Source organism: Podarcis liolepis (genome assembly GCF_965112155.1).
Source record: "Podarcis liolepis genome assembly, chromosome: 14".
Classification (NCBI taxonomy): Eukaryota; Metazoa; Chordata; class Lepidosauria; order Squamata; family Lacertidae; genus Podarcis; species Podarcis liolepis.
In genome coordinates, this window is record NC_139569.1 from 49,060,676 (window position 1) to 49,182,571 (window position 121,896).

General features: G+C 44.9%; 2 protein-coding genes across 11 annotated transcripts; both read left to right on the forward strand.

The window, feature by feature from the left end:
• The first annotated feature begins 9,604 nt into the window (after nt 1-9,604).
• TBC1D2B (TBC1 domain family member 2B) lies at nt 9,605-47,362 on the forward strand. 4 transcript variants are annotated; one of them, XR_014519191.1, is made up of 14 exons: nt 9,605-10,184; nt 14,447-14,600; nt 19,227-19,392; nt 24,187-24,338; nt 25,474-25,691; nt 27,675-28,070; nt 29,072-29,182; nt 29,839-30,032; nt 32,547-33,041; nt 36,216-36,333; nt 36,923-37,108; nt 38,421-38,542; nt 43,296-46,058; nt 46,183-47,362. XR_014519191.1 is itself a non-coding variant. In XM_083475665.1 (13 exons), exons 1-13 carry the CDS (start codon nt 9,711-9,713, stop codon nt 43,489-43,491), a joined length of 2,982 nt encoding a protein of 993 aa, XP_083331791.1. In that variant the 5' UTR covers nt 9,605-9,710; the 3' UTR covers nt 43,492-47,362. The 4 variants fall into 4 exon arrangements, 1 of the variants encoding a protein (XP_083331791.1); XR_014519192.1 differs by having other exon boundaries at nt 43,296-45,953; nt 46,080-47,362; XR_014519193.1 differs by having other exon boundaries at nt 43,296-45,953; nt 46,088-47,362.
• Nucleotides 47,363-50,972: 3,610 nt separating this feature from the next.
• On the forward strand, nt 50,973-121,612 carry DAPK2 (death associated protein kinase 2). Of its 7 annotated transcripts, none has more exons than XM_083475874.1 (13): nt 50,973-51,013; nt 55,585-55,885; nt 72,766-72,864; nt 95,154-95,375; nt 98,197-98,335; nt 100,632-100,761; nt 101,372-101,420; nt 102,086-102,112; nt 104,855-105,007; nt 108,966-109,011; nt 113,293-113,382; nt 114,502-114,585; nt 116,155-121,612. In XM_083475874.1, exons 3-13 carry the CDS (start codon nt 72,788-72,790, stop codon nt 116,239-116,241), a joined length of 1,104 nt encoding a protein of 367 aa, XP_083332000.1. In that variant the 5' UTR covers nt 50,973-51,013; nt 55,585-55,885; nt 72,766-72,787; the 3' UTR covers nt 116,242-121,612. The 7 variants fall into 7 exon arrangements, with proteins under 7 accessions (XP_083332000.1, XP_083331996.1, XP_083331998.1 ...); XM_083475876.1 differs by lacking the exon at nt 50,973-51,013 and adding an exon at nt 57,072-57,159 and having other exon boundaries at nt 55,786-55,885; XM_083475875.1 differs by lacking the exons at nt 50,973-51,013; nt 55,585-55,885 and adding an exon at nt 66,864-67,067.
• Nucleotides 121,613-121,896: the final 284 nt, after the last annotated feature.

The window sequence follows — 121,896 nt, forward strand, 5'->3', positions numbered from 1 at the left end:
GCAGGCCTTGATTACTGCTTCAAAATCACATAGATCCAGGGATTTCTGGTCTCTGATTAACAGAAGGGTGAGGAAATACCCAAGGGCAGTCATCCCTGCACCGACATGGGAATTGTTCCTGAAGAAATGTTTCTCACAGGCAGATGCTCCCTCCGACCATCTGATGCATCTGTTTTCCCACCTACCTATTTGGCCTCCCACCGATCCTGACGAAATAGCCAAGCTAATAGCCCAGTTGAAATCGGGCAAAGCCCCAGGGCCCGATCTGATCCCTGTTGAAGCCATCAAACTACATCCAAAATGGTGGGCTGGCATCCTGGCCAAAACCTTCGACGCAATCAACGCTACTGGTCTCATCCCCAAAATATGGAAGGAGGCCATTATAGTACCAATTCATAAAAAAGGTTCTCCAATGGAGCCGGAAAATTACCGTAACATCAGCCTCCTTTCGATCATAGGGAAAATTTATGCCAGCTTTTTGCTGACAAAACTATTGTGATGGGTAGATGAGACTAACCAGATTGGTCACGAACAAGCAGGGTTCAGAATCAAACGTTCTACAACTGATCACGCGATAGTTCTTTACCATCTGGCACGGAAGTACTCCTCCCCTCCCCGGGGCTACCTGTGTGCTGCCTTCTTAGATCTAAAGGCAGCCTTTGACAGCGTTCCTAGAAATATTCTTTGGGAGAAACTTGCGAAACAGGGCATCGATAGAAGACTCTTATGGCTTATAAGTCAGCTCCACGAAGGTACCCTTGCCAGAGTGAGACTTACTCCTGCGGGCGACCTCACAAATTCGATACCAATAAACAAGGGAGTGCGCCAAGGATGTATTTTGGCTCCCTGCCTATTCAATCTATTCATCAGCGATATGCGAGCACCCCTAGTCATGCATCTCCAAGTACACACACGCCTAGACTAGCGGATTACCGCTGTCCACTCCTTTTATATGCGGACGACGCGGTAATTCTATCTTATACACGTGTTGGACTAACCAGAGCTCTGAAGATCTTTGCCACGTATTGTCAACTCAACCAATTAACCATCAACCATGATAAATCTAAGATTCTGATTTTCGCCAGAAGTCGGAGATTATATGAATGGAAGCTTGGTGGAGCAAAAATAGAGCAAGTCCTAAAATTTCAATACCTAGGAGTTATTTTTCAATACAATTTGGGGTGGAAAGCACAAATTCAACACCTACTTAACAAGGCCAAAACTCTGTCATATGCGCTCCTCCGATTTTTCTTTTCGGATGGAGCTTTGCATGTTCCCTCGGCCCTAAAGGTGTTCAAGGCAAAAGTGGTTCCCGTGCTTGCTTACGCTGCCCCGCTCTGGGCCGTGATGACAGACCTTGCTCCTCTTGAGACTCTGCAAAATCAATTTCTACGTCGGCTCCTAATGCTCCCCCCGTGCGTAAGCAACGCAGCCATGCGACTAGAATTGAAGATCGCATCCTTAAAAACTTGCCTGTGGAAGCAAGTCTTCAATTATTGGTTATCATTGTGGCATAGATTACCAGACCATTACCTTGTCCAATGCTTATGGCGAGATGAATTCTCCAGCCTTTGGACTAGTAGAATTCATGCCAAACTCCTGAGTTATGGAATCTCTCCCTTAGATTCCTTAAAACTAGATCAAATCACTGCTCAAAGACTGATCCGCCAAAGACTGGATGGCATCGATTTACAGTGAAATTATAGGCTGGGGGGAGGTGATTGTTCGCCCCAGAACATTGGTATCACTTTAACTTACTGCGTTCCATCATACCTCTCCTCCCTTTCGTCTGTTGCCCATAGGCTGGCCTTCACCAAAGCGAGGTTTAACGTTTTTCCCTCCAATGTCCTGAGACATAGATTCCCAAAGGGCCAAGCCTCCGCCATGTGCGAATGTGATAAGGAGACGCCGGAGTCGCTTCAGCACATTATGTTCACTTGCCCCTTATTCAATGTGCCACGGGCAAATTTGTTGGGATCAATCATACAGAAACTAGAGGGTACCCCACCAAAATTCCACCTTGCCCAAATCTTGCAGGATAAGGATACCCATACGACCCTGAAAGTGGCTAGGTTCCTGGTCGCTGTCCTTACCCAAAAGCGTTGCCAAGGAGACCACAAGCTAATTAAGGCGTAGTATGCCATTCCATCTTATAGTATTTTACTGTTATAGTAGTGTTTTAGCGGCTGTTTTTTTCCCACGTGCACAAGCTGTTATTTATGTCTTGTTTTTATCTGTATGGGCCTACGGCCGTAATAAACTACTATTATTATTATAGCAAGAATAAACCTAAGTCTTCCCCCTAGGGGAAGTTTGTGAAATTGTAACTAACTCCAGGGAACCAACAGCTGTTACAGAATAACCGTGGGAACAAGTACGTGACCTTGTAGGACAATGCATTCAGAAGCCTTGTTGTGTGCTTTTTACAAAACAAATGCTCTACTGGAAGAATTACATGAAAAGGTGAACTGGATGGTGACTTCGACTAGAAATCTTCAACAGGCAGTGGAACATTTTGACCAGACAGTGGGAAAATATGTGGAGCCCACTCAGGATTCAAACCAGGAGTATGTTTTGACAGAACAGGAGGTAGTGGCATTAAATCAGGAGTGTGTTTTGACAGAACAGACCCAACAGGAGTATGATCCTTTGGATTGGACAAATGAATTTGGAAAAAGCCAGATCTGGAAAGGAAAAGCTTGGTGTGGTTTGGAAATGGGGGACTGGATTGACCCCCCTATGTTGGGATGTCTGGACTTTTTAAATATGGTAATGGGCTGCGAAATGTTTGGGACTACGGGGGCTCTCAATTTTGGAGGGCCCTTGAAACATGCTTTTAAATTCTACATGGAATGCAGTGACAAATACGGAAAAGGGTCTGATCTGTCGAGAAGGGTTAAAAACATTGTCAAGTTGGAGCTACCACGAGCAAGAGACATTGTCAAGCTGGAGTTACCACGAGCAGGAGATAAGGGAAATTACAGCTACAAATATGAAGAAGAGCCGCTGAAGGGCCATGGAAGTGACTTGAGGGCCTCGGACATAAGGTTACCAGGTTAATGGGCTAGCCTGATGGGAATAAAGACTGATAAAACCCGGAACCAGGAGGAAGGGACGTTGGGGAAAAAATTGGATTTGTTTGTACCTTTCTTCTTTTTCTTATTACTAGAATGTTTTATAAAGTTGATGAATGATAGAAAAATGTTGGAAGAAATTACCTGGCTTTAGCAAAGATGCTTAGAATTATGAAAGAATATTATGATTATAAGAAGCTGGTAAGGTTAAGACTTAAGTTTTAAATTTTAAGGTTTATGCTATTATAGAAAGATAAGAGCAAAATAGTGTAGGGTAATGTAATGACAGAATTTTATGAAACATGGAAAGGAAAGGATTTGCTGGTGTCAGGGAACTGACATCGGAGCGAGAGGCGAAGGGGAGGCTCCCAGATGATGCTGGCGAAGGACCCAGCAGTAGGGGGAGAAACAGCTCAGGAGAGGGGGAAGCCAATCAGCGCAACACCGGGGATAAAGGGAGGCAGACGGGGGAAGTGGAGAGAGGGCTCAGGGACTCTTCACTGGACATCAGTGATGAGAGCCCAGGTCTTCCGCTACCCACGCCTTCCCTGCGCAGAAGACTCCCGCGCAGTGAGAGGAGGAGGAGACTGGGTGTCAAACAACTTTTATGTTGGAAGAGGTTCAAGAAACGCCCACTGACGGATTCTGCCAGTGACTGAGGCAGCCACCATGAGAAGGGGCTGCGCAGTCAGAAAGTTTTAACAAGGCAAATTAACCGAGAAAGGCACCAGTTTACGCACGAGTAGCTCATACCCATTACAGCTGTGATAACTAATAACTAGGATACAAAGGAAGGGAGGAGGAGGAAGTCTAAGAAAGAAGGCTATGACAGTTAAGGGTCTGAAAACAATGAATTTGTTTTTAAATGTTTTTAAAGGTTAGGGTTTTTTGTATTTTTGTCACTTTTTTGTTTTCTTATTTTGAATTTCCCCCCCTTCTTTTTTCTTCTTTTTTACACAATGGGAAGGGGTTTGCTTTTTTCTTTCTCTTTTTACTTTGTTAACTATTTTTATTCTTTGTATTCCCTTCTGACTCTACTTTGTTTGTTTTTTGTTCTTTTTGTAATATTTTGAAAATTCTAATAAATATCTTATAAAAAAAAGAAAGAAATTGTACCAGATTATTTAAAAGTAGGTATGAAGGTTTACCCATGTGTTTTATGTCTTTGAATAGATCAGGTTTTTGTGAAATCCAATATTCAAAATAGGTCAATTGGTGACCACATTTCTTTGTCTCCACGTGTCCCAATCTTCCCTACTGATCCAATGGTTTCAGGAGAAGCACCGTGGGAAACAAGTTAACAGTAGCACATAAATATATGCTTTGATTAAGCAGGAATCACTGCACATGTGAAGGAAGTCTATATGTGCTTTATGGAGTAAAAGTAGTTAATTTGGAAAAATGCACCTACTGGAATTGTTTAACAAATTAGTTTCTGGACTTGAAATTTTGGGGTTATAGAAAAATTCTAATTAGATTTTGCTTTTGGATTGGGCAAGTGAACCCAAGGTGCAGTTAGCCTTTTCGTGTCCCTCTGGAGTGTTGGAAAGCAATTCACCCTTGAGTGAAGTTCACAGCAAGTTAAGAGCCTCCCAGAAGGGTGAAGACATTTCTGTTTGGATGTGTCAACATCTGTGCCAAATTGGGAGGCTGCTGATGATTGATGAAAGCCCTTTAACAAGAATTCATTAATGGGGTGTTGTTGTGGAATAGCAAAGAGATGGGGTCCAGAAGACTAATTTGACACTGGGCACAAAATAAAGCTAAAGCAATAAAACTTTGTGCTTCTTTATGAATAAACCTTCCTGCTGAGTGTAAAGCATAGACAAACATGTTTATAGCAAGAGAGAATACTTCTCCCAAGGTTCTTAAAAGTCCATAAATGATTAAAAGGAATCTCATATTGGAATCCAAGAGGTTGGGTCTCCTCAGATAGTTGGATCAAGAAAGCCTTAAAGGGGGGGGGGGTATTAGTTTCCCTCTCAGTCATTCTCTGTAATATACAGTGGTGCCTCGCAAGATGAAATTAATTCGTTCCGTGAGTTTTTTCGTCTAGCGAATTTTTCATCTTGCAAAGCACAGTGTCGGAAAAGTTTTGGAAAAGCTTCAAAAATCACCAAAAACCTCAAAAAAGGCTACCACACCGCGTTCTATGAGTTGCTCCTCGAAGCCAAGTCGCAACTGTATTAACGGTGTTAAGAAAAAGGAAACAAACTTGCAAGACGTTTCCGTCTTGCGAAGCAAGCCCATAGGGAAAATCGTCTTGCGAAGCAGCTCAAAAACCGCAAAACCCTTTCGTCTAGCAAGTTTTTCGTCTTGCGAGGCATTCGTCTTGCGGGGCACCACTGTATTGCTATGTTGTGGTATTCAATGCTTGTAAAAGTGTGTTTTGTAAAGAAGTCCAATTGGTAGATTGATAACTTTGATAAAGTATGAGTATAATCCTTGATAAGGTTAGGATCAAAGGGGGACTGGTATAAGAATTGGAGACCCCGGGTGTATATTTTTATGATTTTAATAATGTTTAAATGTTTCACTTTAATTGTTAAAACATTTTAGACTATATTAGGTTTGATTTTTGTGTGTTCTGCATTTGTGAGTCTTCCCCCTCGTACGCTGCATTCCATCTCTCCTTATCTACCCCTGAAAGTGATACAAATGGCAGGATGTTTCAGCACCAGAGTATAAATCAGCAATTCTTGAAGTCATCTGAGACCCAGGAAGAGGATTTTATTATGCTCTTCCGTCAATGAAGGCTATTTTGCCAGGGTAATGCTGGACACCAGAGACCTAAGATCAGGGGTAGGCAACCTAAGGCCCATGGGCCACAAGCCACGGGGGTCATTTAACTGGCCCACGAGCCACCCCCGAACCGAGCTGCCCACTCAGCGAGTCCCCACGTGCTATGCTAAACTGGTGCAGCGCGGCGCAGAGACTCGCTTCTGCGTTGCTGGAAATCGTGTCTGCGCATGCTCAGACGCTGAAAATCTCATCTGTGCAGGTGCAGACCCCGGAAATCATGTCTGCACAGATGCAGCCGCAGGAAATCACAGCCACGCAAGCTTATGCTTGCACGTGATCCGGCCCACGGAAGGATCCCCAGTGAACCGGCCCAGGTGAGGTAAACCTTGCCAACCCCTAACTAAGATGGTCAAATGACCTGGGCACATCAGGGCCACTCCAAGGTGATGTAGGAGTGAAGATATCAGTATGGAGCCATATGTGCTTTACTTCTCATGACTTTCCTGACGTATGTCAAGATGTTTTATGACTCTTTGTTTGCTGTGGTTGAACTACTATATGAGCTTATTTTCTGAAGTGCCTGGGGGCAGACCTTCTTAACTGGCATGTTGAATGAGCTCTGTCCTATTGCAATAGCTATAACAAATGCTGGGTCCCTAAATCCAGATGCTGGACTTGAAAATAGTTTCCTTGGTTCTGTAATTTATTCAAAAGGTGGTTGTTCCTCACCTGGGTAACAAACAAGGTAGTGTAGAGGTAAATTATTACCTCAAGCTTCACAATATCGTTCTTGATAGCAAAGCCTACTCCATGTACAGTGGTACCTCTACTTATGAACATGATCAGTTTCGAGGTGCCGTTCGCACCCTGAAAAGTCTTTAAGTAGAGCGCCACTACTGCATGTGAGCAAAACGCGATAGAGCGCTTCTGTGCATGTGCAAAGTGCACAGATCACTTCTGCGTGTGCATGCGTGGCGAACTCGGAAGCAAACACTTCTGGGGTTGCTGCGTTTGTAACCTGAAAAGCCACAATGTGAAGCAAACGTAACACGAGGTCTGACTATATTTGACTTTCTTGTTCAGGTAGACCTTTCCAGAAGAATGTGTAGCCTCCTTTTTCTTCCTTCAGTTGTCCCTCTCCTGCTCTTCAAGTTTCTTTAAGAGCTGCAATATCTATGTTAAAACATCGCAACTCTCTTGCAATGATAGCACTCCTGTGCTTGGGGCGCTCGTTATTTGTGTAATCTGTCTATTCCATGTTCCAAAGGTCAATTGTCTTTTATGACTGCTGGGTGGTGACCCCACTGGGCGCAGTAATGCAGTCAGGGGAAAAAGGAGGCAGACTATGTTTAGTGCACCTTTTCTAGCCCCTTCTCCTTTTAGAGATGAGCCAAGTGGATCCAAAATAGGACTGCTCAGTCGTGGATACAGCTGCCAAGCTATTCAACGCCTCATTCCTTAAGGCAGAATGACTGAATCTGTATCCACCACCCATGTGACGGTTCATGACCAGGTGCTTCCAGATTTCACGGTCCTGCCCTTGTTACCATTTGCCAATCACCATGGGACTCTTTGCAGTAAGGCTCTATTCCGATGCCATGAGTATCACGATAGCCGGTAGATTCTTATATGCTGCAGCCTTCTTCCACCTTCACACCTGTGGTAACATGCCGCTTGTTATCTTCTGCCTGTTCTGCCATTGAGGTCTTCTTGGATCATTATTTGTCTAGCTTCTCTCCCCGGACCTTACCGCCTTGCATGACCACATTGAGAGTACGAGACTCCCAACGGCTTTGCTCACTAGGATCATAGGAACGTTCAAGCCCACCCCATGACAAGGTGAGTATATCCCAACTAGATGGGTCAACAAATGATGATGCTAGTGACTAATTTTACTAAAAGGATTACAGCAATATATCATATTAGACATCACATTTCTTTCTTTTGCAGACAGTCTTTAGTGAAAATATATTAGTACATGTCAGAGTCACAGTAAAATTTAATAAACTGATCAACCCAAGAGCTGAGATAAGACTCCCAACTCACTGCTGAGCCCTGTACAACAAGCCACAGCTTGTCCATACGCATAAAAGCCAGTCAGTGCTGGTTCAAACAAGCTGAAACTACTTTTGAATACATTTTTAAAAGCAAAGCCTGACTAGCTTTTCATATACTTTCCAATTGAGTAACTTTTTAAAAGAAATGCCTGAAGTAACAGATATTATGGTTTGAAGTCTGGGTTGAGCTTTTAAGGTAGGGGGCAAGGCCAAAATTGTCAATTATTTGAAATTTCAAACCGTAATAACTCAAAAATGGGATGAGTTAAAAAAAATTAAAAACAGAGATCTGGAACCTTCTTTTATACTATTTTTAGAAAACTGAAAATGAGAGTAATTTAAAATGGTAAGGTAAAAGTTTCTGTATCACTAAATAAATATGCCGGTGTAACAGCAAACCATGGTTTACACTGAGATAAAACCACAGCGCGTCAATGGTATTGCAGAGATACAAGTAAACCATGGGTTCTTTGTTCGCCCTTCCTAATAATCCCTGGATTCTACCAACAAAAGTCACTGAGGGCAGGGCAATGTGTGAAACCATTTTTTGTTGGTCCAGAAGTAACACTGAACACCAGTTTGCCCAAATCATCTTCAAAACAGTTTGAGATTCTGGTTTGGAAGCTCCTTGCAAACTATGACTGCTTACACCCCATGCATTACTTACCTGCCCCCCCCCCCAAATCCTGGGAACAGTCGTCTGTTCAGGGGGCTGGGAATCGTAGCCAAAGGGGAAACTAGTTCCCAGGATTTGGGGGGAGCACTGTGCTCTGAATGTACTTTAAATGTATGTTGTTCTTAATTGCCTTTACCAATAAATTTATTAATATTTTTGTATGCCACTTTGAGTTTTATTTTGTTTTTTAAAACAATCAAGCGATACATCGCAGTATACCGTATAGCAGGAGCCAGCAGTAAGAGGATCAGACCTGGAGACTCCAGGGTTCAAATCTTCAAAGGATGGGTGATATACAAATTAAATAAATATATTTACCACATGAGGGACGCAGGTGGCGCTGTGGGTAAAAGCCTCAGCGCCTAGGGCTTGCCGATCGAAAGGTCGGCGGTTCGAATCCCTGCGGCGGGGTGCGCTCCCGTCGTTCGGTCCCAGCGCCTGCCAACCTAGCAGTTCGAAAGCACCCCCGGGTACAAGTAGATAAATAGGGACCGCTTACCAGCGGGAAGGTAAACGGCGTTTCCGTGTGCGGCTCTGGTTCGCCAGAGCAGCGATGTCACGCTGGCCACGTGACCCGGAAGTGTCTTCGGACAGCGCTGGCCCACGGCCTCTTGAGTGAGATGGGCGCACAACCCTAGAGTCTGGCAAGACTGGCCCGTACGGGCAGGGGTACCTTTACCTTTACCTTTATTTACCACATGAAGCTCACTGCACGTGACCTTGGGCCAGTTACTCTTCCTCACAGGAGCGATGTGAGGAAATTAAATGGGAACTGCAAGAACCCTGAACGCCGCCTTGAGCTCCTTGGAAGAAAGGCGGTATGGAAAATGATTTCAGGAAATAAACCACTAAAAAGCCAGCAAGAACGCTTATAATTAATTTAAATTAACCCCACCGCCACCTCGCGCGCCTCCTGGCCTATGGGCAACCCTCGCCCTTGCCTCCTCAGGGCCTACCGAGGCGGGGAGAAGGGCGGCGGCGGAGGCGGCCAGGCCCTTCGCCTCAGAAAGAGCGGACTACAAGTCCCAGCATGCTCCGGGGGGCAAAGCCAGGTCTGGGGAGGGCGCTGCGGAAGGCCGCCCAGCCCCGTAGCCTCACACCCTCTCAGGAGCGCAGAGAGGCGGCGGCGGCGCTGCTGCTGCTGCTGCTCTTGCCGCCGCGATGCCTTCTGCGGGCTGCTGCGAGGAGGCAGAAGGCGGCGGCGCCGCCGCGGTGCCTGGGGAAGGTCCTCCTCCGGCGGCGGCGCCCCCCTCGGCCTCGGAGCGGCCCCGGCTGTGCGGCTACCTGCAGAAGCTGACGGGGAAGGGCCCGCTGCGGGGCTTCCGCAGCCGCTGGTTCGCCTTCGACCCGCGCTGCTGCGCCCTCTACTACTTCAAGGGCTCCCAGGAGGCGGTGCCCCTCGGACGCCTCGACATCGCCGGAGCCTCCTTCAGCTACCACCAGCCGGCCGAGGCCCCCGGCGCCGCCGCCCCCAGCGCCGCCGCCGCCGCCCCGGCCTCCGCCTCCTTCTCCGCCGCCTCGTCCTCCTGCTCCTTTTCCGGCGGCAGCAGCAGCAGCGGCGTCGGGGATGTCGAGGCCGCCCTCGGCAGCACATTCGAGATCCACAGCCCCGGCGGCGGCGTCACCGTCCTCAAGGTAGAACGGGGCCTCCCCGGGGTGGGTCCGGGGTAGCTGCCCCGCTTCGCCGCCCAAAGGGGTCCTGAGGGAGGGTCAAGCGGGGCAGGGAACTCTCCGAGGCGGGGATGGACCTCCAAGCCAGCCCGCTTAGGCTTGCGGGGCGGGGCTTGCTCTCAGGTAACTTTCTCAGGTAAGGTCGCTTCCTCGAGGCTACCACCATGCGCGCTCCCCCCTCCCCTTTAACCTGTCAATGAGTCCCGTTAAGCGTTATTTACAGTATTTATTTCATAAAGTTTACATACAGCTTGATTGTTGGTAAAAGCATTCCCTCAAATCTTTGCTCCTCCACCAGCTGCCCTGTCTGAAAGACCCAGATTCCAAAACCATCTGGGCTCAAGCAGAGCTTGCTTCTTTCTACATATAGGCTTGTGCAAGTGGCTTCCGCAGAGTCAGACCATTCCTCCATCCAGCTTAGTGTTGACTACTCTGCTTAGCAGGGGTTCTCCAGGATTTCAAATGGGTATTTCCCAGCCCTGCCTGGATATACCTGTTACTGTTTGTATGCAAAGCATGTTCTCTGGCGCACAGATATTCTTTCCAGATAGGTTAACCTGTCTGGGCATATCGTCTGGCACTTCCTTGGAAATCCTTATCCATCTATATGCAGGATCAGAGGAAGAGATTGTTGGAGAATTTAATTTGGTTTGCCTAACTGTGTATTTGTGTTACCAAGATGATTACACTAAAAACACACACACAAATCAACATTAACTAATCTGGAGCACCTGTTCTCTTTCCCTTTTGATAACTTCTGGTTCTGTTTTGAATCTCTTTCACCCAAGCAATAAAGACTGAGGGAAGGAAAACCTTCCAGTTTCATGTCCAAAGGTACCTACCCTAAAGCATGGCTAAAGTGCACACTTATCAGTGTCATTGTAGGCAGTACCTAGAGAGTTGCTGAGCTGGGATGGTGGCAAAGACCACATGGCACCTCTGTCAAGATAGTCTGCGGGGTAAGCCAAGAAACCATCAGTCAGTATTGCGGGAAGAGCTGGAACAACTCACTTCCCCGTTAGTTATAGTACAAGAAAAGCAAGGTGAAACAACTGAGTTGCAGGACAGAGCTAGACCTTTTACTCCACAATTCATACCAGAATTATTTCTTCAGCAGTCTAGCCCCACAAGCTAATAAAACAGTATTTCAGTGCTGTCTGTGCCTAAAGCCACATGCCACGTGTAACTGCAATACCAAAACATGTCCAAACAGTAATAAAAAATAGAAATTGCATTTATTGCTCTGCTTTTGGTATTGCTATCCATGTACAAATAATGTAATAAACAATGCATTTAAAACTGTAAATGAAAATGTGTCTTTGATTTAACCAGTTCTGAGAGAGCTGTGCTCTTCAGTGATAAGTTTCCATAAGTAATTTTCTCTTGTAGATATTAGGTGCTCTGTTACAAAATCATTCTGAGAATTATAGCATCTTGCTCAGTAGGTTGGAGCTGAGGGCTTGAACAGCAATCTGTATACAGCATGAAGGCAAAATGTGGTGTAATAGCTGGCAGCAATCCTTTGCACACATATTTGGATTTAAGTCCTGGTGAACATTGTGAGGTTTATTTCTGAGGAAACATACTTACAGTGGGACTGTAAAATAATGAATTGCTTCAGTAGCCAGGATGAGTATGTTAAAATGCACCCTGGATGTACCTGCTTCCAACATTTCAATGTTGCCTTGACCTGTGACTGCAAGAGGCATACCTTTCCCTTTTCTAGTTGAGTATCAATGCAGTAATTTCACAGTATCAGGTGGCACTAATGTTTGGTGGGGTGGAGTGACAAAAGAATAAGGTGGACAGTTGGTTCTTCCTTAATTGTTAGTTCTATCATTTTTGTTGGGCTTCGCTTCCCTTTTGCTCTGATGTTGCTGATCTGGCTTTGAGCCACCTTCTGTGACTTGTTACACTTATTCTTTAGCTGTGTTTCGGCCACTGTGTTTCATCTTAACATTCTGCTAAATGAACAAACCTTATTCACTCATGTGCTGCTGCTTCATTCTTTTCTACATAGGAGTGATCAAACAAGCCATAGCTCCCTGGTTTGTCCAAGCTGGGAAACTATGGTTGATGAAATATGGTTCCATGTTCTGTAGCTGTTCACGATAGTAATAACCTCCTTTATCTTGCAAAAATTCCAATGATGGCTCTGTGAAAAGAACATCCTGGATTATCCAAGCATCTTGTCCTACTTCATTGGCTCTTAGGGTTTGGGTGTGAAGAGGATTCCTAAAGCCTATTAAAAGAATAATAATTTTGCTGCCAAATGTTTAGTTTAGGCATTGGTGTTCTTAAGTATTCATTTCAGGATTAAATGGAGCCCATTACTGACTTTGTGCTTTACATTTCAAGCTTAATGGATTTATCCTTTCAAGGAAAAACTCCGTATAAGAGCAGAACAATATTTTCAAGGAAGAAAGTCAAATCAAACATAGGCTTCTTCATGCTCACATGCTTTAATATTCCTAAACTTGCTGCTGATTCACAGTTTCTGAATGTATCATGGGATGCTCTCTCCCATCCATTATTCTTAACATTATAGGAACACTAAGAAATGACTTGGAAATATTAAATCTGTGTCCTTTGGGGAGTTTTTCCAAGTCACCACTTTATAGCTAGCAGTTGTGCTGTGCTCGTGTAATGCAACTTCAGGCCTGTTGTACTAGAGCAATGTGGCTTCTGGCTGCATTGGGATCCTATTCATTTTGGCAGCCTCCTGTTCCAAGGTCAGAAATATTAAGTGTGCAAAATGCTTTTGCTAATCCTGTGATGTAGGTAATGATGTGATGATGTTTTCTGAACCATATTGGCTTAAACTGGAGGTTGTGAAAGCTACAGGAAAAGAGCAAAATGGTTTTAGGCCTGTCATATCCTGAATCCTAAGATATCAACCCATAGGTTCTTTATTACCTGGAGAAAATGAAGGTAACCTTGCTAGATAGTTGTGACTGAAAAGTTGCGCAGCAAAAAAAAATTTGCACAAAAGCTGTGTCTGTTGCAGTGCCACTGGTTGGTGGGAATTGCTTCCAAGTAAATGTTGTACATCCTAATTGAATACTTGTTTACCCAGACATGCACCCCACTGAACTCCAGTCCTGTTAGGCCTCCCTGAGAATAAGTTACAGGGGTTACAGTGGGACTTCTGAGAATGGTGCTGTTATTCAAACATGATGCAATGCAGTTTCTTGACAATTGGCTTCCTCTTGTGGGTTTTTCCTATTGAGTCAGAACATCCCTTCCCTTAACTAGCAGTCAAGCACTGTCTCTTCCAGATAATTTCATGCCTTTCCTATGAAAGCTAATGTCACAATCAGTTCATTAGTATTTAAGATGCTGCAGGCTTATTTGCCTGAGTGATGCTGACCTTTATTGCTTTCACTGTGACAGGAAGATGAATTAACTCACAGCATATGTTGTGGTTGCCTGTTTCTTTGATGTTTCAGCTTTCTTTCCTGTTCCTCGATCTTATCGATACGTAACATGTTTTCTTTATAGGGAAGACAAACTGTAAACATTCATCATTAGACAAATATTTTAAGTTTTGGAAAGGCAGTCTGAAAAATATAAACCACATCATGAAAAATGGACTCCCCAATAATCAAGAGTCCATTGTGGTCTCTCCATCTGCCCCAAGTTGCTCTGTATATGAGATTCATTATTCTGAAAGTATTCATTCTGTTACTAAACATGATCCTATAATAAATATTATTCTTATTCTTATTGTAGGCCAATCTAGATCAGTTTGAAGAAAGTAGTGGCAAGCATGGATAAAGTGTGAACACATAGAGCACTGTGCTGATGCCTTCAAATAACAACATGGTAAAAGCAGTCCAAGTTAAAGATTCCTGTTGTCAACTATAGAGAGAGGTAGACATGTAATAGGACAACAAGCCATTGCAAAAAATGCAATAGCTAGGCTTGCTTGACAGGTCCCCAACTTAGATGGAATTTGGACTGCATGAGCCACATACACACATCAGAACTGCATCTTTTATCTTGTAAACAAATACTTAGCATAGAAGGATGCAAATCCCTGAACACAGTTGTTGGGTTATTTCCATTTTAGTGCAGCTTATGGACGACCAGCCATAATGTAGCAGCCTTTCTGTATTTTCAAACAGGCACCTTTTTGTGTTTTCATGCGTATGCAGGCACCTTCCATTCCTTGTGCAGTATTCCTCTTGTAATGTTTTTAACGTTTCTGCTTGTGTGTGTAACAGGCACCAACACACCAGGATATGAAGTACTGGCTTCAGGAGCTTCAGCAGAGGAGATGGGAGTATTGTAACAGCCATGATGCAACTAAGAGAGTCAGTCAAATTTCACCGACACCATGTGACTCCTCCAAAGGGCTTGTTGCCAAAGATAATACTGGTAAGCTAATGATGAGACTGGTCGAGAATGTGAGTCATATAACTTTGTTGCTGGCAGTATCGTAATATTTTTCAAATTCTAAGTTTTTTCTTCTTGCGAGTTTTTCGTCTTGCGAAGCACGGTTTCCCATAGGAATGCATTGAAAATCAATCAATGCGTTCCTATGGAGACCGTCCGGGGACAGAGGGGAAGTGCCGCGCGCCTTCCCCTCTGTCCCCGGACCTGTTTAAAGCAAGGGGCGGCGGGGAGAAGATTGCTTCTCCCCGTTGCCTGCCCCGTAATCTCCGGGGACAGAGGGGAAGGCGCGCACGGAGATTGCGGGGCTGGCAACCGGGAGAAGCAATCTTCTCCCCGCCGCCCCTTGCTTCAAAAGAGGTCCAGGGACAGCGGGGAAGACGCGCTGCACTTCCCCGCTATCCCTGGAGCTTGCGGGGCAAGCTTCGTTTTGCGAAGCAAGCCCTTAGGGAAATGCGTCTTGCGAAGCGGTTAAGAAAACGAAAAACTCCTTCGTCTAGCGAGTTTTTCGTCTTCCGAGGCGTTCGTCTTGCGGGGTACCACTGTATTAGCATAAGCAATAAAACCCCACCAAGTAGTAGGGAGAGCTTCTAGGTCCTCAGTGCCTTTCAAGAGTTAACTTATGAGTTATCTTATCAGAAATGGCCGCATTTCATTGTCCCAGGTTTTGAATACTGAACTTGAGTGAAATTTCCCCATAAGAATGTGAGGTTTCCTCACACAAGTCATGAATTGGATCTTTAAGATCAGGTAAAGAAAGTACATGTAAATTGGGCCAAAATAATTCTGTAAGTGCATTGCCAAATGCCTGTGTTCTGACCAGTAGGCCAAATTATAATTGGTCAAATTTTGTTGAGACAAAATAGGTATCTTAGTAATATCCTTACCCAAAATCCAATTATTTGTGGGTGTGATTGCTTTTCTCTTCCTAACTAGTATCATGCTTTGAACATTCAGCTTCTGAAAGTTACTTAGCTATTTTATTTTTACAATAAATTGATCTGGGGGGGAGGGGGATTTTCTACTTAATAGGCAATCTTTTTAATTTCATTGCTCCTGGAATTTCATAAATCTGCTGCAGAGTAAGTACAGTTGTACCTTGGAAGTCGAACAGAATCCATTCCGGAAATCCGTATGAAAACCAGAACACTCACTTCCGGTTTCTGTTTGGGGCCGGAACATTCTACTCCTAAGGCGTTGAGGAGCCGAGGTACAACTGTACAACTTTTTTGAAGCTGACTTGAGAAATAGCATTTTTAGAAACCTTATTGATTTTGTGATAGTTATTTAGTTATGCCGATTGTACCTTTCTAGACCCAAAAACTTTGAGATAAATAAAATCAGATACGTTGGCAATCTACTATTGCTGCTGTTTTTGCTGCTTTTTCTATGGATTATATTTTCAGGGATTGTATTTCAAGGCAGTTATTTATTGTTAACTGATTTTTTGTCAACAGCACTGCCATGTTTATAAGTCAATATATAGATACTTTAAATATTTTAAATGAAAACTTTATATTACAATTTACAGTAAGTGTGATATTGCAGTGCTGTTTGTCATCCAGCTGAAACAAGAAGGCATTCATGGTAGCTTTCTTCCTAATGTTCATGTTTACAAAGAAGTGGGCAGTGAGCATAAAATATAGTGCAATGTTGTGTATGGGGACCATTGTACTACCAGCATTTGGAAAATTATTCTAATTGAAAACTGCTTTGAGCTTTCTCTGATTTAGGGTAGATCTTGTCTGCAGAGTCTTGTCTTTCTGGCTTCATTCCTATATTTGTGTGTGAGTGAATATAAGCAATAAATAACTTTGCAGTATTACAGATAACTGAGGAAATTGTATTTATTCATTGAGTGCTGTTATCAGATTATAAGGTAATTTAAATAGTACATTTCTGACTGCATCATTTTCATTTAGGTTAAATTGTATTTATAATTGATATAAAATAAGCAGGGGAGGTATCTTTTGTTGAAACAGCTTCCATGCTGGTAAACGTTTTATGTAAGGTCACACCAAAACCATCCTTTTGAGTAGATGTTTTTTAAGAAACCCAGATAAGAACCCAAGCAAGGTTTCATGCCAGTCAACAGCCTGTTGTTCTAGTAGAATGCCGCAGGTGTCCTAGTCATGATCAAACCGGCAATGGACAGATTATATGGGGCATGAACAGCTCAAAGTAAGTCTGTGCTCCAACACAAGCCACTCTCTTCCAGTGTTTGTATTAAGAGTAAATGGAACATAAATTTCCTGGCAGTTGATTAACTTGCTGCCTCATCATACTGTTTTTCTATGGTCGCCAGTAGGGAATGCCACTTAATATTAATTGCCTTCTAGCCCATAATTACCCTGCCCAGACCACAATTGCAGGCACTCTCAGGCTGAGAGTTTTGGGGTTGATCTCTTCTGACATCATGCTAAACCATGGTTTTTCACTAAGTGAATAAGCCTATCCTGCTCCTGTGCTCTTCCTCCTGTGTGATTGGGGGGAAGGCTTTGGAAGCCTTTACTCTCAGTTAACTGTGATTTCCCATTTCATCTTGGCTTGACCCTGACAATAGTCTGTTTCAAAATAAGCCCACTGTAAACAAGCTAGCCTGTTTGAAACACCCAAGTTTCCCAGTTCAGGTGAAACCATAAACAACAAAAAGTGAAATCTCATAGCCATTTTGTGGAAAGAGAAGGTGAGCACATAGTTCCAGGAGGAGGATCAGCCCATTCACATGTCACTAAGCCATGTCTGAACCTGGGAGTCTCTCCTCCCTTGCTAATCACAGCAGCCCCAAGAATGAAGGTGAGGAAATTTCATGTTGTGGGGGCACATTGCATGATGAATATTTGGGAACATGCAGAGCTCACTTAACTTAGAAAGGTTCTACTTGGTTGTCTTCCCCTGATGTAGCATTTTATTTGGCTAATAGCTTTTCCTTCCTAATTGTTAATGGTTGTAGTCCGTTTTATGTAATTTTAATAACTGAGTGTTAAGCAGATCTTTGGCTTCATCCAAGCTGAAAGACTGTGTCCTTGATTGTAGGTTATGTAAATGTCCTCACAACACTCCAGCATTCCTGTGGATTTCATACTGGTTGTGATCTGGAGAAGAGAATCCATACAAATGTGATGTGGTTTTACATTACTGTATATGCATCTCTGTCATAAAACAGCAAGAAGTGTGGGCATTCTGCAAACTGTCTTGTTAACTGGGCATGAGCTTTCTTTCCTGGGGCCGTGTTGGTCGGGGAGGGGAATCGCTTTGCTTTGCTTTGCTTTGCTTTGCTTCGTCCTGCTGGTTTTCACACAGTACTCATTTTAGCAGAGTGCTGACAAGTTTGTACTGTAGTGGAAATGGTTGAAGGTGTGTCTACAGCTCTAAACTTGGCTCACCTTGGAGCAGTGGTTTTCTTGAAACTTGTAAATCATTGTATGCTTTAGATCCAGATAGCAGAACATATCCCTTGTTAACGAAGACAAAGCCTGATATGGTGCAGTCATCAAATGTATGCAGTTTGGTGCAAGGAGGAGGAATACTTCAATAATCTTTTCTCTCTCTTTCTTGCTCTATTCTTGTGTAATGCTGCTTACAGAGGGAAGAGTACTAGGAAGGACTATCTGCTAATCTATCACTCTTGATGTCGCTGAGGGCTAGTGGGAGGTGAAGGAAGCAAGGGCCTCCTTGCTAATAAAACGGGGCCCTGTGGTTTTCACGTGCCTGCAGAACTTTTGAGGTGGGCTGTCCCACTTCAGGTTGCATAATAAGTGAGGAAGCTTCAAGGTGTATGTAAAGATACTGTTAGACTGCCCAATGATTGCCAGCTCCTCTCTGTGCTTTGGGCCCTTTGACAGAGCAGAGGAGGAATATGGCCCATTATGAGTGTACCTCTTGTACTTCCTGAGATGGTATGTACTCATTCAAACTCTTGAATTTGTACCTTTAAATACCTGTGTGTATTTAGTGGGGTATTTAGTGTATTTAGGGGGCTACACAATTACACATAAATAATGTTTGGCCTAATTCTTAGGTACCTGAAGCATTAGAATACCTGCATGTGCTAGAATCTGTTGTGAGAGACTGACATAATTGTTGGTTTATCTTGGTTGGTTTCTGCTACCCTTCCCCACACTCATTCTGAATTCCAGTTTTATTCTCTAAACTTTAATGCAGAGCTTTTCAAACATTAGTGTGTCAGCTGCAGTGTGCAGGTGTCTCACTCAAATGCTCCCTGTGCTCCTCCCAGGGCTGGAAATGGGTTAGTTTAACCTCCAGTTTGCTAGTAAAACTGAATTACTGTGTCACAAAACGATGCATGTCTAAAAAGTCTGTCACCAACATGAAAAGTTTGGAAAGCTCTGCTTTAATGACTGCATGAGATGCTGTGAGTTATAGCCAATTTGCATGACTTTCTTAGCTGGCCTTGAGGCGAGTATTAACTCTTCAGCACCATAGTTGTTGGACTGCAATAGTTTCCTGGGGTACTTACGAGGGGAGCTCAATACCTTCCTTCATGACATGTTAGAAGTCCTCTGAATTTGCCCTCCATGAGCCTTGATGTGGACTGCTGGGGTGTCAGCTGCATTATTAAGTACTGGTGGTGTTTTTTGCCCTTCTTAGATTGGACCACCATGTTTTCAAATGCGTCAGCAGAGAAAGCTAGAAATGTCCTAATGGTGGAGGCAGCGCGCACAGAACTGGTGGGAGAACAGGCAGCGTGCCAGCCAGCCCCAGGCCAGCCAAGTGCCATTAACTTTTCTTTGAAGCAACTGGGTACAGATATCAAGTGAGTATTGTGTGTTGTGTTACTTGACAGTGTTCATCTAATGGGGTTGGCATAAATACTACCATGTGATTGCAAAAATGTTTATGTTCAGATTAAGCCTGTGGAGCAGGTGATATTTCTTCCCCTCCCCAAAAAGAATACATTTGGAACTGAAGTTGTTCATGATTTAGCAGAGGTAACATTTGGACCTAGGTTTCCAGCAGCAACATTCAACTTGCAGCCCACTGGCTTCCATAATAACTTTATTATGTTTCAGGGGAAACATGTAGGCTAAATCTAAGCAAGGCTGTGGAGATGGAGTTAAGCTGACTAGGGGTGCCAGTGATCAGGGAACAGGACTTTAAGACAAAGTTAAAACCAGTGGGGACCTGTGAAAATCCATATGGGAGTCCAGTCCCCATGTCAGTTTGCTACCTAAAGTATCTCAAGGGTGTGGAAATGGAGTGATTAGAACGTACTAGAACCTGCTGCACAAGGTGCATCTCTGAGTAAAAATCTCTCCTCATAGGAAATTTTGTCCATGGTGTGATTATTTTCCACACTATGTTTCTGTTATGAGCAAATGGTGGTTCCTTCGTTGAACAATTTTTTCCCTCACTGATGCTTTCCACCAGTTTACACGAAGCAGAATTTAGTTGGCAGATCTGTAATTTCATCATAAAAAATACATTGGTACCTTTCAGCTTTCTGGTAAGGAGAAAGTTTTAGCAATGATGAAATGTAGCGTCTTACCCACCATGCTGCACCAGCTCTCTTTCGCTTGCCCTTTGAAAAGGCCATAATACCCTGTTCACATAATACACTGTTACTCCTGTTTAAAAAGTTCTAGATCATTTATCTTTGAAACAATATTGGTCATTGAACATAATAAAGAGATTGATTGATACATCTTTAAAACAAATGTCTTGAAACATTGTAATGAAAAACACCCCATAAATATCTCTCTGCCTTTGTGTTCTCTTTTTAAATAGTGGGAAAGGCACATCAACTATCTAAGAAGTAACCATTTATAAGGCTTGTGCTGCTGCTGAAGTCACTGTTTTGACCTTGGCCAACTTCTGGCAACAGTTTTGTGGCAACTGACCTCCGATCACTTCGCTTCTTGCATTTCTTACTATTCCCACTCGCACCCTTTCATTAATGCTGAAAGACTGCCCAGGGGAGTAAGTCTTGCAAGTACTTCTGCAGCCATCAATTTCTAGGGGGCAAAGCTTCAGTACTTGGAGGATTGCCCTCTCCTGGTTCCTTTTCCAGATGGTTATGGAGCAGGGCACACGTGGCAACTGTTGCCTTGGTTGCACTGGAAAAATTAAACCACATCCTTCTTGTGATTTCAATGAGTGTGATTGATACCCCCACCCCTGTGCTATTTAGTTGCACAAAAAGGCTTTTGAAAGGAAAATGTTGGATGTGCAATTCTGAATATGGTCTAAGAATTTTTCTCTGCTTGTCAGTTTGACCACAAAAATGTCCATAATGGGATTCTGAATCTTGCATACTGTTTGTAGGAAAACTAAGGCATCTCTGAATTACTCCAGATCAGGCACCCCCAACCTTCGGCCCTCCAGATGTTTTGGACTACAATTCCCATCATCCCTGACCACTGGTCCTGTTAGCTAGGGATCATGGGAGTTGTAGGCCAAAGCATCTGGAGGGCCGCAGGTTGGGGATGCCTGCTCCAGATCCTTCCTCCATGTGATCCTTTAGCTCCTAGTGTATAATGTTAACTTTTGCTTCGGGCATAACATAGGGAAATATCAGCCCTGCACAGAACTTCAACCATCATCTGTTTTGTGTTACTTATCAGATTGTGTTCCTGTGTGGCAAACTGGTTGTGCATAAACTAGCCTTTGCCAACCTGGTGTCCTCCAGATGTCCTGAACTACAGCTCCCATCAGCCCCAGCCAGCATGGTTGTATGGTGCTCCTTACTGAGGAAGTCAAATGAACATTTTTCTTGGCTGGATCAAGCTTTTGTGGACATTATGTGGAACCTGCAGCCCTCCACATGTTGCTGGACTACAACTCCCATCCTCTCTGACCACACCTACATGATAGTATGGGTTGATGCCTCAAGATCTGGAGGAGCACAGGCTTCCCACCACTGTTGTATGGTCTAGTGTAACTTTGACCAACTTGGTTCCAGGGCTGGCCCAAGATACTTTGCTGCCTGAGGTGAACCAGAAAATGGTGCTCTCCTTGGGAATTGTAGTTTGTTAAGGGTGCTGGGTTACAGCAAGGATAGGGAATCTCAGGCTAAGGGACCAATGCAGCCTTCCAAACCTCTATCCTGGGGCTCAGGCCACCCCTCTCCAGTCCTGCTTTGCACCCTCAAGTTTTGTTTTGTTTACTGTCTGCAATGGTTCTTTGGATGGAGGACAGTACTGTGGTGGTAGAAGAGCACCCGTCCCCTGCAACCCCTCCTGCCTCCTCTTTCCATTCCACTGACTGACCTGTCTTTTGCCTTTGCACCATGGCTTCCTGGCTGGAGACTGAAGCTGCTCTCTTGCAAAGCTGGAAGCCTGCAGGTCGGGAGGGAGCTGTGCACACAGCACAGCAGTTGAGTGGGGCTCTGTGGGCTAGAGGTTTGATAGAGGTACAGAAAGGGAGGGGAAGTAAGACTCTGAAATGGGGAGGAGAATCATTGTGGTGAAGCAAGGGGGACTAAATGGAGAAGAAAAATGGGGGTGAGGAGGGGAAAAGAGGAAAGCCAGAAAGCAAGAGGAAGGGTGTGCAGCCGAGGAGGCAGCAATCAAGTGAAGGAGGTGGAACTGTTGCTCCTCGCAGCTGTGTGGAGCCTGCCACCCTAAGGCCACTGCCTCACCTTGCCTCATGGTGCCCTCCAGATTTTATGTCTGGAGCTGTGGGAGCTGTAGTCCAACATCTGGAGGGCACCAGGTTGACAAAGGCTGGTCTAGCTAACTCCCTCCCCAAACATATGAAGGAAGTTCCAAGATCTTGCGGAAATTGTAGAGTCAGCCAAGGGAAATAACATTAACTTTACCAAGTTCCCCCTTGTTGACTGCTTAACCACAATTGCCAGGCTTTCTCTTTCAGAAATACAGCAGTTTTATCACGTGCTTTGAATGTTTCTCTTTGCACAATTAGCCAATATGTGTTCATGTGTTTTAACAGCTACTGAGCAATTTTAGTACAGTTGTTGCAGATCCATAGTAAAGAGTAGTTGCCGTTACCAAGATTGTGTCACACAAATTCAAGACTGCACTTACGACTTCATTTCTTGGCAAACATGACTGCTTGAAATACATCTGTTCTGGTAAACTTCCTGAAGCTCGGTGCAGATTAGTGTATCTTAAATGCATGTACTGTAGTAACCCTTGAGTGGTGTAATCATATGGCGAGATTTTGCAACTGGAATTCTTATATCAAACTAACAAATGGCAGTTTTCACTCTTTATACATTTCCTCATAGTGTTTATAAAGTTGCTTTACATGCCTTGATTTGTTTAAAAAATATATATTTTACCTATCATTTTCAATCTTCTTATGTGCACTGATGATAGTCAGTTTGGATGGGGGGCTTTTATCCATTTCTGCAGTCACACAATCAACCAGTAGCTGAACTGGGTTCCACACAGACACAAAAATAAGTCACAAAAATGAAGTCACAAGCTACAGTCACAAAAGCGAAGTCACAAGTCAGTCCCATAAAATGAACAACAAGCCACAGTTAAAAAACCAAAAAAGCCACACCAAAATGCAAAAAAATCAAAAACAAAACCTCCAAATATAACTTCTGTGTTGCGTGGGTGCTCGGGACTCCACAGCTGGCAGACTCAACAGGAAGCCTCTGATTAGCAGCGAGGGACTCAATTAACAAACGAAACACACTCAACAGGAACCAGATGATGAAAAGCGACCCCTAAAACAGCAATTTTACATGAATTTTACTATCTAACAAGGCCATTGATCCATAAAATGAAATCAATAAAACAGAACAAAATGAAAATGTGATTTTTTTTCTTACCTGCGCTGATGATAGTCATTGTTTGGATGGGGGCTCAGGGACCTCTTCCACAATCACAATTGGCTTGGCTCCCACTATTCGCGGAGGCCTCAGAGAGCTCCCATGGCTGGAGTCCAGTCGCGGACCCTCCGCAGCCCCCGTAGATATCCGGGCTTGGCTCTGGGCAGCGGCGAGGCCTCCGGGAGCTCGGAAAACTCACTTCGGGGTTAAAATCGTTCGTAATCTGAAAAAAAGTAACTCGAAGCGTTCGTAACCCGAGGTACCACTGTACTTTGAATTTTAGTGTAGTAGGAAATGATTTACTACTTTAAGTGGAAAGCCTCAGGGATTCCTTGAGTGATCCATTGTTGCTGTCATAGACTGTAGCAGAGTCACTTATTGCATTACCATATGCTACAAATGGCATTCTGAGACTTATTTGGAGCAGGCTGTCATTGACAGGGAGGGAAACGTCTGAAGCGTAGTCCAGCCTTCCCCACTTGATGTTTCGGATTGCAACTCCCATCAGCCATAGCCGGTGCATGTCAGCTGAGCACCTTTCTATATCTTCCTGGGAATAATTTTTAGTCTGAAGAGTATAAATTAAACTCCTAGCCCTTGATATTTAAATGCACATTTGACAAACTTTTGCAGTGTGGGCATCTGCATCAACCAAGTTCTCTGCTTTGGAGTAAATTTGGAACCAAGAGAAATTGAACAAAACAGTAGTTTTGCTTGCTTTTGATTTCTACACTTGTATATCCTTTATTTTAAAAATTACACTTCTCTCTGTTTGTATAACTACTTCTTAATTTCTGTACTTGCCAGGAACTCTGTGTCTTCACTAAGAACTGGAAAAGGAAGCAATGACAACCGTAAGAGTATTTTTTACACAGAGGAGTGGGAATTTCTAGATACGAAGGATTTGGAGGAGTCAATAGTTCAAGATCGGAAGAGGTTTTCAGGAGAGCAGAGCAAAGGTACTCCAGTGTTCCTTCTCCCCACATCTCCCGTCCCCATCTTTTCTACTATTGTACTTGCTAAGATTCTTTATATTTCTATACCATTGACCCTTAGGAGCTGATGAAAATGCTGTCCACTCTAAAGGCACACCATGAAAATGGGTTCTCCATTGATAAAGAATGCTGATAATATCTCTTCTTGGAAACTGATTTGCTTTTGGATTTTTCTGTCTTAGCTACCGGGATACCTGGACTCAAACTTGCACTGCTGTGACTATTTCCATCAGACCCATGCTGTTGTCAAGGCATTTTTATTGAGTGTACTTTTAAGCACAAAGTACCTCTTTATTAAACAATATGTTGCAAATTGGTTATATTGTACTATATGCAAGAGTGAAGAGAGTAAGGAATACAGCATTTTGGTGCAGTTGATAGGGGTTTAGATTCAAGTAGAGAGGTTTGGGGGGAAACTTGAGTTCAAATCCACACTCAGCCATGGCAATTGTGGCTAAACTTCCGTTACAGGTAGGTCAGTCTGAAGTCTGAGGAGGAAGATGGATAGGATACAAATGTGATGATTTAAAAAATGGTAGGAGTTTGTTTCTGCACAGATGTTTTCAACTTTGAATTGGGAAGGTCTTCCATCTGATCAGAGTCACTTGTGGTGACTTGTGGTTAGTCTGATGAAGGAAATACGTGCTTCACTGCTCAGTTTCCTTTACTATTGTAATGAGTTGGAGCTCACTACAGACAATGGATTCTGAGGCTAAGTCTCCAAATGTAACCCTAGTTCTAACACAAACCACAGAGGATAAATGAGAGCGCATACTATGGGCTCACTTCCTTGTAGTGGCAAAAAGGGTTAAAACTAACATCCACTGAAGTAGCAGGCACTTCTTTTTTCAGTTCTAATTTTGTCCTGGTATATGATTTCTTAATTGTGCATGGTCTCACTGCTTAGAATTAAAGGTACAGGGAGAAGAGAACTGAAGGAAACCGATGACATACAATTAATTAATCAACTTGGAAGTGCTTGCTTCAGTCTTTGTTCCAGATTTGGTGATTGAGTACAGTAGTGTTCTTTTAACAAAGTGAGGAATGTGTCCAAATACATTTTAGTCTGAATGAGGAAAAAATATATCTTCTTGTGCAGGCGTGTCTGGTCCAGCCTTTCCATTTGATTTTGGCCGCATTCCACACAGAACAAGGCGTCCTTTAAAGGAAATGATTGCAGGCAGCAAAAACCGGAATAGCACGGAGTCTTCTCCTGATGAGTGTAATGGAAACAAGCTGGCTTCCGAGATGCAGTTGAAGTTCCAGAGCCAACAGGAAGAGTTGGAGAGTCTCGAGAAGGAGCTGTTGAGTCAAAAGGTAACTGGTCTACAAGCTAGAGAGGAACAGTAGCTGGAGCTGGAGCCAGCATTGGCATCATATATGGCAGGTTTTGCCAAGCAGTGCAGGAAAACCTGCCTGGCACACATTAGAGGCGGGTGGTTTAGACTACAGTACAGCGCCTCTTGGGCTTGCCGATCAGAAGGTTGATGGTTTGAATCCGCTTGACGGGGTGAGCTTCTGTTGCTCTGTCCCAGCTTCTGCCAACCTAGCATTTCGAAAGCATGCCAGTGCAAGGTACCGCTGCGGTGGGAAGGCAAATGGCATTTCCATGCGCTCTGGTTTCCGTCACAGTATCCTGTTGTGCCAGAAGCTTGCCACATGACCCGGAAAGCTGTCTGTGGACAAATGGCAGATCCCTTGACCAGAAAATGAGATGAGCACTTCAACCCCGTAGTTGCCTTTGTCTGGACGTAACCGTCCAGGGGTCCTTTTCCTTAGAGGCATGTTAGAGGATGTAATGAAACACTCCCAAATTTTTGTATGTGCATCTTCTGGGACCCAGCCCTAGGCATTCTACACCTGCTCTGAGTTCTTTATACTACAAATGTGTGGTTGCCAGAACCAGGGACGGGCCAGGTTTTCCCTCTGTAGCCTATGTGAAGACAGTGTGCATTCTTCATTTTAAAAAATAGCTAGCTGACCTCTTAAACACATTTTTAAAGAATTACAGAGACCTCACTGCTGCTAAGAACTTTGCGGGAGGGGTTGTTTGTTTTTTGCCATGCACAGGAATTGAATAGAAACTCAGAGATGGCTGCTTAAAATGCTGTCCAGCCCAACATGGTTCTTGTGCCTAGGTGCAGCCTTTTCCACCCTCATTCCTCTAGATCTTGAGTGGGTGACATTTGTCCTCCCCCACACAATGCTGCTGAACTGTGGCTCTCATCAGCCCCAGCAAGCATGCCCAATGGCTATGGATGATGGGAGATGCAGTTCTGCAGCATCTGGTGGGGCGAATTCCCCATCCCTGTGCTTCAGTTCCCATCATCCCTGGCCATGCTAGCTAGGGCTAGAATCTGACAGCATCTGGAGAGTACTATGTTGGAGAAGGCTACCTGTTATCTACTTACCTGTAATTGTCTCCAATTCAAAGCCTTAAGCTGTCCAGAATTATTATTTTTTGAATGATTGTAGGTGTAGGGAGAGAGATTAACTTGCAGCAGAATTTTGATGTGATTGGTTTAAAAATGCTTCCAGTTGCTATCCTAATTGTTCGTTTTGAAGATCTACTGTAGGTATGGCCAAAGGCTGGCATCTACCCAGAGGTTTGATTCTTCTCTTTCAACAGGATTCAGTTTCATGTTGCAATGGTTTTAAAACTTCCCTCAATTAAAAAATTGGTGTAATGTCTGTCACGAGGGGTAGATGCACAAGTGATGGAAGTTAAGAGCCCTCTTGGTTGCACAGATCTAGTTTATCTTTTATTTAACCAAATAGGTTTTTTTTAAATTTGGTTTATTATTTATTGTAAAGCAAACCTCTAAGCGGTTTACAAAAATATAAAATATTGGGACCACTGCTTCTGCTCCCTCCACTTACCAACCATGTCTATCTGCCAACCCCTTTCCAATGCCCCCCTCCCCCGCCAGCCTTCTCCTGCTTCAGAATAGAGCTGCTGTGCTAAACCTCTGTGAATTGCTTGGTTAAATCTTGTTGCAACTGCATTTAATGGAGGCAGGTGCTTCAGAGTAGCTTACTAAACCAGTCTGTGAAGCACCTCTCCTTCTGGCTGCCATTTGTCACACTGGAGTTGGCATGGTGGCCATGCAAACTGCAATGTGATGCAACATGATGTATATAGGAAGAAAACAAAAATATTCTCAGTAAAAATAATTAAGCACAAGCATATAAAAGTTGTCAAGGGAGGAATTAAAATCAACAGTGGCTAAGAGGTAAAGCACATCTAACTTGGGCATGCCCCCATGTTCACCAATATCCTTTTTTTCCTTCTCCTTAAAGGAACTTGTGCGGCTTCTGCAGCAGACTGTCAGATCTTCACAGTATGACAAATATTTTGTCGGGCATCTTTGTGATGGAGTCCCCAAAGATAAGTTAGAGCTGCTTCATGAAAAAGACAATCAGATATTGGGTCTCAACAACCAGCTTGAAAAGCTTAATCTGGAGAAGGACAGTTTGCGGCAGGAAGTAAAGAATTTGAAATGCAAGGTGGGCGAGCTCAATGAGCAGCTGGGCATGCTTATGGAGACCATTCAAGCCAAAGATGAAGTGATCATGAAACTTTCCAGGGAGCTGAGTGAATGCGAGGGCCAGTCATCTGGCCAGAGTGGAGGATCAGTCCATTCTCCCATGTCTTCTTCCATCAACAAAGAACTGCAGGAGCTTGACAGGCTGAAAGTAAGGAACATTTTTGCTTCAGTAGTGGAGGCCCTTCGAATTCCATGTGATGTGCCCTTCTGTAGGCTGAATATTTTCAGGAAATAATTTGAACCTTGGTTTGGAAGCAAGGCACTTACCACATTTCACTAATTTTGGACACAAGGGCTAAGTTTGGTTGGTAAAAACTATCAAGTAGAGAATGCGAATGGAAGAGAGGTGGGATGAGGATCATTTGAAGGTGGCCCTGACTTGCCAGACTATGTTTTGGCATTGCATCTATCTGAGTTGAGCTGTAGGGGACCCAATTCTCAGATCACAACAGGTTTTGCAAACAAGGTTTAAGGAATGGGGTCACATCCATGAATAAGTAACAAAATGCCATAAGAGCAACATAATGAGAACACATATAGCATGATACAAATACAGATTAAAGAGAGAGCGACAATATATGTGGCAAGATGCTGCCTTATTTGACAACCTTCAGACCTGAAGAGAGTTAAGGGAAGACAGAGCCCAGCAGAAACAGTCACAGCTTAATGATTTGAAAATATAGAACTCTTTTATAAACTTTCATTGCTTCCCTATTTCTTAATGCTTGAGACACATTTGATTTTTAAGGCAGAGCTTCTCAAGAAACTTAGCATGATCTTGAGTGATTGAGCAACAGTTGGAAGTCAGTGAGTCAGATCATTGTTTTGTCATTAGAGTTTCATTTTCCCTATAGTTGTATAAAATTGGAGAGTACAGTTTTACTAGTGGTCTAGCCCTAAAATGGTCCACCGTGTCAAGTTCTAATGAGTGGAATTTATAGCACACCTTTGAGTTCTTTGACTATCTAGCTCCCCACTTGAGCACTTTCTCTGTAATTCTGGAGTGCCTCCCCCTGTGTCAATATACTATTTTAAAAACAAAAGAAAAGTAGAGCTTCTTGGGTCTTGTATTCCTCATAATATATTGTTTGTATTCCTCATAATATATTTTTTAAATAACCTATATTTATCCATATCTTTTGTTCACAGGATAGTCTTCAGGGTTATAAAAACCAGAACAAATTTTTAAATAAAGAGATCCTAGAACTGTCTGCTTTACGGAGAACTGCTGAAAACAGAGAAAGAGACTTGATGACAAAGGTCAGCTTAACACAGATGCTCATTGTAAATCTTTCACTTGACACTGAAAGTAAAATCCTGCTAGCTTTCATTGCCAGAAGTGAAAATTTCAAGCAATATATAGAAAGAGGAACTTAAAACTTATTGTTATGCTGATTTGCAGAACCCTCTGTCTTTTTCTGGAATTGCAACATCCTCGTTTTATCTCAGAGGTGGGGAACCCTTTTTCAGTCTTAGGTTTGCAGCCTTCCTTCACGGGCAGCCTTCCAGGTGAGACACACCAGTTGTGGGCAGGGCAGATGCACGTGGATGTGACTCTTACCTTTGTGCAGGAGATAGTAGCCATGCAAAAAATCATCAGTTACTGCACATACGCATCTCTACATCCTCCTTCCACCCAACCAAGAGGCGTGCATTCTGGCCAAGCAAAAGACCTTGAGGAGGTGTTATGGTCTGGGGAGAATCCCAAGCATAAAGTTAAAGAGGTGTAGGTAGCTGCATTTGGCCTCTGGGACTGAGGTTTCTCAACCCTGTTTTATCTTCATGGGAGAGGGACAACTTGTGCATACATACATACACTCACTCACTTACTCACTTGCTTATTGAAATGGATTCCCATGCATTACTTGTTTCTGCAAGTGCCAATTTGAAATAATTCTTTGGTGTATTCTCTGCAGTATACAAGCCTTGAAGCCAAGCTCTGCCAAGTGGAAAGTAAGTATCTTATCTTGCTTCAAGAGATGAAGACCCCAATTTGCTCAGAGGAGCAGGGTCCTTGTCATGATGTGGTGACCCAGCTCCTGGAAGATGCCTTGAAAGTGGACAGCAGTGAGCACCTGGAGCAGACATACTTCAAACCTCACATGGTCAGGTAAACAGAAGACTCTTGATAACTTCACATATGATACCACTATATAAATAAAGTAAAATCTAAAAACACCACAGCCTTTTCTGAGAGCTAGTGCAGTGTAGCAGCTGAGGGACTAGGCTGGCGCTCACAGTTTTAAATCTCTTAACTGCAACTATGTCTTTGCCTGGTTGCCCTTTGGCAGTCCTTTTGGACCCGAAAGAGGGCAGAATAGGGGTGGGGTGATAGGGGGCACACGTATGCATGCTCCACCAGCACACATGTACTAGGATAATACAAGACTCGTGTTGTTAGGACTGTTGTAAGAGTTATGGAACTACCTCAGTGGTTGAGCGCCTGGGTTCAGTCCCTCAGTTTCCAGGAGAGAATCCCCTGCCCAAAATCCTGGGGAGCTTGTGCTGAATTGGTTTAGAGTAGACTTTAGATGCCATACACTGAGTGAGAGGATCGGTCCATCTAGCTCAGTATTGTCAACACTGACTGGCAGCAGTTCTTGGATAATATGCTTATGAAGGACAATTGTCTGGAGTTCTACTATTTTTAGAATACTAACCACTCCCTCTTCACTCCTCATAGCCTTCTTCCTTTTCCTTTCTTGTTTTGGTCTATTCTCTTTCTTTATTGTTATTACTGCATTTTGTGTACTAGAAAGTGAACATAAAAGCAATTACCAGGAAAGAAAACCCATTGACTGGCAATGACTCCAGAATTCTAGACCTTCCCTTCTCTACATGGAGATGCTGTAGGCATAACCTAAGACCTTCTGCATGCAAAGCATGTGCCCTAGATAGTTCTGTACTAGCTGGTCATTTGTCTGACTTGGTAGAAGACAGTTTCCTATGTTCTTGTGTGAAGTGTTGTTGTGTGATGTTAAGACACCAATGCCAAATACTTTCTTTACTTTTGCATTTGGAATGGGTGCCAGTAGCATCGTATTTTCTTTGGGGAACAGTGGGAATGAATTTAACACCTTTTTAGGGTGAGCTGCTCTAAGCTAGAACTTCTGCAACCTCCCTGGCAAGATGACCCCCTAAATATTTTTTAAACATTGTGTTTGGGTGTTAAAGTGTGTGAAAGAGGGGTGTACCATCCCTTAAATAATTAGTTGCAAAGCCTGAATTAACTTATTTAATTCAAGTATAATCAGCATGTTTTCTAACTTGAGAAATTTTTTGTCTGAACACTTATAAGAAGTATTTAAAATAATAATAATAATAATAATAATAATAATAATAATAATAATAATATACCATCCTTCACCAAAAGATTTCAGGATGGTTCACAAGATATTTGGAAATATTCTCTAAAACAGGAGACTGGAAACTGGAGGTGAAGGAAGATCACTGAGTGCTGTTGGGAAAGGGGAGGATGGAGAAGCTCCAAGCTCCGAGTCCTATCCCTTGCCATTGGAAAATAATGGTTAAAATGTGTGAGACTAGAAACTTTTAATTTCACAGTGTGATGGCATTACCATTCTGGTGAGGCATTCAATAATTTTGGCAAGCACAGGTGTAATTAAATCCTTAGCATTGTTATTGGCAATTATTTTGCTATTAAATCTGTCACATATGCTTTGAAGGGTTAAATCAGTGTAAGAGACCACCTTATCCCTTATACATCCAGTAGATTGCTGTAGTGTGCAGAAGAATTTCTCCTGCAAGACCCAAAGATCTTAGAGGAAGACTTTCAGGGTGGCCACCTCTGTTCTATGGAATAGTATTCTTGTTGAGATATGACAGACTCCCACTATTTAACTTTCCAGAAACAATTGAAGATATTTGTGTTCTGACAGGCTTTCCCAGGTCTTTCCCATGACTGTCCATTTGCTAGGGTTTTTGTCTTGTTTTAAATGTATTTGTAGGCTTTGTATTTTTCACTGCTCATAATTATATGCAAATTGCTTTGAGACAGTGGCTTAAAAGATGATTGATAAATTAACAATAAACAAACAAACAAACAACAGCAACAACAGCAACAACAACAACACATACCTAAAGGGTAAAGGACTCCTGGATAGTTAAGTCCAGTGAAACTTGACTATGGAGTGCAGTACTCATCTCACTTCAGGTCAAGAGAGCCGGCATTTGTCTACAGATAGATTTCTGGGTCATGAGGCCAGCATGACTAAACTGCTTCTGGTGCAACAGGGCACTGTGACGAGTGCCAGAGCACATGGAAATGCTATTTACCTTCCTGCCACCTATTTATCTACTTGCGCTGATATGCTTTCGCACTGCTAGGTTGGCAGGAGCTGGGACAGAGCAACAAGAACTCATCCTATCACGCGAACTCAAACTGCTGAACTTCTGATTAGCAAGCCCTCAGTGTTTTAGACCACAGCGCCATCTGCTCCCTTACTAAAATGAATGAGTTAACAGAATGGGGGGAGGGACTTAGTGCATTTATCTGAGCTCACAAAAGATATAGCAGACTTCCAGAATATCACCTTTCACTCTTGCTTGAGTTTTTTTCATTCCTAAAGATTCCCAGTTAATCAGATTTCTCTCTCCTTTACAGTGAATATGATATTTATGGGTTTCAGACAGTCCCAGAGGATGATGAGGAAGAGAAGCTGGTAGCGAAGGTTCGGGCCTTGGATCTGAAATCCCTCTCCCTTACTGAAAACCAGGAGATGTCCACAGGGGTGAAGTGGGAGAACTATCTGGCTAGCACCATGAACAGGGAGATGGTGCGCTCTGTGGAACTCAAGAACCTCATTCGGTATGGGATTCCGCATGCCCACCGCTCCCAGATGTGGAAATGGTGCATTGGCCTTCATGTAAAGAAGTTCAGAGAACACATGGACCCCGGCTACTTCCAATCACTTCTTCAGAATGCCCTGAAGAAGCAGAACCCGGCTTCAAAGCAGATAGAGCTAGATCTTCTGCGGACTTTGCCCAACAACAAGCATTACTCTTCTCTGACATCTGAAGGAGTGCAGAAGCTGCGGAATGTCTTGCTTGCATTTTCTTGGCGGAACCCAGACATAGGATATTGCCAGGGTCTCAACAGGTAGAATCTGTTTTCTTCAATTTCTGTAGTCATTTGGCATGTCTCACTTTTGTTTATTTTTTTAAAAAGAAATATTTATTGTCATTTTGTTATGAGAGGAGAAACATAAATTACATAGAGATTCCCCTTTATCACCACAATAGGAACTGGTGATATTTATTGATAAAGCAAAAGGCTGGGTGATCTAAAATAGGAGTTAAAGGCGACGGCAAATGAGCTAAATGTGATTGCCATTTATGCCATATTCAAGTGGTCAGCTGTAGAAACAGATTACTTATTTTGCTAATGTGAGCCCATGAAGTTTTCAGGATGGGTAAGGCGTTAAGAGTGGGTTGCAAAGGTTCCAGTTCCATTTTGGCCCATAGAGTTGAAGCTGAGTTATTAATCATATGTGTCAACTGTTTTAATTGGAAAGCATTGGAAATACAACTTAAGATTTGGGGCACCAAGACCTCCCTTAGTTCTTGCTCAATACAGGGTTAGACAGCACACCCTGCTTTCTTTACCTCCTGAAATAAAATTATTAATCAAGTGTTGCCATTGAGCCAATTGAGAAAGAGGGATAGTTATGGGCAGGGCCTGAAAGAAAAATAGAGATTTATGAAGAATGCACACCTTCACAGCTGCAATTTGGCCTAACCAACTTAAATTTAAATGTTTCTGTAGCCTTTTGTCAAGATCCCCAAAATTCCTTGAGTAAAGTTGACATAACCCCATGATTTTACTACTTTGAGATATCTGAATCCACCACATAGCAATTTAAAACCAGAATTAGAGTGTAACCAGTTGTGTTCTGAAATCATGGAAATAGGAAACATCACTTACTTGTTTTAATTAATTTTTCATAGAATTGTAGAAGGTCACCTAGTCCACACCCCAACACACCCAGCAACCTTAGCAGACATACTAAGAGTCTGCTGTAGAGGCAAGAGAGCTCTTTTAGGATCATAGAACATTTTAGCAGATTGTGTGCAAATGGATTTAATTTATGTTCAGTTCCCTGAATTTGGATATCTCTTAGATTTGTAGCTAAAGCCTCTATTACCGCTGCAAATTGGAGTGGCAGTAGTGGATAGTCTTGTTTGGTCCCTCGTTTGATTGTGAAATTTGTGGAGTTAACTCCACTAATGGTAATGCAAGCTTAGAATTCCAAATAAATATGCTCAGTTAAATGTAAAAATCTATTCCCAAACAACTCTTTGATAAGAGTTTCCTGAAGTAGCTCCATTCAGTACAATCAAAGGTCTTGAAGGTATCTAGTGAAATTAAAGTTACAGAAGAATTACATTTGCGTGCATGGTGAATTATATCTTGGTTTTATATCTTGATTTTATTCTGTGAACCACCCTGAGACCCCCAGGTATAGGGCAGTATATAAATTCAATAACAATAATAGTAATAATAATAATATAATAATATCCAGAACCCTTCTAATAGCATCAGCAATATTCCTTTGAGCAATAAACCAGATTGGTCTAGAGCTACAGGCAACTCCCAATTTACACAGTGGTTGTGTTCCGAGGCACTGCACACATACATGGAATTGTGTATACCGTATTTTTCGCCCTATAGGACGCACTTTTTCCCCTCCAAAAATGAAGGGGAAATCTGGGTGTGTCCTATGGGGTGAATGCAGGCTTTCGCTGAAGCCTGGAGAGCGAGAGGGGTCGGTGCGCACCGACCCCTCTCGCTCTCCAGGCTTCAGGAACACATCCGCAGCCTAGGCAGCCCTACGGGAGGTCCGGCAGGGATGTCTAGGCTGCAGATAGCAGCCTGCTTGCCCAGCGCGAGGGGCGCCCTGAAGCAGAGCGCCCCCCGCGCCAGGCAGACATCCGCAGCGTGGGGAGCCTTGCAGGAGTTCCCCGCAGGGCTCCCCATGCTGCGGATAGCAGCCTGCTGCCCCGCGGGGGGGGGGGGCCCTGATGCAGAGCGCCCCTCGCGCGGGGCAAACATCGGCCAGCCCCACAAGCTCGGGGGACAGCAGGGAGGCGCAGCGCCGCCATCCCGCTGTTCCTCGACCTGGTTCTGTTTCCCCGGCCTGCTTTTGGGGGGGAAATAAAGGGGAAATTTTTTTCCTTTATTTCCCCCCCAAAAAACTAGGTGCGTCCTATGGGACGGAGCGTCCTATGGGACGAAAAATACGGTAATTGAAATGCACATACTCTCTAAACCTCTGAAACCCCTAGAAAAACCCTTTAAAAAACCAGCAGTACTTACTAGATGGGCAGGAATTGTGGCAGCGGTGGCTCTCAGTCTTCCAGTGGACTGGTACCCCAGAAGTGCTTGGCTGTAGGACTTCTCTTGCTGCTGCTGCTGTTGCTGGTGGGCAGTGGTGGCACTCAGTCTTCCTCATTGCTGGAGGATGACGTGGAAACAGCAACAAGGAATAGACTGGTACCCTGAAGTGCTTGGCTGCAATTCAGATGCACTTGGTGCTGCTGCTTCTGCTGGTGGTGGTATTTTGCAGAAGAACATGGTGATGGACGGCTGGTGCTTTTGCCTCTTCAGCTGGTCAGACCTCTCCCTTTATGGCTCCATGCTGTCTGTAAGCGCACACTGGATCTTTAGGCTGCATTCCATGGAGAGGACATACTGGGAGATGATGTCCTTCACCCTTGATGTCAAATGACCCCCAGCGACTCAGGACAAACAGCAGTGCTTCTACTGGTGAAAGAGCTGGGACATAAGGGTTCAGATGGTCCCTGAGGTTTACCCTGGACCTAAGTTGTTCAGTGATATGTAAATTAATGCAGAAATATTGAGCCTGGCTCAGTAGTAGATGGACAGCCAGTCCAGATATTTTAACAATTGGGTCACATGTTGTTGGTTATGTGCCCCTATCAGTGGTCTGGCTGCCACATTCTGCACCACCTGGAGGTTTTAAACCAGGTCCGAGGGCAGCCCCACATAGAACACATTGCAGTAAACTAGCCTCGAGGCTCCCAATGGATGGACTATCCCTGTCCAGAAATGGCCAAAGCTGGTGAACCAGATGAAGCTGGTGAAATACGTATGCATATATGTTTAAACAAGCCAAGCAGCGCTCGTTTTAGCCCTTCTCTGTGGTTGATTCATATATTAGTGCCGGTCACATACCAGCATCAGTTTTAATGGCACCCAGACTCTTGCAGTTTTGCAATATGAGATTGTTCTGTTTTATCTTCTGTCTTTCAGACTGGTGGCAATTGCGCTTCTCTACTTGGAGCAGGAAGATGCCTTTTGGTGCCTAGTTACAATAGTGGAGGTCTTCATGCCTCGGGACTATTATACTAAAACCTTACTAGGCTCCCAGGTATGGAGTGTGCCGGCATGCAAATTCAGCCCCTAAAGGCCTAGTTCTCTCAAACACCAGAAGAGGAATCTTGGTAGGGGCTTAAGTGATAAGCTCTTTCTCCATACATGCAACAAATACACATCCCTGCATATAGAAAACTCACATACTGAAATGGAAGTTAGGCTAGAACCTGTTGCCCTGACTTGGTGGCTCATTACACACAGGAAGTCTTTCCTTTTGTTTTGCATGTAAAAACACCCAGTCACGTGAATCTCCAGCTGCAATCTGGCTCTTTTGGTTATGAGCCACATGCTTTTTTGAGAATTAGACATACTAGTCATCTTGTATGTATTTAGATTTTTGTTCTTTCACATTGATAAATGTCCCTTCTGCCAGTGTATATTATATTTCTGCATATGGGGTTCTTGTTCTATAGAAATTATCCCTACTTTTAAGTGCCACCTTTTTAATCAGATACCAGCATTAGAGATTCAGTCACCCTCCTTTAAGGCCTTGTGAGGCTGCCTTTTTATTTTTTTAAAAAAAGATTGTACCGTTTGTTCCATTTTTGTCTGAATGAGTTTTCCTTTGTCTTGCACTCCTTTAGGTTGACCAGAGAGTCTTCAAGGACTTGATGAGTGAGAAACTCCCTCGGCTGCATGCCCACTTTGAGCAATACAGAGTGGACTACTCGCTCATCACCTTCAACTGGTTCCTTGTTGTCTTTGTAGACAGTGTGGTCAGCGACATACTCTTCAAGATATGGGACTCTTTTTTGTACGAGGGGCCAAAGGTACATGGCGTAACCCTGAATGTTTCCTGATGTTTGTAGAACCTGTGGGTAAAGCTGAGCTGAGATGCCACCTAGTGGGATGTTCTCCTGCCAAACATTAGTGAAATGAATAGGAGCTGTGCAATAGCTCAGTTGTCCCATTCATTTCCATGTGCCTTGGTTGTGCCCTGTATCTTTTATGACTGCTGATGAAACAATTGCTTGAGGAAAGAAATTGAATTGCTGGCAATGTTCAGACTAAGCTATGATTTAGCACATGGGTAGGCAAACTAAGGCCCAGGGGCCGGATCCGGCCCAGTCGCCTTCTAAATCCGGCCCGTGGATGGTCTGGGAATCAGCATGTTTTTACATGAGTAGAATGTGTGCTTTTATTTAAAATGCATCTCTGGGTTATTTGTGGGGCAAAGGAATTCGTTCATTCCCCCCCCCCCCAATATAGTCCAGTCCCCCACAAGGTCTGAGGGACCGGCCCCCTGCTGAAAAGTTTGCTGACTCCTGATTTAGCATAATGTGAATGAGTCTTAAACTTGTCAGTTCCCTCCTCCAGTACAGCCATGAGGAGATAGGAAGTTTTGGTTTCTGTTTTAACTAACTGCAGTTTAATGTTATGGCTGCACCCTGGCCAGCTGTGTCCAGTCAACTTTGACTTATTGAAACCATCTTCAAACCTTGGTTTATGATGTTGACTTGTTTCAGTATAATGTAGTTTCGGATTAATCACTGTTTAGGGTTCAGACATAATGCTAAACTGCAGCCAAGCCAGGGGAAGGGGAGGGGAGGGGAGGGGAGGAGAGGAGAGGAGAGGAGAGGAGAGGAGAGGAGAGGAGAGGAGAGGAGAGGAGAAGAAGGGGAATGAATGAACAGCCTGAGTCTTGTTCACAATAGTTGAGTGTTATGTCCAAACCAGACTATTAAGTGTTAATGTTTTCTGAAGACAATCTTTCATACTGCTTAGAGAATTTGATAGGATGAACTAAATTTACCTCTGAAAGAATATTGACAAATAGTTCTGTGTGAATTCCATGAGACTCTGCTGTTGCACTATAATTAAACATCTCATCAATCTCTGCTTTCCTTGTGAAAACCAGGGTTCTAGTCCTTGCGCCTTGAATGCATGTGGGCAGTGGCTCATGGAGTTTCTGAAGCCAACAGAGTGGGAAGCGGGACTAACCATAATTTTCTAGAAGTTGAGGGGATGAGGCTTTTGTGGCCTAAATAGTTAGTGATCTCTTCCATGCAATTAACTGAAGTGGCAGGGAATTTTAAACACTGCTCATTCTCTTTTGTAACCTGATGTTTGTCAAACATTTAGGTAATGTTCCGGTTTGCTTTGGCGCTCTTTAAATACAAAGAGGAGGAAATCTTAAAACAGCAAGACTCAATGTCCATATTCAAGTACCTCAGATACTTCACTCGCACAGTCCTTGATGCTAGGTAAGGGCCTTTTTGGAAGTTGGAAACTGCTTGCTTAGAAAGAATATCTATGTTCAGTTTTGTTTTTATTTAAGTCTCTGACTTGACCTTCATTCCATGCACTAAAATTAAAACAATTTAGTGTAAAGTTTTCTGTGCTGCCTAACTTTCCAAAGAAACTCACGGCAACTAACAAATTGGTAACAAAATAGTATAAAACAAACAATAATTCTCATTTGAAGCCCTATAATTCAACCGAACATTAACAAACTGAAAACAAACAACAATTCCAGAACAGCCATCAAAATTGATTTGTTTGATTTGATTTATTGTGTTTCTATGCTGCTTTTTATTCAAATGAATCCCAAAGCAGCTTATAAACAATAAATACCAATAACAAATCCAGCATAAATAATGTAAAACAATTAACAAATAACCAATAAAACAATTACAACCTATAAAATACTCTAAGCAAAGCAGCAACTAAAAAATAAGCTGTCCTTGACCGGCTGGATGAAGAGGAATGGTGGGAAGCACCAGCTGGGGAAGCCCCAAGGGAAGAAGACCCAGAGCCCAGGGGGTTGGTGGTGGGATGACCAGGAGTGGTCAGAGGGAGAAGACTGGGTGGAGGAGGTGTCAGAAGCTGAAGAGGCAACAGGGTTTAGTGAGCAGGAAGAGGCTGGGGCAGAGAGCAGTCCAGAATCAGAGGCAGAAGTGGAGGCTAGAAGGTGGGGGGCAAGAGGCCTACCTGCTGAGACCAGCTCCCCTCCCAGAACCTGAAGAGTTATGAAGAGGGCAGAGCAAAGACAGACAAGGAGAAGAAGTCTCAGGTTGCTTCAGAAGAACCTGGGGGAGGAAGAGACTTAGAGAGCAGTGGGAAGGCAAAGACCTTCAATCCTTGCAACTGCCTCATTGGGGCAAGACCTACTGGGAAGTGTATTACCAGCTGCCTAGCCTAGTTCTTAGAGCAAGGTGCGGGCAATAAGTTATATTCAATCACAGCAGATGGAAAACCAACAGACCACCAGGTAAAGAAGAAGGCAGTTTATTAATTGATAAATAATAATATGACACTATAAGCTAGACTCTAAGCACAAATACAAACAGTTATAGAGACAGATAAAGATAAATAATCATATAAGCTCAACTGCATGCCCTGCCAGCTGCTAAGAGACTGCTGCTAACCCTTCAGGCTGGTGGGCAGGTCACACACCCAGGTGGTAAGTGAGCTGGTCCCTGCACTGCTGATTCTTCAGTCCCTCTTCAGTTTGCCTTCAGTTCATCTCCCTCTGGTTCCTCGGTTCTTCAGTGCTTCTTCTGGAACTCCCTCCTTTGCTGAGATGGGTAGCATTTATAGACACTGGACAGGCTCAATGCCAGGCTGTGCAGGTGCTCTTAATGATGTACATTTTCCTTCCTTCATATTTTGGGGGGGACGGGAGACGGACCAAGTTCATGTCTGGGTGCCAGCTTCATGGCTGGGTTGAGGTAGGCCTGTCGCACAGTTGACTCCTTTCCTTATCAGGCCAGCTGGCTAGCCTCTGGTTGATGCCAAATTCTAATTATGCAAGTAGATTTATAGTCTTCTTCATTATATTGATAGATTTATAGTGGCATCTAGTGCTAAGTGCTCATTATAAATTGTATATCAGAAGCCCTCATTATATAGACTGATATATAGCAAAGCTGCATTGGAAGCAAGCACGCCACCTAGCGATTGCTTTCTGCCACTGCCACTACATTACAGATAGATATATAAAGAGTTAGTGTTGCAATTACCTCGAGATCAGGAGACACCACTTCCAGGCATTGTTTCAGAAATACAGGAAGAGTTGCTGTGCTCACTAGGCCTGAGCTGTTTTGCTGCTTCTTTGAATAAAGAGTTAACTTTACTGACACCTGGTGAGTTATTGCTTTTTTTAAAAAAAAATTATTAAGGATTTTCTTGTTTTACAGAAGTACTGGTGAGTTATTGCTGACCGGCTCCCAGTTCCCACTTTGACATAAGCTAAACATCACAATTACAGCAGATGTCATATTAACACATTATAGACAGCATTTATAATCTATAAAACAATATTAACCCAAAAGGAACCCCAAAGCTAGCAAATTAAACAGATATCTGGCTGGCTACCTAAAAACCCCAGACTCTTACAACTACCTAAAGCAGTATAATGATGGGGCCTGACATGCCTTGCTTTTCCACAGATGGGTGCCACAACAGGAAAAGGCCTTCAGAAAAAAAGGGGGAAATTTTAGGTCTAATTTGAACAACCTGGGCTTTAAAAAGCTTTAAATTAGCATTTATATTAAACTATAAGCAGGCAAAAGGAAATGTAAACAGTATTTATTTTCATTCTTCTCCATCCTTCTACAGTTGTACCTTGGTTGTCAAATGCCCTGGAACTCATACGGTTTGGCTCCTGAATGTTGCAAAACCTGGAAGTAACTATTCCGGTTTGCAAACTATTTTTGGAAGCCAAATGTCCCACAGGGCTTCCACGCCTTCTGGTTGGCTGCAGGAGCTTCCTGCTGCCAATCAGAAGCTGCGGTTTGGTTTTTAAATGTTTTGGAAGTCGAACGGACTTTCAGAATGGATTCTGTTCAACTTCTAAGGTACTACTGTATTCTACAGCTGGCAGGACAGCTTATAAATACAATTAAAACCTTAAAAGCAGCATTAAATAGATAAATCCAACATTATTAAATGCCTAGTTAGGTGATAAGTGTTCCACTCACCTGGGGCTGGGAAGACATAAGATTTGGCAGTGGGGAGAACATTCCACATGACCAAACAGGCTCTGTCTCTTATTTTCACCCCCTGTGGGGGCACTTGGAGAAGGACTTCAGAAAATCATTTGAACATTAGGCAATGTTGGAAGTAACGCATTGTTGATGTTGGGAGTAGATGTTTGGAGTAGTGCATTGTGACCCCAGTGAAAAGGGATACATTCCTAGTCACTTCTTGAAGTGTCTGATTATGTCCTGATAATTCTGGCAAGTGGAGTGGTGAGTGTTTAAAAGGCAACTCAACACAGGAATAGCTTGGTCCCAGATCCCCCCCCCCCCAGGAGTGACACCTCAGGTTTTTGTTTTTCATCAGAAACAGATGAACTGCCTTCTCGTCTTCTCAGGAGACTTTCAGCCAACTTACATTGCATCATGTTCTTTCTTGTTTTGCAATGTACAGGCCCAGGTACTTGAGCGTGCTGACCACTAAGCAGTCCAACAAGATCTCAAAAATTCCAGTGATAGCCGTGTTCCTAAGTTGTAGGTGTCAAGCTCAATGTGCTATGTTTGTTCCTGAAGGCCAGGGTTTATAAACCTGACCTGACTTTTGCATTGTTGACCTAGCAAAGTTCTCTGGAAAGCTCCCATTCCCAATTAAAGCAGTCAGTCCTCTTCAAGCACTATCTATGGTGCTGGAATACAGCACCCCCTGGCCGACTAAATTCAACTAGCTACAGTCAGGTTTCTGAACTCTTCATAGACTTGATGTCATTGTTTATGCTGTTCCTGCCTCTACTATGTGGACCCCAATCATACATTACAGTACTAACGCAAATACAAAACTTTTCCTATAATACAGACACTAGCCGTGCCCATTTTACACACAAAGTAGTATGAGTACTTTAAGATTTTTTGTGATGTGTAAGTAATGGGAGAATTATGGGGAAATGCTGCAGGAGCTCATCTTCCTGATTTAGGTGTATTTAGGTTCATTGAGTACAGTGAAGTTACACTGAAACAGCAAGAAGTTTTTTCTAGGCAGAGATAGATAGATAGAATATTTTCTTTGTTCACAAAAGTACATGCCTTGTTTCTTTTTTCAAGTTGTAGTTCTTTGTTTTTTACCTTTGAAAATGATGTATACTTCTAGGCAGATTTTGAGGACTTCCTCTCTGCCATGACAGATGAAATGTTTCATCATAAACAAAGGAGACAGAATGATGAGAAACAGCTGGAACCTGCAGCACTGCTTGAGTAGACCAAGCATGGCTTCATACTTCTCAGAAACATGAGACTTCCTCTCTTTGTAAACTGCATCTAGACTTGGAGCTGCAGCTAATTTCTGCAAGCTGGGAGCATTTGAGCAATTTTGAATTTGCAAATTGTGTGTCCAGTTAAATTTAGGAACGTGAGAGAGGTTTTTGTTTTGTTTAGCAAAGCTACCCAAGTAGGTTTGTGGGCTTGCACTGAATGATACATATTTGAGGTCAACAGACTTCTAACTTGCAGAATCTGCTTTGTGGGAGTCAGAAATCCTTGCTAATCTACTGCAGATCACTCCCAAACTACTTTATGCCACCTATGATTTAACTAGACAAACTTAGGCAGCGGGGGGGGGGGGAATCATCTCTTTTGCACACTCCTTCCACATCTTTAGTGGGTTTACACTTCGTTGCCCTTTAGAAAGGGTTCTGTGTACCTTTTCAGCTCCATGAGAAGCAGAAACTTTAAGACCTCATCTATTCCATATTGTTTCAATATGTGGGAAAGGTGAGGCTCCCCTCCTACAGTCTAGCCCAGTGTTTCTCAACCTTTTCCCAACCATGGCCACATTCCAACCTTGTTTCCTTCCTATGCCAGGCTCCCCCATCCCTGGTTATCATTTGTTCATGAGTTTTGTGCTCTTGATCTTGAGGGAAGAGTTTTGGGAGTGTCTTGCAACTGCTGAAATCTGTTTGGGACTGAACTTTGGTGGATTACACAACAAACCCTTTTTAAAGGAATGTGGTTAGTCATCTGCATTTTCTAATTTTTTTTATTCCAGGAAACTCATCAGTATTGCTTTTGGGGATCTGAATCCCTTTCCATTGCGCCAGATAAGAAATCGGAGGACCTACCACCTGGAGAAAGTCCGCCTGGAGCTCATGGAACTTGAAGCCATTCGGGAAGACTTCTTGCGTGAGCGGGAAACTAACCCAGATAAAAGGGACCTAATTAGTGATGATGAAGAAGATGGTTGAGGAACCCCCAGGGGCCAAGACTCTTTCTGGAAGCTTGACCAAAGTTTTGTGGAGTGGCCTTTTCCTTACGGATCCAGCAAAACTAAGCAACGTCAGCTGGAAATTTGCAGGACAGATTTCCAAGTCTTTAGCATGCCGTTGCAGAAATCTCCACACCCCCCCACCAAAATTTCTCTTTCTGTTTACCTTTTTTGCCAGAGTGTTAAAGAGCACTTTTTCTTGCACCTTACATCTGAGCTGCCACTTTCCCCCTTCTTTGAAGGACTCATTTTTGAAGTGCCTACACATAGGAAGCAGTAGCACAAAGTCCTTAATCTTTTTCATATCCACCATCTTACACTTATTTCCCAGTTGCTTTCCCCACTCTTTCCCCTGCCCCAAAATCCATTTGGGAGAATCACTCCTCATTAGCCTTGAGTATATTGAACTAAGCTGGCATTTTTCATTTGCCAACTAGCATTGGCAGTCCATCTGTTTGTTTAAAACCAGCCCAAATATTGACAGATCTTCAGCATATCTGTGCACGTACTTCAAAACTATGAAAATGTGAAGAGGCCTCATGAGGCCAGTCAAAAGCCTTTCAGTGCTTTTGCCAGGAAGCAAAGTCCTCTGAAGACATCATTCCATTAGTCCTAGTGGCTCTGTTTTTAGCAAGAAGAATTGCTGAAGTCTGTTTTCACATAGTGCTAAGTGAGCACCTTGAGAACTATTAATAAGGCTGCCTTGACACCATTGGTCTATCTCTCTTTAAGAACTGGAAGGCAAGAAGTAGTTCTGCTGGAAACGTTTTCTCTGGATACTACAGGAATGAAGGAAATGGTGCTTTCTCGCTTACATGACACTCTTAAAGGCATAGGAGCCCTCTCCAGGATGGCAGAAGGATATGTTGTATTTTGCCGGCACCTACCTGTTCTGGCCAGGTGAGGGTGCTCTTGCCTGATGGGCTTCCCCCTCCATATAATCCCAATGAGCCCTTAGACCTTGGAGATTTATATTGAGAAGCATTTAAAAAAAAAATCAGTGGCAGATTGCTCAACTAAGCAAGCATGTTGGTTTCACTTAATGACCTGTGAAAGTGCTATAAATTCACCTGATTTTTCTGCCACAGAGAGGTTAACCCTAGAAGAATCAAACAATGTGAATTGTGTATTTGCTTTCTCTTATGAAAGGTTTAATTTCTGATAATATTTAAACTTGTTTCTTTTTGCACCTCTGTACTTCTTTCTGTTGCACATTTTTAGGTGCTTGGCTCCTGTCATTTTGCTGAAACTTAACGCCAGTGAAATTACAGGTGGATTCCTTCTATTGTATTATTCTGACCTTTGCAGAAATATGTGTTATCTTAGATACAGTTGATGAAGCTGGAGAAAATGAAGGCAGACGGTTCATTACTTTGGGGGACGGGTGTTCTTTTTCATTATTAAAGATGACTGTGCTGAGACCCCCCCCTTCATCTTTCCCACACTTGATGTGCCTTTTTATTAGGCAGTATAATTCTCAAGAAAAAATGGTAGACTACAGTGGGGAGAAGGGAAAAGTAATACCCCACCTTGCCCTCATTAGAAGACACAGATATGAATGCAATAATAATAATAATTTTATTATTCATGTAAAAAAGAATTCCTTCCTTACATGCTGCCCTTCCAAAAGTTGCCATGGCCTTTTCAGCCCTGAGGATGTTTACCTTCATCCAACAAGTGGCCTGCAGTCAAGATTCCTTTCTCTGAAGAACAGTTTCCTCCCCTGCCACCTTGTAAGCTGCTCTTGACAGCAAAGGCTTAGAGATCATTTGCAGGAGTGGCGTGCAGGGAATGCGGAGAGAAAGAGCACCTCTCTACTTATTTGCAAGAATCTGTGAGCATGTTATAAAGCCTCTTTTTCCAGACTGTTGCCATCCTCTTTCTGATGGTTTCTAAAATGTACCATTAATTGACAATTTCGTTGTGAGGTTGTTGGAGCTAGGGAATATTTTGGCCATGAAATTTTCACCTGTTCTGATAGCAGTGCAAGAACGTACCATTTTATTTCACTCTATTTCATGTGGCATGTTGGCTTGGTACTATCAGGCAACACTCTCCTTTGACAGGATCAGAACCATCTGTGGGGCAAGCAAGGGAGGACACAGGAGATAGATACAGTGCAAGCTGAACAGATGGGCCTCGGAACACATTAATGCCACTTACCATTTTAAAACACATTGTACCTGAATAATACTAAGATTCCTCCGTGTAGTATTACAGGTACTGTATCTCCAATTCCTGTTGTAAGGAGTGTTGAAACCCACAGATGGAGGCACTTGAATTTATGCCAGGCTGTCAGATTTTCTTAACTGTCTTCTGATAGGGCTGAAAGAGTCTCAAGCCAAATGTGGGGTAGGATATTTTTGTTTTCTTAGCACTTGCTTGTTAAAGGGGATCCATCTGTGTTCTTTGAAACTCCTAATTTGAATAGTAGTTTGGATAGTGAACACCTGACCTTTGTATGTTTGAAGAATTCTCACAAGCAACTAAACATAGGTGATGGTGGAGAGTGAAGACAGCACCCATTGTGCCAATGTTATTTTGTAGGCTGCTGCAAATCCTCCTCAGTTCTGTAGCATCTTTGAGTCTACTAGTGCCAGATTGTTAAGGATGTTCAACTAGTTAAACAGAAAAAAGGATTATTGCAAATGCTGTTATTCCCACTGCAAAGACGGTTATGTTCAGTGCACCTGCACTCACACGTGAAAGAGTTGTGTGGACCCACTTTGGAAATTGGATGAGAAGCTCCTGCTGCCTGACATTTGTATGCTGGCCTAGAAATCAAATCCGTGAGATAGACCACAGTTCTGTGAGATGATTCCAAGCCTCAAACTGTAGGCTAATATTTGAAAACCTAAGAGCAGAGTTCAACAAAGAAAGTTTGAACAACCTCCCCACCCCCCTGCCTGCCACCGCCCAATATGTGCCATCTTTTTCAGGTCTCATTTACTGCAATTAGGTTTTTCTGTTACTCTTTCTTTTTTTGTAAAGAATTTCAAAATGTGTTACATATTATATATGCAAAGTATCTTATGCATGATTTCTCTTATAAGTATTGTATAATCCACACCGCTGAAGCCATTTGTTCAAGTTTCCAAATCACAGACCAATTTTTTATTACGCTAGAGGCAGAGAGAATGGGGATCAAGCAGTACATGCCTAGCCCTGTACTGCACAGTAGGCAGATTTTCTCTATAGTTGTCAAGTGCTACTCAGTAGGCAGAAACTGATGATGCCCAGTGCCCTTAATCTAGAACAGCATTTGCCAACCTGGAGCTTTTCATGTGTGTTGGACTACAACTCACATTAGCCTCAGCCAGCACACCCATACAATGCTGGGGCTCATGAGAGTTGTAGTCCAAAACATCTGGAGGGCGCTGAGTTGGCCAGGGCTGATCTGGAGCATCTTTCGTGCAAGCAAAAGTGTGGATGAGCCTTCCTCTTTTGAGTGGGGCTTACATGGAACATGTTCCTAGTGGAAAGTCCCTTGTCAAACATTGAACTTGAACAACTCTTTCCTCTTCCTACAGCTACACTGTAGTTGTCTTCTGCATTAGCACGAGGAATTAGGCTTGTCGTTTGTCCGAGCCATTACAAACCACTACGTAGTCAATTTGACAAACACATTCATAATCATGCTTTGCTTCAGTCCCTCATGAAGAAATTTAAAAACCTGTTTCTCTTTTGGTGTTGTTAAACTTTTGTACAGCTCTTAACTCATCCCTTGGGAAGTATTATGTATTAGAAACAACCAGGGATGCGGCACAATGAATGGGTTGCATCCTTGAAATGTAACCTGGTTCTGTACTGGAAATCTTTGCCAAAAACAATAAAAATCAGTAATTTTGTAATGCTTTAGTTTGACTTTGTTGCTAAAATTGAGACTAATAGCGATTTTAAATCCTGCGTGGGTGTTCTGGGACTCTTTCCAGGGCCTTCAGGCTGGAAGGTTCTGGGGGGTAGTTACGCCTCATTTAGTACCAATAGGAGCAAAATATTACTCTGCCTGGGAAGAGCTTGGTCTGGGGAGCAGCAGTTGATGTGGCCGGTGGGGATGACAGTGGGCGGGAGACCAGCATATACATCCTTTTGGAGGAAGCCTGAGATTCTTCACACAGCCATGTTCTAGCGTTTTCTCGACCATTCTTTCCTGTGCTGAGAGTGGGGAAGGGGAAGGAGCGGAATCAGGACTCTGTTGCAGAGCAGGAGATGCAACCCCTGCTCCTTCTCTTACCAGCGTCTGTGGCTACTCAAACTTCTCCCCTTCACACTCACTCTCTGCCGATGATTCCTCCCTTTCCCACCAGTCTGAACCTGGTTCAGAATCCCTTTCCCTGTCAGGTTCCTCCTGCACCACTGGCTGCCACCACTCTTCCTTGTCCAGCCAGTCCCTGACATTAAACTTCTCTTCCCAGTGCCAGAATATTACCTGCTGCCACTGAGAGGAGACTTGGGAAGGAGTGATCCAATCTAAATGCTGGTGATGGTCAGGGTGCCCAGGAAACCCTAGAGCAGTAGGGTTGCCATCTCAGTGATGGCAGTAACGTTGCCATTTTACTTCCCATCATGCTTTACACACCTTGTTTTTCAGTAGCACCAGTTAATTTGGTGCGGCTGGTGGACCATTTTAAAAGATATGCCAAGTGGGGCCTCCAGCCCAGCATTTTCTTTTTCTTTTTTAAAATGATATTTATTAAAGTTTCAAAAAAGGTTACAAAAATAAGAAAAAGAGAAAAAAAAGAAAAGAAAAAATACAAAATACAGAAAAATAAAAACACTTAAAAACAAATCAATCTTTCCATGTCTTGTCTTTCATTTACTTGTTTCCCTGACCACCTCACACCTCCCTTTTTTTGTATTCCAGTTCAGTTAGTTAATTCAGCAAATCCTTTCCCTCTTTGCTTTTATCCTAATCCTTTAACTTAATATATTGTAACTTTGGATTCTCACCTGTTAACAAACCATTTTTACATACTCCTTTATAACATTGCTGCTAAAACCACTTAACTTCATTCTGACATCATTCTAACATTCATTAATTTTGCAGTATTTCTGTAAATAGTCTTTAAATTTCTTCCAATCTTCTTCCACCAACTCTTCTCCCTGGTCTCGGATTCTGCCAGTCATTTCCGCCAGTTCCATATAGTCCATCACCTTCATCTGCCATTCTTCCAGAGTGGGTAAATCTTGTGTCTTCCAGTACTTTGCAATAAGTATTCTTGCTGCTGTTGTAGCATACATAAAGAAAGATCTATCCTTCTTTGGCACCAATTGGCCAACCATGCCCAGGAGAAAGGCCTCTGGTTTCTTCAGAAAGTTATATTTAAATACCTTTTTCATTTCATTATAGATCATCTCCCAGAAAGCCTTGATCCTTGGGCACGTCCACCAAAGGTGAAAGAATGTGCCTTCAGTTTCTTTACATTTCCAACATTTATTATTGGGCAAATGATAGATTTTTGCTAGCTTGACTGGGGTTATGTACCACCTGTATATCATTTTCATAATATTCTCTCTTAAGGCATTACATGCCGTAAACTTCATACCTGTGGTCCATAACTGTTCCTAGTCAGCCATCATTATGTTATGTCCAACATCTTGTGCCCATTTAATCATAGCAGATTTCACCGTTTCATCCTGAGTATTCCATTTCAACAGCAGGTTATACATCTTTGACAGAATCTTGGTTTTGTGTTCTAACAGTTCTGTTTCCAATTTTGATTTTTCCACCTGGAAGCCAATTTTCTTGTCCAAATTATATGCCTCCATTATCTGATAATAATGAAGCCAATCTCGCACTTTATTTTTTAGTTTTTCAAAACTGCAATTTCAATCTATCTCCCTCTTGTTCCAAAATTTCCCAATATTTCGGCCATTTGGCCTCCATATTGAGCTTTTTCTGCGCCTTCACTTCCATCGGTGACAACCACCCAGCCCAGCATTTTCTTGATGCTAAGACACTGGGATTTTGGTTCCAGCCTTCTGGTGACTTTGGAGTTTCAGGCTGAGACATTTTTCCCAGGCCTTTCACTTAGTTCTTTAAAAATTTAGTAGAACAAGGCTGGCAAGACTCCTTCTGAAGGAAGTTTTGCTAAGTTTTCATGCCACCACAAAAAAGGCCCTGAAGTGAGGGCTTATGGGAGCTTGTCCATGATACAAAGCAATAGGGTATCTATTGTTCCCGACTTTACAGAGAACAGCCCTCTCTGGTTCAAGCCCAGAAATGGTAGCCAACAAAGTACTTCAAAGTACAAGGAAGTACTTTGTGGCTTAGCAACAAGGCTTCTTCCTGCACTAGGGTTTTCAGGACAGGAGCATCCCAAGAAGGTGGTCCCTGGTGATTCTTCCTCTGCAGTCCCTCTCACTGCTGAGCTCTAGAGACAGAGGTTGATTTGGAGAGGGGAGGGAGGCAGACTTCCCAACACAAGATTCTTATGCAATAATTGCCATCACCTCCTGCCAGGCTGAAACATGCAAGCTGCACGCATAGTCTTCTAAAGAAAAAATGTGGTTTTGGTTTTAAGGCACTCTCACCAACCTGGATATTCAAGCCCTCCCTTTGCCACCCAAACCATGACTATGAAATGCAAGAATCTGGCCTTTTATGCCTCATGTCTTTGTAGCTGTAACTGGCTGTATTCAAGTATTTGTGTCTTAGGGTGGACATATTTTCTAAGAAAAAGTTCTCTACAAATATTAAAAAAGAAGGAAGAGCAGGAAGGGACTTAAAGTTTCCTGTCAACAATTAGCAGCACCTAGACATTCACTATTATTACTGTCTCTGGTTGTAATTTTTATATGTTGTGAGCAGCCTCATGAGAATTTTTAGGTTAAGAAGCAGAGCACAATACCATATGTAACTCACAATATACTTGAATAAAGCTGGCTGGGTTTTTATTTTTGAAGCTAGCTTGTTCTAGAGGACTAGTTTCTTAGCAGCAAATACAAAACAACCCCACTGTGACAAAGCTGAGTGAATTGAATTTAAAACAGGGATGGGCAACCTATGGGAAACGTATGGACAGAAGCAGCTTAATTATCCTGAGCCCAACAATGGTGGGTCAGAATAGTCTTCACTGCCTGGCAATGGGTCTCTGATGGGAGCCTTTTCCCTGCCCTACCTGGAGATGCTGGTGACTGAAGGTGGGCCTTCTGCAGGCAGAGTAGATGTTTTACCACTGAGCTGTGTGGTGCCCTTTCTGTGGAGAGGAGAAGATACCTGGAAACCATGTAAGGCTCTCCCCAGAGAAGTTCACCTGGCACCTTCATTATATATTTTAGGTGCCAGGCGAAACATTCCTCTTCAACCAGGTAAAGAACCAGGTAAGTAAAGAAAGGTGGGGCGGTAAGTATTTTAAAAACCCTCTGGCATTTTAAAGGCTGGGTGTGTCACTATCCAACAGTTTCCCATGCTAAACATGCTTCCTACACAAAGATGTACACAGATTGAGAAGCTGTTTTGCAAAGCAAGATCAAAAAGATAAAGAACACACTTGGTTTTTGTAAGTATCTCTGCCATCAGGATGTATTGTTTTATCTCTTAAAAGGTAAAGGGACCCCTGACCATTAGGTCCAGTCGCGGACGACTCTGGGGTTGCGATGCTCATCTCGCTTTATTGGCCGAGGGAGCCGGCGTACAGCTTCCGGGTCATGTGGCCAGCATGACTAAGCCGCTTCTGGCAAACCAGAGCAGCGCACGGAAATGCCGTTTACCTTCCCACCGGAGCGGTACCTATTTACTTGCACTTTGACATGCTTTCAGACTGCTAGGTGGGCAGGAGTAGGGACCGAGCAACCGGAGCTCACCCCGTCACGGGGATTCAAACTGCCGACCTTCTGATCGGCAAGTCCTAGACTCTGTGTTTTAACCCACAGCACCACCCGCCTCCCATTTTATCTCTTAATCTTACCCAATTGGTGACAGGAAGGGTTAAGGGCCTCCCAAACAAGCAGCTTCTCTCTGTCCTCCCCACCTTCCTTGTTGCTTGCCCTATGTGGTTTGCTTAAAAGAAGCAGTTTTCACATATAAATTATAACTAACTCATTCTCTCTCACTCACTCACTCACTCACTCACAGTGGGTGGGTGTCTGACGGTTAATATAAGGATGTGATCCTAATCAAGCTTACAGTGGTACCCCAGGTTACATACGCTTCAGGTTACATACACTTCAGGTTACAGACTCCGCTAACCCAGAAATAGTGCTTCAGGTTAAGAACTTTGCTTCAGGATAAGAACAGAAATCGTGCTCCGGCGGCGCGGCGGCAGCAGGAGGCCCCATTAGCTAAAGTGGTGCTTCAGGTAAAGAACAGTTTCAGGTTAAGAACGGACCTCCAGAACGGATTAAATTCTTAACCCGAGGTACCACTGTATTTGAAAGTTAACCCCATCAAAGCGTCAATACTTTCTTGGGAGAAAATACATTTCAGGATAGGAACATTAATATGAAATACATGGTTACTCATGAGCCACAGAAGAAGACACCCTTACTGCTGTTCATTGTGTACTTTCATGATTAGACCTTTACTCCCTGCCTTATAATAATATTATAATTGTGTAAGTCTTGTAGGTAGCTATTAAATACATTTTTATTTAAGAAGCTTTTCCCTGGAGTGTGACCCAGTCAGTTTATGGAATATTAATTGGGCAGCTGTAGAAATGATTTTAGCGCTTTCAGTTTATTGAGTTGGTAATCTTTTGTATTTTTTCTTATTGTAGACCACTTTAGAAGCAATTTATAACGAACGAAAGAGAAAGAAAGAAAGAAAGAAAGAAAGAACGAAAGAACGAAAGAACGAAAGAAAGAAAGAAAGAAAGAAAGAAAGAAAGAAAGAAAGAAAGAAGTGATTATGGGAAGGGCCAGCCTTGCCAGCAGAAGGCCCCAAGTTCAATCCGCAGCATCTCTAGGTAGGGTTGGGAGAGACTTCTGCCTGAAATCCTGAAGAGCTGCTGCCAGTCAGTGTAGACAGTACAGAGCTAGATGGACTAATGGTTTCACTCAGTATAAGGCAGCTTCTTATGTTCCTATTATATAAAAGAAACTTAGGTAAAAATGTATTATTTTTCATATGTCTGATTGGTTACATGATTTGCTATCCTATACATTGTTCCTGACTTTTATATGCATGTTAACGTTAATCAGCCAGCCAACTAAAGGCATAGCCCAGATTTTTTGGGGGGAGGGGGCCAGAACCTCAGTTAGTTATGTATTTTTTATTACTATGTTTTTGGGGGGCAGCTGCCCCTCCCAGGCCCCCCGGGCTCTGTCCATGCAGCCAGCCCACTCCTTAGATGAGTGAAGCAGACAGTGAAATGGGATGAAGTAACTAAGAGGGCATCAAGGTGTCTCAGCCAGTTTCCGAAATTCAGGATCTCTTTGCAGCATATGCCAAAGATGTGTGCTTTTGCTGTTATGTACAGATGCACACTAATTGTGCCTGTTATGTTGGAAAATTAAAATGTGATTTTGTAAGTCATCTTCCGTTGCTGAAATTTTACTTCAGTGGCTTGGCTGCCCTTGATTAACCTTTCTGCTTATTCTGTGGGAAAAATACTTGAGGGCAGTCACACACTTCCTTTGTGTTATCAATGTGAAATAAAGTTTTGCTGCACTGGAAAACCTCAGTATAATTGCTATCCCATAACTGGTGTGTGTGTGTGTGTATGTGTGTGTGTGTGTGTGTGTGCTGCTGTTCATCCTTTAAAGTGAGAACAGTTTTGTGGAACTGGATGACTTTTCTTAAAGGGATTGACTGCACAATTCAGCTGTTTGGTCTAGCAGAGCAGCGAACATTGACATTTTTAACTGAGAGGAAATTTAATGATGCCAGGTTATGGGGCTGGTCTGTATGCTCTATCCGCAACAGCTGCTGTGAGGCTGTGTTGGGCGGGGAAAACCCCACTTGAGACATCACCTGAGCCTTTCACCTGCTGTGTGGCATCATCCAAGCCACAAACCCTCAGCCACCCCCTGCCCAGTTGCAACAGCACAGACAGAGGCCCACTCATTTCACTGGGGGCTGCCGGGAGAATATAATGGTTTTATCCACTCTGCCACTATTTGTGGTGCCCAGAGTTGCCACATCTTATTTTATGGTAGAATGGCTGTGCTAGAGTGCTGTGAGGAGACCCTATATTTTCTGGCTTCTGTAAGGTGAATTCCTTTTCCAAGGGGCCACAGGCTTTTTGAGACTTTCCTCCAGTTCCTTCCTCCTGTGACAAACAGGGACATAGCATGCGGTGGAGCCATGACTCCGGGTGCACAGTGTTGACCGGGCGCAAGCCAGGTGCCCCCATGTAGGTGGTGGCTTCCACAGGGATCCCGGACCCACCCAGGTGCATTCTGATGGGCCCCATCCCCACGTCCTTCCCAGCCTGCTGCCAGGGGTCTTTGGCCCCAGAGCCCAGCCTGGCCTCACTGCTTGCTCCTCGTTGGACACGCTCCCTGGACAGTAAGCAAGTGTGGAAGGAGGGGGGCAGGCAAGGCCCCAGAGTTGGTACTTCCTTCCACGGGCGTGGGGGGGGGGGATTTGCCTGCCAAGGGCTGCATTAGCCAGCTGGGCTCCCACCTGTGTGGGTGGCACAGCATGGTTTGGGGGGGGTGTCACTCTGACTGCTCTGACTGCATCGGCAGCAAGAGCTGAGCTCACACAGCGGGCTCCGTTCACCCTCCGTGCCCCACCAGGTACCCACACACCAGCACAACAGCAGACTACATTGCGCTGCTGGTAACAAATGATGGTCATATTGTGATTCTTCCTTTTGTTTTTTTTTTAATTTTTTTTATTGCGTTTCTTTCCATAGGTTCACAAATTCAGATGCAAAGCAAGAAACAAGAAACAGATTTTAAAGATAAACAAAATAAAAAAAAAATTAGATATATATCGAATCATCTTTCCATAAATCACTACCAGTTGGACCTCCTCACGTCCTCCCGACATTGCGTTCTTTGTGATTCTTCCTTTTGAATTAGGAGAATCTGTTGGGTGGACTCAACTTGGAGTTCATGAAGAGGCTTCCTTCTTATGAGCAAAGCAGGTTTTATGCTCACTGGGGAGGTGAGGGGCACACTTTGGAGCCAGCACACCAAAGGTGGCTGGGACATGCCAACGACAACAACAACAACAGTAATAATAAATGCAAATTTATAATGTAAATGTGAAAGAAGTCTAAACTAATGAGTCTGACTTCTGAGAAGACGTGTCTAGGATTGCACTGCTAATAGCTTAAATTTGCACACAGGTAAATAAGCATTGCTCTGAAGCAAGAAGCAACTTTTATTATGTTGAAAACAGTCTGATCAAGATGATCGGGCGCTGGAGCACTTTTTATGGGAGGCAGATAATTTGGAAAAAACAGCAACCAAAGGGCTGGGGGACGGTGGATAGAGAGAGATTCTGTTGTTAGGTGGAACTTATGAGGACATCCTTTAAAATGGGTGACCCTTAGCTTAGGCGGCTTCCTAAACAACTTAGACAAATTGATGAACATAAGAGCATACGAAGAACCTTCTGGATCAGGCCAAAGAAGACCCATCCAGTTCGGCATCCTGTTCTCACAGTCTGTGGGAATCACAAGAGCTCTCGCCCTGCCTGTGGTTTCCAGCAACTGCTATTCAAAAGCATCGCTGCCTCCAGCGGTGGAGTCCGGGCAGAGCCATCCAGGCCAGTAGCCCCCATGAATTGGTCTCATCCTGGGGGAGGAAGGCCCAGAGTAAAACGAAGTGCTGTGTGAAGGGCTTTCTTTTCTCTGTCCTGAATCTTTCAACCTTCAGCTTCATCGGGCGCTCAGGGGTCCCAGTGTTAGGAGAGACAGGAACTTTTCTCTACCCACTTTCCACAGGCCATGCGTAATTTTACAAACTTCTATTGCGTCGCCTCTTACACGCCTTTTCTGTAAACTAAAAAGCCCCAAATGCTACAAATTCTTTTCATAGGGGAGTCGCAGCCTCCCACCCACCTTCACTTCGGCTGCCCTTTTCTTCACCCTTTCCAAAGATGAGCCTCTCCCTGGTTTCTTAGCTTAGGCGCCTGCAGGATGCCCCGAAGGAAAACGCACTTCTAAATTATTTCTAGAGCATCCTCGGGATTGCCACCCATTGCGCTGTCCACCGGGCGGAGACTTGCAGCCTGCCGTCTGCCGAGGAGAGCGGTGGGAGCGCCAAGCTGGCAGCGGCCGCCCGGGATTGTTCCGCCAAAAGCCGGCAGGAGGCGCCCCGGACTGGGCCGCAGCACAGGACCAGCAGCCGGGAACGGATCCGCCTCCTCCCCGCCTGCCCGGCGCACGATCTCCTGTCCCGGAGGCAGCCTCGGCGTGCGCCCTTGCCCGCCTGCCCGATCGTCCGTCCAGCTGCGCGCCCCGCCGCCGCTCGCCCCGGTGAGTAGCCCCTTTCCTCTAGCCGCGCGCCCGCTTGCCCTGCTCCTCTTCCCCAGGCAGGATCAGCCCCCCTCGAGCCCAGGCGGCTTCCCTTCCTCGCCAGCCCCTTCGGGCGCCGCGCTCCCAGCCTCTTCTCCACGCGCCGGGACGAGAGCGATGCCCGGCGCGGAGAAAATGGCTGGGGAGAAGCTTTTCTTCGCCCTCTCCAAAGGGTGGGAGGTGGAGGGCAGGAAAACGGCAGTCCCGCGTCATGCGGGGTCCAGTTGAACTATGGAAATCGCTGCCGCCAGAGCTGTAGAGTTGGGCAGCTTTAAAAAAGGATTTGGCCATGTCCTGGAGGAGGAGAAGGTTACACATGGATATTATGTGGAGCATCCCGTATGAGAGGTAGCACACCTTCGTATCAGCTGTTGAGGAGGAGCAATGGAGACCTCCAGGGGGGCATCCCAGGGCATCTGGTTGTGGGCCATTGAGGAGGAAAAAGGATGAACTTGGCGGGCCTTATTTGATCTGATCCAGCTATGGCACTGATGGTGCTCTTGCAATTCCCGTTTTCTAACGGTGACCCCATGTCCACTAGTTAATTAGCTGATCTCTAATGTGGATTTCCGTTTCACTCATCAATATCTGGTGTGCCTTCACAGCTCTAATTATGACTCCAAAAGGACTTGTAAAGTGTATTTCAGTGGGGAGGGTTTTCTTAAAAAAAAGGGGGGGATCTTTATCCTGCACTTCTGGCTATACTTTAGCTATCAATATGGGTGCTTTAATAGATGTCTCCTAACTTTCCTCCCATCCACTAAGAGTAATGGGCACTTCCACCTTATGCTCTTTCATCACGTCAAATCATTCTCAATGCATCCAGCTCCCTAGGCATCCTTAGCCCAGGAAGGCATTTCTGAGCACTGCCTAACTCTCGTTTGGGTTCCGAGGAAATGTATATATCAGATATTTTTCTATGTATTGGGATTTTTGTTCTCTTAGGGACCTTGACAATTACTGCATCTTCAGTTAGTGATCAACTGGGTATTTATTTCCAGATATTGGATGCTTGAGTTTTAGGGCACTGGCTTTAACAGAGGTTTGTTAGCGAGAATGCTCCGTTCCCTTGTTGTTGATAAGCAAATATGAGGCAGAAATGTAATATACTTGTTAAAATTCAGTTTTTTGGCAACCCTACTCTCAGATGCACCAGGCTGCCTGAAAATGCACTGGAGATAAGCAGATTAGTGGAAAGAAATTTACAGTACAGTCCCGTATAGGTTGATTCAAAAGTAAGTTGTGCTTTCCCTCAGCCACATGTGCTTAGGACTGTAGCCTTGATGTACGCATGAGGCATAGTTTCTTGCATGAGGAGCCGGTGTTGTTTGCACTGCATGACGAGTTGTCCACTTCACCATGAATTGTGGGACTTACTCATGACCTGATCTTCTTTAAATAGATAATATACGAATGACAAATGCCACTGATTTTTTAAAAACAATATTTTATTAAAAGATTTTCCGTCAGTAGAAAGAGTACGTTCAGCATCTCTAATTTCAAATTGTAGATTGTAGAGGTCAGAGGCACCAGCTTGCAAGGGTGATTAGGGGGGCCACGTCACACATCACACACCTAACGTTAGGACTGTCAGAAGAAGCCCTGGGGCAGAGCCGAATGCGGTGGCTGCCCGGTTTCAAAGCCTCCTTCTCCTCCTCAGCAGCAGGAAGAAGAGAAGGAGCAGCCACTGGAACCACACTATGCTGGCACTGTGCTCAGCCTCCTCCACCCCCTCAACACTGGGGGGCCCTGGCTCCATCCCAAAATATATTGGAGGGCAAAACAACTCAGCCCCCAGGAGTTGGTTTCCTGTTACAGGCCAATTACAGTCAACTTAGGACATTTTTGTTGTAGGCAATGTCGGGTTTGAGGCGGGGTAAGAGCAGTGGGGAGATGGAGGGGAGAAAAAGGTGAAAGGGGGTGAGAGAGACCATAAACTTTCTTTTTTGCAGAGTATGAGTGCTGCTTTTTTGTCAGTGTCACGTGGATGGGTGTCTTATTTTTGCGGGCAGACTGAGAGATCAGAGGGCCAAGGGGATGGTTGCCAAGACAATGACCGACCCCCCACTCCACCCCTGACAACATATAAATCAATATGGCTAACTTAAGCTAGCAGACACCACGGTTGTGTGAACTGGATCTTATCCTGAGGTGGGCCTGGGATCCACCCATCTGTTCCTGTAGCCATCTTCTTGGAAGTCTGTGGGTTGGAATAGGGCAGCCTTCACCAAGCTGCTGCTCTCCAGATGTTTGGGACTTCCACTCCCATCAGTCTCAGCTGACACAGTTGCACATCTGTTAGGGTTGCCATGCGTCTGGAATTTCCCAGACATATCCAGAATTCCGTGCTCAGCAGCAGTGTTCAGGAAATATCACAAAAATATCCAGGAAAATCCAGGCATATGGCAACCCTAACAGAAGCACAACTGTGCCAGCAAAGCTCAACAACTTTGCCCAACCCCCCTCCAGCCCCCTCCCCCCAAAACAACATTCCCCAAAAAAGCTCAACCTTCGCTTCTGTCAGCCCTGGCACCTACAGCTGTGCTGACTGGGTCTGATGGGAGCTGTAGTCCAGAACATCTGGAGGACACCGGGTTGAAGAATTCTGGAACAGGAAGCAGGAAATACTCTTGCCCTTGTCAGTGTAAAAAGCACCCTTGTTTACACGAAGTTCTGATTACATTTTCTTTGTCCCTTGTGGGGAAAAGGAGCAACAATAAGAACAGGAATCCTGATTTCATGTACAGTGGTACCTCAGGTTAAGTACTTAATTCGTTCTGGAGGTCTGTACTTAACCTGAAACTGTTCTTAACCTGAAGCACCACTTTAGCTAATGGGGATTCCTGCTGCTGCTGCGCTGCTGGAGCCCGATTTCTGTTCTCATCCTGAAGCAAAGTTCTTAACCTGGAGCACTATTTCTGGGTTAGCGGAGTCTGTAACCTGAAGCGTATGTATCCTGAGGTACCACTGTACATGCTTATAAAATGTACACTTGAGATAAATTTACTTCTGAAAACTTAACCTTACTAACCCTGATTCTAGAAGAAAAGTGAGCCCTTTCCTTTTTAGGAGCACTTTCCAGTTGATTGGCGGCACCAGCAACTGTGATTCCTTCCTGGAGTTCCCTACTAGCAGAGCACAGGCTTGGAGTGCTGGTATCCTAGGCTCAATCCTGGCACCTCAGGGCTCAGAGCCAGTGTGGTGTAGTGGTTAAGAGCGGTAGTCTCGTAATCTGGGGAACCGGGTTCGTGTCTCCGCTCCTCCATATGCAGCTGCTGGGTGACCTTGGGCCAGTCACACTTCTTTGGAGTCTCTCAGCCCCACTCACCTCACAGAGTGTTTGTTGTGGGGGAGGAAGGGAAAGGAGAATGTTAGCCGCTTTGAGACTCCTTAAAGGGAGTGAAAGGCGGGATATCAAATCCAAACTCCTCCTCCTCCTCTTCTTCTTCTCAGAAAGACCCTAGGGAACCACTGCCAATCACAGCATCTGGGCCTGGGTTATGTGGGCTAAAGGTTTGAGCCAGCATAAAGCAGATCAATTTATCCTTAGCTTGCAAAAAAGATTGCCCAATAATGGCATGCACAGCAAAGAGCATCTGCTCTTTCTTTTGGTGGTGTTTCAAAGTAAACGGGGGTGGGGGTGTCGTTAGAGGCTCTTTACCTGAATGTCTGAAGGGAATCTTTTCCTATCTCTCAGGCCAAGGCTTGAGTGGGCTCCATAGGAACTCAGTTGCCTCATACCGAGTTGGACTGTTGATTCATCTCGCTCAGCATTGCCTACACTGACTGGCAGCTGCAGTCGTGAGGTTTCATGCCGGCGACATTCCCAGCCCTACCTGGAGATGTCAGAGATGGGAAAAGGGGGTCTTCTGCACGCAGAGCAGGTGCTCTGCCACGAAGCCACAGTTGCTCTGGCTCTTGTTACTGACTGAAGATAATTCCTTGCATTTGGAGTGCTTGTAACATGAGCCTGGAAGTCCCACAGATTGCAAATTTCCAAGGAGGAGTACAGTCACAGAATGGTGCTGCTTCTCTTTTTAAGTAAACAGTAGGAAAGTAAAGAAGTAAACCATTCTGCCCCAGCCTGGTGCCCTCTAGGTATTGCTGTACGTTGTTTTTAACTGCTTTTATCAATATGCTTTAATTAATGTAATGAGAGTGAAGGATGGGCAAGAAATTAAAATAACTACTATAACTACTAATATCACCCCTGGTGGGAGTTGTGGTTCAAAATGGCTGAAAGGCACCAGACTGTTATATTGTTATATTGTTATATCCATATGTATGTATGTATGTATGTATGTATGTATGTATGTATGTTCGTGTGTGTGTTAGTGAGGTAATGAGAAGATACTGCTTAAGTCTGGTTGGCTTAATGATGGTTTATGAACATCTGTAATTATATTTAATAAGACCTGCTATCTTATGATGAAAAGGAAGGAATTTATTTCTGTCATTCATTTTGTGACAGTTTGCTGAACCATTCAGTGGTGTCTGGATTGTAAGCTTCTTGTGGGCAGAGACCTGCATTTTTGTGTTTGTCGATGTAACAGACTATGAATTTTCAGCCATTCAGGAACATGGGATTATTCGGACTCACTTGCAGCACAAACATCATCATCGACCATCATTATATATACAGTATATCTCTCTGTGTGTGATTTAGCTGACATCAATAAAATGACCAGCTTGGTCACAGTAGAATGATAAGTGTGCAGCAAATCAAAATGAATGAAGCTAAAGAACAATGCTATGTTAGAGACTGGTTCAAGTAGGCATGATGTAAGTTAATTACACTGTCATTTTGCCAATCTGCTAAGTGACTGTTACTCCTGCATATTGTCCATTTTTCATTGCTCTCCTTTCTCATTATTGTTCAAGAGAAATGTGGGTGGATCAAGCGATACTTTTCAGCAAACAGAGAAATCCATTGTAAGTGTTTTGAACCTGACTTTCAGAATAAGGGGAGTGGGGGGCCAGGGGGTCACTCGTGGCTGTGAAGGAAGGGCTAGGAGCAAGATTCTGTGCACAGCCAGGGATGCAGAAGCCTGCTGAGTTATTTCTGCCCATCTTTCTCTCCGACCAACTGCTCTCTCTTTTCCCCTATCTTTCATGTCTTTCTCTGTTACCCATTTCTTCCCCCTGCCATCTCATTATTACTATTGTTATACATTTATTTATACCCCGCCTTTTTCCCTGATGGGACTCAAGGCAGTTTATAGAAAAGAACTGCTAAACAATAATAGAAAAAGCAGTAATTAAAAAACATTTAAAGCCCTAAACGGCCTCGGTCCAGTATACCTGAAGGAGCGTCTCCACCTCCATCGTTCTACCCGGACACTGAGGTCCAGCACCGAGGGCCTTCTGGCGGTTCCCTCACTGCGAGAAGCCAAGTTACAGGGAACCAGGCAGAGGGCCTTCTCAGTAGTGGCGCCCTCCCTGTGGAACACCCTCCGACCAGATGTCAAAGAGAAGAACAACTACCAGACTTTTAGAAGACATCTGAAGGCAGCCCTGTTTAGGGAAGCTTTTAATGTTTGATGTATCATAGTATTTTAATATTCTTTTGGAAGCCGCCCAGAGTGGCTGGGGAAACCCAGCCAGATGGGCGGGGTATAAATAATAAATTATTATTATTATTATTATTATTATTATTATTATTATTATTATTATTACACTGATAGAATGAAAACTACACACATATATTTAAAGTCCTGTTTAAAACATACAAATAATTACAATAAAAAGAGCACAGCACCTGCCCTTTCATTAAGAGCAGTCAGTTCCCAAAAGCCTGTTAGAACAAGAAAGACTTCACCTGCCAGCGCAAGGACAGAAAGGAGGGAGCCACTCACTTTCACAGTGCAGACGTACTCTAGCTTTGACTGTGCAAATGTACTCCTGGCCACTGCAGAGACCTGGACATCCCTGTTTAGGGTGGAGTCCGGTAGCATGCCCCAAACTGCAAACCTCTGCCTTCACAGGGAGAGTTACCCCACCCAGCACAGGCTGAATTCTTAGTCATTGTTCTGCTTTCCAAATGACCAAAAGTACCTCTGTCTTGTCTGGACTAACTTTCAATTTGTTCAACCTCATCCAATCCATTCCTGAGACAGCTTCCTGGTGACACCAAACCCCAAAACTCCAGACAACCTCTCTCAGCTTCACTTCACGAGAGGGGATGCTGAGGAGTGATCATGTCAACCGTCATTCCAGAGATCCACCAGGGCTTTGACAGAATCACCTGCCAAGGCAATAGGAAACTTCTGGGGGCAGACCATCTTAATCGGTCCCCCACCCCTGGAAAGGTTCTCACTTCCAGAGAATCTAAACCCCTCCTGTAATGATCTGACCATGACAAGGGAATGGTAGAAATTTCCTCCACTCTGTTAATCACCATCTTCCCATCCTTGTCTTCCCTTTGCGCCTTCCCTGATGTGTCCTTCTCACACTGCCCTCCAGCTGTAGGACACCTTGAAAAGGACACAACAGCTCACGGCCCCCTGTGCCCTTTTTTTGAAAAGGCATTTATTATTTAAACTATTTTCAATGCCGCAGTTTAGGAACAAGGAGAAGGAGGTCAAGCATAATTCCAGGTGTCTGGAAATGTGTCATTTTTACAACAATGAGGTAAACTGTGCTACAGGGGGAAACCAATTACCGTATTTTTTGCACCATAACACTCACTTTTTTCCTCCTAGAAAGTAAGGGGAAATGTCTGTGCGTGTTATGGAGGAAATGCCTACAGGTGGCATGCCTACGGATTTTCCTCCTCTAAAAACTACGTGCGTGTTATGGTCGGGTGCGTGTTATAGAGCGAAAAATACAGTAGCTATCTCCCGACATTATTCTAAGCTTAATTGCCTATTATCATAATTAATCGCCATAAGGACTACACCACAAACTTACATCATTTTTATACCAGTTTAACTGTCATGGCTTCCCTTAGAGAATCCTGGAAACCATAGTTTGCTGGGGTTGCTGAAAATTCTCCAATGGGGGTCCTTAGCTCTCCTCACACAGCATTAATTCCTGGTGGATTCCTGGCAGAGTGAAAGATGGCTTAAGCCACCTTCACTTTGCCATGTAGATATGTCCAAAAGCTTCCATGGTACAATGACAAGTTGGCTGCAGCTGAGGAGACTGGAATGATGTAGGGAGGCCCACTCTGAGAGTGTGGGAGACATTCCTGAGCTTTCTTTTGTTTGGGCTCTCCCTCTCCCTCTACCCCAGGAACACATGCTTTTAATCCCCACCAGAGCCTGTGGCCTCTGAAGGCCTGGGTATCGCTTATAGTGGCAACCCTGGCAAATAGCTGGTCTCCCTGGCTGAGAATTAGTTGCAGAGAAGAGTCAAAGGAGAGGAGGACTAGGTTGCCCTTAACAAAGATGGCTTACCTGAGCCACTGAACAAAAGCTTCCTGCCTGCCTGACCTTGGCTCTGAAGAGTAACCTTGGAGAATACATCCCTAACCTGGTGCCCTCCAGATGTTTTTGTTGGACCAAGTGATTGGAAGCCGTAAGTCCAAAACATGTGCAGGGCATCATGTTGACAAAGGCTGTCCCTCGGTGACCTCACATTCCACACCAAAGCCACAAGAATCCTTGACACGGCACATTAAGTAAATTGTCTGTCTGAGGAATTCCCAGTCTTTGATGTGATGCATATCTCTGGGTAAGCGTCATGTCCAACCCAGCCTTGCTTGACCCAGAGTTTACCTTTTTCTTTTTCTTTCCATTATGGGTGGCAAGTATTTGTGGTAAGGTTTGAAACGTATGAGTTCTCCATAACGGTGCCCTCTGCCCCTGGAAAATCTAAAATGCAGCCCCACTAGATTCTGGTCTCCTTTATGCTGATCTGCTACAATTGATGCTCAAAAGCCTCATTTTTCACCAAAAGAAGAAGAAGAAGAAGAAGAAGAAGAAGTAGAAGAAGAAGAAGAAGAAGAAGAGGAGGAGGAGGAGGAGGAGGAGGAGGAGTTTGGATTTGATATCCTGCTTTATCACTACCCTAAGGAGTCTCAAAGCGGCTAACAATCTCCTTTCTCTCCCCCCCCCCAACAAACACTCTGTGAGGTGAAGTGAGGCTGAGAATCTTCAGAGAAGTGTGACTAGCCCAAGGTCAGCCAGCCGCTGCATGTGGAGGAGCGGGGAAGCGAACCCGGTTCACCAGATTACAAGTCTATTGCTCTTAACCACTACACCACACTGGCTCCTGCATTCCCCCTGCACTACAGCTCTGTGCACAGTGGAAGGGCTTTTGGTGGTAGCTGGCCTGTCCTGACATATTCTTCCATCAAAGTTTTGGAAAGCTTTCTCTGGAGGGGAACACGGCGTCGGTCCTGTATACCTGAAGGAGCGTCTCCACCCCCATCGTTCAGCCCGGACACTGAGATGCAGCACCCAGGACCTTCTGGCAGTTCCCTCATTGCGAGAAGTGAGGTTACAGGGAACCAGAGGGCCTTCTCGGTAGTGGCGCCCGCCCTATGGAACGCCCTCCCTTCAGATGTGAAAGAAATAAGCAGCTATCTTCTTTTTAAAAACATCTGAAGGCAGCCCTGTTTAGGGAAGTTTTTAATATGTAATGCTGTATTGTTTTTAACACTTGATTGGAAGCCGCCCAGAGTGGCTGGGGAAACTCAGCCAGATGGGCGGGGTATAAATAATAAATTATTATTATTATTATTATTATTATTATTATTATTATTATTATTATTATAGAGCCAGCATGGGACCATGGAATAAGGAGCAGGGGAGAGACGGAGGCAGAACAAGCACCGGCTTCCCAGCCTTTCAGGCCTGCCTTGCAAATGTTCCTCTCTTTCGTGCTATCATTCATAGCTAGGCAGGTTTCAGCATGAGAGCCCAGCTTTCTTGGTGGTGGTTCCAAGACCTTGGAACGTGCTCCCCATGGAGATCTGCTTGGCTCCTCTTTCTTTTCAGACAAAGTGAAAACATTTTGATATGTACAGGAGTTTAATATTTTGTTTTGCTGACATTTTTAATTATGAATCTCCTCAGCAAGGGTATTCCACAATTTTGGCACTGCCACCAATAAGTGTTTCAGATCTGTAGTTTTAATGCTGCATATGCTGTCATAATGTTGTTTGTTTTCTGCTGGTAAGCTGCTCTTTGTTTTAGTCAAAGAGTGGGATATAAACTTTAAAAAATATTAGACAGGCAAATCAAATTTCCAGGTTTTGATATGTAATCTTGAGGGCTGGGAACTTGTGTAAGCTAACATTCTGAGGCGTTTAATAGGTGGCGGCAGCTGATGGCCCTGACCCAAGTTAACTGACCCAAGCATACCTGGCCCTGGCCCAAGCGTACCTGTTGTGAGATTGATGCTGAGCACAGCAAATGTTCTTTAGAAAGAGGTGTGGCTGCAAAAGCACCTAGGTAGCCTGCATACAGGAATCTGGGAGTGGAATGCTTGAAAACTAGGGCCACTTGCTTTGGCAATAAAGGACACTCTGCCATAAAGTGGTGTTATGTGAACTTCAGTGGAATCGACCTTGATACATGTCTCCAAGAATGCTAGCTATAGCCATATCTGGATCAGGATGGCTTAGCCAATGTAGTTCATGCAGTGGTAACCTTGAGACTGGATGATTTCAATGTGGTCTGTGTAGGACCACCCCTGGACCTGATCCAGAAGCTCCAGCTGGCGGTAGGCAGTGCCTGGTTCAAGGCTCTTGTGCTGATATACAGAGCCCTGAACAACTTTGGTCCAGGATGCCCTAAGGACCATCCTTATATCCAAGCCTGGTCATCCAGAGGAGCTTTGTTGTTCCCCATGTCTCAGATGTCTACCCGGGTTCAGCTAGAAGTTGGGCACTTAGTGTTGCCAGTCCTATGCTGTGTGGAACTGTCCTCCAGCAGAGACTTGTCACAGGCACAAGCCTCCCTTTGGCCTTCCAAGTATCTCTTGAAGACCTTCTTATGTGGACAGGACTTTTGCACCTGTTTAATTTTTATTTTTGACTGGCCAGTCATCTTAGCGATTATCTGTATCTTTATATTTAAAATTGTGTTTTATGTTTTGATATATTATACCATCTTTATATTTTATGATATGGTGGTGTTAAAATGGTTTTATAAATAAATACAACAGTGCAGTAAGAGAGCTCAAGGTGAAACTCAGCCACAGCAGAGTCTCCTTGTTAGGCAAAATGTATTTTTTTCCTTGATAGGCTTTTTTTGCTCACTTTTATTATCAGCCCTGCGTTGATTACAGCCAGCTGGCCAATGAGGCAAAATATGAAGTATAAAATACAAAATAACAACCTCAATAAAGCCAATTTTTAAAAAAGAAACAACAAGCTAAAAATTAATTATCAAAGCAGGTCCAGGAAACGAGAAGATACAGTGGTACCTCGGGTTAAGTACTTAATTCGTTCCGTTCGTTCTGACTTGCTGAAGGAGAGAGTTTTTTGGTGCAAATCTGACTAGAGAATGAGAAGCTTGTCATTTTCAACAAATGTAAGGGTTATTGTTGCTTTTGGAGTGACATTACTTTTCAACAGCTGCTTAGGCTCAGCTTGTATAAAAAGTCCCTGGAATCTCCAATCCATATTAAAAACAGTGGTGTTGAATGGGGAAATGGGATGGCATTTTGCTGCCAACAATGTGTAGACGCTTCAGAAAACATGTATGCCTGAGGGCTGATCCCTTCAATTTGGAAGCACCCTCAAAACAGATCTTCTGGACTTGATGGACCAATGACCCTGCCTGGTATAAAGCAGCTTCCTTGTGTTCCTATACGAAGCAATATCTTTTGCTGGACTTAACTGGGGCTAGAAGTTTGACATGGTGATGCAGCAGATAGAGTTCCTCACTTGCAATCAAGTACTTGCCTTGGCACCTCTTTGCTTACCTGGAGTGACTTCATAGTACGTGAAGCCTTAATTAATTTCATTGTGCCTTGACTTGCAGTAATCTCCTCAATGTTTGCATGATTACTAAAGGATTTATGTGACGGTGCTGAAGAGTTTACTGAAGAACACGCAGGTGGGCAGCCTTCCCAAGCCTTCTTAGGAGATCCTATCAGCTCCATGATGGGTGTTTTCTCTTCCTACCCAACTTGGCCACCCACATCTGAGGACACGGTTCCCAGCACCCCATAATTCATAATTTTTGGACCAGTGAGTGTGTTTCAGAGAGTGCTGTGGGCGTCAGTTAAAAAATGGCTGCTGTGGGGGGCATTGGCAAAGCTTTCCTTGCTGGTGCACATATGGGGCACGTTGCACCATGGGGTGCACTGTCAGAGCGACCCCCGGCCACTCGAGCTAAATGGGGCTGCAGTGTGCCACTTGCCTGGCCGACAGTGGGGAGCTTGGCTGGGCAATGCCGCCCTGCTTTGAGGGGCACACTCACCCTGCAAGCCCAGTGCTTCTTTGCAAGACTCGCAAAAGCGGTGCAGGAATAACGACTGAACATAACATTTTTAGGCACCAGTGGGCAAAAGGGGAAGTGACTTAAATTTTACTCCCTGGGTCTTCTGCTTGCCTTCCAGTTTGATGAACACAACACAGCTGTGAAAGGCCCTAAAATTGCTGGGTGAAAGGCACCAGAAAGCCAGTTGTGTTTTGGTAGATGCAGTAATTACGGTACGTTGCTTAAGGTGTGATGATTCTCTAGATTAAATCTTCTTTGAATGTATGTATACCTGGGACGTGGGTGGCGCTGTGGTCTAAACCACTGAGCCTCTTGGGCTTGCCAATCAGAAGGTCAGCGGTTCGAATCCCCGCGATGGAGTGAGCTCCCATTGCTCGGCCCCAGCTCCTGCCAACCTAGCAGTTCAAAAGCAAAATAATGTCAAAGTGCAAGTAGATACCGTAAATAGGTATCGCCCCGGCAGGAAGGTAAACGGCATTTCTGTGCGCTGCTCTGGTTTCGGTGTTCCATTGCGCCAGAAGTGGCTTAGTCATGCTGGCCACATGACCTGGAAAAACTGTCTGTGGACAAACGCTGGCTCCCTGGGCCTGTAAAGTGAGATGAGCGCCGCAACCCCGGAGTCGTCTGTGACTGGACTTAACTGTCAGGGGTCCTTTACCTTTTTTTGAATACCTGGTGTTTATCTTAATAAACATCTAAATCTTAGTAAAATACATTTTTAATAAGAGAGAGAGAATGAGAAAGAGATGGCCACATCTAATGGGGAAAGTTTAGATTTAAATAATAATAATAATTGATAGTTTATTGTTGTTTGAAAACATATTTTTATTTTCAACAGATATATTCAGTGCTTTACTGTATGCTACTCTGAATATTCTTGCAGAGGAGAGACTTAACAAGTATTAAAAATTAAATAAGCATTTATTGGGGATGCAATTCCCTCCCACTTAGCTTATGTGGTTACTTGTTTTAGGCTAAAACAACATAAATCTACCATGGCACAAACTTTCCTGGACTTGAGCCCACTTTGTCTGACAAAATGGGGTCCACAAAAGCTTCTGCTATAATCAGTGTGTTTCAGGTGCCACAGGACTCCTTGTTGCCGTAGCTGTCATAATCTCACCCAGCTCTGACAAAACATTTTGAAAATTCTGAAAAAAACATTTTCAGCTGCAGTCCTGTACATGGAAATAATCCCCACTGAATTCAGTGGAGCTTACTTCTGTAAAGAGATGTATAGGATTGTGCTTCCAAAGCTAACGTCTACATTTATGAGCAGATGTGACCTTCTGCATCTCAGACCATAATCCTTAAAATAGTTTTGTAAAGTGGGTACAGCCCTCACAATGTTTGGGAATAAAACTCCCATAGACTCCCACACTGACTGACTGGGGCTAATGGGAGTTTACTCCATCTGGAGGGTGTTAGATTGGATAAGTCTGGGCTATGAAACCACTCCCATTTTGCAGATTGGGCAAGTGAGGCTGAGAAAATTAGGTCCCGGATTTATTCCCATTAGGTGGTATAAATCGGTCTTCAACTAGTGGGTCACAGCCTGATCCAAGGTGGGTTGCAACAGGAGCGCTACCACCATGCAAATATATGGTAAATGCTTAAGAAATGGGTCCCTCAATGCATGTTTGGGTTAAACATGGGTCCTGAAAAGGTTGAAGATATCTGGTATAAATAACCCTCTGCGACTGGAAGAGTTTGTATTGTCAGTCCACTAAAACAAGAGACTGCGATCTACTCACAGACCTAAAAACTGGCAGTGTTGAGCTTTTTTTAGGGAGAAGGAATGCCCTGTTTTTTAGGGGTGCAGGGCAATCTTGTTGAGCTTTTTTGGGGGGAGTCAGTGATCTACCGATAGATCACGATCTACTTGTTGGACATGCCTGCACTAAAATATATTGCTCTTTTCATTTTCTGTGTCTGATATTTTTTGAGATAAAGATATAAGGGTCATAATTTCCTATTCCTATTGTAAATAATTCCCTTTAAGCAAGTTCATGTCTCCCATGAGAAATTTGATTCCTTTCTTACAATGCAATCCTATGCAATGAATCCCATGCAATACTATATAGGCCTATTCTGAAATACATTCCATTGAATCCAGTTGGGCTCACTCCCAGGTAACGTGGCATAGGGTTGCAGCCTTAGAAACGTACTTTGTCCAATCTGAACTGTTTTGGGGGTGTCAGGTGAATGAGAGCAGATCCCAACTAAAATCTTCAATATTCTGTTGGGGAGGATTGTGGGAAGAGAGAGAGCCATAAAGAATGTTCGCAGTTGCTTTTTTATAGCCAAGGGAAGCATAGCTATATCAAGGGTTAGATATTAGATTATAAAGTCCTTGGGAAAGGAAGTGGATTTGAACAGTGCCTGAGCTGATGGCGCTCTCTTCCTGGAACTGAGCCTCATCAGCTTTGAAAAATACTGCTGAATAGATTTACATGTAGCCAAAAATGGGGAAATACATCACTGCATAAATTTGCATATGTTAATTTATATGTGTAGATGCGAATTTAGAAATACGGTGTTTTTTGCTCTATAGGACGCACTTTTTCCCCTCCAAAAATTAAGGGGAAATGTGTGTGCATCCTATGGAGTGAATGCAGGCTCCTTGGCTTCAGCGATAGCAACGCGAAGCCTCTGAAGCGCAGAGGGAGTGCTCCCGCTGCGCTCCAAAGGCTTCAGGCGGCTATCCCTGAAGCCTGGAGAGCAAGAGGGGTCGGTGTGCACCGATGCCTCTCGCTCTCCAGGCTTCAGCGAAAGCAACGCTTCAGCAGAGAGGGAGAGCTGCGCAGTGCCCCTTCAGCGAAGCAGGAGGAGAAATGGAAGGGGCTCTGTTTCTCCTGCCGCTTTGCTGAAGGGGCGCTGAGCAAAGAGGGGGAGATTTTTTCCCCCTATTCTCCCCCTCCTATGGTCCAGTGCATCCTATAGAGCGAAAAAATACGGTAATTGCTATAATTTAAAATAGACATACAATCCATCTCACCCTCGTGGAGAAGACATTAGGCATTAGGGACCTACTTAGTCTGCTGTCCAAGGAGGGGCCACTTCAAGGCTTTCCCTGCCTTCCTTATGTAAAACCCTTTCAAATAGAGAACTGTTCATTGACAGCCTTTCAAATAGAGGACTGTCCTCTCCAAAGTCGGGCAAATGGCCACTTTATAGATTATGGGTTGGGAACCTAAGACTTCGTGTTTTGTGTGCTCCATATTCCCTGGCTACTTGTGCTTTTCTCGGAAAACCGAGACCCTTGTTTTAGTTAAGTTCCTAGTTCTTATGTGGTTGCATTGTAAAATGCAGTGATCCAAAAGGTGCACAGAACCCAGCTATGTTCTTCTCAGGCTGATTTGGTTAAAATTAATGGACCTAACTTAACCGTGTTGATTAATAATTTCAGTTTCATTTATGACTAATGCTGGATACAATCCTTAGTTTATTTTTATTTAGACTTCTTCAATTCCTGGAACTTGTGGTGGGTCACAATATGAAAATGCCTATCAAAATTTTAATCCAGACATAGTGAAAAGCCTTCCTCCAGCCCCCAGAAGCCCAGCTGATTAGACAAGTCTTTGTAGGGACCCTAAGAGGAGAGAGCTCCACGGTGGTGCGGCAGCCCATCACAAACAACTCCCGCCTTTGTGTATTCTTGCAACCCAAAATTGGCACAGAAGTGGAATAATCTGACTCAAAAAACCAAGACACATTATATAAATGCTAAGCATTGTTATGTGTGAGGTTTATGCAAATATGACAAACGGGAATCCTTTCATTCTCCTCCAAAAAGCCCTAGAGAAGTGAGTCAACAGAGCAATCAGCCAACTTCCCAGGAGGCTTATAAACCACCCTCTTGTTTTTTAAAAAACATATATTCCCTTCCAGGATGATGTGGTACATTCTTTCAGAGGCGTTCTCTGCCCGGCCCCCAACTTTTAAAGATCCACACCTTTCCCTAATGAGGAAGCCAAGACCAAAGGTGTGTTGGTGGCAGCAGCGTCTGTTGCAGAACAACGCCTTGCAAAAGTGGAGGCACTTTCCCGCTGATCTATTCATCTAAACATGATGCGGTCCTGAGAGTATTTCTGCAAAAGGAACTGTGGCTGCAATTTATTTATTTATTTCATAAGAATGATCTTGTTATGAGCTGGGGTGGGGAAGAGGGGTGAGGCCAAATGCCTGGATCCAGCATGGATTCAGTTGCTGGAATAGCCAGCCCTGCCTGCTAATGGTCTGCTAAATATGGGTCCGTAAGGGAACAAAGGGAGTGGCTCTGTGCCAGAGGACAAATGGGTGGGCTTCCCTCTCTGGCCAGTTAGAAAGACAAAAGGTCAGAGTTCAGAGTGGAGTTATGTGAGCTGGAAGCTGGATGCAAAAGCTGCTGGCTGGAAAGTCAGACAGGCATGCTGGAGAGCCAGATTTCTGCTGGAATCCAAAGCTGGGGCTGTGCGAGAAGCAGGACCTTTTGGGGGGCTTGATGCAGTGAGCCCCTCCATTGTAGGCTCAGGCTGTGTATATATGTAAACAAACCCTATATCATAAAGACACTACAGTCTCTGTTGTGCCTCCTTCCAAAAGGAAACAGGAACCCCGGGTAAGTGCCTGGAACCCCTGCTCAGAGATTGGGATGGCATGCAACCAGATAAACCACTCATTTGTACACCCTCAAGGTACAAGGAAGACCCAGCCCAGCCTTTCCTCTAAACCCTGAGATCTTTAACTACTGAAATGAAACAACCTAGGAATGAACAGCTGATAGATCATGAACTCTGTCTAACTGAGCTACAATGGCGCTGTGGTCTAAACCACTGAGCCTAAGGCTTGCCGATCGGAAGGTTGGTGGTTTGAAACCCCGCAATGGTGTGAGCTCCCGTTGCTCTGTCCCTGCTCCTGCCAACCTAGCAGTTCGAAAGCACGCAGTGGCAAGTAGGTAAATAGGTACTGCTCCGGCGGGAAGGTAAACGGCATTTCCGTGCGCTCTCTGGTTCACCAGAAGCGGCTTAGTCATGCTGGCCACATGACCCAGAAAAACTATCTGCGGACAAACTCCGGCTCCCTCAGCCAGTAAAGTGAGATGAGCGCCACAACCCCAGAGTCGTTCATGACTGGACTTAACTGTCAGGGGTCGTTTACCTTTTTTTTTTTACACAAGATCTAGAAAACTCTCTCTCTCTCTCTCTCTCTCTCTCTCTCTCTCTGTGTGTGTGTGTGTGTGTGTGTGTATGTGTATGTAAAAGGCATTTTAATTAACTGGTATACAATACTGTGCTTTGATTCTGGTTATATGTTGCAACATCTTTTTGACTGGAAATTTTTTTGGGGGGCCACTGCGGGCAATGTAGTGCATAATCATTCTTTTCTTAGAAATTGTGGTTAGCAGTCTTTGACCACAGTACGTATACAGAGCTGTTCTCTGACTGTTTCTATTTCATTTCCCAGCTAAATTAACCAGCGTACATCAATGAGGAGTCCAGGCATGTCTGTGTTTAAACAACAGAAAGTAGAGGACATTTATGAAATTGGCGAAGAGCTAGGAAGGTAAGCCTGAATTTTTCCTGCTCCTCTGTGCAAATGTCACATGCGAGCTCCCTTAGCCATTGGCTGCACTGCTGAGATGTCATGGAATGTTCACAAATAGATGCAAACTGTGCTGTTCTAACATTAGACAAAGTTTGTGGCAGTTTCAGTAAAATACATTGCATAGAGGTGTACCATTTATACTCCATTTCAATTTCTGGTTAAACACCAGTTGGTTTATGCATGAGGGCCAAAGAATACATTACTTTAGTCACATGGAGGGTGTGTGTGTGTGTGTGTGTGTGTGTGTGTGTGAGCAAGAGAGAGAACAAATTGGGTTGGGACCATGGTGTGAAGGGGAGGGGGCTTCAACCCTTTGCCCCCTGCTGCAGTCCTATTCTGCATCAGGGACCCACTGCCTGCTATCTGTATGGGGCCAGGTGTGTGGAAGCTCCCGTTCACTCCTGCTTACCTGTTTAAAAAGTCAGGATGGATAAACTGATTTTAGTCTGCCTAGCTTTTCTCTGAAGCCACAGTCAGACATATTTCATCAAGGTTTGTGGTGGCTTTATCTTCTGAAGTAGACCTGAGCATGGCAGAATATGAATGCATAAACGTAGAGTAAATTAGTCATAATTTAAGAATCTTTGGGTCCCAACAAGCAAACGCTGTGGGACAAGAGGTATCGCTTGATATCTCACCTGTGGGAATGCACTCCACTGAATCAACTACATTTGAGGGGACTGGAATTCTGGCTCTTTGGTTTCCCATCTCTCATTCACAACCTGTGATATAACTTTGGCGTCAAGCAGTAGGGAATGCCTGTGTGAACTAGCCCCATGTTTCCTCCCCTGATGTGCAGGGACCCAGTCACAAAGGCCCACCTTGAGACGCGCTGTGAGGGTACAGGGCGTGACCCAGGCAAGCAGTCACTTGCTTCATTCATACTTTCAGTTCTGTAAACAAGATTGTTTTACGTTGTTGTCAGGTCACAGCCTCTTCACTCTGCATCTGAAACTATTCAAAGTGCTGACAGGTGTGTCTGGTGGTTAAGGAGACTTATGTCAAGATACCTTCAGAATATGCATCACTTGCACGGAACAAAACAGGTTTTTGGTAAAACAGTTGTCAGGGATTATAAAAACCCGCTGCATCTTGTTGTTCTACAGGCAGAACTAACTGCTACCCCACTGATCTGTCGCCATTTGCAGGAAGGGAGGGGCTCCAGTTTTCCTTTTCCATGCTGCTTATTTAAGATTTACTTTAGGCCAGTTATGTGTTGGCTACTGTATAGATGTGACATGGCTCCTCCCTAGTAAGCTTGCATCAGGGATGCTGAAACCTCACTTTGGGGTGGGGTGGGGGCTGATGTGGCCTTCAGTTATTTTCCCCTGTCTCCCCCAAGACACCGCTGCAAGAAGATTACTTAAAAAAAACAATTTGACACTACTCTGGTGTGGGTGGAGATGTTTATAGCTCTATGCCAGTGGTTTTAAACCAGTGTGCCGTGGAACCCTGGGGTGCCTTGAATGATGGTCGGGGTGCCACAGTCAACACTGGCCTCTGTCCCTCTTTCCTTTCCTCTCTCCTCTGATGCCTCTTGCGTCTCTGCCTCGCAAAGGCTTGTGCGACTGTTTCTTGCAGCAGCCCTGGCTACAAGATCCCCAGGCAAATGAGCGGGTGAGGGAGGCAAGCAAGCCAGTCCACCAGCCCTTGCTGTTGGGAATGGACAGACAAGTGGGAGGCCAGGCAGGCAAGCGGGTGCTGCACTGGCCTTTCTTGTGCTTGCTGTGTGCAAGGCCTGCCTGGGAGTTGAGTGCCTGGTGCCAAAGGGGAGCCCTTCTGCCATGCAGACCCAGCAGTGCCTGCTGCTATCACTGCTGCCTCCCAAGGTGAATAAGGTGCTGGCTCCACATTCACCTTGGGCCAGTCACCGTTGGGCCACTAAGGATGGGGGCATCCTCTGCCAGGGCCCTGTGGGGCAGTGTGAGAAGGCACCTCTCTTGGGGGGGGGCAGCAGCAGTGGCTGCTGGGATAACTCCCAAGGAGAGGGGATGGGAGAGATGACTGAGGAAACACCCCACAAGGGAGGGTGTTCAAAAATGGGCGACATACCGTATTTTTCGCACCATAGGACGCACCGGACAATAAGACGCACCTTGTTTTAGAGGGGGGAGAACAAGAAAAAAAATCTCCCCCTCTCTGCCCAGTGCCCCTTCAGCGAAGCGGCAGGAGGCGCTGCGCAGAGAGGGGGAGAATTTCCCCCCTCTTGTTTTCCCCTCTAAAACAAGGTGCCGTTCAGGCGGCTACCTTGGAAGCCTGGAGAGCGAGAGGGGTCGGTGCGCTCTCCAGGCTTCAGGTTCCTTTTGACCTGCTCTTTGGGGCTGGCGGGGGGAAGCCCACCACCAGCCCCAAAGAGCAGGTCGGGGAGCAGCGGAAAGGCGCGCAGCGGAGAGGCTCCTGCCATAGCCTTACGTCACCTCTCCAGCCGGGAAAGGGTCACGGGGGGCTTCTTTAGCCCCTCACGCGCTCTCCCGGCTGGAGAGGTGGCGTGCGGCTAAAGAGGCTCCTGCCACAGCCGCGTGTCACCTCTCCAGCTGGCAGAGGGTCGCGGGGCTATGCCGTCTTCGCTCCATAGGACGCACACACATTTCCCCTTCATTTTTGAAGGGGAAAAAGTGCGTCCTATAGAGTGAGAAATACGGTAACTGGGCTCCTGAGCCCCACAGGAGTGCTGCAGAAAAAAATGTAGTTGGTCAAGCGAACCGTGGGCTCCAAAAGGTTGAAATCCTGTGGTTTGTGCAACCAAGAGAACAGATGTGGATGTGACCCTGTGGCCACTTGGTTTAACTGGGGCTGATGGATGGCCAAGATGCCAGATCACAGAAGCAGCTCCTCTGTCATTGATTCTGTATTACTACTACTACTACTCTGGGCAAGTGAGCCCTGGGCAGGGGGCAGGGGTTGTTCTGATGCTTCTCTGCCTGTGGCAGCTTCATGTTCCAGGCCAGCCCTAGATCAGATCCTGGTCCCTCTAAGCTCCATCTTCTCAGCCATGTATTCGCACAGGACATCCCTGATGAAGCTGTGGCAGGAAGTGCTCTTTCAACTTGTAATCTTGCTGAGATGTCTGTCAGCATCTGATTCAGCGAAGTGAATCAGCCTTTCAAAAATGAAATGGCTTATTTGTTTGCTTTTTTGCTTCTGAGTTTTCTGCTAAAAGCACCCAAGGTGGTGGTTGTCAATTTAACTGTTGTAGAATCTTCTCATTTAAGCACAATAAACTTAATTAAATAAAAGTATGCACTCCCCGCCAAAGCAGAGGGCTAGCCCGGAGAGATGATTGCCTTAATTTGATTTGGGAGGTGCATGAGCCATATTTAATTTCTTTCCAATAATATGTTTTTTTACAACGAGTTTTCTAAAAATGTCTACAGCAAGAAACAACAATAAAGATTTGATTCTCGTTCCATTTCAGCAGCAGCCTTTGTCAACCTGGTGCCCTTCACATGTTTTGGATTTGAGTCCTGCGGGGTTAGATGGATTCTCTTGGCCCTGATCCAGCTAATTCAGGGCTTTTCTGATGTCCTATAAAGCAGCAAAAGAGGAATCAAAGCATCCTCTTTTGCCACTCAGCCGGTAAATAAAAAAATATTCCAGCGCCATGGCTTCTTGAGGCCCATTGTTTATGGAATAATTGCTTTTGCCATTGCACTAATATTTTGGAAATATTGACAACTTCTCTGAGTAGCTGATAGCTGATTTTTACAGTGTCTGGAATGAAAAGTCAAGAGGGTTGTGAATAGTGGCAGCAGCAGCAGCAGCATTGAAATGACTGCTGCTTGTGCCTGGGAGCTTGACATGATTTGTCAGCTCTGGACACGACTAATGCCTTGGGATCTAAAATCATCCTCCAGCCCCGTCATCAAGTCCCGTCTACCTAGAAGTCCTTATTTGGCAGCCATGCCAGTGGCAGACACCCAGAGGTTCTGTAATACTTTTGGGGGGTTAAGCTTTTGCTGACGAGTTGTTTGCGGTAAAAGGGAGGGTGTGTCAGTTGCTGTCATAAGCACTGTGCCCTATGTTTGACAAATTGATGTTCCCTTAGCTCTGAAAAGCAGAAATCCTATTACAGGACAAAACTTGCTCCATGGCCAGTTCAGACATTTTGGCGCCTGAGTTGGTAAATTGTAATGGGACACCTCTCTCTCTCTCTCTCTCTCTCTCTCTCTCTCTCTCTCTCACTCACTCACACACACACACACACACACACAGACACAGAGAGAAATTAATTTACTTGTGTAATTAATTTGTAGCCCATCTTTCTTCTACGATGGAGCTCAGGATGGTGATGACGACGACGACGACGATGATGATAATAATAATAATAATAATAATAATAATAATAACCCCACCCATCTGTCTGGGTTTCCCCAACCACTCTGGGCAGCTTCCAGTAGAATATAAAAACATAATAAAACATGGGAGTTCCCATCTAGATACTGACTGTCCGGAAACCTACTTAGTGTCAGTAGAGAGTTAATGGACTGTGTGCCTTGCATGTGGGACTTTGGGCTTGCACAGGCCATGGGAGCAGAAGGGGACAGTGAGTGAGACAGGAGCGTCAGCCAATGTACCCAGCTAGCTGCCTGTGAGGCTGTTTGAGAGAAAAGGAAGCACCTGTGTGGATCGGGACCTGGTAGATAATACATACATTGCATATTCAGATATGTAATATATAACTAAACTGCTGCAGAGTGCTGTTATCAGTTAGAAGTGATTAATAATGTGTAATAAGAGAAGGAGATGTTGTTTTACTCTACATATTTTCCAAGTTAATACACAAAACATAATTACTTTACAACAAGATTAATGCATCATGCAGGGCACTTATTATTTGCGTTTAAGTTTTCTCATGCCTGTTCAGCCAGGAGTTCCTATTAAGTAATAAGTTGTTCTCCGCAGTACATGATCTTCATATCTCTCAACTAGGCGTTCACCTGTAACTAAAACAAGATCCCTATTTTCAGCCTAATAAGCCACACCATGCGTAGATGGAGATATCATCCCAACTGCAGTACATCTGCAGTAAAGCAAAACCTTTGTGTGTGGAAATCATATTCTAATTCAGTGCTTCTGATTGCTGGATTTGCTGGATCTTGGATGGTGCAGAGCTGACTTGGAAAACATGTGAATCTCCGGAAGTTGTTGGATTCTGGTTCCCATCAGCCAGTCTGGGCAATGCTTGGAGATGATGAGAACTGTAGTCCATCCACATTTGGAAGACACCAGGTTCCTTCTCCTCCTGCTCCCACACAGTAACTGATACTGAATTGACTGGGATCCCTTTTAGGTGGTTTCACTCTCTGGATGGTAATATTAATCAACTTGGTGATCTTCAGTGCTGTTGAAGGGGAGCGAATGAAACTTTGACCAATGATGTGTAATACACGCACAAGTGAGATTGTTGGGTAAATATTGACCTGGCAAACCAAAAGTGGACATATTGCTGAAGGGAGGAACTGACTGAGGGAAGATAAGGCACGAGGCCACGTTAGAACACAGTCTCCCTGCTGGGGATCAGGGAATGTGAAAGCAGCAAGAGAAAGTTACTGTGAAATGTACAATCACAGCTCGACTTTATGGGTCCTTTGCTTGGATGAAGAATCCATTCAAATGGTTGCCAACAAACACAAAGCTTTACAGCAGGGGGTGGGGAACAATTTCAGCCCAAGGGCTGCACTCCCTCATGGGCCCTCACAGGCCACTGGTGGGCGGGGCCAAATGTAAAAGTGGGTGGAGCATCAGTTGTGTGACTCCTCACCTTTGCACAGTAGGCGACATTCCAGCCATGCAAAAGTTCAAACACTTACACTCCAGGCATGCAGGATGATAATAATTTATTTGTACCCCGCCCATCTGACTGGGCTGCCCCAGCCACTCTTGGTGGCTTCCAGAATATATAAAGACATAGTAAAACATTAAACCTTAAGACGCTTCCCTATACAGGGCTGCCTTCAGATGTCCCCTTCAGGAGACATTGTCATGGTTCAGTGACACATTTGCAGTCATGCAAGTGCAGTTTAGGAGGCTGTGGAGCAGGACCAGTGAGGGCGTGATTCTGAAGGGAATCCTGAGGGCCTGATAAGCTTGATGAGCTGCATTTGGCCTCCCCCCGCCTTGCAGAACAGCATAAGTGAAAAATGACACTATCCCTGCTCTTGACAATAAAAAAAAAAGTGGGCCTGGGATGGATGTGAGTCAATGCGATTCCACACAAGCTGATTTGGCATTTCTGGCTGTCCTGTGCTCATATGCTCTTCCACCATCCCATTTGTGTGCACTGCTTTTATGGGCTACTTCCACTTCCATGGAAACCTAATCTGCCATTTCACACAAGCCAACAAAGTATGGTTTGTGCCAGACCTTCAAACTAGGGTTTTGAAACAGCTGACATTCCACAGGATAAGACTTCAAGTCCCTCCTCTCAATAGCTAGTCAGTCATCCACTGTCAAGAAAAATCTGTGTCAAATTGAGGAAGCATCTGTGGCTGAGGCTGAGCGGATTGGCAGGGGTGATATTCATGGGAGAGGCAAGGGCAAAAGGATACTGGCCCAAAGGTTTCATTGAATCAGCATTTATTGCAGAGAACAAATCTGTAGAAGCGCTTTTTGTCTCTGGGTAGAAGGATTCTCTGATAGAGGACAGTGTGCAGGGAGCATTATCCACCGTGTTGCTAGGGCAAGCTGAATGTTTTGCACTTCTACATTTGTATCTTAAAAAATAATAACAATCGGAATCCACACTGTTGCCTGGACCTTTCAGCAAGAAATTGTCCTTCCACATCCATCAGCCCTCCTGGCAGCTGTTTTCCTGCCCCACAGGTGCTGGGTGGGGCTGTTTTTGTCACAGAAGCGTTTTTGTTGAAAAGAAAGGCAGCCTTTGAGACACAGAATGGGCAGCGCTGTTAGAGGTCACTTACAAGTGTGCCGTGCCTCCAGGCAGTAGCATCATCACAACAAAGGAAAGCAATTGTTGCATGTCCCTATGCAAATGGTTGATCTTTTGGTCATTTATTTTAGCTCCCTGTCTGCTCAGAAGCCACATCAGGAGAGGAGGGAAAGGACAGTTCCTCCAAGCAGCCTTCTGAGCCTTGGTGGCTTAAAACAGTGTTTCCCAACCTTTTTTGGGCAAAGGCACACTTGTTTCATGAAAAAAATCTCGAGGCACACCACCATGCCAGATGGGGAAAGGTCACTTTTTACTTATGTAAAAAAAAAAAAAAAAATAGTAACAGCATAGAAGGTAATGGTTAGGCTAGCATCCCTCTTCCAAATATGCTAGGTTTTTATTTGCAGGGACTGTTCTACATGGGAAAGCATTCAGCACTGTCATTCTCCCATCTGCCATCTGAATTGGTACTATTCTGGGTCAACTTACTCTGCTGCATGTGTAGATGAAAATGGCACCAAGTGTGGGGGAGGGGGCAGAACAGGTTTCAGATACAGGATATTAAGCATACACGTACTTCAGATTGAACTGGTTGCTTGCTTTGCAAGTTTTCATTTCCCAAATGACTGCCTTGGGAAGCGCAATACCTACCAGGCTCAACGCCGGTCTCGCGCTGCCGCTTCCCGCGCTCTCAAGGACCCGGGAGGAGGAAGGCGTGAAGGGAATCCCGAAGGCGCGAAAACCTCGCGCATGCGCAGGCCTTCCGCCTGCGACAGCCCAGTAGGCCGGCCGAAGCGAGCGGCGATGGGATGTGGGAGGGAGCTCGCTCGCCACCCCGCGTGTGCCTATGTGGGGCACGTTACAGCCCCGTGACGTCAGCGCCACGCAGGCAGCCAGGCAGGCAGACGGCGAGAGCCCCGCGCTGGGCGGCCTCTCCTCGCCGCCCCCGCCCCGCCTCTCGCCGCCCGACTCGCCCGCCTCCCTCCCACGGCACACCAGGCAACGTCTCGTGGCACACTAGTGTGCCGCGGAACACCGGTTGGGAAACACTGGCTTAAAAGAATGGTGCCACAAGTGAGCAAACATTGCTTTCAGTAGGACTGAATGGAAGGCCCCCTCCTCAGTGTCATGATCTACCAGAAGCACTAGCCTCTCCTCCCACCTCCGTGGTGGGTCTATGATTCTCTGAATGACTGCTGCTTTTAGAAATAGTTCAGCGCGCCTATGATATCTTGGGCCATAGGCTCTGAGGGACTGAACTGTTTCATAAAATAGTCAGGGCTGTCATGAATGACATGAGTGCAGTCCCACTTATAGCATTTGGCGCTGAGCAAAAATGTATCTGTTTGCCCAGGCCCTTTCCAGGTCATAAGATTTTATTCTGTCGGATGATCCATAGCCTGCCCTGCCTTTCTAACAGTTCTCCAGGCTCCTTGTTATCTTAGTTGCCTTCATTAACCTTTTGGGCCAGAGGGCACATTCGGAAACCTTAAGAAATGGTCATAGGTGGTACAAAATACCCATTTCACCGGAGGAAAAAACTCGTGGTGCTCAGAACCTGCTGTTTCCCCCAAACAGAGAAAACACTTCTACATACTCCCAAATGAATAAAAGAGACACAATCAGACAAGCCCCCCACTACCACCAAAAAATAAAAAGGGGGAAAAGCAAGTAAAAAAATTGAACATTTGGTTTGGTTTGGTTTTGAATGGAAGGCCTTGGTGGTCCCCAGGGGTAGGGCGTCTGAGGCCCCTTTGGTGCCCCTTTGTTGTATGATGACTTTTGATTGTTTGAACTTCTTTTTATAATAGCTAGTCTTTTATAATGGTGCACTGAACCCCACCCTGGAATCTATTAATTAAGGGCGGGGCAGAAGCCTCCTAAATAATTGAAATTAATGTAAATATTCTGCTTGAATGGATACAGAAGATGTAGCAAAGCCTCCGAGTGCCCTTGGGACTGAAGGGGTGGAGTGGGGTGGGGGCACAACTCCTTCTTTGCCCCTCCAGCTGCAATAGAAACCACCTTTCTGAAGCTTCTTGTTTGCACCTCAGGGGAAACCCCCCCCTTGGCACCAGCCACCCCTTTAAATTCTGCCACCCGCTTCCAAGTGGCATCCGCTTTCCAGTTTTCTCCAGGACTTAAATGTCACTTCTGCACACACACACACACACACACACACACACACACAGCTGCACCCCCCCCCCCTTGTATCTGTGTGGCGTCAAAGGCAGCTGCTTGTCATTCCAGGCATAATTGCTCTGGCTCCCTTTCTATCTTTAGGAAAGCTATGCAGTGAAACAGGAACTACCACGGGACAAGAGGAAATTAACTCTGGCTTTGCTGAGGAAAACCCCAAACAACAACAAAAACCAGTGGCCACCGGGGAGGGAGGTGTCACCTAGTCTGTCTCTAAAAGGCAGCTATTAGCAGGCTGCACTTTCCACACACTCACTTTCTCAGTCAGAGGGCACAAATCTGTTGTTGCTTGGAGCCGGTGCTTGAAGTGAACACAGCAGGTGGGAGGGGTGTGGGCAGATGACATGGCAGGCCACTTTAGGAGTGTGTGTGTGTGTGTGTGTGTGTGTGCGCATTACAGCTGCTATCATGGACTGGCTGGGTGCAGAGGAGCGATGGGGGGGCACCCCCAAGGGAAGAAGGCCCAGAGCCCAGGGAGGGGTGGTGGGATGACGAGTGATCAGAGGGAGCAGATTGGGAGGAGGAGGTGTCAGAAGCTGGAGAGGTAACATGGTTTAGTGGTCAGGTAGAGGCTGTGGCAGAGGGCAGTCCAGAATCAGAGGCAGAAGTGGAGGGTAGAGAGGAGGCGGGGGGTCAAGAGGCAGAGATGAAGCAGGCTGCTGAAGAAGTCAGGGGGGTCTCCCCTTCCTGCTGAGACCAGCTCCTCGTCCCCCTAGTCTTCTAGAACCCTAAAAGGTATGAAGAGGAAGGAGCAAAGAGAGACAAGACAAAAGAGTCTCCAATTGCTTTGGAAGGACCCAAAGGATGTGTAGTCTTGGGCAACTGCATCATAGCAGCAAGTTCTATCAGGATGAGTTGCTGTGCTCACTAAGCCTGGCCTCCTGAGTCGAACTCATTTCCTTGAATAAAGAGTTAACCTCATTGATGCTGTGTGATTTATTGCTGACCTGCTCCTGACACCTTGCTCCTGACAGCTGCAGTGACAAGCTCATGCCCTCCAACAGCCCTCATTGACCAGGGAATGCTCAGGAAGAATGCTCTGTTCCTTTTAGGAATACCTTAGGCTGGGCTGGTTTTCCTTACACCAGAGCTTTCCAAACTTCTCATGTTGGTGACACAATCTTTAGACATGCAACATTTTGTGACAGAGTTATACTAGCAAACCAGAGGTTAAGCTAACCCCTTTCCAGACCCAGGAGGAGGGTCAGGAACATTTGTGCGACCTACACACTGCAGCCGACACACTAATGTGTCACACACACACAGTTTGTTTGAAAAGTTCTGCCTTACATGGTGCTCCACAGCTTCATCTTTGAGTATTAGTTTATTACTACCAGCTTAGTAGTTTAGTGGCACATTCTCCTTCAGAAGCCAGAGCAAGGCAGGCTGTGACACGGTAGCTGAACGCCTAAATAGCTTGGGCTGCCAACTTTTCAAGTGACTTCTGCGGCTGTGCTCTGCAGCTCCCTCTGTGTGTGTGTGTACATGATGCTGAACATTTATTTTTATTCTGCTTGTACTAAGAGCAGGATACATCAAATTCATGCCATCATACAATAGAATCATTAAGCAGAAGTACCACTAAAAGCCAATTTCGTTGATCTACGTACTTTACTGTTAAAGGCACAGCTGCAAGGGCTGGTTAAAAGGTTGGCAACCTCATGTGCAGGAGGCTGAGATGAGCATTTTTCCAGTTTGTAATAGTAGAAAGACTGGGAATAAAGGTGTGACCTGGTGTATTCTTGTTTTGAGTGATTTTTTTCTTGCATCTGTTTGCTGATAGTCTGGAGTTCTTCCCTCCATAGTCGTAAAAGTGTTGGTTAGAGTATAGGATGTTAATCATTGTTTTATTGATTTCTAGCGAGTCAATTTCCCTTCTTTTTTGTTCATGAATTTAAGGAGTTTTTTGGCTCCTGTTTATTTATAGTGTATAGAGGGTCAAATTTATTGTTCTAATTTACCAATTTTTGAGGAGGTTTGTTCTTTAAGGGATGCTCTCTCCTTGATGAAGGCTCCTCTGGTGACTGCTTTCGTTGTGTCCCAGAGGAGGGCGGTTGTTTTGTTGCCCACATCATTGTCCTTAAATTAGTTTTGGAGAGTTTTCAAGAGACACTTTCTAGCTAGTTGGTTGTGATTAGGATGGGGCTGAAGGACCATGATGGGGTAGTTTCTGTTTCCTCTCCTATTTTGAGGGTAACCTCTACTGGGGCATGGTCTGTGATTTTAATGTTACTAATGTTTGCTGTTTCTACCGGGGGATCAGGCCTTGTGTGAGCAGAATACTGTCCAGTCTGGATATTGTGCTGTGGCATCTAGACTGGAATGTGTGGCTGGTGTCTCCTGGGTTCTTTTCTTCCCAGATACCGTAAAGGCCTCCATTTCTTAGCATTTTCAGTAGTTTGTAAGAGTCTCTAGTTGTCCCTCTGAGGAAGGTTGCCCAGGGGGTTGTAGGATGCATGTCCTTCAGGGAGGTGTCTCTCGTATTTAGGTTGAGGTCACCTCCTAGGACTGCTTTCCCTTTGGAGAAGGAAAGGAGATTGTTTAGTGTCTTCTTGTTTGGAGCATATATGGAGCCAATTGTCAGTTTAGTTTGCCATCTAGTATCCCTTTGGCGAAAACGAATCTGCCTCTTTTGTCTTTTTGCACCTTTGTGGCTTTAAAATGTAGGTCTCTACTGAGTACTATGGCTACTCCGTGGGCCTTTCCTGAGCCAGGTACCACCCATTGTTGACTGAAGCGGGGTTTGCTCAGGAGTTTGCTTCCTTTGGGCGGGTTGTGTATTTCCTGTAGGAAGGCAATGTGTGTTTTCATGGTGTTTATGTACGAGGTGATGTGTTTTCTTTTGATAGGGCTTCCCAACCCCCTCACATTTAGTGTAATTGCTTTTAAGCTAGCCATCTTACTTATCTATCTTATAGGATAGGGGTCTGCAACCTTTAAGACAAAAAGAGCCACTTGGACCCGTTTCCGAAGGAAAAAAACCTGGGAGCCGCAAAACCACTGTGACATTTAAAACAAATATACCTCCAGAGCTGTGATCTGACAGCGGGCGGGAAGGTGACGTCGGGACTAACGCATGCACTGCCCTTATACGACGTCACAGCCAGTACAGCGCCCGCCACAGTGGGGAGTGTCGGGGCGCACAATGCGCCTCCTCCCCTCGCTAGTATCTGCCCCGGAGCCGCGACAAAGGTGTAAAAGAGCCACATGCGGCTCCGGAGCCGCGGGTTGCAGACCCCTGTTATAGGATGATTCCCTGCCAACCCGTTTGGGTTGCCCTGTGTCTCTCACCTTGTATTGTCTATCAAACCCAGTGTGTTGTGCTGACATATAATGTGGTGGGTGGGGGAAGGGGGGGTTAGAGTTAGAGATGGGCTGAAGATTGGGGGGGTAGGTTATAGAGGGTCGCCTATATGTAGTTATATAGGTGTTTGTTTGGAGTAGCTTGGACCCTTTGGCTCCCAGCCAGTTGGTCCTGTGTCTCAGCTGGCATGGAGGGCCTTTTTTGAGAACAGGCCGTCCCCTCTTTCACTTGCGAGGTGTCAAGCGCCTTTGTGGCACTTCTGTTGGATACAAGGTTTATAAACAATGTTGTCAGTATCATTAATAGCATTGTTGGTTTGCTGATGTATTACGTAGGGATGTGAGTATTGGCATGCTCTGGCACCACCGTTATGTTAGCTATTTGTCGGATTTTAGCCTGTTTGCTGGTTGTTGTATTGGGGTGGGGGTTGTTGTTTTAGTTCATGGGTAGGCAAACTAAGGCCCGGGGGCTGGATCCAGCCCAATCGCCTTCTAAATCCAGCCTGCAGACGGTCTGGGAATCAGCGTGTTTTTACATGAGTTTCTCAGGGAAATTGCGGAGGCGGATGTTGCAGCGTTTGCTGCAGTTTTCTAGGCCTGCTAGTTTAATTCTCACTTCCATGCTTTCTCTTTCTTGGCGGTTGTCCATATCAGCTAATTTGTTTTTCAGACATGTGTTTTCCTCTCAGAGTTGCTCTATTTGTCTTAGTTGCATCTGGTTTTCTTTTTCTAGAGTGGAGATGGTGCTAGTGAGGGTTTCCACTTTGGAGGTCAGGTCGCTGATTATTGTCTTCAGGGGAGTCACTGTTGTCTTCAATAGTTCTGCTATTCTCAGTTCCATTTCTCTCAGGTTCCTTTTTGTTGTTGGGCAGTTGTCATCATGGGGGATGTTGTCGTTCGCCATCTCCTTGTTTGGTGCCATCTCAATTGTCTTGGTGGCCTAGTCTGTATTTTTTAAGTAGGGGGATGTTGTGGTTCGGTGTTTTGGTGTGGTGGTTCTTGGGTGTTGTGGAATTATAGAGTTGTACAGACATTGTTGATTGATGGCTTTGTTCAGAGTGTTGGGGTTAGGCGGCCATTTTTGTTGTATCTGGGCTGTGACTTAAGGACTTCTCTTGGGTCAACGTAGTTGTCTCAGCTCTGCGGTATTTGCCCCTTCTCATGCTAAGTAGCCATAATATGCATTTGTTGGGTTTGGCAGCTAACATCCCACAATGTTCACATGCTCAGCATTTCTGCTTCCTAAAGTCCAGATGAAGAGGGCAGCTGAAGCCACTTCTGAAAGCCACTCCCTTCCTCCCACCCTTGATTGTGGACCAGTCTGCTTCTGCTCATGATGTGTTTTTCTACAGGCTTGCAATTTTTGCCTCAGTTAGATGGAGAAAGTTCACCCTGTCCAGGAAGCCAGGTTATGGAGGTGAGCCTATTGCTTTCAGAGTAAGCATTACACAGAGCCTGCTCTCTCTCCTTCCCCAAACCTTTCCATGTTGCTCCAGTGCTGGACCTGTATATATTGAACGCTTCACCCTCTGTTTCTGCTTCCTCAGCCACCTTGAGTGTCCCAACAGCCTGCTTCCTTCTGTTTGGTCTTGTCCCAGTTAGAGTTCAGCCAGTAGTCTAGTTTGACTGTGCTCTGTCTCCAGGACTAGGAGGGAAAGCAGTGAAGATGAGCAGGGCAGTTTTCTAGTCATATGAGTGAGCAACCAGAATATTTATTTGTTTGCCCCTTGGGCATTTTGCTGAGATCACCAGTGAAAGATCACCAGGAAGAAATAAAGATTACCGTACATTGCAGCTGGTGAGTGTCTGGTAGTTGCCTTTTTAGATCACTAAATAGAGGTTGGTGAGCGCCCCCTCCCCAGCTTGTTGTGGAGCAGCTGAACATGCCCTTTGTCCATTTGTCTGCAAGCGAAGAGGGAGGAGGGCCCACAAGAGGAGTGTAAGAAAATTCCCAAAGTTCCTGCCCTGCGCATCATATTTTATCAGCTTCCAAGCTGAGAATAATTTGACAAGTTCTTTAAGGATTGACCTGCAAATGCACACACTCCCGCCTTCCCTCTCGTCTCTTCACTTTGAGCAGCTGCTTCTGAAATTCATTAAACCAGGATGCTGTTTGGTGTCGGGGGAATCTTCCAGGCAGCTCCAGTCCTTCTTCTGTCCTGCTATGATTTGGGGGCTTGAGCAAAGGTGAGGACCAAAGCAGGACCACGTACTTCACAACAGGGATGATGCTGTCATCTTCTTAGGCACTGATTGTTGATCCTGTGCATGCCAAAGAAATAAGCATGTTCTCTGAGAGAAGCCCAACAAATCAGCAGAGTTGGGTATGTGGGTGTCTCAAACTTTCTCCCCCAAGATAGAGCTGAACTTACTGTGGGTGCAGGCGTGCAAGGATGGACTTCCAGATATTGTTGGACTTCAACTCCCATCATTCCTGACCATTGACTGCTTGTTAGCTGGGGCTGATGGGAGTTGGAGTCCAACAATTACATTTGAACAGGACCTTTCACAGGAATAATTCAAAAAGCAATCATGTACAAGGTAAATATTCCGCAGGAAAAGGACTGAATGCCTTCCTTTACTTGTAGAAGTCTGTTAAACTATAAAATAGCTTAGTCTTCACCCTCACACATCCATACATTACTCGTTTATGATTTATTGTTAACGTTTGTTTCTTTTTATGATTCATATAGTCCAATAAATTCCAAGATGAAAAACTAGAAAAGTTGTACATGCATACACACATATATAGATACATATAAAAATGGACAGAAATAAAAGTGATAATAAAGTTATCTACACTGATGCAAAATGTCAAATTAATGCTGATTTACACTCATATGCAAAAGGAAATGCAAATAATTAATTAAACACATAAAAAATGATAGCAGAGACTTAGGCCCTGTCAGCACTATACATTTAAAGTAGTATCATCCACTTTGAACAGTTATGGCTTCTCCCAAATAATTGTGGTTTGCTAAGGGTGCTGAGAGTTGTTAAGGAGACTTCTGTTTGCTTTGCAGAGCTACAGTTCTCAAAATGGTTTAACAACCAGTCTCTCTTCCCCAGGAACTCTCAGAATTGTATGTCCTAACTGCTCTTAGCACCCTTAACAAACTACAGTTCCCAGGAATCTTTGTGGGAAGCCGCAAGTGTTTAAAGTGGTATGATACTACCTTAAATCCATAGTGCAGCTGCGGCCTTGACATTTTACAACGCTCTTCGCAGTGTGTATGGATGAATGTTTTTCTGAGTCCTGTTACACTTGGAGGCAGGACTGCGCAGCTGAACTAGCTAGACTGAGAAGTTGTGGTCTGTCCCAGAAGAGCCTCGTGAGAGATCATAGCTGAGTGGGGATTTGAACATGCGCTTCCCACACTGGAGTCCAACATTTCAGCTGCTGCACAAACAAATGTGGGGATCAAATTCCTGTCTCGTCCTTAAACAAAATTGAAGATACGGAAGGGAACAAAATTGCTGCAAGTTCCAAAGTCCTATGGAAGCACCTTATCAAACAAAGAAATTCTTGGAACCGTCTGTTGCAGTTGTAATATTACCATACTAATACCTCTCAAGTATTCTGGCTTCATCCATAGACTGAGGAATAGGCTAAGCCAGGTGTGTTGGTTTCAGGTGGAGCTGCTCTGCCACATTCTCCAGCCAGCTGGGAGATGTGGGTGATACTTCGAAGCAGTGCCCCTAGTTGACAATTTGGCATCAAATGACGATTTCAGATTCACACCAAACATCAAGCCTACCTCAATCTTAAAAACAAATATTAGATTTTGTTTCCCATAACCCTTTGCCATGCTGGGAAGCTAAAGAAGAACTTTATTGTCTCCATGAAGAACAGCACAGCACTGAAAACCCGACTCCACCCAGATACACTTAGGTCCACTGCCACCTAGTGCCTAAACCATATAATGACATTATCCACACAGTCTGAATTGATGTAAGGAAACTTCATGTGTTCCTAAAGCTGGAGAATGGAGTTACCCAGGGAAGAACCTCAGTGGAAGATCTTGGCAATTGGACACATTTGTATGGAATCAGACAATTCTTTAAATACCCAGATCCCAAAATGTATAGGCAGATCCTTCGCCTGGTCCATAATCCCCAGCGCTCGATGAAATGGTCTGGAATGACACTGCAGATTATAACCCATCTTTGTGTGTAGATCAGGCTAGCAATCACAGAACTAAAATTAGTGGTTGAGTGTCCGTCCCGCAATCCTAAGGCATTCCAGGCCATGTGAAGGTCAAGTGTGAGCCTTATCTCTGGATTTCTGGGCTTTTATGGACGTGTGAGAGACTTTAGACGTGACTTTGGCTGTGGTCTCTCTGTTAATTATATAATACTCTTAGTATTACATTGGGAAATATGGCATTTAATTGCAGGATATGCCACATAATGTATGCCCTCTGCATACATATACTGTAATTACTATACTTGTGATGTGTTTAATGACAGAGGGAAAGTTTATAGCTCAGAGCTTCTGCTGTGTAAACAAAACCCTGTAATTTTAATCAGTCTGGAATTCTGAATGGGATTCTGTTGAGAGATGCCCCAGGGAGGATTCTCTGCATCCTGAATGGTACAGCCCCTGCTGGCACTAGGTGACAGGAGGAGGACAAAAAAACCATTCCCTGAACTTGGAGAAAGCGGTCCTCAGGCTGCTTCATCTTCTTGATGAGGAGATTTTCTACCTGCAGATCTGAATATGTGGATTATTCCAAACAACATGTAGAATGTCTGCCTGTGAGTCGAGTTACGGATGCAAAAGGAGGAAACCCTTCATATTTTGCTGCATCCATTCACCTGAAACTGTCACAGAATTGCTTCTGTGGTGCAACCTCACAGGATTGCTGTGAGAATTTTTTTAAAAAGGAAAAAAGGTAGGACGAAGAACCACACATACCACTGTGAGCTGTCGGGAGCAAAGATGGGATATAAATGCATAATAAATAAATAACAACAATCAATCAATCAATCAATCAATTAAGCACAGTTATATCTTTCTTCAAATTCTTTCTCCCAGCTGGCCTCTTCCCAGTAGTAGAGTGGTAAATTATTGTTGTGACAGCCCCACCCCCACCCTGGTACTTACACCCACATTGTCCCATAATGCGGGAAGCTGTGTTGACCAGTCTCCTAACTTTCTCTAGGTCAAGTATCTTCCACCTTTTTTTCAGAGCCAGGACCTGCTTTTGACCCAAACATGCATTTTAATGTATTTTTAATCTTTGTTGGAAGCTGCCCAGAGTGGCTGGGGAAACCCAGCCAGATCAGCGGGGTACAAATAAATTATTATTATTATTATTATTATTATTATTATTATTATTATTATTATTAGACCCATTTCACAATCTTTTACCACATATTAATGTGATAGTAATGCTCCTGTTGCGACCCACCTTGCACCAGGCCACAGCCTACTTGTGGGTCCCCACACCCTACCACCACCAGTTGAAGGCCAGTGCGCTGGATCATAAACAGTAGTAAAGCTTGGAAGCCTCCTTATTTCCTTCTCAGAGCAGGTGGAGCTCATTGACTGCCCTGAAGCTGCTCCTCCTCTGGCACACAGTGTCATGGCTCCCTCACAGAGCTGCCCTGCCCTGCATTCTCCCTCCATGGTACCTGCTACACCTTTCACAAAGCCTTTGGCTTCAAACCCGTGTCCCCAACCTCAAGTGAGGCAAAATCTAAGGACACATATCTCTGCTGCATCTATGCCCCACTGCAGTTTTCTTCCCCACTGTGAACATTTAGATTGTAAGATCACCTGGGCTCCTCTGTTTTGCTTATGTTACTCTCCAATGCAACATACTTCCCCCCCTTTTTTAAATTTATTTTATTTTATTTGCTCAACACCTAGCAAAAAGGACAAAATAAACCGTAGTGAGAATACCATCAGTCATGCCTTATATAGATAATTAATATAAATTTCATAATCCATAAACTGTAATGGCCTCTTCTTTTTAAACCCGACTTCCCATCTACTCCATAAATCAAATTACCATTCTTTGCTGCCAATACATGTTATTACTGTCATCTCAAATCACTTCAAAATATGTTGTTGTTGTTTTATAAATATTTTATTAGGTTTTCAAATACAAAGTTAGAAACATACACTGAAGAAAAAAAATAGAAGAACAAGAAAAAGAAAAAAGAATAGAAGAAAAAAAAGAAAAAACCAACCATTCAACACATTTTTTATATAACTAACTGGACTTCCTCACATCTCCCTTACCCTGCATTCTTTATAATAAAAATATCAGCAAATTATTACCTTGTTTCGTACCTTATTTTGTACTTTTCAAATACTATACCTCTAAATTTGACATACTTTTCATCAATTACTTATATCTTAAATTAAACATAGTATTACCTTAGATTTTAACCTTTTCTTACTTAAAATATAATTTCATACTTCCCAACTTTAATTGCTGAAGCTATAGTTTCCAAATCGTGTAAATTTTTAACATTCATACAACTTATATTGTTTTTGTAGATAGTCCTTAAATTTTTTCCAGTCCTCTTCCGTTGTTTCTTCTCCCAGATCTCGAATTCTGCCAGTCATTTCAGCCAGTTCCATGTAGTCCATCAACTGTGTCTGCCACTCTTCCAGTGTGGGCAAATCTGGTGTCTTCCAGTATTTTGCAATAAGTATTCTTGCTGCTGTAGTTGCATACATAAAGAAAGTTCTATCCTTCTTTAACACTTTCTGGCCAACAATGCCCAAGAGGAAGGCCTCTGGTTTCTTGGGAAAGGTATACTTAAATACCTTTTTTAACTCATTATAGATCATTTCCCAGAAGGCCTTCACTTTTGGACAGGTCCACCAGAGGTGAAAGAATGTCCCTTCAGCCTCCTTACATTTCCAACATTTATTATCAGACAGGTGATATATTTTTGCAAGCTTGACTGGGGTCATGTACCACCTATATATCATTTTCATAATATTTTCTTTCAAGGCATTACATGCCGTGAATTTCAAAATATGTTAAGTCGTATAACTAGTGAACGATATTGCTGGAATTATTCAAATGCCGCTACGGATTTTAAGTCAGTATTATTAATTTTCAAATATATTTTAAATACTTCCCACTTTGAAATGAATTCTTTCCTTGGTTTGTTCTTTAATTTTTTGGATAGGCTATCTAATTCAGCATAGTCAATCATTTTTTTTGGCCCACTCTTGTCTTGAGGGAACTTTTTCACTGTTCCATATTGTAGCTATAAGAACCCCCGCTGCCACTGTTGCGTAGAGAAAAATATCATTAATTTTTTTAGGAAAGTCCGTATCAATAATACCCAGTAAGTATGCCTCTGGCTTGAAGTTAAAGGAGATTCTTAATATGTTTTCGAGTTCTAAGTGGATATCCTCACAGAACGTTTTGATTTTATTGCATTGCCACCATACATGATAAAAGGAGCCTGGTTGTACTCCATATCTCCAACAGTTACTTTTTACTTCTTTATACATTTTGGCTAGTTTCTGAGGTGTTAGATACCATTGCTGTTGCATTTTTAGGAAGTTCTCCCTGATGGCGTAACAGGTAGTAAATTTCCAATTGTTCTTCCAGAGATTTTCCCATTGGGACATTGATAGAACGTATCCAAAGTTTTGTGAACACTTTATCATCAATGCAGTGACCTCCTCCTCCTTGACTTCCCAGTCAAGGAGGAGTCGGTATCTCTCCAGTGCAACATTCAATGTGTTTTGTGCTGTATAAATGCAAAATAATGATCGGCCTTCCCCAAGCTGGGTCTGATGGGAGGTGTAGTCCAAAACATTTGGAGGGCACCAGTTTTGGGAAAGTCTGCTGTGAAGCATCATGTGAATTAGGCCTCTTTTTCTCGCCTGTCTTGGGTTTATTGCCTGGAAATTGTGAGAAGGCTTAGTACAGCAGTCATCTCTCTCTCTCTCCCCCCCCCCCAACACCTGCTCTGCATTCAAATCATACCTTGTGTTGAGCGTACAAGAGGAAGACAGGAAGCGGCAAAGTGATCTCATCCACACTGTACTTTATGTGTAATTCTCTGCTTCCTTCCTCTGCTAACTAATTACTTCATACCTGGATCTGAGGGAGGGCTTCCATCACACCAAAATACTAGAGGATGCAGCACTTGTTTCCTTTTTCTGAGCTATGGAGGAAATACTAAAATTGGTGGTTGAAGAATAACCTTGAAATGCAGCAGCTGTGGTCAGGTCAGGCCGGCTGACATTTAAGAATAGTCTCAAGTTGTAAAAGTTTGTAGAGTGCTAAAACATTTAAATAAAGGCATTTGACTGGGGATGGGTGGGATAATCCCTCCTGTAACTTTTAAGGTTTTTTAAAAAATGTGTTTGTAGACTTCATAACTCTGCAATCAGTAAAAAAAAAAAAATGTATTAGGAGGTCTCCCCCTCCCACCATATCAGGATTTCATAAAGATTTTTCATTTGTGAAGGTTTTATAAATTTCTATATAGTGTAATAAATAACGCAAACTTAATAGCAAAAACTAGCCAGAATTGCATGAGTTTGACCAAACTGCGGGAGGCAGTGGAAGACAGGAGGGCCTGGTGTGCTCGGGTCCATGGGGTCATGAAGAGTCGGACATGACTAAACGACTAAACAACAACAACAAGCCTGAATTGCATAGCAAATCTGGACAGTTTACAAGTTAATACTTTAAAAGCCTGGGAGATTTATTTAAAAATACATAAATAAATAAGTTTGCCTGGCGCCAAAAGGGTACATTAACCCAAGGCTAACTTCTCTGAGCCCTGAAACTCTGAGCTAAGAAAACCCTTTTTATGCTCAGATTTCTTTTTTTAGACAAACCAAATAAGCATTATTCGAAAGCAGACTCAAAGCTTTAAATCTTTTCCTGGTGCTTTGTTTTGGGTGCTCTGCCTCCAAGCTCAGAGGCAGTGATGCTTGAATACCAGTTGCTGGAAACCACAGGAGGGGAGAGGGCTCTTGTCTTCAGGTCCTGCTTCCAGGTTTCCCACTGGGACATCTGGTTGGCTGCTGTGAGAATGGGATGCTGGAACAGTTGGGCCATTGCCTCATCCAGCAAGGCTCTTCTTACATTCTTATGTCTAGTTATCTCCCGCTTGGACTACTGCAATGCGCTCTACCTGGGGCTACCTTTGAAGGTGACCCAGAAACTACAACTAATCCAGAATGCGGCAGCTAGACTGGTGACTGGGAGCGGCCGCCGAGACCACATAACACCGGTCTTGAAAGACCTACATTGGCTCCCAGTACGTTTCCGAGCACAATTCAAAGTGTTGGTGCTGACCTTTAAAGCCCTAAACGGCCTCGGCCCAGTATACCTGAAGGAGCGTCTCCACGCCCATCGTTCTGCCCTGACACTGAGGTCTAGCGCTGAGGGCCTTCTAGCGGTTTCCTCACTGCGAGAGGCCAAGTTACAGGAAACCAGGCAGAGGGCCTTCTCAGTAGTGGCACCCGTCCTGTGGAATGCCCTCCCACCAGATGTCAAAGAGAAAAACAACTACTAGACTTTTAGAAGTCATCTGAAGGCAGCCCTCTTTAGGGAAGCTTTTAATGTTTAACAGACTACTGTATTTTAATACTTTGTTGGAAGCTGCCCAGAGTGGGTGGGGTATAAATAAATTATTATTGTTATTGTTGTTATTATTATTATATTAGGGTTCTGTTGACATTTTAATGCATTTTAGCATATTAGCTTGGCATCCAACTATCTTCGTTTTGTCTGTAGCCAGAAGTGGGGCCACTCCAGGAATTTGAACCCGTCTCCTGCACCCACTCCTGACTTCCCAAAGGATCGCCAATTTCCCTAGTGTGAGAGAATTGCCTTCAGCTCCTCTTTCTTCTTTGCAGCGGCCAGTTTGCTATAGTGAAGAAATGCCGGGAGAAGGTCACGGGGGTGGAATACGCCGCCAAATTTATCAAGAAGCGACAGAGCCGTGCCAGCCGCCGTGGCGTCCGGCGAGAGGAGATCGAAAGGGAGGTCAACATCCTGCAGCAGATCCTTCACGCCAATATAATCAAGCTGCATGACGTGTACGAGAACAAGACCGATGTGGTCCTTATCCTCGAGCTGTGAGTAGGAGAGGCTGCGTATGTGCTGAGATGCACAGGAATGCACTTTTAAAACAAATGAATAGATAAAGTTTCTAGTTCTTAAGATAAGCTAGAATATGCACAAGCAATGTCTATGGCAGTGTTTCCCAACCGGTGTTCCGCGGCACACTACTGTGCCGTGAGACATTGGCTGGTGTGCCGTGGGAGGGAGGCGGGCAAGTCGGGCGGTGAGAGGCGGCGGCGGCGAGGATCCGCGTCGAGCCGGGGGCGGCTCCGCGGTGCTGGTGCCGAGCGGCGGGGCAGCGCGTGCAAAAGGGAGGAGCGCGAGACAGCGGAGGAGGAGGAGGCCGGCATGTCCGGGCAGCAGCAGCAACAACAGCAGCAGCAACTCCCGGCGACGGCTCCTCAAGCCCCGCCGCCGCCCCCTCCTCCGCCCGCTATCGCCGCCACCACCACAACAGCCGCCGCCGCCTCAGTTGCCGCCGTCCCTCAGTCCCTCGCTCTGCTGCCTCCTCCCACCCCCAAAGCTTGGAGGTTCCCCGGCAAGGGGGAGGGAAAAAACTTTCACTTTTGTGCGTCCCTCCTGGCGTGACGCTGCGCGCTGACGTCACGGGGCGGGGCTTTAATGGTGGTGTGCCGCGAGATTTTTTTTCAGTAAACAGGTGTGCCGTTGCCCAAAAAAGTTTGGGAAACACTGGTCTATGGAAATATCGGAAGCCCACTGGGGAGCTGAATAAAGTATTGTGGGTTTCACCATGAAGAGTAAAACCAGACTAAATTATGCTTAATAAGAGAGAGAATATATGCAAATGATTTGAATAATTGCAAAGCAATACAGTCAGCTCCGTCTATTCCTTTGTGTGCAAAATTTGAGCCCATCAAGTGCAGAATTCCAGGCCCTCTAGCCCTTAAAACCACAACTGGGACTGGACTCTTCTGTTCTTGTTTTCCCCCCTAGCAGTCTAAGATTCTTGGGATTTTCCACAGAAAACTGTGTAGGTGCTGAGGGCCACCTTGTGGAGAACTTGTGGGCAACATGTTAGCTGTCCATCAGAATTTCAAGGTTCAGTGACCAGCTTTGGTGGCACGTTGGATTTTGAATAAGTGCAAAGGCAAAGTTCATATATATCGGTGTTGGTGTGTGAATGAGTCTCATACACACCCCATTCCTGGCTCATTGTTCAGGGCAGTAAACTGCTTCGTTATATGCATTCAACTTATATCCAGGTTCCTGGACCACAGGGGCTATAAAATTAGTTTGTTCATCTATTCTAAACCAAGAACTGAGCTGCAATAGGAAACACTTGCAGCGTAAGACATAAATCAAATTGGATTTTAAGAAAGTTAGATCCTTAAAGGAACAAACTTATAACTGGCAAGGTGCCAATTTAGGGTGGAGGGGCAGCAATGTTGATAGCATGCTCAGGTCCATCCCAGTTGTCCTTTCTGTGCAGTAATTGGTTTGAGGGTTCTTTTATGCTGCTGATGCCATTGACCGTACATTTCCAGAAAGGTCCCATATGGGATAGAAGGTGAGGATTATAAATTATCTTAAAAATAACGTATTTTTCGCACCATAGGACGCACCGGACAATAGGACGCACTTTGTTTTAGAGGGGGCAGAACAAGAAAAAAAAAATCTCCCCCTCTCTGTCCAGCGCCCCTTCAGTGAAGCGGCAGGAGGCGCTGCACAGAGAGGGGGAGAACTTTCCCCCTCTTGTTTTCCCGATCTAAAACAAGGTGCCGTTTAAGGTGCGTTCAGGCGGCTACCTTGGAAGCCTGGAGAGCGAGAGGGGTCGGTGTGCACTGACCCCTCTCGCTCTCCAGGCTTCAGGTTCCTTTCGACCTGCTCTTTGGGGCTGGCGGGGGGAAGCCCACCACCAGCCCCAAAGAGCAGGTCAGGGAGCAGCGGAAAGGCGCAGCGGAGAGGCTCCTGCCATAGCCGCGCGTCACCTCTCCAGCTGGGAGAGGGTCGCGGGGGGCTGCTTTAGCCCCGCGCACGCTCTCCCGGCTGGAGAGGTGACAAGGGGCTGTAGAGGTTCCTGCCATAGTCGCGCGTCACCTCTCCAGCCGGGAGAGGGTCACGGGGCTATGGCGTCTTTGCTCCATAGGACGCACACACATTTCCCCTTCATTTTTGAAGGGGAAAAAGTGCATCCTGTAGAGCGAAAAATACGGTAAATGCATAAGTGATATGCATATGTAATATATCAAAATATATTTAACTATGGGACAAAGCAACAAAAAAAAGAAGAGTGTTGTAAATCTTCCCCTTAGCCTTATCCACAAAGGGGAGCTGTTGGCTCCCCAGTCGTGCATCCAGACTGTCAGTAATTTGTGAGAGGGATTCAAGAGCCTACCAGAATGTTAGGACTGTACATTTAAAGCAGATTAAAATGCAGCATTGCCCTAGGGCAACAAATCTTATTTTTAAAAAATGGACTTTTTGCAGTTTGGAAAGTGATGGGCAAATGCATTTAAAAATGTGGGATGAATGAATGATTAACCAGATTATGTATAAACGCTCAGCAAGTAAATCAGGAAGAATTCAGAATTAGTGCTCATTATCATATAATCACTTCTTAAACAAATTGGAACAAATGCTCAATAAAGACCAGAGACTTTCCAAAATAAAAATAAAGATTGGACACAGTCTAACCACCTCATAAGCTTTGTGCAAAGAATTCAGGATGAATGCTCCATTCAACAAACAGCAGTAGTAATTTGTTAGAAACATCCATTAGACTAATCCAGGGAACCGGAAGCAAAGTAGCACGATGAATCTGCATCCTTTTGCTGTTAATGCAGCTATCACAATACTTTCTTGTTGGCTTTGTAGCGTGTCTGGAGGAGAACTTTTTGATTTCCTGGCCCAGAAGGAGTCGCTGAGTGAAGAGGAAGCCACACAGTTCATTAAGCAGATCCTAGATGGTGTCAGCTACTTACACGACAAGAAAATAGCCCATTTTGATTTAAAGGTAAGCAGGGAAGTCAGGCAGAATGGGCTTGGCAGCCACTGATGCCAACTCTGGGGGGCCCTGGGGGACCGGGCACCCACAAAAAATTTGTTGTGGATGCTTGGCACCCACACCACAGGGCCTTGGACAGGACTTCCAGGATTCCCAGGCACCTCTGCAACACATGTGACATAATGTGATGTCATGATGTCACAGCACACCGTGATATCATGACGTCACATTACGTCGCATGTGCCTCTGGGCACCCATAATCTGAGGCCCAAGTTGGCGACCCTGTTGGCAGCTGACTGTAGACCAGCTTTCAGCAGCCTGGTGCCCTCCATATTTTGGGGACTACAACTCCCAGTCAGCCCTCAGCCTTTTTTAGCTTTGCTGGCTGAGACAGGTGGGAGTTGCAGTTCAAAACATTTGGAGGGCACCCGGTTGGGAAAGGAAAGGCTAGGGTGTGGTTTAAACATGCTTGGTTTTCATGGCTCCTGTGCCATGTGGACGTGTAAGCCTTTGCAACCTTCTGGGGAAAGGGCAAGTAAGAAATTCTATAAACAAATAAACCAGAGCTCAGCTGATTTGTATACACTGGAACTGTGCTCACTGTCAACGCAAGCACAACCTGTAATCTAATCTCAAAATCTGAGTTCCTCCCACCCTTTGCTGTGCTGTGAATTGTGGAAGATTCCTCTTTGGGGACTGGCCTGCCCCTTGTGTAGCAACCCTCCCCCCTGTAAACTGAACTAGGAAAAGAACAAAGGTAGCAAATGTGATTTGCTTCTGTCTCACCTCTGGCATTTTCCTCACCTGGACCTTGCAGTGCCTTTGCATTTCAGGAAGAGAAAAGTCAGGTTAAATGGCAGGGAGGGAGGGAATCTTGATTGCACCTCTCAGAGTAAGAAGTAAGAAGGGGCGGGTGAATAGGGTAACTCTGCATGCGCGCACACACAATGCTCCACTGCAGTTTCCACCACTGTGCACCCAGGTTTCCCTCTGTGATTCAGTATCTCTGACTGAGCATGTAGAATCTTTTCACAGAGGTTCAGAGTCTGTAACTCACCTCCTCAAGAGGAGAATCAGGGGGCTTGATTTATCCAACACTTTTATCCAGGTTAAATGAGCTTTTTGTTTACATCTTTGGACTGAGGCTCAAAGCTCTCCCCACCCTTTTCTGTTTTTAAAGGAGAAAGGAACCACCAAGACCTCCGTTAGGGAATGTAGGACTGGGAATTTTTCATGAATGAAAGTGGTGGCAGTTGTTTCAGACTGGAAAAGCAAGTGGGGTACTTGATCAAAAAGAGTGGTGGGGAATGGTTTTGCACGTACTAGAAAATGAAACAAACAAACCCCCAAGTCTTAAGCATTCAAGAGAGAGGCCTGTAACATGAGTAACATAACTACCAATTGGGAAAAGATCATTAAGAACATTAAGCTGCCTATTAGCCGCTGGTTGGGCTGTTTGCCCATCTACCTCAACTGGCAAGGGGCTTTCCATGCTTGTCTCAGGCAGAAGAGGGTCTTCTCCATCTCTGTGCAACCGAGCCTTTATTAACTGGAGATGCTGCCAGAGATGGAGCCTGGGACCTTCTGTATACAAAACAGGTGTCCTGTCTCTAAGCTCCTTTTATGAAACTCTGCAGCTGCCAGGTTTTGTATTGCCATTGTCTTGTGCAGTTGAGGGGGAAAGCATAAACTGAAATTACGACAGCTGTCAAAATATAAATCTCTTAATATATGATGCTGGAGCTGTCATCTGAGTCCTTTGCTAGAGCTGCAGACCATGACTCAGCATGACACAGCAACATTTGCTTTGGTGCATAGAATTGCATTTTGCATCTGTTTTAGGGCAATCAGAGGCGCCCTTTTCTATAGGCCCACCTGAATCTAGGTTAGGGAAGGGCTGTAGCTTAGTGGTTTAGCATCTGTTCTGTAAGCAGATGGTCACAGGTTGAATCCCTGGCATTTCCAGGGTGGGGGTGGGTGGAGAATGTGTCTGAAAGCTATCCACGCATCAGTGTAGAGTCTGATGGACTCCTGCTTTGACTCAGTAAGAGGCAGATTCTTATATTCCTGTTAAAAAATAGGGCTGGATGAATCCACAAAACTCAGTGACGTAGCGTGGGGGGTGCAGGGGGGGCCGGCCGCACCGGGCGCAACATCTGGGGGTTAGGGTTAGGGGGCGCAAATCCACGGGTTAGGGGGCGCAAATTACTTGCCTTGCCCCGGGTGCTGACAACCCACGCTACGCCACTGACAAAACTGACTTTATTATTTCTTTGTATGTGTGTCTTCCCTGTTATCCGATAAGCCTGAGAATATTATGCTGCTAGAAAAGAATATCCCCATCCCGCACATAAAACTGATTGATTTTGGTCTGGCTCATGAAATAGAAGATGGCGTGGAGTTTAAAAATATTTTTGGGACACCAGAATTTGTGGGTAAGTCTAAGCCATTTCACTGTTAGTTGTTGATTGTTTAACCAGTCACTCAAAGTTTATACTACAGTCTCTGGCATTCCTTATGGCTGCCACTTGTTTAGATTAGCGCGACTGAAAAGTATGAGTGTGTCATGGAAACTGGCCTGTGGGGGTCCCTGCACTGGAGGGGTCGAGATGCTGTGGCCCTCCAGATGCTGGCAGACTACAGTTCCCATTCTCCCTGCTTATGGGCTCTGCTGGCTGAGGCTACCCAAGTCCAGCAACACCTGGAAGGCCACACATTTTCCATTCCTAAGTTAAGCTTTGCCCCCTTCACATTGATCCACCTGCAAGTCTGAAAATGTTCTCAAATGTTATGAAATGCCAGCAAGCCCTCCCATGACCTCCTTCCAAAGGAGACCAGCCTTTGGTGTGAGTTATGCCCCGGGAATTTCTTGGAGGTGGGGCATGAGCAGTGGTGCTGAGAGTGCGGGTTGGGAAGGAGGAGGGGAATTGTGTCCTGGGGGCTCCAGAGGGCGTGTGTGTGTGCCTGCCTTCTAGGTTTGTGGTTCTGTACTTGCCTTTAAAATCTTTGGTGCACCCTCTTGCTCATTCTTGCTGTTCCTTTCAGCACCAGAAATAGTGAACTACGAGCCTCTTGGGCTGGCTGCAGATATGTGGTAAGGATTTCCCTCTTTCCATTCCCTTCCAGTATAGCATCACTTCTTGTCTGATGGTTCAAGATCAGTGTATAAAGGCAAGATACCATCTGCAAACATTCTTATACTGTGTTGCATATGACTGCTTTGAACTCCAGTTATTCTCGGGTCATTTCTAATTAGTTCAGCCAGTGGTTCCAAATAAAAAGGGTGAAAGTGGACAACCTTGTTTTGTTCTCTTATAGACTGGAAATTGATTAGAATCTCTACCACTAACTCAAATATGGGCTAAATTGCTATTATAACGCTGATCAATAATGCCTATAAACCTTGGGTGCGAAATTCTTGAAATTTTAATGATTCTTTATGAAAATCCCAATTAACTTTATCAAAAGCTTTGGTTGCGTCAAGTGAAAGAGCCACTGCTGGGGTTTTATAAGTTGGTAAATATTCAAAAGCTTCTTAACTAGTTTGGCCAAGTTCTATGGAAAAACACCAGCAATGGCAACACTCTCTTATATTATTATTAAAAACAACCAAACATGGTATAAAATGTGTTTATGTGTCAAAGTTAGGTCCCACTGTGGCTTTCTTCTTCCCATTTTCCATATGCATATGCCAGTAGATTACACAATAGTGGGTGTTAATTTAAATATTTCCATCTTTTTTCTTTCGCTTTGTTTCAGGAGTATAGGAGTTATCACTTACATTCTGTAAGTACTGCACTGGATTATATCTCTGTTTTTGTATTGCTTTTATGCCCTGCTTTTCCTCCAGGGAGCTCAATGTGACATACATGATTCCCACCCCACCATTTTATCCGCACAAATTGGCCCCCAGCAAATTAAAGCAGAAGTCACTCCCAGTTCCTGGATTTGTTGCAGAGAATGCTAGGTAGAACTCGGTCAATTTTACCCTTGATAAAGAGCAGTCCCTCCCTGGAATCACCCTTTCTCCTCCACCCCAAGATCATATTCCAGAGCAGACCATTGGCAGGGATTCCATGGGGCAAGGGGAAGCCACACCCACCCACCCACCCACCCCTGTTGTTAGCCCAGCACCTCTCTAGTCCCCAGTTCAGAATCTGCTTGAGCCACAGCTGCCTGCTTGCCACCTCTGGCAAATTCCAGTTCCACAATTCAGTTGCCAAGGCTGCTTGCTAGGTGGCAGTGCAGTGTCTTCCTATGCTGAGCTCTGTGCCCCCCCCCCACCCCAAAACCAGCACTAGGTTCTTGTGTGCTTTGAACACTTTGATGCAAGCTGTTGTTACCCTTGTCCTTGGGCTGGAAGTAGAATTTGTGCAAAGTCACTGTGGGGGAGTCTGCAAAAAGCAAACAAAGGGGGTCTGTGTCCATGGAATGCTCCTCAGTCTCAATGAAGTTGTGTGTCCCCAGTGTCTAGTCTTTTCCTGGGTGTTCTTTTCCTATCATCTCCCAAATCCCCCCCCCCCCACAAAAAAAACTTGCTCAAATAGAACTAGTGTTGGTTAGTGGTAAGAAAGTCCTTAGCTCAAATCTTGCCTCTGCCACAAAGCCCGAGACCTTAGGTGAACCACGTCTCTGTCTCTCTGCCTCCTTCCCCAACAGCTGCAATATGCAGATACCGAGACTGGCCTACCCTACAAAGCAAATTACATAATCAGAAAAAGTGATGCACAAAAGCAACTGCAGTAAAATAGCACATAAAGTAAAGAAGAAGAATTATGATAGCATCATCCACACCAGTTTATTATGGACAACTGACCAGAAATAAGACCAACAATATACCATAAAGTCTTTCAAAATCTCAAATGCAGGACAGTTTTTTAAGTGTAACAACAGCTCAGTTCTATGCAAAATAGTGAATAACTTCAGGTATGCCCCTGGAAATAATGCATTGCAATGCAGAAAGTAAAACAATTACACCGACCAGCACAAAAATCCTTCCAAATTATTGAGAATGTTTTCAAAGCTCTGTATTGATGCAGAGTGAGAATATGACTCAGTGGGGAAGGGTTAAGCATCCCCCTCCTCAGTAATGAGTTGGTCTCCCTGGTTCCAGATGAAGCCTCTGTCCACTCCTCCACAATGACCTCCTTTCCTCTAACAGGGACATGATTCCTACATTCTGGTCAGGAGATGCTGCCACAAACATGTTGGGATGTAGGAAGCAGCCTTATACTGAGCCAACCCATTGGTTTCTCTCACTCAGTGTTGTCTACACTGACTGGCAGCAGCTCTCCAGGGTTTCAGGCAGGGGGTGTTCCCATACCTACCTGGAGATGTTGTGGGGCCTGAACCTGAGACCTTCTGCATGCAAAATAGATGCTTCACCTCTAAGATAAGGTCCATCCCTATAAATAGCATTTAAGCTGCACAGCCTAAATATGGAAAGTGACTGTTACAGACCTGGAAGTGGGAGACTGTTTCAGCCCTTGGGACAGGAGCAGCATTTCCCTGTCTCTTGATTTCACAACTCAGCATCCCTCTTCAAAGACAGACAAGAAAGTGCGATGACACATTTTATTTAAAAAAGAAGGTAAGCAAAGGACGTTGCTTACAGTGAAGGGCGTTTGAGAAAGAAGCCAGGCTCCTCTTCCAGGCTAAATAAAGACTGCTGATCACCCTCTGTATTATTGGCAGGCAGGCCTTCTTTCCTTGCAAACAAGGCCAGCTGCTGAACCTTCAGAAAAATAACTTCCTCCCTGCACCAGGGGCTTCCCGGATTGGATTTCACTACATGTTTCCTACCTCTTGTCTTGAGCAAATTTTGGGTCGGAGGAGCCCAAGACATTTTTGTCCTGAAATAGGAAGTCCAAATGGCACTAACTTACACAGGGCACAATCCCCTGGTGATTTATTTCTGTGGAAACCCCATTATTTATTTTATATATTTATTTTTACATTTAAATCCCGCCTTTCCACCAAGGAGCTCAAGGCTGCATACGTGCTTCTCCTTCTTTCCACTTTTATCCTCACAACAACCCTGGAAGGTGGGTTAGGCCCAAAGTCACGCACTGAGCTTCATGGCTGAGTAGGAATTCGAACCCTGCTCTCCCAGGCCCGAGTTCGACACTCTAGCTAGTGCACCACACTGGCTCTCAGTAATAAATGGGAGCCCCACAAGTGAATGTTTTGCTCTTGAGGAGCTCCCATTTATTTCACAGGAGAAATTCCCTGGGTGTTGTGCCCTATAAGATCAGATCATTCTGTCTCCTATTTCGTAGCTCTTCATAAGACCCTAGATTTAATCCACGATGGAGTCTGCCTCTAAGAGCTTCATGGGCTCAGCCTGCCCTCTCCCTTCCTTCAGAAGCTCTCAATACACCATTCAGTCCCACACCCCATGGTCCGTATTAAAGCAGGCAGAAAAACTGCAGGCATAGCATTCTCTGCTATGGGGTCAGGAATGAGACCAATTTTCCCTGTTTTTCTCTGCAGGCTAATGACCCTTCTTTCTCCCTATGGTCCCTCTAGGCTTAGCGGGGCTTCGCCATTCCTTGGAGATACCAAACAGGAGACGCTGGCTAACATCACAGCTGTGAACTATGAATTTGACGAAGAGTTCTTCAGCCACACCAGTGACCTCGCCAAAGATTTCATTCGGAAGCTTCTGGTAAAAGATACCCGGTGAGCCCCAAATGACCCGCCAGGAGGCGGATGAGAGGAAGGCCTGTCTCAGAGCTGACCCATACCTTGGCTTAGCATGGATGGTGACCCCCTCATGCCGCCTTCAGTTCATTCCCCCTCTTCCACAGTGAATTCTCCTCCAACTACTGCCATCTCACTCTCTGCTCCCTTAGCGTTTAGTCGTTTAGTCGTGTCCGCCTCTTTGTGACCCCCTGGACCAGAATATGCCAGGCGCTCCTGTCTTCCACTGCCTCCCGCAGTTTGGTCAGACTCATGTTTGTAGCTTCGAGAACACTGTCCAACCATCTCGTCCTCTGTCGTCCCCTTCTCCTTGTGCCCTCCATCTTTTCCAACATCAGGTTCTTTTCCAGGGAGTCATCTCTTCTCATGAGGTGGCCAAAATATTGGAGTCTCAGCTTCAGGATCTGTCCTTCCAGTGAGCACTCAGGGCTGATTTCCTTCAGAATGGAGAGGTTTGATCTTCTTGCAGTCCATGGGACTCTCAAGAGTCTCCTCCAGCACCAGAATTCAAAAGCGTCAATTCTTCGGCGATCAGCCTTCTTTATGGTCCAGCTCTCACTTCCATACATCACTACTGGGAAAACCATAGCTTTTACCATACGGGCCTTTGTTGGCAAGGTGATGTCTCTGCTTTTTAAGGTGCTGTCTAGCATCTTACATTGTAATCAATGTAGCTCTCCTATTTGCATTTTCTTTTTCTCCTCTTTTAATATATGTTTATTAATTTTTGAGAATACAACTGCAAAAAAAACCCCAAAAGCATAACTCTAACCCTCAAAGCAAAGGGTATCTGTGGATTTAGGGAGAAGAAGGTGTGGGGCAGCAGTAGTTGGAGGGGAGTGCTGCGAAAGCTGTAAGCTGCACGGACGGGGGGAAATTAAAGGAGGCGGGAGGGATTAAGCCCTCAAGCTTCCTGGTCCTGCCCACCATGGTTGGGTTGATTGGTTTATGCCTCACGGCATAAACCTATCCAGGCAGCTTACAGTAAATAGCAGGGGGAAATGTAAATATGAAGTTAACCATGAAACCACAAATGTCCTAAGTACAAAAAATGCAACCCAAAGCAGACTGAACCCACAAATGAAAAACCACAACTACTACATAGTTGTTTAGAAGGGCTGGGTGAGCAGAAAGCTCTTCTGGAGCCAAGATGACCACAAGGATGGCGCCAGGCAAGCCTCCCTGGGAAGATTGTTCCATAAGCTGAGAGGAGTGGTCACTACCAAAAAGGCTGCCTCCCTGCTGGTTGCATGTGCCACAGGGACACTCAGGACCTGGCCTGCAGAACAGAGCTGAAGCTTTGGCAGGGTGCATATCGGAGAAGGCAGTCTTTCAGGTAACCTAGTCCCAAGATGTTTTTAAATGTAATTTGAAGGTAAATTGTGTCTGGAAATGAACCTGGGAGCCAATGTCACTTACAGAGCACAGTGAAATATTGTCCCAGTTAATAATCTTGTGTAATCTGTAGTTTCTGGACCATTATAACCATTATATGGTTTTACCCCAATCAGAAACCCTGGATGAATAGAGAGGTCCAGTGCCTGTTGCGGGAAAGGAACAGGGCTTTCAGGTCAGGCGAGGTGCAGCTTTACAGTGTAGCAAGAGCAAACTTGAGGAGGGGTATTCGACGGGCAAAATTGGATTATAGGCTGAGGATTGAGGATAATTTAAGGAGCAACAACACAAGACAGATGTGGCAGGGGATTCAGCATATTACCAACTACAAACCTAACCTTGGTGCTGTCGACGGTGACCCCTTGCTGGCAGAGGAGCTTAACCTCTTCTTTGCTCGCTTCGAGAAGGAGCCACCTGAGACGCCGGTATTACAGCCACCAGCCCATAGGGGCCCCTCATTTACGGTAGAGGAACATGAGGTGAGACAGGTTTTGAGGATGGCGAATCCGAGGAAGGCGGCTGGACCTGATGGCATCACTGGAAAGGTGTTGAAGGGCTGTGTGGATCAGCTGGCGAGGGTCTTTACTAAGATCTTCAATAAGTCCTTACACCAGTCTATTGTCCCACCCTGCCTGAAGTCGTCAACTATTGTCCCTCTGCCTAAAAAATCCACAATCAGTAGTTTGAATGACTATAGACCAGTTGCACTGACTCCAATCATCATGAAGTGTTTTGAGAAACTGGTGCGCCGTCACATTATTTCCTGTCTTCCATCAACTTTTGACAACTACCAGTTTGCATACAGAGCAAATAGATCCACAGAAGACGCCATCAATACCACTCTCCATGCTGCTCTGTCCCATCTGGAGCAGCCGGGGAGTTATGTGAGGCTGCTGTTTGTGGATTTTAGCTCTGCTTTTAACACTATCCTCCCCCATAGACTGGTGTCCAAGCTAGAGGCGATTGGACTCTCCAACTCCACCTGTCTCTGGGTTTTGGATTTTTTGTCAGAACGTTCCCAGAGGGTTAGAGTAGGGTCACACATGTCCACAGCCCTTAGCCTTAACACCGGCTCACCACAGGGTTGTGTGTTGAGTCCCCTGCTCTACACTCTCTATACGTATGACTGTACAGCCATCTATTCCAGCAACAAAATCATCAAGTTTGCTGATGACACTACGGTGGTAGGGCTCATTTCAGGAGGGGATGAGTCCGCCTATCGGGACGAGGTGGAGCGGCTCTGTGTTTGGTGTGGAGAGAACAATCTGGCTCTTAATACGGCTAAGACCAAGGAATTGGTGGTGGATTACAGGAAAAAAAAGGCGGACATTCAGCCCTTGTATATCAACGGGGAACGGGTGGAGAGGGTGGCGGAATTCAGGTTTTTGGGAGTAGCTATCGATCAGGGCATGACTTGGAGCGCACATACCACTGCTCTGGTGAAGAAGGCCCAGCAGAGAATTTATTTCCTCAGACTTTTAAAGAAGAACAATCTGAGTGAGAGACTGCTGGTGTCCTTCTACCGAGGCTCCATAGAGAGCATTCTTACATACTGTATCTGTGCTTGGTTCTCCAGTTGTACAGCTAGGGAGAGGAAGGTGCTCCAGAAGGTCATAACCACAGCCCAAAGGATTATTGGTCATCCTCTCCCATCTTTGGAAGAACTGTACGGTTCCCGTTGTCTTAGGAAAGCAAATAACATCCTGCAGGATTCATCTCACCCGGGACACTGTCTGTTTGCACTACTGCCTTCTGGCAGGAGATATAGAAACATCAAGTCAAAGACAAATAGACTGAAAAACAGTTTCTATCCAAGAGCAGTGGCCTTTTTGAATGCTGTAACTCGATAGTGTGACCTGGGAGTTTGATGGGTGTGGTGTGGGTGTGGCTGGAATGTGGTTTGTTTGGTTGTTGTTGTTGTTTTGCTTTTGTTGTTTTAAGGGATGGCATCCAATTTCGTTGCACTTTGTGCAATGTTGCACTTGTGTAATGACAATAAGGAATCTATTCTATTCTATTCTATTCTATTATAAAGGGGCAGGGGATGGGGATAGGGACCTCTTTTGGCCCAGTAGGCTAAATCCCTATCTGTCAGACCTCTGTGGGCCAAATTGTGGCAGCTGGGTGGGACAACCCACCTCCCAATCACCTAACATCATTATGGCAGCAGATGATTGACAAGTGGGTTGTCACGCCCAATTGTCAAAGTCTCAAGTGCCCCAGCAGACAGCTGGTTGATAGGTGCTTGAGAACCACAGCGCAAGGGCTCTTCCTCCAGAGAGTGCTCCCCATCTTCTTCTCAGGTGGCCTCCCATCCTGGCAGTTCATGGGCACAGATCTGCTCTCTTTCCATGTCTCCTTCATCTTCAGCTCATCCTCGGACCTCTCTTGTGGTAGCTTTAGACTAAGGATGCTTTTAAAGAGGGAGACGGACAGAGCTGTCTCTGCAGCCAGTATGCGACACTCTTCAAGAACAGTTGTGACCAGCAGCTCTTCCCTGCAAGGGGGGCTTGCTTACTTAACAAATTTTCTCCCTTTGTAGGAAACGCCTCACCATCCAAGAAGCTCTCACTCACCCCTGGATCACGGTAAGCCTGGGGCATGTGGTGTCACAGGGGAAGGGGGTGTGTTTTAATTTGGACAGAGCTTTGTATGGAGTTCTGCATTTTGGCATTTAAATGTCACCTGTCATAATTCTCATTTGCTTTTGCATATCTGACTTTAAACATTATGGCAGCATGGCAATGGCCTTCTAGTTTGGTTTCTCACAGTTTTAACCTCACTGGAGGAGGGAGATTAATTTTGCCAAACATTGTCAGAATCTTTGCAAAATAAAAATACATGTTGCCTTTTTTAATGCTTTCTTGTCTTAAGCAAGAGATAAAAAATATGCGATGCTGAGATGCGTGTTGACAAGCATACAATTTTCCGTCATGGAATGTGTTGTGTGATGGTGATACATCTGCCTACTGGTTGCATGGACAGACATAAACCACATTCCAACTGTGTTTGGCTGGGCTCTATCTGGTATGCGTTTGCTCCATCCAGTCCACCTTCAAATCTATAGGAGGTTGCAAAAGACACTCCATTTCATTTGTACAGCTTTTCAAGGGTGGCTATAGCCTAGAAGTACCCAGTGGACCACACGCCTCTCTGTGTCTTGCTATGTGTTTGTGGTGTTCTGCTGTGTAGAAGATACAGTGGATGTCCTACATTTGCCCAGTGTCAATACTCACATCTGAATGTTGAAGACCCCAGACAAATTTTGTGAATAATTGAGAACACAGTGATATGTGATATTAATATGGGGCATCCATTAAGTTCATCTGGAATAGCCAATTATTTACAAGTGAAACGCAAAACATTTATTCAGTGCTGGACATCCATTGTAACATGGAATATATGCAGCTGGTCTTTGCATGCTGGAATCTGGAGTGCTGGACTCTTAAGATTTTTTTCACATCACAATGAATCAGGGGCTACCAACCTTTTTGGATCAGTGGGCACATTCTGAGAGAGTGCTGGGGCGCCAGTCACAAATAGCTGCTGTGGGGGGCATAGCACAAAATTAGAGAGACGGCCAGCCCCATCAACCTTACACTTACTGTGGGAAGTCAGCCATGTACTTCTGGCTCTGATTGTTGAGATCACACAATATTGATTATATATATATATAAAAATACACACAAACACACTGACACTCTTGCTTTCGAATGGCAACAGGGAGCATTCCTCAGTAACAGGAAAAATAGCCACACAACACTCACACTCATTTCACAGAAATCACTTAGAAAGGACCTGTTTGTTTTGTCCCATAACTTGCTTTCCAGGAGGGCTACAGACTTTGGTGACCCCAGTACACACACACACACACACACACACAGAGAGAGAGAGAGAGAGAGAGAGAGAGAGAGAGAGAGAATGCTCAATAGTGTATTTTCTGAAATATTTTCTATTTTTTACAAAAATTGACCACTTTTGAAACTGTAAATGCACAGATGCCAGCATGCAGTCAGTCATAGTGCTCACAGGGATGTTTTTGTTCCACCAACCTTTTTTTTGTGAAAATAAAATAATGTCTGTGACATGCATGGAGGAATCCTGTTTTCACCCAGCACCGTGGATATGTGTTGTGTGTTTGCCTTCCTTTTGCCTGCTGTGTTGTGGTTGATGCTGTGGTGTCTATAGAAGCAGTTTGCATGATTCTGCGGATCAGTAATAACCATGCCCTACTACTTCTGTCTGAAGACTCACCAGCCCAAGGAAGAAACGAAGGTCCCAGAAAGCAAAAGGGCTGAGAACCAGCAACTGAAGACCAAGCGCCTGAAGGAGTACACCATCAAGTGCCACTCCAGCATGCCACCCAACAACACCTACATCAACTTTGAGCGCTTTGCCTATGTGGTGGAAGACATCTCCAGGATGGAGCAGAACTTCAGTGCTCTGGCAGTGTCCCATGATGCTTTGCAGGAGGACATTGACGCCCTCGTTTCCATCTACAACGAGAAAGAAGCTTGGTACAAAGAAGAACATGAAAACGTGAGACATGAACTTTCCCAGCTGAAGTACGAGTATCGCAAGATTGAATCCCTGAAGAAGCACCTGCAGGAGGACATCAGACTTGTGGGCAGCAGCCTCACTGGTGTTGCCAGCAAGTACATGGACCGGCAGTCCCATTACGAGTCCTTGAGTAAGGAATTGTCCGAAGAACTCAAGTGGATTCAGGAATTTACAGGCAGCTCTCAGCTGGAAGATGGAAGTGACGCCTACATCACTGGAAATTTTGGCTCCGTCTTTAACAAAGATATAAATGACTCTCTTAGGGAGCTGCTAAATAGATCCTGCTGTGAAGAATTCCTAGCTGCCTTGAACCCAGGTGTTACAAAATCAAGTCAGTAACTGTCTAAAATGGAGTTTCAGATTTATCTATTCATGCCACCTCAAGATTCCTGCACACTAATCGTGACGCCCCACTTGTTGACTTTATTTCTGAAAAACATAATTGACCGTCGCTGTCGCAGTTGGCTTTTTGAACTCTGAAAATATATGTGCCATGACACAGGGCATATGAACTCTTGCCATTGTTTTACCCTTTTTAACAGGGAGGCTGTGAATTTTGCCAGTTAGAAATGAATTGAAATTCCTTTGAATAACACCCTGTTCTCTTTTTGGAGCGTACTTTGCATTTAGAAGTGAAAGCCTTTGCTGTCATTGTACTTTGGAAGATGGAAGCAGCTTACTGTTACCATGCGATACCTCCTAAATACCTGATTGTAGATAGTTAAGCATCCTTAACAGCCTCTCTTGCTGTCCTGTGAAAGAGTCAGTAAGAATGCATTGATTTGAAACTCAGTATGACTGGTGCTTTTAATAGCAATGGATTCAGATGGAGAAGCTCTTTCTTGCCCACAGCACCCTCTGCAATCCTGACCGCAGTCTACTTCAAACAGTAGCAGGCATTTCAGTTGAAAAGCAGAATTGTGAACGTGTTACGGAGTGAATGGAGAGCTCTAAAATCAACTCTACTCTCAGCTATTGACTGGGGTGATGCGTAAGGCATTGTCAAGAGACTTGGCATTCTACCCCACCCCAAGCAAAGAACATGGTCCAGTGAAGGAACCAGATGACTGAAGACTCCTTTTATGGAACCTGAGACTTTGTTTTTGTTGCGGTTTTGACTCAGATTATTAGAAGGAGAAAGTGTGGGAGTGGGGAGTGAGATATAATTGAATTATGCACATTTTTGTTCCTGCCTTTGAACTAATTTCACACTTATAGAGACAATAAATATTTATTTAATACAGTGTGGTTACTTGCAGCATCATCTGTCTGTATGCTACACAAAAGAACATAATAAGAGCTTGCTGGATGAGGCCGGTGGCCTGTCTGGTCCTTCTCAGAGCAGCTACCCAGAAGCCCGCAAGCAGGATTTGAGCACAAGAGTCATTCTCTCCTCCTGTGGTTTCCAGCAACTGGTATTCAGAAGCATTACTGCCTCTGATTGTGGAGGCAAATCATAGCCTTTGTGGCTAGTTTTATCCTCCATTAATTGGCCTAATCCTCTTTTAAAGCCATCCAAATTTGGGGCCACCACTGCCTCAGCCCACGAATTCTAGTATTACTGGTGGGGCGGGAGGCATGGAATTCTCTAACTACTTTCGCCATTCCATGCATAATGTTCTGCCCTTCTGTCATGTCGCCTCTTACTCACCTTTCCTTGATGGTCCCAAACCCTGCACCCTAGGATTGGTTGAGTGAATAGTGTTTGCCCATTGGCTATTAATTCGTTTCTAGTGATGGTCTCAGCAAGATGAGGCTGTCACTTGATGGAGGGGGTGTGCTAAGTACTGGTTTGCGTTCAAGCCAGGGAAGTCCAGTAAGTCCAGCTTTTTCCAAGGTTTGAAGAAAGTAGCTTCCAAACTGACATGTGGGTCGGCTTTGAATATGCTTGGAAGCTCTCACTTGTGTGAGATAAGGTAGGTACCCTGAGGCCTGTCTGAATTCTGCATAACCGGTTGTCCCATTGGAGCCAGCTAAGTCCTAAGATGTAAATTATTTGCTACCATTTTATTGCTGTTACACTTGGTTGTGCCAGTCTCATCACTGTCAAACTTCAGACAGAGAGGATGATAATGTCAAAGACTTGAGGTCCAGATGGAGAGCCTGTGGCCTGCCTGATGCTGTTGAGTTACAGCTCCCTGATACATGGCCGTACTGCCTGGGACAGATGGGAATTGAAGTCCAGCAACATCTGGATGGCACCACAATTGCCCCCCCCCCCCGTACTTAAAGCGCACAACCCACATAATATATATTTAATGACCCAGGCTTTCTGAAGCACTGACCTTGTTCTCTCTTGTCTTTCCCAGCCAAAGGACAAATGCCAAGCCTTGGTGAGGCGGGAGTCGGTCATTAACCTGGAAAACTTCAAAAAGCAATATGCCCGGAGACGGTGGAAGGTACTGTACTTGGAGTGTGGTTGCTGATGCATGTGTTGTGCTCTCTACAAAGAAGAAAGATTTCTGTTTTGTTTTGTTTTAAAGCAGGGATGGGCAGCCTTTGGTCTTCCAAATGATATTGGAGCAGGTGGTTGTTTACTCCAGCAACTTCTGGAGAGCCACAGGTTCCCCATCACCATTTTAAAGAAACAACATTATTTTTTTAAAGTGACATATATTGTACCTTTCAGAGCTATCTGCAGAACTGGCTTCTCTCTCTCTAGAAGTTAGCTAGTAAGTGCAGGCCGGTCTTGTTAACATCAACACTATTTATTATTATTTTAAATTTATATGACTACCCATCGATAAAGTTATCCAAGCAGTTTGCAGTAAAACAATTTGCAGTTCAACATATAGCCACACTATAGAGTAATGTGTCATTAGGATAGATGCCTAGGCCACCCTTCCTGAACATGGTGGCCTCCAGATCTTGTTGGACTACAGCTCTCACCAGGCCTGTTCTTTGCTAGCTGAAGTTTTCAAACCATCTCCAAGGGTAGTCCCTAAGTAATCAAGATGGGAGGCTACATCAAACCAGGAATGGCCATAGCTGGCCTCTGATCACCTTCCCCACAGAGGTAGGCAGCTCTCAGGAGCAGGGGATGGGTGGCTTCCCAACCCTCTCTTATTGCTGAGGAGCACAGCTGCCTGTCCCAGTTCAGACTGTCTTCAAGGATTAGCCCTATGTAGTCCCCGATAATCATTTCAGCTATACTGAGCACTTTGTCTGAGCACTGAGACCTGCCTCCTTCTGACCCAGGTGAGCTCACAGTGAACTGGGTCAACCAGAGACAATAGAGTCCAGCTGAATCTTTTCTGTATTACTGCATTTTAGTGTATGACATTTTCCTGGTTTTGTTAGCTCACTAAATCCCCCATGCAGCTTTTAAAGGTCTCCCTGGTGCTGCTTCCAAACCTCACCTGTGTATTGGAGGCTGATGACAGGGCAGTTCTTGAAGATGCCCCTTGGTTGTGCCCATAAAATGCACTGGGGGTTGTGGGGACATCCCATAAGTGGCTCTGCAGGGTCATCTTCTGCCTTTCAAGAGTATAACCACAATATCCTTGTTGTTCCCCCAGCTTACTTACAGTATTGTTGCACTGTGCAACCATTTATCTCGCACCTTGGTGAGAAAAGTTCGCCTAATGCAAGATGAAAGCTTGGTAAGTACATGGGGGCAAAGGAAGTGGAAAGTTGACATGCCCAGTTGTTTGCGACAGAGGAGGGGAAGACAAGGCAGTACCTTCCAAATGTTGCTGGAGAGCCCTGTTCAATCAGGCAATCGGGCAAAGCTCAGCATTTTGCTTCCTTCAGCAGCTGGCTGGCCAACCAACCCCTGAGACGCCTATGCAATGCAATAGCCCTTCTCCCGTTGCTGCTTCTTAGTATTTGTCATTCAGGGGCCTAATGTGCCTGGTGGCTGCATAGAGCCATCGCTCCCCCTAATAATGGCATCAGGAGGTGAGCGCCATCCGAAATAGAGCCAAGACAGGGCTGCTGAGGAACAAGAGGTTGATATTGGCATGCTCTCTCGCGAATGCTGAGGAATACAGAAGTGCTACCTCGGCACTGCTATTGCGCATGCTGAACATCATGGTTAGCTATGCAAGGCAAAGTTAAAGAGCTTTGAGCAGAGCTCTAGATTCTCCAGGTACAGGAGCATAGTGTGGGGGGTGCCAGAGGGGCTGTGGCCCTGTGCATGGACTTTTGAGGGGGCACGAAACAGGCGCCCCCATGCAGGTGACTGAAGAGAGGCAGTCCTTGAGGTATGGCACTCCTGAGCCATTTAAGAGTTACCTCTCACCCACTCCTCCATCTCCCCACTTGGGAACGTCTTTGTTGCTTGGGTCGTTCAGTGCAGGGGCAGACAGAAGACAGGTGGGGATCTGCTGGAAGAGAGAGAGAGAGATTCCTGAGCTGAGCGTGTGTGCAAAGGCACCGGGATCTGCAATTCAATGCTCATCACCTTGAGTGATTATTTTGTACCTTCTCTGTTTGGTGGACCTTGGGTTTTGTAATGAAAAACAAAGTTGTTCATGCAAGCCAGAAGTCTGCCCACCCAGCAATAGAGCATGTCTCCATGTTGCCCTGGGTGGGTAGGTGGACCCATGCACATGCCCCCATGCCAGGGGTGGCGTGAGGGGCCAAGGACAAACGGACCCCAATGCACCTGTCCAGCCCCTGTTGGAGCTGGAGCGACACCAGCCCTGGCAGCCACGGCTGTTGCACCCTCCTCATGCCACCCTCCCCAGATCCTAGCCTTGCAAGGCTGCAGGGGGGGGTGTGGCAGCCACGCACCCCTCGATCCTAGCCTTGCACAATGCTGGGATCGAAGGGCTCAAGGTTGTCGCTCCCCCCCCCTTAGCCTTGCAAGGCTGGGATCCAGGGATGGTGGCACACAAAAAACATGTGCTGCGCCACCTGCCCCGGTGGGAGAGCATGCCCCCCCATGCCAGCACCCCCAGAGGGGCCTGGTGCTCCTCTCCATGAGTGTTGGTTCCTCCTTTGGCGGGCAGGGTTATTGTTACGGTTTATTACTATGTTAGGTCTTTTTATATTGTGAACTGCCCTGTGTTCCTCAGATGGTTGTATAGAATAATAATAATAATAATAATAATAATAATAATAATAATAATAATAATAATTAGTGTGTGTATAAAAAGAGGGGCAAGGAAAAGTCTGCAGATGCTGAGCCTTGCCTGAAACGTCACCTATTTTCTCCTTTGTTCCAGCGCAATTGTGAAAGTGACCACGAGGAAGATCTTCCCAGCCGGCCAGCCCCTCACCATCTCTTGAGGAGGACGAGCAGTATATCTTAACTCCGCCAAACAGAAACGGGTGTCGGACTGAGATTTCCAAGTGCCTAACAGCGCAGCTCTTGCACAACTGAACACTTTGTCTCGGGGGCTCTTTCTACCCCCAACGTATACGCAAGCACAGACCAGAAAGGCTCGTGCTGCCCCTTGGGGACTCTGAATCCTCCAAAGGCAGGAAGAAGCCACAATGAAGTCCCAGACGCGTTTGGTGCACTATAAATTGTCACATAGAAGCCAAGATAGGAGTGGACTGTGGGATACGAGGTGTCATTTCCAGAGGAAAAAAATTGACTCCATTATTTTAACTGCAAATAACAAGTGTGTGCAGAGCTGGTGATCCAGGGGAAAGAGCTGGGCAGGAAACTGAGGTGTTGGAGCAGGAGGAGGACGATAAGGTAGGAATGGTGTCCATTCCAGGTGCCCCCCAGGCAGCCAGCTGATCATGGGCGCAGTGTAGCTGAGAGCAACCTCCCCCTTCTTCTTTGAAGCCCTTGAGGGCAACCCAGCCCCCAGATCTTTCTTGCAAAGAGACAGGAGATTGTTTCTATCAAGGGCAGCGGACAAGAAGAGCAAAAGCAGGCTGCAGGATGTTCCTTTTTGACAAGCTACATTTCCCACCAGTCTTTGTTCTCCTGCAGAGTTGGGTGCATTTGGCAAACATTTGATCCTAATCAGTTTAATGTAGTGATTGGGCACCAGCCCTCACCTCCTGGCGAAGGCCAGAGGAGGAAGCCTCCTTTCCTTGGCACCTGCTGCATCGTCCTTCTGCAAACACATCCTGCCTCCCCTGCCTTGCCCCTCTCAAGGATCAAAGCGACTTAGTCAATGGCACCCCTGCGCTCTTCTGGCCACTCCCCCCCATAGCAGGACAGCTTAGCCCAGAGGGGAGCAGTCACCAATTTATTTATTTATTTCACAAAATTTATAAACTGCTTGGTTGTTAAAAGAAAACCCTCAAAACGGTTTGAGCAAACAGGAAAATCTAGAAAAATGAATAGCCCTACTTTAAAAACATACAAAAAGTTAAAAAAATACTGAAACAGATTAAAATGACCTCAACTTTCTAAGCATCTAGGTAAAGGTAAAGGGACCCCAGACCGTTAGGTCCAGTCATGGCCGACTCTGGGGTTGCAGCGCTCATCTTGCTTTATTGGCCGAGGGAGCCGGTGTACAGCTTCCGGGTCATGTGGCCAGCATGACTAAGCCGCTTCTGGCGAACCAGAGCAGCGCATGGAAACGCCATTTACCTTCCCACCGGAGTGGTACCTATTTATCTACTTGCACTTTGACGTGCTTTCGAACCGCTAGGTTGGCAGGAGCTGGGACCGAGCAACAGGAGCTCACCCCGTCACGGGGATTCGAACTGCTGACCTTCTGATTGGCAAGCCCTAGGCTCTGTGGTTTAGACTACAATGCCACCCACGTCCCTTGTAAAGCATCTAGGTAGGTTTGTCTAAAAGGAATGTTTTCAGCAGGGGGCACTTTTCAGATTTAGAGAGAGTCACAAAATGGCTGCCCTGCAGCAGGTAGAGATGGCAGGCCAAACATGGTTGCCGTGGGCAGCAGGCATAACTCAAAAGTTTGAGAGGGCAGTCAATAATACTGCTCCCCCTCCCCTGCTCTAGCCAGCCTCATGCTTACTAGGGGAAATCAGATTTGTTCTGCTGGCAGAGATACAGCTGTTAAAGGCACAATAACCCTGTTTTCCCCTGTGATGGCCCTAAACCAAAGCCTAGGTTGCCATCCTGGACACAGTTACTGGGGACTAAGCCCCATTTAAACACAAAGAGATTTGCTTCTGAAGTAGACATATATATCATTGTTTGGTCAAGTGAATTCCTGACACACCTAAACATCAGCTCCTGCACAACCAGAGACATGCCTAAGTTTCTTTGCAAAGTTTTCACATTTTGCATTTGCCATTTGGATAGCGGATTCTTTAACATTGTCATGCACCTATTATGCCAGGATTACCTGATCTGAGAGGAACCCACCTCAGGGAAAATGCATCCTGGTTTCTAGGAAAAAAGGAAGGGCACACTATGGAGATTTCAAGTCAAGATGGTCAAACTTGTGCTGTAATTCCTGATGTTCTTCCCCCTCCCCTGTGTGATTTATTCCATTCCAATATATTTCATCCCATCCACCACATGTTTCTGCTCCTGAGTCCTGTTGGGATAGGCCTATGGAGGCTCTGTTCTCAAAATTTATGTTCCTAATTCTTGGTTTCTCCTCCTTTTCCTTCTTCTTCCCTGCCTTCATCACCTGCCTGGAATGAAGACCAGCCTGCTGGGACAGCTTTACATGTCTTTTCATATATTATTAAAGGGAAAAGGGGGAACAGTACTTTGCTCCTAGTGAGTTATAATAAGCCATACTGCTGTTTCCACCAACATATTCAATATTATTTTGGAAATGTACTGTTCAGTTAAGCTAGTTGTATCATGTTGAAAAATCACTCTGCTGTGCTTTTATACTACCTTGTGGTCCTTTGGTCCTGTATCTCCATGTTTGGCCCAGATCTCCATGTTTTTTACTTAAGGGCTGTGTGTGGGTATATATTTTCAAACCTCATTATGGTCAGCATTTTGCTTATGCACTTGTATTTTGGGTTTTGATATTCACTATGATGTATGCTGTGTTTTTGTTTTTCGTTTTTTGTGTGTGTTGCAAAAATTTCCAATGTGCGTTTGTTGGAATTACCCTCTCCAAAGACAAAACACCAGTGAGTTAAATGTTTGAGGGCAACTTCTTACATTCATTTTGATGTAGCAAATTATCCAAGAGGCAAGACCTGTGATCTATCACATCTGCGGGGTGGTGGGTGGTGGTGGTGGTAAAGTACTCCAGGACATGTTAAATCTCAGCTTTCACCAGAAGAAACACTAATGCAATCTGATTCAGACAAGGACGCTATTTCCTTGCCTGCTCTTCCGTTTTGAAGCTGCCATTCCTTTTGTCCTCGAGGCAGTTTCCCCCCAATCCGATATCATCACATTGCAACATTTGTACCTATTGAGCAGCCCCTCAATACCTGCTTTTCTCATGTTGTGTTCAGCTGTATACCAAAATGTACCACCCCACTTATCCTGAGGAACATTTTTCAGAATAAAACAGTTACACATTTGCTTTGTTAGGAGATAATGAGTTAAAAATTCTAAACTTGATACAGTAGAACCTCTACTTACGACCGCCTCTACTTGGGCCCGATCCAAGTTGCAACCGCAGCAAACCTGGAAGTAAATACTGGATTTGCTGTGATTCGTGCACGTGCAGAAACAGCTTCTGCCGTTTGCACACACGCAGAAGTGCGGCGCCGCCGAATGCGCCTGCGCAGAACGGCGCTTCTACCAGCGACCCGGATCGACTTACGGACGGACCTCTGGAACTGATTACGTCCGTAAATAGAGGCTCCACTGTACTGTATTTGGGCATTAGATCTGTAGTACATATTGAAGAATATACAGAAGGTTTAAAAAAAAGAACTGATTTGCAGAAGATTCAGGAATTCTGGGGCTCATCCACTCCATGGAAGCAAGTTGCAGTTGTTCACTCCTACTAACATAGAACAACTGCACCTACTTCCATCTGCAAAGGACACTTAAAGGATAGATAATGCAGGAAATAAAGCTCAGGTTTGCTATGTTCAGCTGGTCATGATGCAGAAAGGGGAAATTGTGTGCACGGTATTACATTAAGCTTGGCACCGTAATCTTGATCCCCTGCATCAGTGATTTTAACATGCGTAGCATCACTTGAGATTAATTGTACGGGAGATCATTCAGCGTTCAGCGGCTACATAAACCAAATCAATGCAATCTGCATTGCAAAGCAGTTTAGCTCATTGCAGTAATGGGAAATGTTTGAACCGTTTCCAATGTAAAGTTCACAAACTGCCTTTGATCTCTGGGTTTGAGGCAGTGGAAAGCTTTGACTTATTACAATATGTGCATCTCCTCGTGATTGGCGGCAACTCTCCACAAGGATCATGGGCAGAGAGGAGGGTCTTTCCCATCACCTTGCCCCTGGATCTTTTTTTAAACCAGAGATGCTTAATATGAATTAGACTCGGAGGCTCCTGCTGGTGCTCTACCACTGAGCTATGGTCCTGAATTGGCTAGGGACTAACATAGTGTGTTCATTGCAACCACCTTCTCATTCCATGGGTAGAAAAAGCAAGTTACCTGCAGATTCCCTATCACAGGTAGCTGCTTTGCACTATCTGAGAGGCACATCCCACAATTCTTTGCAATGCTGGCATGTGAACCAAGCCAACTTGCGTATCTGACATTGCAACACTCAGCAGCACCTTTGCTAGATGTTGTACAGTTGTAACAGCCCCGCCTTAAAAAGCAGTAATTCAAAACAGTCTATTGACGTGATTGTGCACTCAGGCTGGCCCTACACGCATGTTCCACCAAGCAAAAGAAACCTCTTCCCTTTCTTTAAGAATCTGTCTCCTGTGCCAAGTCACAGTTGTTGCTTTTTGAGGGTACAGCAAAGATCTGGGATCTGCATGTTTCCAATAGCAGCTACTTCTGCTAACTATCTGATACCTGCTTTGCATGGATGGAGTGGGCACAGGATGTGTTGGTGATGAAATGGGCCTCTGCAGCCAAAAGCTCCTGTCTCAGTCTAGCGTTGGTGCAATGGAAAAGCCACCTATTGGTTTTAATGCTTGCTTTGAGGGTAGGACTTGGTGAAGCGCAAAGAGCTAAAGTCCTGGCAAGGTTCGGGTTGCACTGGATAGAATGGGTGGTGATTTGGAAAGGAACTGGAGGCTCCCCATCCCAAGTGACTCAGCCACCTGCAAAAGGGTAGGGGAGATTCACAATCAGTGCAAGTGAGGGTTCAGGGGAAGGGATGATGGAGCTGGGTCAGGGAAAGTGGGTCTTGACGCACTTGTTCCCAGCCCAAGTGAAGCAGTAGGTGGTGGGGGGGTGACAGCAGCTGTAGCAGCCCCCACTGACCTTTCATCCTCTGCTCCCCCAGTATGGGTAAAACTAGGGTCTCAACTAGGGCCAGGGCCTTTTCAGTGCTGGCCCTGACTTGGTGGAACGCTCTGTCACAAGAGACTAGGGCCCTGCGGGACTTGACATCTTTCCGCAGGCCCTGCAAGAAAGCCTGGCCTTTTGTTTGGACTCAGTCTGACCCTTATGTTTCCCTCCCCTTATGGTTTGGATTTGTGGGCTACTATTAAAATGAGGCTGCATTTTAAATTGTATTTTAACCTATATTTTAATAAATTGATTTTGTTTGTTTGTTTGTCCCCACCCCCACTATTATGTTTTATTGTAATTTTATTGGTGTTAGTTGCCCTGAGGCCTGGCTCTGGCCACGGGGGGCAGGGTATAAATAAAAATATTATTATTATTACTATTATTATTATTAAAATCAGGCTGTGGATGTAAATTCAGCAAACCCATCAAAAGAGAAAAGTAGGATAGGAATGGACAAAGCTGGCATCAATCCATGAGGATGCCACACCACACCTTTGTGGCAAATATTCATCTCTGGCCCTGCTTCAGTTCTCTGGGAAGAGGATTCAGGTGGCAGTGGGGTGGGTGGCCTCTGCCCTACCCACTGAGCTGTCACCAGATGGTTCTTTACAGCCAGCTCCGTGCATGACCAGGACTGTGCAGCTGGGCTTGCAGGTGT

Coding starts and splice junctions, on each gene's coding strand:
- TBC1D2B (XM_083475665.1), top strand. CDS start 9,711: ATGCCTTCTGCGGGCTGCTGCGAGGAGGCAGAAGGCGGCGGCGCCGCC. Junction 30,033..32,546: donor TTCAAACCTCACATGGTCAG/GTAAACAGAAGA, acceptor TCTCCTTTACAG/TGAATATGATATTTATGGGT. Junction 33,042..36,215: donor TATTGCCAGGGTCTCAACAG/GTAGAATCTGTT, acceptor TCTGTCTTTCAG/ACTGGTGGCAATTGCGCTTC.
- DAPK2 (XM_083475870.1), top strand. CDS start 72,788: ATGAGGAGTCCAGGCATGTCTGTGTTTAAACAACAGAAAGTAGAGGAC. Junction 102,113..104,854: donor GGAGTTATCACTTACATTCT/GTAAGTACTGCA, acceptor TGGTCCCTCTAG/GCTTAGCGGGGCTTCGCCAT. Junction 105,008..108,965: donor CTTCTGGTAAAAGATACCCG/GTGAGCCCCAAA, acceptor CTCCCTTTGTAG/GAAACGCCTCACCATCCAAG.